Source organism: Momordica charantia, assembly GCF_013281855.1.
Source record: "Momordica charantia cultivar OHB3-1 chromosome 8 unlocalized genomic scaffold, Mcharantia_2.0 BLBB01000008.1, whole genome shotgun sequence".
NCBI lineage: Eukaryota > Viridiplantae > Streptophyta > Magnoliopsida > Cucurbitales > Cucurbitaceae > Momordica > Momordica charantia.
Window position 1 is genome coordinate 3,192,735 of NW_028275166.1, and position 138,064 is coordinate 3,330,798.

The following is a 138,064-nucleotide window of genomic DNA, read 5'->3' on the forward strand; positions in this document are numbered from 1 at the left end:
GATTTTTCCCCCTTCCACAATTTGGAGCAAGTCATAGTCAAACAACACAATAAATGAACATGGGAGAGAGATAAAACGACACAGAGATTTATACTAATTCACCCCAAATACGGGCTACATTCAATCTTCTGCAATGTGTAGGTTCTACTACGATTGAGAAATATCACAATCGACCTCACAAATAATGCTCAAAGCTCTCTCTTGATGCCTCAAAAATGGCCATTAACTTCTAAACACTACGACAATAGCTACTTAAGAATACAAAAATGAGAAACTTCACCGAGACACGAGAATAGGATGGTTGACGATACACCACAGCTTGAGAACTAATTCTCTAACTCTCTGCCATCAAAATTGCAACTGCCCACCTTTTACTTTTGCCACAGAACCTAAAAACGGTGAAAAACAGCCCTTTTAAATATAGCGACAATGCTGGGATGCTACGGACGCAAACTGCGTCGCGTGCACGATGTTGTATCGTAGTGCCATGGTGCTGCCTCGTCAGCCAAGATGGATTGCCACAATTTGCTTCAAACTTTTTTCATTCTTACTTGGTCCTGACTCCGTTGTAGCTCCACATTCTCAAAATATCGGATCTTTATTTTTTAAGCACAGAATAAAACAATATCATAATTGTAGAGACATGCCACTAATGCAAATGTCAGCAAACCAAGTGAAGTCAAATCTCTTCCAGATCAGCAGTTTCCGTACATCAATAAACAGCGAGGCAAATAGAGATCTCTTGAATTCCTTGAAAGTAGTCTATGAAGTTGACTAAAAAAAAATAAGGTAATGCAAGTTAAGATATATATTCTCGATTAGGGGAGTCTAGATTTAAATCTCTACTTATACTACAAAAATTCAATAGAAAGTAGTTATCAAACATATTTTTTATCTCAATAAATAAAAAATTGAAATGGTTACCAAAGGTATTCTTGTTTCTAATTTTGAAATAAGAAACTAAAACGTTATCAAATGAATCCTATTTTACCTAAGAATTAAAGTACTATGAGCCAAATAGTTAATTAATAAGGTAGATACATTGTACATAAGGATTTAATAAGGGCAGGTGGAACCTAATAACTAACCGTAGGTTTGAAGAAAGGAAATTAAAAATTAGGTGATAACTGATATGAGTATTATGTTTCTTTTATCTTATAATTGATTATTTATATTGTTGTTAAAATAATATCAAGGGAATTGTATTTTCCATGGTGAAAAATTATACTCTAAATGCTTAGAAAATTTTTTAAAATGTTGTTAAAAAGAAATGGTTTTAAAATTAACAATAAGTTTGGATTGATTTGGTTAAACCCAAATTTTATTTTTAGTAAACTCTTAAAGCATCCAGTCTACAGAACTTTCATTTTATGAAAAAATTTCAATTTGTATCTTTTATCATCACCAAATATTTGATAACTCATTACTTTTTAAAATATCTTTCATTTTTTATTTCTCTTTCTTAATTAGTTGTCATTAAAGATGATAAGAATAAGATTGTTCCTTAACTAATAATAAGGAGCCAAGTATTTTGTTTCCTTTATCTGAAGTTAACCCAATCCAAAATCGTATAACTTTGGTTTGGACTGATCGAATTTTTAGAGTCATGAGTTTTTTAACGCTTCTAATCAGCCATGTGGGTAGCCTATTGTTATCCAAGTAAAATTGCATCATGTATATAGAGTTGGTTACACATTTCTTATTATTTATTTATTTATATTATTTTCTTTTCCTCTATGTAAACCTCTAGTGTTAATTTTATCCTTGTATAAATGAGGTGAGGCAATAGCAGCTTTATGATTCCTTTTCTTGCGTACGAATTCGTTTCTATGATCAGAAAGAGATAATTCATCATTATTATTGTTTAAATTTTTTTTTTCTTTTTGTCTTTTCCACCCCCACAATAATTCGTGAACTCGTGAACTTGTGTCCATAAAGTTTCAAGAGAATTTATGAGGGTGGGAATATTGTGGTTTGAGAGAGCAACCAATCTTGAATCTACAAACTGTTATAAGGTAAACAAATCTTGAATCTCCATCTAACCATTATTAGAGAACAGCCCTAACATAGTGGGGAATAAATTTTCAAGCTTCAAGTTTCTAATACCCGTTCTCTATCATTCAAAATTTATTAAAGAAAACATGTTAAGGACAACGGTATCCCGAGTATCTCCACAATAGTATAATATTGTTCTATCTTATAAACCATAATCATTCATTTTCCTAGCTAAGGTGGGACTTTGTTTGCAATAACTTTACAAACCCAACAAAAGAACTATCTCATTCACATTAATCTTTTGCTCATGTGCATCGAAGATTGGTGGTTGGGTGCCAATTCATTTTAGTGAACTTTCATATTAATGAGAAAGAGAAAGTATGTAGACTAGAGTAAACAAAAAATGAAAATATTGTTGAGAATTAAATTTATCCAATCTATAAGGTTTTAGGTTGAGTGGTAGTTTATTCATTCTTAACATGATATCACAGCGGGAGATCCTATGTTCGAACCCCTGCATTGTTGTTTCCTCTCCATTTATTATAATTTTCACTTTTTGTTGTAATTTTCCAAGCCCACAAATGAGGATAAACAAATCAGTCGGTCGGTTTTCATTGATATTAGGTGAGGCGACAGACCGGCCAGTTAATCTTTCATTTTGAAAAACCGACTCCGACTGACCGACGACGTTGATTCGATTGATTTTTATCGATCGGATCGGTTTTTCGATTGTAGTTGATTACCCCTAATAAATGATGTGTTTGGAAAGGGCCGAGTAAAAAAAGAAGTTGGCCTGATGAATTATATATAAAAAAATTTTAAGTCTGTATTTTATTTATTTTGAATTAAATGTTTCAGAAATGACGAAGAAAGAAAAAGGGTTTCTAGAAAATGATATAATTGGCAGATGTGCAAGGACAATAATCTTACAGATAAGGTGAAGTAAAAGTGGTAGATTTTGATGAATATTTCGACTGAGTGGTAGATAATTTTGATGAAGCACAGAGCACAAGTCCATAACAAGGTGAAAAACTTTCAAGCTAATTTATATAACGTGTTTCACGTGGAGGGTACTATAAATGGAGGGTAGAGGGGTGCAATTAGTGGAGGAAGCAAGAACAGAAAAAGAAGAAGAAGAAAGAAAGAAGATGGCTATGGAGGGAAAGAAAGTAGGTGCGGTGGTGATGATCATGGCAATCATGTTTACTATAGTTTTAGCACAGAATACTGAAAACACAATGATTGATCTCGTGTCTGATGATGCACCGAAGTATCTGTATGTTGTTGGTAATGAAAATAGCATGGGGATGAGAAAAATGATGAAGGGTCAAGTTGTGAGGGGATGTGCTGGAGCTTTTTGCAATGCCTTTATATACTGCGATTCTGGCTGCAGTTGTGTGAGTGCCTTCGTCGCTGGAGTATGCGTTTGAACTCTAAACTCAACTCAATATCTCTGTTATCATCCTTCCAATATTATCCCTCTTATCTTTATTATGTGTGTTAAAGTATGTGAAATTGTCGTCAATTTAAGTATTCAATAATGCATCATGCTCATTTTGCTCTCTCTTTATCTTTAATGTCTTAAGCAGTGTGAAATAGTCATTAATTTAAGTATTTAATAAAGCATCATCTTCAGTGTGTTCTCTCTTTATCCTTATCTCTTAACCTCCCTCCATCAATCCCTTATAAGTATTTGGTTTTTATAATACTTTGGTATCTAATATATATACTCGCGAGTTGGTGACTCAATACATTACGAAATCGACATGTTCATACACATACTCAAAATAATATTACGCATTAAATAGAATTTAAACCTGAAATGTGATAATTTATCCAATACATTCCTACTTGATTCATAAAGTTAACCATTTGTATCTAAATTAAAAATAACATCAATCTAAAAGTGTATTATCTGAATTCATTAAAATAGAAAAACAAACACTTATGAGAACGCAACTCATCATTTAATTTGTCGAGTTTGATACCCTAATTTACGTGATCTGAAAAATAAATCTCACTCTGATTTCCACAGTTTCTTCATCTTCTGGTATAGTGTTCTGGTTTGTGTCGTCGCCATGGCGGAGCTCCATTAGAGGTAATGGGTGGCTATCAATCATAAATTAAGAGCAGAGAAATTTTATTGTGTTGCCTTGCGTCTTATTGCTTAGTACATCTGATGGGTGGCTGTCATTAGATTACTTGGGTTGCTTTTCACCAACACAATTCTCACGTGGAAGAGACTAAAATCTTAAAATAGGTTTTGTTTAATCGAGTTTTGAAACCCATTGCACCTCTGGAATGTCTATTTAGCAAATTATTTTTTAAACTTAATTTTGAATTATCTTTTAGAAAAAAAAAATACAAAAACAAAACAATTTTTGGATGATGTGATCTTTACCGTAGGAATTCTAAAAACAACATTATTTCTAAGCATCAATCTGTTTTTAAATTTAAATATGAAGTTTTAAAATACAAAATAACATTAAAAAAAATGAAAATTTGATTGAGCTTCAAGGGAGGCATCATTCATGGTTGAAGGATAATAGGGGAAGGAGACATTGGTCATAGTACTCCTCCGATACCGAGACAAGAATCGTACGCAACTAAAAGGAAAAGGCTGTTATTGCATTATTGCATTTAATTGATCGATAGAAATGTGTGAGCATTACTCACCTTTATACAAGACAGACCCTGACATTAGGGTTTTATAATAAAAAGGAAAATAAGGAGCCATTCTATTAGTTCATCTCGAACAACTTGGAGAAATTCACAAGGAAATAAAGGAACCGGAAGAAGAAAAGCGCTACATGTATATACTTTGTTACTCCTTTTTATTACTACAAGAATTTAAAGTTTTAGCGATTAAAGTTTAGCGATGAGAACTCTGGTGACGTAAAGAAAGTTCGTCGCCAAAGGTGGGACTTTTAGCGACGAAAATGATGTTCGTCGTCGAAAATCCATACTTTCAGCGACAAAAGTGATGTTCGTAGTCGAAAGTGATTTCAGCGACGAAATTGATGTTCGTCGCCTAAAGTCCTTGTTTGGCGTATAATTTGTACCGCCAGAAGAGACTTTTGACGACAAATCTGGAAGTCGTCGCCAAAAGTCAAGATCTTTGGCAACGAACGGTATTAGTCGTTGATGATAATTGATTGTACAGTCTAACTATAATTTTATTTTTTAAGATAGAAAAATCTTCATGTTTTGATATTCATATGGGTCATTCCAAAATCAAATAAGATTAGAAATTACCTAACACAATCACGAAAATAACTCCAACTTAATTACAAAATATCATCAATTGAATTAAATAATTTGAGAAAGTTAATATACTATTTTTTTTAAAGGAAAAATCATTTCATTGAGAAGAGATGTGAGAAGCATACAAAAGAAGGAGGCTATATAAAAGCACTCCAATTTAGTGAAATGTTAGATAAATTATAATTACAAAAAGGATGGGAATTTGAGGACCAAGTTGATGCTGAGAGTACTTTAGTATCCTCCCAAAGTTGAATAGAAGAGCGAGATTTGTCCGAAAAAGATCGGTTGTTTATTTCCAACCAAACACTTCAAATACAACACCGCCAATACCATTTTTCCAAAGAATGGATCTACTGCTATCAGATGAGGGGTAGAGTGCCTCGGTGAGGAAAAGCTCAATAAGCCCAGGGAGAGCAGAGAAAAGATTGAAAGAGGAAAATAGATTATTCCACAATGTAGCTGTGAAAGAGCAATGGAGCAACAAATGATCTTATGTTTCGCCCAAGCAGTTGCACAAAACGCAACAGTTTGGACTGATATTCTTCGGAGATGGAAATCTGATTTGCATCGTACCAAATGTGTTAATACCACAATGGAAGACGCACCATTAAAAAAAAAAACTTGCATTTTTTAGGAAGATATAAACTCTACAACTTAGCAAAAGGTAGTAGAAATTGAGTAGAGGAAGGGTAAGCAAGCTTAGATTTTATGGACTTTACTAAAAAGATACCATCTCTCAAGAGAAGCCAGAAAGGTCTGTCGAATCCATTAGAATCAGAAGGCGGAGAAAAGCTACTGAGAGATGTTATCCCACAAAATCTGCTCTCTGTCAAATAGAACTCCGAAAAAGTTAATATACTATGAGATGTGCTAGTGGTATGACTAGAAAGTTTTCAATGACATAACAATATTTGCTGACTCTTTAAGTCATCATTTCTCCTCTGGGAAGATATAAAGGTTTTAGCTATTCTGGTCCTCCAAATCCAACTCTTTGAGCGCCTTTATCTAACCTCTTTCCTATATCTTTGTATGTTTTTCACATATCTTTTTTAATGAAATTGTTCGATATCTTTTATAAATATATATATATACACACTATGAGATGTGTGGGTGTAATAACCCTAATTTTGTGTAAGCTGTATATTAAAATATTTATAAGATTGCAAGATTTTTTGTCAACCCTACTCAAATATGCTTGGAATTTTTGTTATCCCTACTTCAATACCAAATATAGACTCACCTTTACAACTTCAAACTATACAAATCTTGCCCGTAAGCTTGCCTCCTAAATAACTCTAAAAATCAATCTTGATCGTCATTGATGTGAGCCTTAAAACTGGCAAAAGACTTGTTTTAATTAGTTTCGAGGTCCTAGAGAGAAGCAAAGAGAATCATAAGCTCTAGATCTCCTTGGTTTCACTGTTAGAATCCATAATGAATTAAATTTACCCAACCCATCAGCTTAAGCTTTTTGGGTTGAGTGGTGGTTTATTCATCCTTAAAATTCACATCTTCAAATTTGCTGATTGACCGAAAAATTCGTCAAAATAGGTGGTTGGTGATGACACAAATACCCGCCATATGAAGATCATGACCAGATCGCCTATTTTGGCTTCAGTCAAGCAGTGGTATTTTTTCCATTAAATCTGTAAAGTCAGTTTTATCTGCCAATGCTCCAGAGGCTTTTTTGGACTTCTTCTCCTACTTTTGGAACATGCTCTTCCCAAAAAAATTATGAATCCTCTCCCTCTTAATCCCTTTATAGAGTCGAAGGGATATTTTGTGGAGCAATGCTGTGGTGATCTCTGCCATTTGGAATATTTGGTTGGTGCGTAACAATCGCATTTTTCGGATACTTTAAGATCTTGTACCCACATTTGGGATGAATCTTTATTCAAAGATTCTTTCTTCATCTTGAACATTCAAATCACCCATTCTTTTGTAATTATGATCTTTCTATTCTTTTGTAACTATGATCTTTCTATATTATTTCTCTCAATTTGAGTGCTTTTGTCTAAGTCTTATAAGTGTTCATCAAAAGTAATGGATCCAGAAAAATAATATTGGCATGCATAAATGATGTTTGAACTATTCACGCAGAATCAAACAAAACGGAGAAGGAAATTACATTTGGACCCACTTAAGCTTAGATTTGAGCTTTGAAGAGGCTTTGCAATGGGTCAAGCAAGGGCACTTCTAGCTACCTTCTTCACATCATACTTAACCGAAGAGAGCACAGATCACGGCAAGAATCATTGTAGGATAAACATAAACAGAATTTGTAGGATCTGTGTTCATTGGTTTTCCAAGGATTCCTTCCTTAACAAGACCCCAAATTACCAAGAGCATTCCAAACATGCTCATCCTCCCGGGCTTCAAAAGACCCACAAACAAGAATAGGATGCAAAATAAATTAACTTCAATCATGATGGGTGGCTCATTGGTCCAAAGTGATTGGGGTTAATTGAGAGGGAACAAGTTCAAATATGATGATAACCACCTACTTTAGAAATTAGTAATTCCTATGTGTTTTGAGACGTCAAATGTTGTAAGGTCAAGTAGTTGGCCCGTGAGATTAATCTAAGTCCCATGTTAATGGTATCAAAATTTTCAGATAGAATATTAAGCTATGATACAAAATAGATTAACTTGCAATCGCAATAGACTCATTTGCAAAGGATTCTGACAGACCCCAAAAGTTAGTATATAGAGAGTAAGGGGGGAATGGCTTAGCATTTAATGTGAATTTTGATGGGAAAAATTCCTTGCTTCTACTCAAGGAATAAACAGAAAATAACTGATAAAATAATTATGAAAATCTATCTCATCTTTTTTCTTTTTTCTTTTCTTTTTCCTTCTTTTTTGAAGAGAAAACCAAACCATTCATTATCAAACAGAAACATGCATATTTGTATGCGTAAGCATGTACTCAAAGTTTCCAATAACCTATAGAATTTGTAAATATCTTCGTCTTTGCTAAACACACGGTTGGATATTCAACTTCGATGTTTCAATTTCAAATTTAATATAAAATCATGCGATTAATGACCAAGAAATAATAAGTATTAAATTCGCATAATGTTAACTTACAACGGAAATAAAACTTTAGTCAATCAAAAATACATAAAACCCAAAAGTTCATATATAGTTTCAGAAATTAAACAGAGATTACAAAGCACTAATCAAAACATAAATAAGATGAAAATAAAGGAAGAGATTTTATCCCTTAGAAAAAGTGTCTTTAGTTGCAGCATCCTCTAAACACACCGCTGCAAGTTCACAGTGCCTCTCCTTTATTCTTTTATTTGGAAACCCTCTAAATTGCCTTCTGATCAGACAGAACATTTTTTCACCTATAAAAATAAATGAGAAATAAGATATAACATCTAGAATAAAAGAAAAGTAACATAAACTACACATATCACAACTCCAAACAACAACCAAAAAATCACACCAAGTAAAAATTTTAATTTCTAATTTTTTCATAACATTAAAAATAAGAACTCAATTTTCCCCTCACAGATGTAAACGATCAAATATAAACTTTGGGTGGAAGCGTTGCTCCTAAACTATAATGGGATTAAGAATTTGTGTTAATAATCCTAAGATAAGTAACTAAAGAGAATTTATAGTATAAGTAGGCTAACTTGGTTCACTTAGGCTTAGGCATGGAGAGTACAGCTACCACCGCTCGCATGAGAGTGAGTAAAAGCAGGACGACGGCAGCAATGAAGGAGATCAAAGCCCACGGCGTGTTAAAATAGTCGTGTTTCAACGAAGCCATCCATCGATGGCGGCGGTGCTTGCAGTATTTTCTCATTTTCTGACATTCATAGTTGTACAAATTTCTTTCGGCCACAACGTTCTTACAAAGGTCCTGGAACAACTTAGTAACTTCCTTTGCGCTTTCCAAATGGTTGTGGATAATCCCCTCCTTTATGAGCAAATTTACATCGTTGTCGGAGTTCAACAAGAAACGCATGAACATCAAGAAGTTGCTTACGCCTGGACTCTTGCGAATTGTATACTCGTAAGCTATGATGTTTCTCATCGTGCTTTCGAAAGTCTCATTTATTATGATGTGAGGCACTCTGAGAATGCCGGTACGTTCATCAAACATCTTTTGAGAATAATGTGATTTCTTCTCGAAAGAAATGCCGTAATCGTAAAGCTCAGTGGCAGTGGGTGGCCAAACAGAAACCATGAGTGGGGTGCCGTCCAATGATTTTGAAGAATCGTCTTGATGAGGAAAGTTCATATAACAACTTAGAAAATGAATAAGATGCTTCACTTCTAATTTGTCTTCCTCTACCCTAAAATCCTTTCCAAGATAACCGATCCCTTCACGGTCAATAAAAAATTGATGAGTAAGTTGAATGAAAGAGGTGTTTCCAAGTATAGTTTGATTATTGGAGACGCACAGGTCGTATAGAGACCGGAGAAGAAAGAAAGGAAGTTGGTTTTGAAACAGTAACAGATCTCTGAATACTGCATCGTTGAATCTCCAAAAGAACGATGACGTGTCGATGTCCTGAAACTCCGGGAACACAGAAACCAGCATATACATGACCACGAAACAACCATCCATGACTAGAAACTTCACAAACTGGACTGTGTCCAATTTTCTCCGACCTATGAACAAATAACAATCACGAGCTGTTTGCTCCCAACCTATGACTCGTCCTATAATCTCATTCAACTCCACTTTCGCAACGGAAGAAAACTTTCCGACAAAGCAGCCTTTCATGATCTTATCATTATTTCCACTTACAAAATGCTCGACAGTAGGATCAGGATGGCCGATGAAGATGAATTGGGGAATATAAGCTTCTGGTTTCATTTCGAACAGAGCTGCCGGAACGTTGCCAATTTTGTCCAACTCCATAATATTTGAAGAATTTTCTCGAGACGACTGACCTAAAACGATCCATAATTTTGAAATTCTATGTAAATTTAAGAAAGAAAGAAAAAGTAATTTTCAAAAACAAATTTCATCCATGGATGCCACCAGCTCTAGATCCACACTGCTAATATTACAACCTGATCAATACTGCCATTTTCTTCTTCTTCTGGTTCATTCTTCTCATTTGCTTTGCGCCATTATTGCCCACCTCCATGTTAGAGGCATAAAAATTAGAAAGAAGGGTGTAAAAAGATTTTGAAATATAAAGTTGTTGTATAAAAGGTTTATGTGATCACGCACGTCGAAAAAAATAAAATAAAAAAATAAAAATCCGATATACTTTGTAAATTTAAACAGTTTATACCCCTTATATTTATTATCTAATTAATATTAATATAGAATAAATAATAGTAATATAGTAATCAATATCATTTATAATATTAGTATATCAACTAACAAATTACAATTATAAACTAGAATTTAAAAAATTGATATACCTTATATTTAGTACATCAGTTGCAAATATATTTAGTATATCATAAATTTGGGATGAAATTTTGTTTGTATACTCCGACTGACATAATTCAAGAAAGTCTGTGCTAAAATTTGGAGGAAAATTATTGGAACGTTGAAATAATGTGATTTGATAATTCTGCAGAATCATATATAATAATTACATGTAAATTCTTTTGCGTTTTGCCAGACTTTAATTTACGATTTGAAGTCAATTTATCACTCTAATGGGTTTTGGTTTTTCCATAATTTCATATCACTCCTGATTATTTGTATAAAGTTACAAGAAGAAAACACCCTTTAAGATAGGTAAGAAATGAGGTAGTAATTTTTATGGCCAAATCATCAAAATTATTGGGGGCGAGGGTTTTGGTTAAAACACCCTTTGCTGCTTTTGTTACTCTTGGGAAAGAGCTCAGATTCAAAGAGGTAATGGTGGTGGCGAGGTCCATTAATTTATCGAGTGAGGAGAACAATGGCACATTGATCGAACAATATTCAATAAACAAGTCTACATGGGACGCACAATTCCAACCAGGTAAAGATCCCTTTACGTGTGTACTAGTATGGAGACAGTGCGCATACCTACGTATAGAGGCAAAAACATAACTCAATAAATACGGACCTCCACGATGATATGATATTGTCCTGTTTTTTATTTCATCCCAAAGTAACCAAAAGACCTAATTGGAGACAAGATTGGAGAAAATTTTAGCCGCGCATGCCATGATCATGAAGCTAATGGCCGGTGGTGGGTATCATACATTTAATTAAGAGCAGAGAAATAGACAAGTGATGTGGGTGGCTATCATAAAGAGAAGATAAGATATGTTTGCCATGGTTTTTTGGTCGTCATCTCAAGAAATTGCATTGGATGTGTTCACTGTTTATGAATATGTATTCAAGTGACGATGGATTTGAAAATTGAATTTGATTCAACGTCTGGACAAGGAGGATTTTGTAATTTTCTTTTCATTAACAAATCTGTTGGTCAATCAATTTTCTTGATATTTAGGTGAGCGGATAGACCGAGTAGTCAGTTTTTTATTTTGGAAAACCGACTCCGACCAACCGATGCTGCCCTAAATGATGTGTTTGTATATAAAAAAGAACTTGCCCTCATAAATTATATATAAAAGATTTTGAAGTCTGTATTTTATTTATTTTTAATTAAATTTTGTTCAGAAACGACAAAGACAGAAAAAGGGTGTCTAGAATAATGATATAATGGGCAATATTAATCTTACATAATACATATAAAGGTGAAGTAAAAGTGGTAGAGTTTTTATGAATATTTCGACCACTGGGTCGAAGCAATCAAATCTTGAGACACAGGGCACAATTCGATAACAAGGTAAAAACTTTTCTGGATAATAATTTCTAATTTTCTATAACGTTTTTCACGTGGACGTACGGAGGGGTGCAATTAGGGTGAGAAAGCAAGAACAAGAAGAAGAAAGAAGAATATGGGCATCGAGGGAAAGAAAGTAGGTGCAGTGGTGATGATCATGGCAATCATGTTTACTATAGTTTTAGCACAGACTGCTGAAAACACAATGATTGAGCTGGTGTCTGATGATGCACCAAAGTATTTATATGTTGTTGGTAATGAAAATAGCATGGGGATGAGAAAATTGATGAAGGGCCCAGTTGTCAATGGATGTGCGGGAACTTTTTGCAATGCCTTTGTATTCTGCAATTATGACGCCGGCTGCACTTGTTTGAATGGCTTTGTCGCTGGAGTATGCATTTATGGATTCTAAACTCTAAACTCAACTCAATATCTCTATTATCCTCCTAATCTTATCTTTATCATGTGTGTTAAGCCGCGTGAAACTGTCGTCAATTTAAACATTTAATAAGGCATCATCTTCGGTATGCTCTCTCTTCTTTATCCTTATGTCTTAACCTTCCTTCCGCCATCAATCCATTGTAAATATTTAGTTCTTCTATTTAATACTTTGCTATCTAACATATGTAGTTGCTAGTCGCCCAAGTACTTGTTTGACTCCAATACATAATCACGTTAATACACCTACTCAAAATAGCATTACCTATTAAATGTCAAATTTGGGAGTTGAACTAAAATGGAATTTGAACTTTTAAATGTTTTAATTTATCCACTACATTCCTACCCAATTCATAAAGTTAACCATTTCTATCTAAATTAAAATTTCATAAATTACTTTGGGTTGCTTTTCACCAACACAGACTAAAAACTTAAAATAAGTCATAATTATATTTGATTAATTATGTTTTTCCTTCTATTTCCAATTTTCCAGACGTCTGATTCTTAGTGTACTGTGATATTCCTACGGATTACCTAAATTTATATACGTCCATTTTCCCCCAAATCACCTATTATCCAATTATGATTCTTTATTTTTCCTTATATTTATATTTGTATCTCTACCTCTCCTTTACGATTTATATCTTAATTATCTTTCAATTTTTTCCAACTCTGATTATTTTTCTCTTGATTTTAAGACCAAATAAAAAAAAAGTAAAGTGAACAAATAAAAATAGAATAAAATTAACTGCGCAAAAAGTACGTTTCGAGTTGGAAAATTTTTTTCAACTCAATAGGAAAAAATGAAGAAACAGTTAATAAATAAAAATAGAATAAAATTTCCCGAGCAAAAATAGCCAAAAAATTCCTTTATCTAAGTTTCTTCAAAGACCTTTGGGACATCCTCTTCCCTAAAAAATACAAATTTTGTATTTGGTGCATATTACACCGGGCGCTCAACACACAAGCTAAGAAAAGCTCTCCAATGTCGTTTGACATCTTCTTGCATTAGTCACAACTGGTGTGTTCTATGCGATTCGACAAGTGAAACTTTAGATCATTGGTTTCTCCATTGCAAATATGCAAACACCATATGGACCCTCCTCTTGGATGCTTTTAACTTCAGTACTGTCTTTCCTTGTCACATTGCTACCACTCAGTCGAAATATTCATCAAAATCTACCACTTTTACTTCACCTTATTTGTAAGATTATTGTCCTTGCACATCTGCCAATTATCTCATTATTTTAGAAACCCTCTTTCTTTCTTCGTCATTTCTGAATACATTTAATTCAAAATAAATAAAATACAGACTTAAAAATTTTTTATATATAATTCATGAGGCCAATTTCTTTTTTACTCGGCCCTTCCCAAACACATCATTTATTAAGGGCAATCAACTATAATTGAAAAACCGATCCACCGATCCGATCGATAAAAACCAATCGAACCAACGTCGTCGTCGGTCAGTCGGACTCACCTAATATCAATGAAAACCGAACGACTGATTTGATAACAAAAAGAAAACTACAAAATCCCTCTTGGCCAGATGTCCACGGTCAGTGGAGCCCTTACATTCACGTGATTTTATTTTATTTTTTGTTTTTTTACTTGATCTTTCTCTCACCCACGTGGCTTGTTTGGTTTCCCATCTTTTTTCTTAATTTTTATTTAGATTTGTATTTATTTATTTTATCTAATAATTATATTTTAAATCTTATTTTTATCTTTCCATTATAATTTTTTTATTTTTTTATAATTTCTTTTCTTTCTTTAATATATTTTTTCCTCCCCGACTTTAACTTTTTTTCTTCTAAAGTTTTTTCTTTTGTATCCTCAACTTTTATTTCACTGTTTTTTTTCTAAATCTTTTTATTTATTTCTCTAAAATTTATCTTTTAAAAGTTTATTTATATCTCTTTAAACCTGTATTTTTATGTCACTGCATTACATTAGTAGATGACAAAAATCTTCGTAGGGTCGAACTCCAAAAATAGGAAATTTATGTCCCGACCCCATCCCTGATTCCATTTTTCTAAATAATTAATATATTTATTACACCTTTTTATACTTAAATTCTAAAAATAATTATAAACAATTATAAAATCCACCATTATAAAAATCCACCCATCAAAGCATGTGTTGCAAAGGCGAAACAAGAAGCCAACAGTCCAACCAAAATTTGTAGCTCACTCAGTTGGGAGCTAATTGAAGTTGAGCTCTTTGTATATCCAATTTATCTGCGTGGAATTGTGTTCATCCATGATTATTGATGCTTCATTCGTTTCACTTTTAATTTTAACTTATTCAGTGCGCGCGAAGCTTCAAAATGGAGCTCCGCGATGGCACCACCACAAACCAGAGCACTATATCAGAAGAAGATAATGTGGAAATCAAAATTATTCGTAGTGGGATGTATCACTGGATCGTTTTAGGTCAGTCGTCTCGAGAAAATTTTTCAAATATTATGGAGTTGGACAAAATTGGTTTCGTTCCGACGGCTATGTTCGAAGTGATACTCCCCCAACTCATCTTCATGGGCCATCCTGAATAAGGGGAAGTAATTGAAAGAGTTCACAGGAAGTTGGATAGCTGGAAGTTCTCATATATATCAAAATTAAAGGAGGTCGACTAACTCTCCTCCAATACGGTTCTTAGCAGTCTCAACTTACTATCTTTCAGTTTTAAAGCTTCTGCCAAAATTTATAAAAGCATTGAGAAGTTAATGAGAACTTTTCTATGGGAGGGCACAGGGATGACCGATTGCTCCCACCTTGTCCGATGGGATATCATAACGCTATCCAAGGAGAGTGGAGGTTTAGAGATTGGCAACATAGGGCTCTCAAATACAGTCTTACTAACAAAATGGCTCTAGAGATTTCTTGTGGAGAAAGACAGCCTCTGGACAGCCTTGATAAAAACAAAATACTCTTCTAGCATTATTGACGCCTTCCCCTCAATTTGTACGTAACAAATTGAACTAATTGTACATAACAAATTAAGTAAAAGTACAATAGGTCCAATATAGTTCATTCTTCTCACTTGCTTCGTGACCATTATCGGCCACCTCCATTATTTAGAGGCACGAGAAGATCGACAAGCTAGCCATGGAGCAACTTGGGGAAAGAAGAAAATTATAAAGAAAGCAAGCTGGGAAAAAGGATGGTAGAAGAAAAGTACACTGATACTAGAGGCCAGCTGATTGGTGAAACTTACAAATTGAAAATTTTAAATGATAATTAAAGACTAAATAAAAAATAATAATTTGAAATTTATATTTAGTCTTACAAATGTGGGAAAGTTTAGTTCTATAGAAAATGTTGCAGATATTTTTACTTTGAGCTATTGCCCCAAGTTGGCAAATTGGTCATTGATAAAACAACATTGATTGATTGAAAAAGTGACATAGTTTGATAACAATGTTCACCATTTTTTTTTTTTTTTGAGGTGCACTATAGTCCATTATTATTACTTTAAATCTAGTTCAAATTTTCAAGCCACCAAAAATGATGACTTTAAATCCTCACATCCACTGTTGTATTGAATGAGAAAAAAAAATTTATTTTTAAAAATAAATAATACTTCATATCTCAGGTTTAAAAATATATAATATAAAGTTTTTATAGAACTATAAAGTTAAATAAAATAAACATCAATATACTTGAAAAGTTCAAAATTTACCAAGTGGATGAGATAATTTTAATCTTAAACTTTTAGTTTCATAAATCTAAAGCCTAAACTTGAATTAATGTTGTAATTTATATCTTTTCGGAGCTAAATTTAAAAATTGTCAATCAACCAACTAACAAATCATAAACTTCAACTAACCAAACACCGAAATCAAATCAAATTAGAAATAGTAAATTCAATCACAAAAATATTCGAACTTAGTTACAAAATCAAGTAAACAAAAAATGTTCAAACTTAGCAACAAAATATACAAATCCAATTCTAAGGAAAAAAAATCCAGCAAAATAAATGCATGCAACAGAATTACAAAAAAAAAAAAAAAAAAAAAAAAAAAACCAAACAAAAAGAAAACAAATATACACATAGCCACATTCAATTATAATAATACTTAAATTGGTCAGGAATCTTAAAAAAAAACAAACAAACAAACAACTTAATGAATTGAGAGGGTATTAATTATATCAATAGGCTAGTTTAAATTGCAACCAGTTTAAATGGATGTAATTGAAAGTTTAAATTTAAAATTAAACTTTTCCTTAAAAACACATCACTTTGTTATGTTATTGAATATTTTTTTTTTTAATATCCGTGTCTCACGGGACAACCGCCTGAACCTTTGGTATCGAGAAGTTATTAAATAAATTTTCAAACGTCACACGGGGAGCTCACTACAAACTAGATTAACCGATTAAATCCCTAGAAACAATTTCAAAAGTATTGTAATCATCTTTTCAAATTGTGTTAAATTTTTTCCTAAATTTTGTCTCCATTATATCACTCATTACTTCTAAATCTTTGATCTTCTGAGGATTCTTGGACGCACCTAATAAAGCAACATCCCACTTATTAATTTCATCCTTCCCCAGTTTCTGGTCGTTTTTCCTTCATTTTATGCTTTTTCTGAAGTTCTTTGCTTTTTGCTCTATAAATGTTTTTTCCTTTCGCTTTATTTTGGGTTACGTCTTATTCAGATCATCAATTGAGTTAACCATTTGAGAAAGTTAGTTAATATACTATGAGATATGAGTATCATAACCCTAATTTTTTGTAAGCTGTATTAGAATATTTATAATCTGACAACAACTTTTGTCAACCGTTCCACGTGCTTAAGGATCTAACACCACAGGAATTTTCGTTATACCTACTTAAATACCAAATATCGACTCAACGTTACAACTTCAAATCATACAAATCTTGCCCCTAAGCTTGCCTCTTAATAACTCATGATTTGAGTCTTAAAACTGTCAAAGGACTTCTTTTAATTAGTTTCGATGTCCTGGAGAAGCAAGGAACCAGAAGTGATCATCAAAGGGACCCATCGTCTTTCTAAATCATATAATTATGAACCAAATAGATGCCATTCTACCAATTCAAAGTCCGGAAAGTTCTGAAAAGAATCTCTAAGAAAGAATGTTGTATTTCTATTTCAAGACAACTAATCAATCCAGAAAATAAGACTAGCATTCATAAGTGATGTCTGAGCTCTTCAGGAGTAAGAACCAAACAGAACCAGTAGAAGGAAATTACATTTGGACTCACTTAAGCTTAGATTTTGATGAGCTTTGAAGAGGCTTTGCAATGGGTCGAGCAGGGGCACTCCTAACTACCTTCTTCACATCATACTTAACCGAAGAGAAAGCACAGATCACGGCAAGAATCATTGTAGGATAAACATAAACAGATTTTGTAGGATCTGTGTTCACTGGTTTTCCAAGGATTCCTTCCTTAACAAGACCCCAAATTACCAATAGCGTTCCGAACATGCTCATCCTCCCGGGCTTCAAAAGACCCACAAAGGCGCCAGCCACTGAGAAATAGCTTCCAGCAAGAACCTGGGTAGAAGGCCAAGGCATTTGTTTTAGTACCTAAGACAATAGCAACTGAAAATACTGGAGGTACATCTATTAATTTACAAGTCAACTCCAAGAAGTACAGAGCCCTATCTGAAGAAAAATAACAAAAAAAAGGTTTGAAAGGGATTTTTTCAAGAGCAGAAGTGGAATACCTTTATTCATTTGAAATCATTGGCCCATTGGTCTAAAAAATTTCTTTTAAAAAATCTAAGACAGTAATGGATAGCTATTTGGTTGTGTGAGCTAGATTGATGCAACATAACATACCAACATGTATGTACACCATGCAAAGAAAATCCTTAATCCGATGGAATATGATAGAATGCGTTTGGGGTGATTAGAATTATTAATAAAATAGTAAAGGTAAGTTAGTAACTAGTTAAGAAATTGATTAGTAGGAATTTGTTATAAATAGAGTGAGGGGAAGGGATGAAGGTAGGTCATATTTGGTGTGGTTTAGGCTTGAGTGATCTTAAGAGGGAGGGTCCAAGTACCTCTTATTACTGGGAGATTATTGTTGCCCTATCCTTTTATCTTTCTCACTATATTTCAGCCATTTGGTTTCTATCATAATATTTTAAGAAGAATAGGATGCAAAATAAATTAACTTCCAGTTTTTTTCAAGTACCCATGTCAATGGTATCAAAATATTCAGATAAAAGATTAAGCTATGATACAAAATAGATTAACTTGCAATTGCAATAGACTCATGTAAAAAGGATTCTGACAGACCCCAAAAGTTAGTATATAGAGAGTAGGGGGGGAATGGCTTAGCATTTAATGTGAATTTAAGGGGCAGACCGAAGGTAACTAGTTAGTTAGATTGGACGGAAGCATAGGTCAAAAAGTATTTAGGAGATAGATTACGATAGAAAGTCACTTTTTGGGTGAAGTCTTATGATAGGCATCAGATAGCCTATCTGGAATACACTTAATTAATTACCCCAAAACAGTAAGCAACCTTATCTCTTTGAGAGGCCAAGAACTCTCTCTCCTTAAGAATGAACTCCCTAAGGCCAAAATACAAGACTGAATTTCCAGATGAGATTCTACCCCTTAGAAATTACCCTCCCTCACAACCTATTGCCCTGACCACCTATTACAAAAATGGCGCTCACTCTAGTGCATGCACCCTCAAAAGTATAACTAACTCCCTTCCCTTTCATTCTTCTTCGGGTATAAACAAATTGTATGGCTGGTGCTTCCATGTTGCCGTTCCCATCATCTTAGTTTGTGTTCAAGAGGGGCAGGGAACTCTCAGCTTATCCCTTAGCCATGTACCTCTTCGTTTGAGTCAATGAACAAGTTCTATGTCTATCAGTTTGGGATTCATAGCCAGTGGATACAGTTGATCAGCAGTTAAAAGATAGAGATGTTATGGTCGGGGCCTTAAAGGAGTATTTACGGTAAGCGCAGCAATGTACGACTGCAATTTGGATAGCAACGAGAAGACCAATTTTCAGTCAATGACCAAGTGTATCTTGAGTTAAAACCATATCTGCAGGGATCTCTGATTAAGCGTTCAAATCCTAAGTTGGCTCCTTGTTTCTTGATCCGTATTAGGCCAATGAGTGTATTAGCTTGGTGGCATATCGTTTGTTACTTCCAAACATGGTTGTTATTCACCCAGGAAGGGTGTTGGACATACTTTTCCAGTGCTTTCAATTCCAGCAAACCTCTCTTCTAATATAGTATTGAGCATGAAGCCAGTTACAATCAGACCCCGGAGTCATGGAAGCATGGGAAGATGTAACTACAATGGTTGCAACATGGAAACCTTACTCTCCTTTGCAGCACAATTTTCTCATTTCCACCTCATCCGCTATTTGGGGGGTGTGGGTAGTGATAGCCCTCAATAGTAAAAGTATGTCATCATAAAGGATTAAGGGGGATCAGCTTAGCATTTAGCATGAATGTAAGTAGCGGGACCAAGTTAGTTGGACTGACATGAAGGGTATGCAGTCAGAGAGCATTTAGAATATAGATTACGATGAAATGGGCACTTTTTGGGTAAAATCTTGGTGTTCAAGATAGAGAGCTCTCAAATTCTCCCTAAGCTATGTGCCTCTATATGTGAACAAATAAAGGAGTTCTATCAAATTCCCAAATGGTTTCCAAAGGAAACTCCGGGAAGCTTGTTTGGAAGCTAACCATGTTGATAAATTTTAAAATATCGTAATTTCTCTGACAAGAATAAGGGCTTGAATCCAAGATAGAACCATATAATAGATCTAATTCTACAAATAACAAGGGGGTCAAGAGAAAAAACCTCTAAACGTTGAAGATCAGTCACAGCAGAGGCTTCCTTCACATTGGTCAAGTTATATATGTCTAACAAGTTACTCCAGCTAGGAACTGTCAAGTTCATAACAAGTCCATTCACGATTGCTCCAGGATAGAGAAGTGCCTTAACAACAGGTGCAGGAAAGACTTCACTTGCAATCAACTGGGATGAAGTCACGTGCAAAGGAGTAGTACACATGCCAGATCTGCATGGGATCCTGAAAGAGAAGAGAGATTTCTAATTATGTAATGAGCATATCCACCCAAAGAGTAAAATATTATTGGACAAAAAACACAAGAATAACCATTTTTTAACTTTTAGTAGCCAAGAGTCATAACTTCAGATCATGAACGTGTGTTGAATAGAATATTGGAAGTAATACTTGAGCCAATAACCGAGGAAGCAAATAGAAATAGAAGTAGCACCTTCACAGCCATCTGTTTCCTATTTATTTGGCAAGCTTTATTTCTAGATTATATAAGCATGTCAGCAAACACACATTACAAATGTCTTTCGAGCTTATGTAGGCAGTTTCCCTTTCCATATCCTCAATTCATGGAAGTAGAGGACATGGCGATGAAAGTGATGCGAATGAGGAGTTCAAAAATCAAATGTCATGGACGGAAGGAAAATGGTAACATCTCAAACGTAAGGCAAATACCACATATTGATTCTAATCATATTCATTATTCTTTTACCAGGAATAGCACAAGAAGTGTAAGCGCTTGAAAAAACGAGAACCATTAAACCGAATACACAATAATGCAACCAAGCAAATAGAATGCATACACGGTGGTTCGATTAGAAAAGAAATTGCAAAGACTTAGCTATTTAATCTTCTCATCCCATTCTTTAACACTCCCTTCGGATGTATCCTTGCGTATTAGTTTTTATGCACGACACACAACACATAAACTATTCCTACGGAGAGGAAGTGATTTAAACCCCAATTTCCTACTGTGACATCACGACAAATGACGACCAACTCTGCAACTATGGAAAATTCAACTTTCTCACAATCGGATATTCGAACATATAGACAAAACAGAAAGATGAAGACACAGAAGCCAAAGTATGAACAATATAACTGAAGAGAAAGCAGCAGAGTGACAGTAACAATAAGCCATGACTCTCATATAATCTTCAAAACTTTAACGCTAATCGCAACTTAAAGTAGACATAACTAAAGAGAATCAGTGCTAATCAATACTACTATCCGAGTAACTAAGTAATATGGACTTTCAGAGTAGAAAAGAAATGGGGAAGAAGATGAAAACACACCTGAAGAGAGGGATCTGAAGTATGATAAGGAAGAAGAAGATGCGAGATGCGATTGATGAAAGATTTCTGACCCAACCCCTGGATGTTGTTGATGTCGACGATGGCGTGGGGGGTGCCATTGTTGACGACTTGAGGAAAGAGAAAAAGGTCAGCCGAGAGAGATGGAAGAAAGAAGAACTGGTAATTGCGGTCCAATCAGAGATTTGAAGGATCGAACCAAAGCCGAACGTTGCTGAAATTTGGAAACGTCGTCAATGTCAACTGCTACTTTCAAGTTTCAAAGGGCCGAACTGAAAACAGCGGAGAGAGAATCATGAATGGGCTGGACCTCATTATGGACCATAAGGCAGCTCTTTACAATGGGCCGAGGCCCAAAGTTTCAGTAGCTTTATTACGGAAACGCTCGTATATAACCTAATTTACAATTAGTTTGGTTTCAAAATCACCGCAGTAATTTTATTTATATTTCAGGTTAAAAAAAACATTTGGTGTCCATATTTTCACTAAAATAACAATTTAATCCTGAAACTTCAATTTGTATGGATTTAGTTCTTATACTTTTCCTAAAGTAATAATTTAGTCCTTAAACTTTAACTTGTAACGATTTAGTCCCAGTATTTAAAATTTGTAACAATTTAGTACATATTGTAAAAAGTTTTATTAAAATTAAGTGTCAAATTTTATCATATAACAATTTAATCTTTCTAATTCATAAACATATTTGGTCTCTTTTTAGTTTATCAATCTATACATACAAGAAACTTAACAAAAAAATTTCAGATAAGGATTAAATTGTTACCAACTTTAAAATACAAAGACTAAATTGTTAGATATTAAAGTTCAAGAACTAAATGGTTACCAATTTACGGTGACTAAATCATTATAAATTAAAGTTAAGGACTAAATTGTTACGTTAGCAAAAGTACAAGGACTAACAGTGTTTTTTAACCTATATTTTATTATCGATCTCAAAGTCACTGTGGCAAATAATTCGATTTTTCTTATCAAGTTTTTTATTTTTCATTTTTTATATTATCATGTTTTAAATAGCATTTCAAAAGGAAAAACGTGTGAAAAATATTTATAATGAGTTGCATTTTCTCTTGCAATGTATTTTCCAATAAAAGTCTCTCTTTTTATAAGAATATTTAACAAAAAAGAAGTAACTTTAATAAACTTATTTGACCAAGATCAATCCACTGTATTAAAATGTATTGTTCTCTAAAAAAATAAATAAATAAAAGTATTGACACGTGACTTAGGTTCAAATTTAAAAGGAGGTGAAATTTTCCAAATAATGCATGAAATATGGAAACTTTGTATACCATTATTATTTATATTTATTCATATCATTATTAATAGTTAAAAGTCAGATTTTATTGAATAAAATAATTAATCAAATAGTGGTGTGGTTGAATTATAGTAAGAATAGACTATTCTGAATAGTATAGCACTGATGCAGCATCACTGTTTTTTAGTGGAGTATTTTTCCGCTAAATTATGTTAAATTGAAAGTTTTTTTAGGTATCTTAGTCCATCAACTTAAATTTTAGGTTTGATCACAATAAAGAAGTCATTTTCTATTATTGGATATGTTGTTGGTGATTTTTCACCAACCACGTGATAAGTCTATGACTTACACATGAAAGAAGTTGTAGGTCGGACCTTCATAAAGACTTTGACTCATGTTTCATATCGAGCTGACTATAATCTCATGCTTCGACCGCATGAGATATCAGTCAAGCCGACCAACAACTCATATCTTGGTCGTTTGAAATATCAGCTGACCTATGTTAACTTTTGCATGCACAAACCTCTAACATAATCTATGACCACATGCCGTCATTCTCAGACTATTGGAGAGTCGTTTGGAAACTTGGTGGAGGTCTAATTATCGAAAGTTCCACCTGTAAATTAAGACCATCTTGCCTCATTTTCAAATATATGTGAAGTTATATTATCTCTCGAATATAGATCGACCTACTGATTTGAATATCAGAGTCTTTACTATCTTCACTCTTAAGTGCTGACTTTCCCAACATACAAAATTCTTACCATTTTCTTGTTAGGACTTCAGAGAGGCAAACGAAATAGAAGGTAAATTTGTGGGCAGAAAAAAACAAATGAATGGAATAAATCAATGATTATTTGAAATATCTGCAATAGCATATTATTTTAATAAGGATCCACTAGACCTAAAATAATTTATCTTAAGTTTAATATTTTGCGTAATATTGTTAATAATAAATAAAATATGCTTTTAAAAGAAAAGGAAAAAGAATATAATTATTAATACGAATTTTGAGATGCAACAAATTAATGCTTCTCCATGTCAAAAAAAGCAAGACAAAACAAAATAATGCTTCTTTTTCATAACCTTTACTACTTTTCATTGATTCTGGTCTTCTCGATACAATGTCAAACACGGTTTTAGCAAGTTTCTAAAATCAGATCCATGTTTTTAATTTTCTACTAAACATAGATTAAGGTGAGAATTCATCTTAATACACGCCATCCATAATTTATCTAGAAAGAGATGGATATGAATCTCGTGAAGCGTAGATTTAATGACAAAACTTTCGGAGTGCTAACTCCTTTTTTACAAGATTCCTTCTTGAGTGATCTTGAAGATTTATTGTTCTTGAACGGAAATTTTCGATAAGAACATATATAATTAAAACACTTAAAATATAAAATATTTGTTTTTTGATCGTCTAATAAATGCATTACTAATTAGAGAAATTAATATTTTAACCCGTTGAAATGTTTAATTCACTAATATTAAGAGGGATTCTAAATGCTAACTACTAAAAGGTCATTTAGTTTGTCAGAATTCAGTAGCCTATTAACTAACTTTCTCCTTCTTTCCCGTTTCTTATTTTCTCTTTTTTCAATAAATAAAATAATAATTATATTGATTAATTATTTCTTGTTTTTTATTCTTTAATTTTTTTATTTAAAAAAATAAAAAATATGTTTGACAACTATTTATTGTTACTGGTTCTTTACCATTGTAAATTAAAAAAAGTGAAAATTTTATATGAAAATTAGTTTTTTAAATTAAATATTCGAATTTTTTATCTTATATTTATTATGATTTTTATAAGTCGAAAACGATGAAATGATGCTCTTATTTATGTTTTGGAAAAACAAGAAACATAAACAAAAACAAAAAATTATTTTATTGTTTCCAAAATGTTTATGCAATTTTAGAAACATTTCTTAAAAATGAAAGAAAAACTATAACGGTTATTAAGAAACGAAGGTTACCCGCTTTAAGAAGAATTTGAGTTTTCATTAGTAATTTGCTTATAATTTCTCTAAAATATTAAATTGATAGCAAAACATTATTGTATAAGTTGAAATTGTATCAAAAAGAATTTTTCCAAGTAGAAGAAGGGAGGAGATGAATTCTACTGATGTAGATTGCAAAAGAGAGCGAGGGAGAGAATTGAATTCGAGAAAGTGCACTAAGACGTGTACCAAGAAAGTAAATAGTTCAAATCCATAGTAAACAGGAGAATCTAAATTAAATTCTCAAGCAATCAAATTCTCGTACTTACGTATGAAGTCTATCTTTATATTTATAAGCGTTGACGTTTCTGTTATATAAACATTGACATACAGAATTTATTTAAAGATCACTAGTATGATCATGAGATTTTAGATATGAGATATACGGTGATAGGTAAGTTTCATTTTGATACCTCTCTTCTTTTGTCATGAAAACTTCTAATCTTCTGGAAAGGGAAGTTGGCCAACCAATTGAGCTATATTAATAAAATTGAACTACCTTCACTGATAAATTTGGCCAAGATATGTCGACGATGATATATTGTCCGAAACAAAAAAGACAAAGTTTAAAATACCTTAGAGCTCAACCAAGTGTTACTCATTAGGAACAGCACGTGCGGATCACGTGCGAAACGAAAACTGGGTTCTCAAACCGACGGCCGACGTCAATTCCGTAACGCCGGACGAGACGCTTTTTCTGAAGAGTACGAGATCCTTCTGCCGATGCCAGCAGATGGAGTTGGAGTAGTGGTCCCAACTCCCAACTCTACTCTCAATCCTGCCCGTCTGATCCAAGATCCCATCCAACGGCCTACAAACCTACACGATCCCTTCAATATCACCTTTGATTTACCCATCTTCTCATGGCCCAGACGCGTCCACGTTCCCATCTTTCAAGCCGTCGGATCAAACAAATTTTAACGGCGTGAATCCCTCTGTCCTCGCTTTCTCTGTTAATTTTCAGACCGAAGCATTCATGTCCCGCTCTTTCTCTCTCCCTCCATCAACCTCTCTCTCTCTTCTAGAAAATATCTGGAGAAACAAAAATAAAAAAGGAATTTATCGAGCTGCATCTCTGGTTTCTCAAAGCTTTTGTTGACGAAGAAATGCAGGAGCAGGCGACGAGTTCGGCTGCCGCTAGTTCTTTACCTTCGAGCAGTGAAAGATCGTCCAGCTCCGCTCTTCACCTCGAAGTCAAAGAAGGTAAATGTTCGTCTTCTGTCACTTCAAATATCTGCTTATTTTACCAGAAATTGAAGAGATTCTTTGTTCCAGTCTTCTGAAATCTGATCATCTCTGTTCTCTGTTGGACTGATTAGTGATTAGGGCTTTATTATGAATTTTTTTTTCTTTTACATAATCGCTAGTCAATTATTTGAAATCTGCGTGAAATTGGGCATTGGATTTCTTTCTGAATTGAGTAAGAAACCTAGGTATGGAGAGCGATGAGGAGATCCGGAGAGTGCCGGAGATAGGCGGTGAATCGGCGGGAACATCGGCCTCCGGGAGGGACACCGGTTCGGTTGCGGGTCCGGACCGGGTTCAGGTGTCCCGGGAGGGTCAAAGGAAGAGAGGGAGAAGTCCGGCTGACAAAGAAAGCAAGAGACTGAAGAGGTAGGGAAAAGGCGCGTGGTTTTGGCAAATTTTTTGATCGTTGAAGCCATTTGACGAGCATTTTTGTCTGAATAGATTGCTGAGAAATCGAGTATCGGCACAGCAAGCGAGAGAGAGAAAAAAGGCGTATTTGAATGACTTAGAGATAAGGGTGAAGGATTTGGAGAAGAAGAACTCGGAACTTGAAGAAAGACTCTCCACTTTACAGAATGAGAATCAAATGCTTAGACAAGTAGGTTTCATTAAATTATTACTACTATATCATTTATTTATTCAATAATTACATACTCTTTTAAACTAAATTTTGGGTCTCAATCATTCTAAAGTTGGAAGAATGATAGGTTTCATATGAATGGGCTTTGTCACGAATGGGCCAAATGTGTTGGTTGCCCGTGGCCCATATGATGGAATATTGAACTTGTTAAAATACGTACCGTTTTGGTTGGAATTTGTAGATATTGAAGAACACAACGGCAAGCAGGAGAAGTGGGGAGTGAGAAAAAAGAAGAAAACAGAGAGGGGGACTTGTTTGTTACAGAAGGGTGTTCAACTCTGAACAAATATGATAAGTTACTGCCAAGTTTGGTAATTTATCTTCCTTCCATTATATATATTTTCCCTTGCTGTTAAACTTTTTTTTTCTCTTGTTTCTAACTTCTCTTTTTTTTTTCTCTGCAAAAGGTTCTAACTCATTTTCTTTTCCATTGTAAAATTAGCAATTAGGTACTCACTGGTTCTGGTCTTGAACTGTCATAATGTTTATTTTACTTCTTGAACTAGTAATTTCATTCAATTTTAGGCCTACATTCTCATAGACTTTAGAAATGTTTATTTAATTCTTTAACTTTAAATAAGCAATCATTATGGTTTTTACTTTGATATCTATTTGATGAATGGATAATATAGTTTCAAGTATGTTTATTAGCATGCTGAGATGCTACATGCATTAGCAAAACGATGGCATTGATCTAGAAAGTTGGTCTTTTTTGTATGTTTTAGGGGCTAAAGTAGATATTTATAGCTCGGGTACTAAAATAGTAAATTTTTAAAAGTTTGTAGACTAAAATAAATAAATATTTCAAACAATTCTCGGACGAAATTGAAGTTTTCTAGAGGAATTAATAAAAGCCTGAGTTGGTTTACCCATAACCATTGTTCTTTCCTCTGAATTTGGAAATTAAACAGTTTGTAACACGACCATCTAAGATGATCGAAAGGAATAATGATTTGTCAATTATTCTTGTTTCGAAGGTCTTGAGATCAACTTGTTCAGAATGTTCTGCCGCAATTCATTAGTCATTTAGCTGTGTTATCACCTACAACACCTTGCTTTTCCCTTCATAATGGACACTTCAATCTGTATGTAAAAGACAAATAAAACATTATGCGTCATTTAAAAAGTCCCAAGTCCTCCGTTTCATAATTGTCGGCTTCAGCATCCAACAAACTTCACGACAGTGACTAATATAGAAGAAACTGTGTAAAGTTGACATGTTCAACCATCAAGTTCTTGTTTTTCGTTGAACTGGAACCGACCCTGTTAGTAGATTCTGGTCAAAAAAGTGCTTTTCTTTCAATAGATTTGTAAAGTTGACATGCTCAACAACCACAGTCATCAAAAAAAGCTTATCCATTGACTTCTAACAATGGGAACAGTGTCATTTAAGGGACTATCCAAATATATAGTTCATAAAGAAATTCAGCTCTAGCCTTGCATAAAGGATCCTTGAACTGTATATCATAGCAAAACACCAGAAGTCTAGTTAAAGACCAATAACAGAAAACAAAACTGTGATTCCTCTCTTTTCTCTAACATGCCATTGCAAGGAAGGAATCGCTACTCTTCATCATTGTTTTCGACAAGGATCCTCTTGCAGGCCTCGTAACACATGAATGAAATCCCGGCAGCAGGTACCAGCTTCATACAGCTGGGACCGAGCCCTCTGAACAAGCCCGGAATGCCTTCTTGCTCGAATATGCTTACAAGTGCATGGATGACATTCTTATAAACCTGTCTTCCGCTGAGAGCTCCCACCTGCATTTGCTTGCGAGCAACCTCCAGCGGGAACGTAACGCTACTTGAGAAGGCACCAGCTGCCGAGCCAATTAAAAGGGTCTCAATGTTTCCAATTCTCTCTTGCTTAAAAATTTTCCGGTACGCCTTTCGTAACGTGTCGTATGCAAAATAATTGGTTGCAGAGTACGGAATTACTCCGATCAAACTAGGGGCAAGGCCTCTGTAGAGTTCGGCAGGCCCCTCTTCTCTAAGTATTTTTAAGAATGCATCAAATAGACCATTGTACACGTCTCTCTGCAACATTCATAAATCTCCATATAGCATTTTCTCTCAAGCAAAAGGATACACAATGGCTTGTATAGTTTAGTTTAGCAAGTACCTGAATCGTCAACCGGGTCTTGAGTAACTCGAGAGGATAAGTGCATATCGTTGAGCTAACTCCGGCACAGGCCCCGGCAACAAATGAGGCAGAAATAGGAAGTTTTGGAGACTCACCAGGCTTAGGTGACAAATTCTTGTTGACTGTGTCATACACAAAGAGCTGCACATGGAGTGGTGAAGAAAGTTTCAAAACCAAGCATTCAAGATGATTAACGAGTACCTTAGATGCAGCTCCGACAATTTGTTATCCCAAATGAAGTTTAAATTACTGTTTGAAACAGCATGAAACAGAAGTTACTTTCTAATGAAATATGATTGTAATGGCTCACAATATGAGGCAAAAAAGCTAGTGAACGATGCAATAATTCTGAAGTCAAACAATATGGATTTTGAAACAAGGTGATTCGATAACCAGAAGAGCCACATGTAATATGACACAAGCACCAAAACAACACATATTAGTGATACAATCAAGTTGTAAGAACAGAGAGGAAAGCAGAAATGCCAGTTCCAAGTAAATGAGTCTTCTATTCAACCATATACTCTTACCAAACTCCTTAACCAAAGGGCACAGCAAAAACAAGAGATAAGGCATAAGCAAAAGAACACAACAGATTAGGCTAAAGAATTGAGTTTCGAACACCCCCTCCCCCACCAACTACTAAGCACAAGAAAATCAGAAAAGCGAAATCAGAGATTACAATACCTCAATGGCCTTGCTAGGTGCAACTCGAATGATGTTAACAAAATTTCCCCTAAACAGCCCCTTCCACCCATCAGTTTTCATAATATTATGGAACACTTCTGAGGTAGAATTTCCACTACTCCCCACCATTAGATGTGTCCTTATGGTCTCCAATGGCGCCACGCAAGTCCTTGACACTGCCCCAGCAACAGCACCACTCATCAGCCTTCTCAGTGAAGGATTCGCAACTTTAACTTTCAATCTAAGGCCAACCTTCTTCTTCTTCACAACCCCTCCCTCTTCAGCAGCCCCAGGAATCCGAAAACCCTCCACCCAAGATAAGTACTTCACATACAAATCGGTGTAAGGAAGTTTACTGCCGCCATTGTTGCGGGGATTGGAAGAATCTGGAGAAATTCCGAAGCCCACTCCCATCTGCCCCACGCTTGCAAATAAGCCACCGGGTAGAAAAGCCTCATCCTGGAGACGACATTGAGATCCCAAAGCAGAAACTGAGAAGAACCCATCCTTTCTATCATCGAAAACTCGAATTCCCTTCCTACCCATAAATCAAAACCGAGCAAGCAACCTCCTTACAGACAAATTAACCCCACCCCCTTATAAAAAACTCAGAAGAAAAAACAAAAATCAAGTCAGAATACTCATTTTCAAAGCGGAAAATTCGAGGAACTGATGCAGAGGCGCATGAAGTTGAAAGGGAATTGTGCTGTGAAGAGAATAATTGGTTAGAAACGAGAGTAGAGAAAAGGGGGTATATTCGAATTGGAGGGGAGAGATGGAAAATTGAAAAAACCTAAAATGGGGAGAGAGAAGAGAGGAAGATGAATCACTCTCTTTCACCAACCCAACCCAAATACAAAACTGCGGCCAAATGCAGCGCAGGAAATATTATAGTGGAGGAATAATAGGGTAATTTTTTGTTCCGCAGCATGGCCTCCGGTTGGTTCGAAGGAGTTAGGTTTTCTGGCTGCCTCGCCCTCCGAAGAACCTCAGTCCGTTTCTATTTAATTTTAAGAAATAAAGTTTTAAATTTCAAAAAGGTGACGTCTTTGGCTTTTTGCTCATATTTACCATTTTTTATTGTATCCTTTGATTAATCTTAAAGCACAATTAACAATATAATATAATATTATAATGCCTGATTTACAGTTGTTGAGATTGGTAGAGGTGATTTTGACTCATTATAGACATATTTTGAATTTCTTTCAAAAAATATATATATTTTTTAATTATTCAGTCAATTAATTAAAATATATATTCTCGACTAAAAGTTTGAAGTCTACCTCACATACCGTGAGAAAATTCTTTTCTATGAAGCATTATTGGGAAGATTGCTAATTAAACGCTTTCCTTAAAAGCATTTTTTAGTTTTTCATAACTTTCAAAATTACTTTTAATTACCTAACCCAACATTATTAAAATTTTAAAAATATGTCAAAACAAGCATAGTGGTAATTGACATATATCACCAACGAACAGGTTGTGAGTTCGATATTCTACCTCACATGTTGTATTAAAAAAAATTTAAAAATATTTTTATCTTTCTAAAAATCACTTCGAATTCACCTTAAATCAATCAGAAAACATATATAAATTTAATACTTGAAATTGTATTCTTATTTCCATCTATTTATTAAAAGCAGCTTTATAAGAATTTGTCTCCCATAAAATTTGGGTTAAACTTAACTTGTTTCACCATTTCGAAAAAGTAATTTTGAGTACAGTTTTTCTTCCATTGGGAGTCATTAAATCCAGAATTTATGAAAGAAAGGTTTCATTTTTATTGTTTTTTAGGTTCTTTATTTATTTTTTATTTTCTTGCAAAGGTCATTTTGGTCGTTTCCTCCACTTTTACCTTATTCATTTGGATATTTATAAGGCCTTGAAGAATTTCCTATTACATTGTTTGATCATTGCATAAAATGTTTGGTGGAATGAGACGGATTGGTTATGGCTTTCTTTTGAGTTGTGAGGCTCTCAAATCTCTATCCCTATTTAAAGTTAACTAGTTTTCTCAAAAGGAAAAAAAAATCCACAATTCACAAAATGATCTCATTTTTGTAAGGTGCAAAAGTTAAAATAATTTTACTAGATTCAAGGCGGAGAAAGCCTCTCAACCCAAGTTGGAGCACTCGACTAAATCAAAACAGCCTCAACCAAAGCTAGAGCACCAACCAAACCCGACCAAATTGAAGAGTCAGACCACTTGGTCATGCTACAAACAAGAGGAGGGTTATGGACGCAACATTTTACCACTCTGTTTTCTACCATTCTCAACTATGCATGAAAGTGTGTTGGACTTACCACCACATCAGTGTAATATACAGGTATTTATTCGTTGGAGTACAAATCCAAATACTGCCTCTCGATTATATATTAGATAGTGAAAATGTTGTTGCGGAAAAATACTTCTTTATCGAACAAAATTAATCAACATCCAAATAAAAAACAAGTAAAGAGGAAAAGAGAAAGATGACACCAAAATTTATAGTGGTTCGACGAGTGTGTTGTAGTACCTCTGCTAGCTTCAATATCCAGAAGGAGGAAAATAACCAATCTAAACTCTTAAGTAGAAAAATACCCACGAAAGAAGATGAGAGACAAAAACTTTGCAGACATGGTAGAAGACAAAACTCGAAGCCCTCTGATTTTCACGATTTCTGCTGCAATCAAAGAGAGAACGAGAAGCTGCTGTATTTTTCTTTGGAGAAGAAGATTCTGCCTCCTCAACCTCAATCTCACGGCACACTTGAAGCAAGAAGGAATGGGAGGTTTCAAACACTTATGAGAATAGTCATATGTTGGGCTTGAACAAAATAGAAGCCCATTTGGGATATGACTTGATACACCCAAACATCAACAAATGTGTTTTTGGCTCTCTACCTAACATTTCACCCTCCATTTTGGAACCATTCTCATCACGTGTTTCAATAATTAATTTTATGCGCGTTAATAGCAGAGTAAATGTACATAGCCAAGCGAGCATAACTTAATTGACATATATCTCTAACTAAGAGGATGTGGTTTCGATCTCCCACCCCAGCCTATATACTAAAAAAAATAAAAATAAAAAAATAATAATAATTTGACAAATTATTTATAAATAATATAGCAGATTATCTCTATTATAATATGCTACATACGAGTTGTCTAATTCATCCGGAGTAAGTTTGAAGACATGATTGTTTTTTTATTGTTAAACTTTGAATGAATTTATTTTATATAACAGAGTGGTAGAAAATAAACTAACTAACATACGGGGGATAAAACTTAAGTACTTACCTGTAAATAGGTATCCAACGATCAGAAAAATGACAACAAAGAGAGATAAATACATAAAGAAAGAGAGAAAACTATAATAAATAGTTGTGTCAATTTTTTAATAGTGATAAGTAAGAAGATACCTACCCACACACACAATGCATCCAAATTTTATCCACGTGGATCACCGTTGAATCTACAATTAAATTTCTATATTATCCATTTGACCACAGATAATCAAACTTTGTCCAATCCCACCAAAAATTTCACTCCACAAATGATTAGTGTACCACTTACTTTCCCAAAATCCACATCCACATATATGATATTCAAAAAGCACCTCTCCCAGTCTCCTCCATGTTCAAAATCCTACTATAAATAGATTGATAAGAGAGTTGAATTAGAGAAAGCAACCCAAAACCCAACTATATAAATAACTTTCCCCATAACTTCATACACATAAAACACAAAAAAAAACTAATGGCAGTTCAACACTTCTTCTTCTTCTTCTTCTTCTTCAAACACATTTCCATGGCTCTTGCAGATGTTGGCACTGCCACAGCCTACGGTCCCCCATATCTTCGTAAGTAAATTATACATTGAAAAAATATATCTTTACTTGTGGTTGTAGCTACTAACAATGGCGTTGATTTGCATGCCTGCCTGCAGCCACCCTTTGTAATGGGAACAGCGTTGCCCAGTTCCCGCCCGGCAACCTCTTCGTGGCGGTGAACGAAGGGCTGTGGGACAATGGCGCTGCCTGCGGTCGACGGTATAGATTACGATGCTTGAGCGGGCGAAACCGCCCGTGCAAGGCCGACATCATCGAAGTTCAGGTGGTCAACCTCTGCCCCAAATCGCCATGCCCCTCTTCCTTTCTCATGTCCAAAGAGGCCTTTACCGCCATCTCCCGCCTCCCCAATGCCAGACTCAACGTCGAATATATTGAGTACATGCATAACCTCCACTATTTTTTTCATTAAATATACTATAACCTATTCAGCTTAATTACGTCCGAATTCTAAATTTGATTCAATTTATTTGTTGATGTATATGCAGGATATAATATTACAGGTTTGCAGCCATGTCCTCCGAAGATCTTTCAATTTCAAGGCATATAATTTGTTGTGTAATATTGTAAACCATTAAATATGGTTACGATATATATAGCATCACCTTTCTCTTTTGTTTTAATTATTACTATACACTGACAACTAATTCTGTTCTCCGTTGACTGGTTAAGATATTTATATCCAATTCAAAATGTCGCTCCACATGTTATATTAAAAAATTAATTTAGCTCTATATTGTCTTACTCAAGTTTTTGTTCAAATTCCACAGTTCCTTCTTTATAAATTATTGATGGCAATGGTGGCTTCAAAATTTTTTGATATTAGTTGGTCGGAAAGGAGATGCCAACAGATAATTAAGAATCTCAAAACATGCTGCAGCCTAATCCCACTGAATAATGCTATTTAACAAAGTTTTGGGAGTTGGTATAATTAACGGTTCTAATTAATTAAGTTGATTAGTGGGGCAAAAAGATAACTAACGAATACTTATGACTTATCTCAATATATGGTGCGTTCTCTACAACCCTAAAAGCTAATGGGAATAATGATTATGAGGCCAATATATACGCATGTTATGATATTATATATATCTCATCTCAATGTTATAAAGCAATTAGTTACGTTTGATAATTTTATGTGTAAAACGTAACGAGGTCTGGTCTAACCTGATGAAGGTTGGACATGTAGGACGGATGTCTTGATCTATCAAGAAATTACCTAGCAAACACTGACGCTCAAGTGAGTTGAATAGTATTAAATATTTATGAGATTTGAGATAGAATTCGATACTGGTATGTTGAAGTGGTGTTCTCTATTTATAAGTTAGGGATTAGATAGACCTTCCGATAGACGATTATAGAGGTCGAGTAGTAGGTTCGACATGCTTTGGATCGCATGAGTCGGATCTGCACGTTGGTTGCTTCCACGAGTGTTTCTCAAAATGGGTTAATTGCCAGGTATGTCACCTCGAAACCATCCGAGATGGCCTGAGTTCCCAGATTTGTGCCGGTGGATTTACTTGCGTCTCCCACGTGGCGAGATGATTTTCACCTCAAACAGATAATATTATTTCAACGTGAAGTATCTCTTCTATACCAAATATTTGACAATTGTAACTCAGTCAATAGTTTACATTGGATTTTTTTTTATATGAATACTTAACATCTATATTTTTAAACTAGAAAAATGCATTTTTTTTCTATTTAAAAAAAAACTAAAAGACTATTAAATTTTAATATTTGATCAGCACAAAATAGTGGGAATTTTTTTAATATTATTATATATTAAACTTATTTTAAAAATATTGTTATTTAATTAAAAATATTCGAAATAGGGTAGTTTATGAAACTTTTTTTAAAAATATGGTTGTTTTAAAAAACCAAAGGAATGGTCGTCTCTTCAAGAGACAACCACTGGTCGTCTCTCGACCACGTCTAAAAACAGGCCACGTGGTAGATGGAGAGACGACCATCTACAAAACCCACCCCAAACCCTTTTTATAAAAAGCCTACCCCACCACCAAACCCCACCACCATTATTTTATGCCCCCGCCGCCGCCGCCGCCTCGCTGCTCCACCGCCGACTCCCGTCTGCTCCGTCGCCAGCGTGCCGCCTCCTCCGCTCTTCCGTTGCCGCCGCCTCCTCCGGTGAGCGGCTGCCTCTTCCTTTTTTTCTCGTTTTTTTTGTTTGTTTTGTTTGTTTGTTGTTTTGTAATCTAATTTTATTTGTCCTTTTTTTTGTTAGATTTGGGACCACTCTATTCCTTTCTTTTTGGAATTATAAAGGATAAAGGTACTTTTTCTTTGTTTTCTTTTATTATTATTATTCAATTTTATTCATTTATTTGTATTTTGTGATATATTTAATTGGTGAATGTATCTAACTTATTTGTTTAATACGTACATATATTTTTAATTCATTTCTTTATTGGATGAATTTAGGCAATTATAAAATCATATATTTATTTTTAATTGTTGGTGAATTTATTTAATTATTTTTAATTGTTAATGAATATATTATTTATTTCTTTAAATAATATATATTTATGTAATTAATTTATTTTATTGATTTGCTTTTTTATTTAGTACATGTGCGTAATGTTTAATAAATTTAGGTTATTTATTTGATTGGTGTAGTTAAATTTAATTAGGACCTTAATTAAATATATCCTTTTTAAATTTAGGATTGAAATGGCAGCTAAATGTTTGACGATTGTACTGTATATGAATGGTGGTACTGTTGATGGTGTAAATGAAATTGATTACGATGGACCATCAAGTAGAGGTTTTACTGTCTACAGTGGTATTGAGTTTGAACATTTTGTTCAAATAGTTGGAGTGTCACTAAGGTTAGATATGGGGAGAAGTAAATAAGAACTTGTTTATAGACACCTTAATCAAACACCATCGGGTTCCATTAAATACATTCCTATTCCATTAGAGAACCAGAATGCATTGGATTTAATGTTCTCTATTGCTTTGCCATGTCTACAATTAGTGGAATTATATGTGAAGGTTAGAAATATGACGAATGTCCCATTTGACCTCGACGGTGAACATGATATCCCTCTTGAATCATTGGATCTCGAGGGACCCAGCCAATGTCTTGACCATAGTCAATGTCTTGATCCCGAACTTGAGTCAGTTGTACCTCCAACGACTAATTTAGATGAAGATATAGACTAACTGCTGATAATAGGATTATAGAACTCAGGACAGCGACAGATGATGAGTTTGATGAATTGGAACTCGAGGGTGAACATGAGATCCTTTCTCAAACATTTGACATGGACAGTGTTAACAGTATTGCAGAACACGAGTCCATGTTGCGACCAGTGACAGTTGAAACTGATATGTTGTACAAGGGGTTCATGTGTAATGATAAAAGAACTATGCAACATATCGTCAAACATTTTGCTGTAAAGAGTCACCATCCTTACGAAGTTGTAGAGTCGACACCATCTATATGGACAGTTAGATGTAAGAAGTGGCAAGATGGATGCAATTGGCGACTTCGTGCGATTCTTAAGAAAAGTACTAACTTATGGGAGGGTCTGGGAAGGAAAAACAAAAGCTTTGGCTCGTATTTTTGGTAACTGGGATGAGTCATATCAACTTTTGCCAAAGTGGATGTACATGCTGAAACACACTAATCCAGGAACAATCGTTGAATGGAAATTAGAAACTATGGACAACCGGGTCATGGCATTCTTCATTCTGTCTTTTGGTCATTCGGTCCTTGCATTGCAGCCTTTCAGGAGTTTCGCCCCGTGCTTCAAATAGTGGTACTCACCTTTACGGAAAGTATAAGGGGAAGCTATTGATTGCAACATCAGTCGATTCAAATGAAAATTTGTTACCTCTTGCGTTTGTCATTGTAGACGAAGAGAGTCGTCAGACCTGGGGATGGTTTTTAAAAAACCTAAGAAAAGTTGTTACGCATGAAGAGATATGTTTAATTTCAGATCGACATGGTGGTATTATCTCTGCGGTTAATAATCCAGACAATGGTTGGACCGGACCTAAATCGCATCACAGATTCTGTCTACGACATGTTTCTAGCAACTTCAACAAAAAATACAATTGTAAAGAGTTGAAAGATTCGGTATATCGTGTCGGTGCTCAATTCCAAATTCGAAAGTATAACAAGGAGGTGGAAAATATATATTGATTTATAATTAATTACACGATTTTTTTATTACAATTTCAGATGATCTGTAGGCCATATGATAACGAATTTGCCAACCTACCCGACTTCTGTGTCAATGGACATAACATCTGGTGCACTGTGAGTCCACTCATATGCTTTCATATTGTGGAGTGGCATCATCATGATAGAGTTACAAGACAATTTGGTATGAAACAAACAATTCTAGAGGTGCCATGCTGGGATAAGAGGATACATGACATCGACATTCGGGATAGCACCTTGCAGGATCATATTGCACATTTTGTGGCGAGGTGGAACATACGTAGCCAATTTCTTGTTATCAATCCTCCAGTCGACGACGACGGTACTTGCGATCCAGGATACATGAGCTGATATACGTTAATCACCAGACGATATATAACTCGAGAAGGAGCAGCATTTGGTGCTACGGTACAATCTTTTATTTCGTTATAACGATTATTCAAATTAATAAATACATATTCATTAATTTTTTTTCGTGTAGGCTGCGTGTTTCGAGCAAATCAGTATTCTCTCGTCATCAGACGAAATTAATAGGTTGTGCAACGTTGGCGGGAGGCATCTTCAGAGTCTTCATCAAATGTACAAAGTACCTACTCCTGCTCGTGGCCCTAGGCGTAGAGGACAACGTCAAGTAGATCAAGATGCTCCAGTAGGACTTGACGATCCCGTACCTGAAGTTATCTATCATAGGGTTGAAGACATTCCACCATTTACACAGACACAGGATGATGCTGGTCCGTCCACGCCTATGGTCATGATACCGACTCCTAGTTCTAGTCAGTATCACACACCATCTTTGCCGCCGCAGTATGGCTATGGAGGGGGCCATGGACGTGGAGAGCATGGACAATACTTCAACCCTACGGAAGATCGAGACCCTACAGAGAGTCAAGAGACACCAGCGGCACCACTAGTTCGTCGTCAGCCACATCGTAACCGGCGACGTCCCCATTGTGTAACGGATTAGATCGATAGACTGTAAATTGACGGACTACAAACATTGTTCTCTTATTTATAATATTTATTTATAATTTTGAACTAACATGGATAACTTCATGATTATATAAGAAAATCATAAAATCATAATTTTTGTTTACACAGCCTAATATAGTTAATAATAAAACTTATTTTAAAAATATAGTTAATAATATATTTGAGGGGATTTTTTAATTAATATAGTTAATAATAACTAGAGATTAAAGTGAATTTTTAGTTAATAAATAAATAAATAATAATTAGAGATTAAAGTGAATTTTTAAAAATATTTAAAATCCTAAACAAAAAATAATGTGGTCGTCTCTTGAACATGTAGGATGGTCTTCACTTTTTTAAAACCACTATATTTTTAAAAACAGTTTCAAAACATACCATATTTTAAACAATTTTAATTAAAATACAATATTTTTAAAATAACTTTTATTATTAACATTATTAATAAAAAACGTCCCAAAATAGTGCGACCGGTGGGTAGTTAAATATGGTTGGGTGTTCTCTCATTCTGAAGCCTAATATAAACTTCCTAAAAACTCATCTTTTTCTTTTCGAATGCGATTCATTCCTTTTCACATTAGATTAACTTAAATCATGTTAGAATTAAATAATGGGTTTGAAGTCTATTAGTGATTATCTCTATTTAATTCTGACAATGACAAATAATATGGACCATGATGTGAGTTATATGATTACGAGTCAAATTTGAACTGAACCAAGTGGAAGGTGGCTTATCCTTTTGACGCAAACAGAAAGAATTTGAAGATCCAAATAATTATTCAGAACATTTTATTTAACCCCTGGTCAACCTTAAAGTGACAAAATTGAGGAATTATCATAACTAATTATATACAAATATATATATATAGTTTAAATTTTATTTTGGATTTTTAATCTCTGACTAGGAAAATAGGTATTTTAAATCATAAACTTTCAAAATATTTAATTTAGTCTTGAAATTAAAAAAAAAAAAAGAAAAATCTTATTATTTTGTCAATTAATATCACACTCACCCACGGGACTAAGCTTCAGCCAATCTTAACTTAGCTACATTAAATACATAGATTTAAAATCAACTCAATCATAGTTCAGTTAATTTAGGTGTATACATACGAATTTTATGAAAAAGTCATCTAATCGAATAAAAAGCTAATTATCCCCTAAAAAAAATGGCTTTAGCCGTCGTGAAAGACGAATCAAATTTGACTTGGAAAAAACACGAATATTTGCACTTGTGTAAATTGTACCACTAGAGTGTAGTGTCCATGGTTGACCAGCGGGTCTTCTACCCCATCTAGTTCTTTTTTTTTTTTCTCTATTTTTTTTCTAAGGAAGTAAAAAGAGAAAAAATATTAAATATTATTTAAGCCATGTACTTTGAACTTGTCCATGGTTCTTCGTGAGTTGGAGTTTTATAATTCAAATCTTTTCAGGACAGTTTAGATCCTTTCACGTTAGCTATCCTATTAGAAAAAGTATTTTTGAGTAAGGAAAATAATTTTTCGGTGCGCAAACTAAAAAACTTTTTAGATAAGAAATATCAATTTCTCTTAAATAATGTTACTTTTACAAATAATAATAATAATAATCTCCTATACAATATCATCGAAAACGAATTTAAAGATCTAACAACAATTCAACTTGGACACTTTTTTGTGATGACGGCTTTCCCAAATTGACTGCAAAAGAATAAGATTTTTTAATTCTGGCGTTTGATTCATGGATTAGCTTAATTTTGATCGCATATTCAAGTGTCTCATGCCAATAACTTTATATTTATATATCCATAAACAAGTTTCTAAATTTTATCAACGACGTAAAATTATGCTTCCATTTCTAAAAATTAAGTTATTGCTTATAGATAAAATATATTCAAGGTCGAATAACTCAAGTATGTGTCTAGTTTTCCTCGGTGGACACTTTTTTTTTTCCACTAATTAAAGTTTAACCACCTAGAAATGACGAATGTATTATTAGAAACCTATATTTAGCCACTAAGGCACTTGAAACTTCTTTTCAAAAAACTCGAATATATATATATAATAATGCATAGTAATTTAAATGAGCACCCAAGTTGACCACCCCACTTAAACTTTAATTTAATTTGTGGCAAGGATCAATACTTATCAATTTGAGGGTGACGGCCTTTAATTACTGCATTAAGTTGGTTGGTGAAGCAAAAAGATTAGCTTAATACATGAATATGGGCACATGCCATATGAAAATCGTAATCATATCAGCAGAAAGCAAACGTCATTTTATTTGTATATAATAAGGTTTACAAGTCTAATTTCAGCTAACCTTTTAATATGGGATTAACTATGGGCAACCATGATCCATTTGCATATCCAACATTATTATATAAGTAGGTTAGATACTGTTATAAAGCAGTATTATTTACCAATGGCTTGGAGACATTTTATATTATCTCTTGAGATCTTGGGTGAAATTAATCAACAATTGACATAAGTAACATATTGTACTTCCCACCCCAATATTGAACTAAAGAAATGTTGTAGTTGGGTAGTATAGCACCTTGATTTATATATTATGTTGAGAAGAGTATGTAGGGAAATTAAAAATATAATACTGTAACAATTGTCTCATTCGACGTCAGTTGGTAGTTTATAAATACAGTTTAGACCATAATATCAATTTTGAAAAAGTGGATCTCTTTAATGTTAGTTCAGAACCAACAATAAATATGTCATACGATGTCAGTTGACAAGCGATATAAAATGTCTGAAAAAACCATATATTAATTTATGGGCTAATTATATGTACCTTCTTACTTATCACTATTAAAAAATCTAGAGCTATACTTTAAAAAAAACTATATATTTTCTCGCTCTTCTTTTATGCATTTATCTCTTTAATTATCAACTTTTTAGCAGTAGTAGGTAAGAGAGTAAGTGACTTAAATCTGTATCTAGGTGTCGATCTTTACTAATAAGATAGATTCACTTCAACTTTATACTCGATGGACAAGGCTATTTCTCTCACTTTCATGCTATAGTGTTATTTGTCCAGCAATCATCAAGTGAGAGCTAAACTTATTTTAAGAAAGTTATGTACAGACACTCTTGATTTTCTTCTTTTGCTGCTAATCGTTCTTTTCTTCTTATTCTTTTGTAATTAGTTTTTTTCTTATTCAAAATACTTGTGCACGCTTTGGATGTGTCAATAAGTTTAATTTTATAAGAAAATAACATGTTTTATTAAACTACAACATTTTAATTGGTAAATTTAAAATTTTTAAGTTATTAATTCAGTAATGAGCTTGACAAATATGTCTCATATTGTAACCACCACCTTTATGGAAAAGATTATTATCGATACATCCTCTGTAAGTTCACTTCGATTGTGATCTACGGAGGTCAAAGTTTAACCAAATTAGTCGGTTCAATTATTAAAATATTTTGAGTGGTGTAGAAATGTGTGTGAAAATTGCACATACAATTTAAGATAAATGTATTGATGGAAGATTTCCAATTTAAGGAATGAGTTGAAGGCTGAGATTGAAGATATTATTAGTCGTATACTACAATTAAAAAGGTAATTAATTTTTTTTGGCATTCATTTAATTATAAAATAAAATAAACTAAAGATAATAAAACTAGTATGTATATATAATTAAACTTCTTTCTATAATTTTCCTTATCCGATCCTAAGATCTCATTCTGAGAGGGGACAGCACATTTTCCAAAGATTTTAGATGTAACATTTATTATTTGTTTCAAACTTCTTTGAGATCCTTCAATCTTCCCTTATCCACGCCCATAACTCTCTCGGTCAAATCAAGTTTTTCAATATATCCCTTCTTAAATAATTGTTCAGCCGCACCGGACGATGGTACGGGACGGTGTCTTCCATTGTTCTAACCTGAGAAATTAGACTTTTAAGTTTCATCTTCATTTTATCTTAATATTTTAAATCTCTATTTCAATTATGCCATTAAAATTTAACCGTGAAACAACCTTAGCATTTGGAGTGATATTTATTTTTCAGATCACGTTAATTAGCATCAAACTTAAAAGGATTAAAGATGCAACCTCCAAAATTTGTATATCTACCTCATTAAATCCTTTTAAATGTACTCCTTGTCTTTGTTTTCGTTTTTAATGGATGAGTTGTATTTTTACAAGCGTTTATTTTGAGTGTATGTATTAACATGTCGATTTAGTTATACATTGAAGTCAAACAAATATTTGGTGACGGGCGAGTACATATACTAGATAGCAAAGTATTAATTAGAAGGATCCAGAGGGAGGTTAAGCCATAAGGATAAAAAGAGAGCACACTACAAAGGATGCTTTATTGAATACTTAAATTGACGACAATTCCACGTAGTTTAAATCACACATAATAAAGATTAGAAGGATGATAATAGAGATATTGGATTGAGTTTAGAGGTCAACGCATACTCCAGCAACTACGGCATGCAGGCAAGTGCAACGAGAAGCGCAACTCTTAAAGGCATTGCAATAAGCTCCACCACATCCATTGACAACTTGGCCCTTCATCATTTTTCTCATTCCCATGCTATTTTCATTACCAACAACATACAAATACTTTGGAGCATCATCAGACACCAGCTCAATCAATGTGTTCTCAGCGACCAAATTGGACTGTGCTAAAACTATAGTAAACATCATCGCCATGATCGCCACCACCACACCTACTTTCTTCACCTCCGTGGCTATCCTCTTTCTTCTCTCTTCTTCTTTTCCTGTTCTTGCTTTCCTTCCCTGATTGCACCCCTCTACCCTCCATTTATAGTACCCTACCTCCATGCCTCCATGTGAAAAACATGTTAGGAATATTCAAAAAGTTTTTCAACCAACCTCTTTTGATATCTCGACATTTTTCGTGTATCCATGGATCCAAACATCGACACATAGAGTAAATCAACATTATTATAATATTACAAAACCGGCGATTACTAGCGATTCCGGCTTCATGCAGGCGAGTTGCAGCCTACAATCCGAACTGAGGACGGTGGTCAGAATATAAAAAAATACCGATAAAATGTCACTAATCCAAACAACGTATTAATATTAATCATTTTTAATTTATCTAGAAATTGCGAAACTATTCATTAATTTTTATATATATTATTATTTTTTATTTAGATTTTTTAAAATATCAATTCACATCGACATTAAAACCTCATTTAATGTCGATGTGAATTGATATTTAATGTCGATGGAGGTAGAAATTGAATATTAAATGAGGTTTTAATATTATTCAAATAAAAATTGAATATTAAATGAAGGGCCAAGTTGTCAATGGATGTGGTGGAGCTTATTGCAATGCCTTTAAGAGTTGCGCTTCTCGTTGCACTTGCCTGCATGCCGTAGTTGCTGGAGTATGCGTTGACCTCTAAACTCAATCCAATATCTCTATTATCATCCTTCTAATCTTTATTATGTGTGATTTAAGCTACGTGAAATTGTCGTCAATTTAAGTATTCAATAAATGCACCATGCTCAGTTTGCTATCGCTTTATCTTTTATGTCTTAAGCTATGTGAAATAGTCGTTAATTTAAGTATTCAATAAAGCATCCTCTTTAGTTTGCTCGCTTTTTATCCTTATGGCTTAACCTCCCTCCCCATCAATCCCAGTAAATATTTGGTTCTTCTATTTACTATCTAATATAGGTCCTTGCTGGTCATAAAGTACTTTTTAATTAGCTCCAATACATAACTAAATCGACATGTTAATGCACATACTAAAAACCATTACTCATTAAATGTCAAATTTAAAAGTTGAACTAAAATGAAATTTAAACCTTAAATTTTTTAATTCATCCACTTCATTCTTGTCCGGTTCAAAAAGTTAATCATTTCTATATAAATTGAAAGTTTAACACCAAACTAAAAGTGTATTATATATCTATTCATTAAAAGAGAAAAATAAAGATTTATGGAAACACAACTCGTTATTTAAAATGACAATAAAGACACAGAATGAGTTCGAAAAGATTTAATGATGAAAATACAAAATTTGGAGGTTTCATCTTTAATTTTTTTGAGTTTGATGCCCTAATTTACGTGATCTAAAAATAAATCTCACTCTAAATAGAGATTTTATTGAGACAAAATGAGGATGAAACTTGAAACTCTAATTCGGCTCAACAATTATTAGAGAAAGCAGAACTGAAAAATGTGATTTGACAGAGAGAATTATTGGTGTGGATAAGGGAAGATCGGAGGATGTGGAAGAAGTTTTTAAAAAATAATAAATGTTACATCTAAAATCTTTCAAAAATCTGCTGTCCTTCGAGAATCTGATGTTTCGGATAAGGAAAATTATTGAAAGAAGTTTAGGGTTCAGCTTTTGCAATCAGAAGTTTAGAGTGTAAAATTTTTTCATTTATGAATGTTTAAGGGTACGATTTAATTTCTCTAAGAGAACAAAAAAAAAAGATACCATTTAAATTTTACTACGTAAAGTTTAAGGGTCTAATTCTTTCCTTTAAAGCTTGAAAGATCACTTTTACACTATTGAAAGTTTAAGACTGCATACATTTTTTATACTTTAAAATAAAATGGTGGAAGTTCATCTATATCGCACGTGTTACTTACGAGTAACTATATAAAAAGACTCGTTTTGAGTCATTTCTCGTAAAAAGTTGAGGTCTATGTTTTTTTTTTTCCTTATTTACTCTTACTCTCCAAATTCTTTTATTTTTTGGTTTCTAAATTAAAGTAGTTCAACACCAACCATTATTGTTCAACAATCACAAAAGCATTATTGAGAGATAAATTTAAAATATATATAATTTGCAGACCGATTTTCTGCTTCCTTGGCACTATTATTCTCGATAATAATTTATAATTAATTATTAACTTTTTTCATTATTTTAAATTTTTCATTATTTTCTTTTTTTGTTAAATTACGTCAATGATACCATTTTGAACATTTATGTAGGCTTAAATTTTAAATTTTGACATTTTATTTCGAATTAGAAATGCCTCAAGTAATTTAATTTTTAACAAAACTATAAATTATATCATATTAATTAATAATTACTGCATACTTATAAAATTTTATAATTGTAGAAAAAATTGAATAATAAAACGTTTGTAATGTATAAAAGAAATCTATAAATTTTGAAATATTATTTGCAAATAATTTACTTTTGCATGAATACAATTAAAATATTTGTATTATATAATAAAATAAATTTTGTAAAATAAAAAACGTGCATTATACATGGTTACAAAATATAGTATACAAAAGTGTGAATGTGAACAAACTTTTTTATTTGATAATATTAGTTCCATATAACATTATATATGTATTCATGTTATAAACGTAACGTGTTTTCTTGGATAAAAAAAATTAATATACAACGTACAAAGTATGGAATAAAAACTACTATTCTTTTGCATGATTTGAAATTTGGGCTCAACGGTAGTTCCAATATTTTCTCTCATTCTTTGGACGTACTATGCAGTACATGCTACACATGTTTTGTGTACGTGGACTTAGTTCAATAATAATCATACATGTTTTGTCTTATCTCTCTTAAAAAAAATTAATATTTCAAATCAGTCATGGTGTTAAATTGTCACTGTAACTAAGATTAAAATTCAAAATGTGAATATAAAATAATTAATAACTTTAAAATAAATTAATTTATATATTTTTTTAATTAAATTTGATTAGTAATTAATCAATGTTTCAAGTGTGACATAAAATTCATATATTTGGAGTAATCACACAAAATAAACATATATATAATTTATTTTCAATCATATTAATCACATACATCTTAATCTTAATCTCAAACATGTATATAATCAAACACAGTTATCTTTAATTTGCGGACGATCTTATTTTGAGACAATTTAACACTTTGAATCTTTAATCTCAAGCCAAAAACCTCCAACCTTTAAATTTATACGGGGAGCTTATTACAAAACAAAAGAATTTTTGAAACGGGTGACTTTCTTTAATAACATTAGAATATGTTAAACCATTAAACCACCCAGAAATCAAAAAGCTTAAACTGTCTAACAGAACATGAATTCCGAAATCCCCTCTCTCGTCTTGTATTGTAAGCTATGAGAAAACAAGAACGAGGAAATAAAATTAAAAAATGGCGTAATTTGGAAAAAGAAAAGCAAAACAAAAAATGGCCTTCTGAAAGTTCAAGAATGTGGAGAATGCAGTGGTGGGGTGGCGGGTAGAATCATTTGATCGTTGCTTCAGTGAAAACGGCTGAAAACTCTGTAAAACCCATCGAAACAGAGACTCGAAACTATTGAATTAATGTTGGTTCTGGCTAAATGCAATCTCAATTTTCGAAAACCAAGCTGTTACTTGCAATCAACAATGCCCCAGTTTTTTCCAGAGCCAACCCGCGCGCGGCGGAGCAGGATTGTTTAGCGCTGCTTCAGGCCTGTAACGCCCTACCAAAGCTCGCCCAAATCCATGCCCACATCCTCAAGTTGGGCCTCCACAACAACCCACTCGTTCTCACCAAATTCGCCTCCATTTCCTCTGTTATTAGCGCCACCGATTACGCTGCCTCTTTCTTGTTCTCTGCCGGAGCCGATACTCGGCTTTACGATGCGTTTCTTTTCAATACCCTCATCAGAGCCTACGCCCAAACTGGTCACTCGAAGCCCAAAGCGTTGGCTTTGTACGGTCTCATGCTTCGCGATGGGATTTTGCCTAATAAGTTCACGTACCCATTTGTCTTGAAGGCCTGTGCTGGCCTTGAGGTTTTGAATTTGGGTCAATCAGTTCATGGGTCGGTGGTGAAGTTTGGGTTTGATCGCGACGTCCATGTACGGAACACTATGGTTCACATGTACTCTTGCTGCGCTGGTGGGATAAATTTTGCCCGGAAGGTGTTCGATGAAATGCCCAAGTCAGACTCTGTGACTTGGAGTGCAATGATTGGTGGGTATGCTCGCGTGGGCCGCCCCACAGAAGCAGTTTCCTTGTTTAGGGAGATGCAATTGGCGGAGGTTTGCCCAGATGAGATAACTATGGTCTCCATTCTTTCTGCTTGTACTGATTTGGGTGCCCTTGAACTTGGGAAGTGGCTTGAAGCTTATATAGAGAGACAGGGGATTCAGAAACCAGAAGAGGTTAGCAATGCACTTATTGACATGTTTGCAAAGTGTGGCGATATTAGTAAAGCTTTGAAGTTATTTAAAACTATGAGTGAGAAAACAATCGTTTCTTGGACTTCTGTGATTGTTGGTATGGCAATGCACGGCCGTGGTCAGGATGCTATTTGTTTGTTTGAGGAGATGATAGGATCTGGTGTAGCTCCAGATGATGTCGCCTTTATTGGCTTGCTTTCTGCTTGTAGCCATTCGGGAATGGTAGAAAGGGGTAGAGAATATTTCAGTTCAATGACGAAGAAGTACAAACTTGTTCCTAAGATTGAACATTATGGATGCATGGTGGACATGTTTTGCAGGACTGGACTTGTGAAGGAGGCTCTCGAGTTCGTCCATAGTATGCCGATTGAGCCAAATGCGGTAATTTTGCGAACACTTGTCAGTGCTTGCCGTGGTCATGGAGAATTCCAACTTGGAGAAAAGATCACCAAGCAGCTAATGAGACATGAGCCTATGCATGAGTCAAACTATGTCTTGCTTTCTAACATTTATGCAAAAATGCTTAGCTGGGAGAAGAAGACCAAAATTAGAGAGGTGATGGAGGTGAAAGGCATGAAAAAAGTTCCAGGGAGCACCATGATTGAGATAGATAACGAAATCTATGAATTTGTTGCCGGTGATAAGTCTCATAAACAGTTCAAAGAAATCTATGAGATGGTGGATGAGATGGGGAGAGAGATGAAGAAATCTGGATATCGTCCTTCGACGTCCGAGGTTTTGCTTGATATTAATGAAGAAGACAAAGAAGATACTTTGAATAGACATGGTGAAAAGCTGGCTATTGCATTTGGTCTTCTTAACACTCCACCCGGAACTCCTATTCGAATCGTGAAGAATTTGCGAGTTTGCAGTGATTGCCACTCCGCTTCCAAGTTCATCTCTAAGATTTATGATCGGGAAATAATAATGAGGGACCGCAACCGGTTTCACCATTTCAAGGCTGGAATATGCTCGTGTGGAGATTTCTGGTGAATTTAAAATATCTAGAAAAGAAAAGCTTCTAGAAACCTATGGATATTTGCGAACCGAGTACTCAACAGGCAATTGATAGTGGTTCGTGTTCATCAAATGCCATGCATCCATTCTGCAGCTGAGATATTACGTGTTAAAACTTGGAAGATTTTTTCAAAGATGCAATTGGTAACGTTATACATCTCTTCCATTTGAGACACAAAGCTCAGCCCCATCTGGGCCCATATACTTGAGAGCTTTAACTTCAAGTGAGATCAGTTGCTTTTGCTTGTAACTTATCATTTCTTAGGCAATGCTGCAAGTTCAATGAGAAGTTAGCTTCTTTGGCAGATCAAAGCCTGATTTCGAAGCCAATTGGAAGCGACGGAGCTAACAACATGGTAACGTTCAACTTATCTTCAACTCCATTATAAAAACCTTTCAAGTCATCATAGTTTATGCGATTCTAGAACTGGATTCATCCAAGTCACGAAACTTTTTAATTCAATCTAAATTGCAGGCATGTCAAATTTTACTGCGTTTTATTCGATCGTTAAGGAACTACACACACAGCACAGCAGAGAATGCAGAGACTTTGAGATTATAGAAAATTATGAAGGTGGGCTTAGCCAGGTAATACCATATGATTATCAAACGTGTTTTGGGTAATTGATTTTACTATAAAGTTTGGATTAAAGGATGTGTGGACCTTTTCTTTTAGACACTTTTTTGTTCATAGAAAATCTTTAAAACTAACTTTAACTTAACGAGCCAATCATACCATGAATGATTAAACAATTTTTTTAGGTAATTGATGGATGTAGACTTTTTTGGCCTTTTATATTTATTAGTGGAATCTTTTTTGTATTATTTTAGGGTGGCTATAAGTATAATCAACTGGAGGCCCAAGCTTATATTTATAAATTAATATGGGACATTTCGAATATAATATACTGAAATAAATCTAAATTAAATGCAAATTTCTATGTTTATAGATGTCACAGCAGAACCCATATGTTCATTTACTGTTTTTGAGATTTTGTCTAAGTAGTGAAGTTTATGGTAATTAAATAAAACAGAATCTTTACTAGATGACGTGCTGTTAGCAGCAGCACTTCTAAATTTTTACAAAGAATAGGATATCATATGAATTGGTAGATCTGGGGTTTATATTATATTGCGTATTCTATTATTTTTGTAAATTTATAAATGAAATGCTATTAAATATAACATAGTATTTTGGTAATTTCCTTGTCAAATACCATTCAACTGAAGGCCTAATTGTCTCACCTCATTTTTCATATGAACCAAACTAAACACTAGGAAAGGACAGATGTCTCCCTATCCAAATCACATATTTACCATCTAGGTCATATTTACAAATTTGGTTTGTGTAGTTTGGGCAAAATTTCAATTTTGGCCTCTATAGTTTTATAAGTTTCAATTTAGTCTTTATGATTTAGTGAAACTTCACAAATTGTCCCAACTGAAAAATAAAATAAATATATTGATTTTTTTAGTGGGTAAAAGACAACTCAAAGATATTTATAAGGCTTAATCAAATTGAAACTCTTAAATCCATAGGATGTAAATTGAAAAACTTTAGTCTATAAAGGTTAAATTGTAATTTAACCTAAACTTAAATACTAATTTTTTTTTTCTAAGTAAATTAGTGATGGATACACAAAAATTGAAAACAAATGTTGTGCGTTTGGTGGGTTTCCCGTCGGCACGCCAAAAGTAAATGCGCTGCCTTCAATCTCTCTTTGAATCGCTATCCAATTCCAATGAGTTCCCACACTCAAAAAATAAAGTAGGTAAGCTTGTAACTAACCATGGAATTATCAAAATATTTTCGCCCAATTAGTAACAAAAATTAAAATTACCATTTGATTTTTTTGAAGTCCGATGGGATATGACTGGCCGATGTAAGAATACATGGACCCGACCAAAGTCTATATAAAGAAACTTACATGTCAAGTACTAAGACAGAATGACACAAATATTGAGGTTATTTAGGGGAGAAAAGTGCTTCTTAAATTTTGCATATGATCTATGTGAATGTTTTGTTGATAATTTTTTTTTTTTTTTTAAGTAGATTTATTGAGTATTTTGATGAAATAGAATTATTGTTGAAGTAAAAAATTAAAACAAGTGTTCATCCAAAAATTCAACATGTCTATGGAATCTTTGTCTTGGCAACCTCACACAGTAGAAGTCGCATTTTCCTTCCTTGATAATTTGAAAAGCCCTTTAGCGACCTAACAACGAAAAAGACCCCATTGAAAATAGTTCCACTCAATGTCTTTACCTATACATTTTATAGTTTTATAGACTTTTGTTCATAGCCAAAGCCATCATCCTAACTTTAATTCTTCTATTTTAGTCTAACAAGGACTAAAACTAAAATGAAATTAAAGGCTTAAAATATAGTGGTTTGTTTTATAGATTAAAATAGAATAAGTGTGAAAGTTTAAAAACTAAAATATAATTTAAGAAATATGTTGGGTTTTTTTCCTTTCTAGAATCGGTAGAAAAATCAAATTTTATCCTCAACTAGTCAAGGCAACTTTCCATTTCATCAAATTGAATCTTAGTTTTAGACAAGTGTCGCAACTTTTTCATCTTTCTACTTGAAACTCATTAAGTTTGCACAAGATTGAAACGATATCGCTTGTCTCGAAATATTCATTCAAGTTTATAATGCAATTCGATGAAATTAAAAATAAAAGAAAACTATTACACCATATTGTTGAAGAGAATCCATAAGAAAGTTTCCAACGTCCTCATCTTCAAATGCGACCGTAAATTCGATGACTGAAGCAGTCAATCGTGGCTGGAAAAATTCCTCAACACCCATAAATTTTAATTTTAATTCTTAAAAACAAAACAAAACAAAACTGGTTGTGTTTGTTTCTTCAGGGTCCCACCTACGCCAAACTCTGACTTTTAAACGTGTTTAAGAAGAAAGTCAAGTCTGTCAGCTGCCTTCCCACCCTTTTGCCCTTCTACTCAACGCCAATTACGTTTCTTATCATCAATTTCATTTTATTCAACTCTATTTATTATTCCATCAATTAATTCCCCTTTTTCTTTTAGTTTTACAATAAATTTTACCAAGTAAACAATTATCATTGACATTGACCCTAAATTTGTTGTAAATTTAAAAATTTGTCATTTTTCCTTCTTTTTAACACACGTTTCTTTCTTTATTTTTTTGCCCTTTCCCTACGAAAACTGTGTTTCTTACGGTAAATTTTTTGGAGATTTTTTCCACCACACTTCAAAGATAAAATTTCTATCTCTTCCAAGATATCATCCACAGGTTAAATGGGAAGTTTCTTCTTTTTCTTTTTTCAATACAATAATAATTTGTTAAAATAAACATAATTCACTGATAATTAACATATATTTTCGAATCTCAATAATGATTGATTTGAGTTCTACCCACTAAAAATTTTTAACCAAACAAACTTTTTCAAATTCACAAATACCAAAATTTAAAGAAAATTCACAACACTAACAACAACAATGCAAGCACATTTCAGAACTCCGGATGAATCTTATTTTATTTTTCGTTTTTCTCCAATACTTTTCTTTAACAAGAAAATATCACATCATAATAAACATAAATCTAAGGACAAAACAACATTCAATAATACAAGCCATTGCCAACTGAAATTCTGCCCTTTTTCCTTTTTTTTTTTCTTTTTCTCTGTGCTTATTTTTTGAAATTGAATCTCTTTTTTTTCTTAATTTCCTTTAATCCTGTGATTCGGTCCTCTTTCCTGTTCCATCGCCGCCGCTCTTCTCTTCCAACAACCTCCCGGCCTCCTCGTCGGCCGGCGGCGGTTTCTTCTGCGACTCCTTAGCCTTCAAGGCCTGGAATTTCGAGTGATTATAATACGCGACCCCCAAAAACGCGAGCCCATAACCAAACAAATTGATCGGAGTCACCGTATCCTTAATCACCGACCACGAAAACGCAATCAACAACCAATCCTTAACAACTCCGGCGACATTCATGGTCAGCGCCGACGTCTTCCCGACGAGCAAAAACACCGCGAGATTGAGCGCAAACGCGCAGAACGAATTCGTCCCAAACACCACAAAATCGAATTGAAAACCGGACGACTCCCTCAAAATCGGGTACTCCACGAACACCCACGGCACCAACAGAAAGGCAAAACAACAGGGGGCAACGTAATACAGAGAAGTAATGGGATTGAGAGAGATTCCTTTGGAGGTAAGCAAAATCTGAATCATAACAAGTCTGGTTGCCTCGAAAGCGACGGCCCCCAATTGGAGAAACACTCCCCAGGCATTGAATTGGGCCTCCCCGTAGGCGGCGACGGCGACCCCAAATGAAATGGAAAGCATGTTGAACAGAGTGTTGGATTTGAAGGGCTCTTTTTTGAAGAGGACGCCGATGGAGTAGACAGCAACGGGCATGAGGGCCTTGAGCATCTGGATGAAGGAGACGGAGAGGAAGATGTAGGCGGAATTGGAGAGCCAGAGGGAGAAGGCGTAGAGGGCGCCGATGGGGAGAACAGAGGAGATGTAGAGGTCGCGGGACATGGAAACGGGCTCCACGAGCTTGAAGACGCGGATGATGAGGAAGGCGAGGGAGGCGCAGAAGGCCATGTGGATCATGGTGAGGGAGATCGGGAATGGCCAATTGTACATCTTTTTGTCGAGGATGAATTTGTTGTAGACGATGACTGTGAAGCTGAGGAAGATCCATATCCCCACGTACGCGTAGGAGAGCAGGATTTTCTTCACCACGCTCTCGCTTAGAGCGCCGCCTTTCCCCATTGCTGCCGGAGAACGAAGGAGGCTCGGCGGCGGTGGCGGTGGCGGTGCCGGAGAAGAACAGGGGAAGACAGAGGAGGGTCAGAGAAAAGTGGGAATTTGGGGACTTGGGAGGAGACTTTTTGCATATATAAGAAAATAAATTAATACTTTAGAAAATGATGTTAAATTACCAATTTAGTGCATAGGTTTTAGCTTTCACTCTAGTTCTAACATTAATGTCAGAATACATTATACTTAAGTTTATGTGGACAGGTCTAACCAAAATTTAGGAACGAAGGCATATGTAGTAATTGTTCAAGGATCAGAATCAACATACTTTTTGTATAGCAAAGTATGGTCTCGGGCCATCCAATTGAGATGGACCAAATGAGCGAGTTAATAGACTAGAGCGAGATGGAAGATCTTGTGCATGAGGAGACAAACACTCTGACACTCAAGTCAGTAATTAAGGAGTTCGACCAAAATGTTAAGACCAAGATAGAATCAGATACATGACTGTAGAGTTGAGCTCCCTATTTATAGATTTGGTTGTCCGACAGCATATCCGATCGGTAGTTGAACGTGTCGAACTATTGTTATTCCTATCAGAGATGGTCATGTTGGTCGTGTGGAGTTGGAACTCTATCATGTTGGTCGTGTGGAGGTGAATTTTTTAGTGGGTAAAAATTAGTTTAGCAACAACACATAAACTTTAACCAAACCACAATAACAATATTAAAACTTAGAGACGAAACTTGTAAAAATGTGAAGATCAAATTGAAGGTAAAGCTATACAATAGCATGGGACCAAATTGGTAATTTGACTTAAAAGACAATAATAGAGACGAATGGTGAAGGGTTTGCGTGGGGTTGGGGAAGCAAAAGTATTCGGGCTTTCATATCATACCAGTGACGGCCCAAATTATTTATATTATAAATTCATTTTATAATTTATATTTACATGAAGACAAATTAGAAAAATACTAATTTCTCCCTCCATTATTATGCAAACTATTTCAAGGGGATATGTCATGCCGTACGCTACGCTGCTTGATTCCTTACTAGAGTTCAAAAAATTCGCTCATACGTCTTCACATATTATTTTCCAACAACTTTCAAAATAAAAAAAATATCATCTCAATTTATTATATATTTTATAAAATTAAAGTTGATTGAATTGAAAAGATCCAAAATTCATAGACTAGTAAACTAGCTTCTTCGCTGAAAGCCAACAAAAATTGGCTCTATTTATGCTACAAATCTGTAGCATTGTTTCCCATCAACTCTCCATATCTTAATATAAAAATTATTAAAAACAAAGCTGCCAATTTGATATATAATATCTTTTTATATAAATGAAAAAAAAAAATTCAGTTTCTTCCCCACTCTTTCAGCAGTTGCAACAGGCCAGGCTGTCCTACTTTTTTTCCTATTGACTTTTTTCCCCCTCCTTTGGATCTAACTTTCTTTAAACTTTAAAGAATGGACTATTAATCCTACAAATATTCGAATTTGAACTATTCTTTATCGTAAAAATTAAAAATCGGTCTACGCTAGACACCCTCCCATAATAATATAATATCGTCCACGTACCAATTTAAAATATTCAAATCAAATATTATTTATTTCAAAAATATATGTACACATATATATTTTAATTAGTTGTTAGAACCAGAAGATTTTGATAATCGCACCGTTTAATTTAATTGTAATTAATTAAAATATGATGGGTCCTTTCTTCCAGTAGAGAGAAGTGAAGCAAAGAGATGCTCAGCCTAGATACTCTATTAATATTTTCTAAGACATTACGTTCTTCAGATATTTTAATTTAAAAGTAAAAACTACATCATGCAATGCACGCATTTTCAAAAAATAAAATAAAATTTTAAGAACGTGATTGCATTTGCCTCTTCAAATTTGTCGGTGTCTTCACAGAGCATTAATGAACATAAATTACTGTTTTTTTTTTTTTTTTGTGGTATTACAAATTGAATCCAAACCTAACAGACTCGAACGATTTTTATATTAATTGAATTGAATTTTGTGTATATATCAACTTTTTTTAATTGTGATGGTAGGTGTTTGGTTTGTTAATTTGAATTTGTCGAATTTAGGAATACGAAGGTGAAATTCACATAATTTTTAGTGCGTTTGAATTAAAGTTTTCTTGGAAGCAAGTAATTATTTAACTTCATACTGTTAAGAATCTCGGAAATGAGACATTGCATACGTTTATAATATAATAGACATGGACTATTTTTCTTATTGTCAATTAGATTTGAGATGGAACCTAGAGCTACGATTAGACATGGGTATTTCATCCGTACTCTTCGTTCCCTTTATTTTGAAAATTTTAATATATATATACTAATCCACCTCAGTGAGAGTGAGAGATTGACTATTTAATGGGCTAAGAAATGTGGATACAGTTTGGGCTGGACCAGCTTTAAGGCCCACATAAAAGTACAACGGAACAATCATTAAAGAGTGGAATTGGGCTTTTTCTGTGGAATGAAATTATTTGATTAAAGGAAAATTGGAATGGGATAGGTTCAACGTGTAGGGTAGGGACCAAATCATCCATCTTAGGGTTGGTAATCAATATTTTAACGGTTAAGCTATGCTCCAATTAATAATTGGTATTGACGTCATGTAAAAGACATTTTCTTAGAAAGAATTTTCACTTTGTTACACATAATGGATATCTTCATATCTCTAGAACGTTGTATTGTCCGCTTTAGGTTTTTATTCTTGGTTTCACCTTAAAGACGTCATATTAAACAAAACAAAAATTGTTGTTTTTACTTATATACTCATGAATTTCCCCTCATCTAGCCAACAACCTCATGATTGGAGGTATATGCCAATTACCCTGAGCTAAACTCGCTTTGGCCCAACACGGTCGTAATAAATAAAAATATATCTTATGAGTCATTGCTTTGCTATATTTAATGAGAACTAAAGATTTAGAAGAAATACAAATTATTAATGAAATTTGAAGTTTTACCTGCCCGTTCAATCACATGTGCTTTCTCATGGTTGTATTTATGCAAGGTAGAATCCATTTTATTTTATATAGTCTCAGGAAATTTTAGATTTCTTGTCTCCCCTCTGCAAAAGAAAAAAGAAAAAAAAAAGATTTGGTAACTGTTTATGGATTTTCTTTATTTTTTTATTAAAAATAACAAAAATGTATTTGATAATTGTTTATTATTTCTTGTTATCACAAATTTCAAATTAAAAAAAAAATCAAAGTTTCACCTAAAAAATTAGTTTTTAAAATAAAATATTCAAACATATTAGGTTATATTTAATCTCTTTATTATTTATTATGCATTAGATAAAATATTATTTATATTTATATTTTTAAAAATTGAAAATAAAACAACAAATTTTTAAAAAAGAAATCTAGATTGTGTTGTATCGAAACCATTTTAGAAATATTTCTCAAAGATAAGAAACGCGAAACGTAAAATAATTTTATACAACATTTGAAAATATTTGAAACAGGAACTGTGTGAAGTGAAAAAAAACCGTTTTACGTTAATATAAATTTGCGCCCAATTATAAGCATCAGCGTTTGTAGTCCAACGGTTAGGATAATTGCCTTCCAAGCAATAGACCCGGGTTCGACTCCCGGCAAACGCATGGTTTTCAGTGGATGATTTTTTCTTAAGTTTCCTCTTTATAGACTGGAATTCAAAAGTATCGCAATGAAATGTTCATAAATCTAAGTTTTTTCGAACTAGATTTATCTAAGAGTTAAAACTTTTTTTTTCAATCAAAATGACATATTTTAACTGATTAATCTTTGTACTAAAAAAACATCCATAACACTCCATCCTCCAAATTTCAAAGCTTAGATTTTTCATTTAAGTATTTATCCAAAATCATATTTGTTGCAATTTTATATAAATCTCCGTCGTTGATTCCACTTGGTTCAAACCCTCCTAATGGAGATCAGGTTCAATCAAATAAGCAAAATAGTTTTGGAAGAAAATGAATTAATTATATCATGTATTGAATTTTTTTTTAATACGAAATGTCAGGGTGGAAATTCAAACTTACAACTTTTTAATTTGAGATATATGTCAATTACCATCCACAAAAATCTCTAATACAATAAATAGACAGAACAATATTTATCTAAGAGGTAGAAGAGATGATGAACTTTTATTTTAGAAATAAATAAATACGTGCGTGTTGTCAAAAAAAATCACATAAAACTCAACCCAAAAAAACTTTATTAATTCCAACACAAATCGAAAATCAAATATTCATAAACAAAACATGAAGCTAAAAATGCCGACAAAAACTCAACTCGGAAAAAAAAAAACATGTGTAGTGTTGTACTAAACTAAAAAACATTACATTGGACGCACCAAAAAACAACATGAGATGAAACAGGGCAGAGAAAAAGAAACGGCAGAAGAAATTCGTCAAAATGCTTAAACTTAAATTACAAAGTTATCATTTTTATTGGAAACCCACGAAGATCTTCATCTTTTTCGAAATGGGTTCTTCTCTTTCAGTTTCAGGTCAATAAATCCGATCTCCGCTCATACTTCCGAGCCCAAATGTGTTTCCCATTAACACGAAACTTCGCAATACGCTTCCCGCCGAGGATCTGATCGACGGCGACCACCGTATTCATAACCATTCGAGCGTACAGCGGCTGCTCGCCGGCCGGAACTTCCTCCATCTGAACACTCTCAACACAGTCCCCAAACGCCTCTGTAAACACCCCCTTCACTTCCATTTCCGTCACCGGAAAACCCCGCGAGAACGTCAGAAACAGAGTCCGGTCGTCCTCCGACATGCCGCCGTCCGCCGACTGCCACCCCCACAACCCTCCCGTCGGGAAATTATGGTCCAAAGATTTGGGGACAACAGCAATCGAACCAAAAGTCGGATGTGGGAATCCATCAATTATTAACCCCTCATTCGATTGAGAGTCGGTTCCACCTAAAACAGCCTCCAAAATGTCAGCAAAAACCCGAGCACAGACATTGGTGAGAAAATATTTCACCCCGCTAATCGCCCTGAAACGGTTTTGGACAAACATCTGAACCGGGATTTCTTTTCCGGCCGCAGTGGAGGTGATCGGAAGGACGGTGGGGTGAGGCCGGCCGCCGTGATTGCTGGAATCTAAACAGCCAAGGCAGAGAACAGCTTCATTGGCTAAAGCATTCAGCAGAGGATTGGAGAGAGGCATAATTCTGAAAATGAAATTGGTGAAGCCCTGTTCTTCGAGCCAGAGCCAGAGGGAGACGACGAGGAGGGACTCGGCGGCGTCGCGGGAGAGTTTGAGGAGCAAACGGGAGAAGATTTCTCTGTCAATGGAGTGGTAGAGATGGAGCTCTTCCAAGGTTATGGAGGTCATTGTTAATGGAGTTTAGAGAGATGAAGCAGAGGAAAAACAGAGGATGCCGTTATTTTTTGTTTTTTGTTTTTTATTTTTAGTGTAGAGAAAAGAGGGTTTATTGTATTGGGAGTTGAAATGATGTAATTTAATTGGTGAAGTCTGAATTAACCAATTCAAGCACTGAGCCAACTGAGAAAATGAAGATGAAAAAGGTCTGGTTTTCTTTACTGCCTTTTTTCAAGAAGAAACAGAAAGATGCTTCTTTTCCATATTTGGATTTGTTGGGTATTTCTTTTTTTCTTTTTTTTCCTTTTAATACTGCATTGGGAGCTTGAGCTTTATTTGGCATTTAATGAACTCAATGTTTTAACCTTTTTCAAAGTTTATTGTTTGGTTTTATGTGAATTTGAAGTTGATTTAAGAGAGAAATATATGATATGTAATGATATTTTGTGAAATGTTTTGAAAGTATGGGATGAGTTAGACGATTTAATAAGAAATTGAATGGTGATGAAATTGTTTCTATTTTAGACCAACATATTTTATCCTTCTAAATAAATGAATTAAGCATTTGAATCATATTTTTTAAAAGAGGTTTATTTAACTTTTAACTTTCTTTTAGTCAAAATGTTTATTTTCATCGATGTACTCTCAATTTTTGTTCATTTGATTTTTTATACTACGTTTTTTGTTTATGTATTTTTAAGAAGTGACGACCTGGTTTCTATTTGCAAAATTTTACATACAACAAAAATCTTCGTACAAATTTGTGGTTGTATTTGAAAAAAAAAATTAGTGAATTAACTATCATACTAAAATTAGTGTCAAATGAAAATGAAAAATGAAAAATAAAGAGAAGAAAATTTGAAATCACAAGAGACTAAAATTTGAAATCATGAGTTAAAATGAATAAAAGTTAGAGGTGCAATGATCAAAGTTGATGTTTTGAAAACACACGTAAATCTTTGAAATATTATTCAAAGTATATATTTTTTAAAATATATAATTTTATATAATTAACTTTTTAGAACACGATAAATATGGGGATGGAGATTTGAACCTTAGAAATAATATTTAGTCGGCAAAATATGTCTTTTGTTGCTTGGAATAAAAATGCAAAATCAATTTATAAGATAAATTATCAACCCAAATTTGAATATATCAACTCGAGGAAAGTTCCATTTGTTTCTTCCTTCCTTTTGGGGTACGACAGGAAACCTCAATATTCATCTGGTTTACTTGGAAATTGGAATATACAAAATTGAGTGCTTTGAATTTTGTTTCTGGATGCATTTTTGGGTTTGGAGTCTGGACAATAAATTAACAAAAGATTTTCAGTTTATTTTGATAATAAATATTTTTGTAAATGTATTTCGTTAATTATGAACAAGAAACAACAAATAATTTGTTTCTATGGGAAGTACCAGTTTAGCTTCCTTGTAATCTTTCATATTTACGCGGGGAGGATCATATATAGTAAATCCTAATTTTACTTCCTTGTTAGATTTTCATATTTATGAGGGTCTAGTCGGTGAAAATTTTTTATATACAAGTGAAAAAAATTGAAAGAGGTTGTGACTTCGATCCCACCCTTCAAAGAATTATGTTTAGATTGACTCGGTTCATGTACTTTCAAAAAAAAAAAAATTAAAAGTATATGAACCTGAACTAAGAATATAAATAGTAAAATAAACAAAAAACTTGAAAGGAATAAACATTTTTAAGATCAAGATGAACTAAAACCAAATACATAATATTTATATTTATGTTTAAACCTACAAAGTACACGAACAATTAATAGATTGAGCTATTTCCAATCAGCCCCATACCCTTTGTCTTTATTTTAAGGCCCCATACCTTTACCTCATCCTTCTAAATAGATTTTGTTTATTGAATAAATATGTCCCATTAAGCATTAGAGGCATAAATCATATTCGTAAAACATATTTTCTGATCGGTTTTAAAATTCTTGGAAACTAAATTCTTTAATAACGTTTCAAAAAGAACAGCCACGTTTTCCATTTTCCAAAACTGAAAAAGTTTATTTAGTTAAATTAAATTTTCAGATGCTCAAATTCTTTAAGATCTCATGAAATATGAAGTCTTTAAAACTCTAAAACAGAATAAGCACTTTATTAGTGTTCTTTCAAAGTCACTTTTGTAACATACATACAAATAAACTTCTAATCTTTCAGATTACCTTAAGATATTAAATCTCATTTAACGCCACTTAAAACACATTTTCTTCCAAAATTCATTCCATACTCAAACCAAATTGCAGCTAAATTAAACATCTTGTAGACTTCAAATAATAAAATAATATTGGAACATTTCGAATAACTAAAGAACTAAGAATATAATTTAACCTAACACAAAACATAAAATTCCAGTCATCTAATTTATAAACTATCTCCTTCTCAAAACTTAATGCATCCATTTCCGCATATCCTAACTTAAATAATCCATAGCATATCAGGGCACAATAGGGACTAACTAGACAGAACACAACTAGCTATGAAATTAGTGAAATAAGTTCACAACGAATCTGATAAAATTACTGAAACACTACCAACAGTCTACCGTAATCGTTAGTCTTGCAGAGAAAAGGGATATCTAAAGTATTACAATTTGGTGATTCATGATTCAGAATAAAATGCATAAAGAGACTTCCCATGCAAGATGTACAGCCCCAGCAATTAGAATACAATAAACTCAAATGGCAGCATGTACCACCGCCACATTAAGAGCAGAGCATTCATTACCCTCAATCAAAGCTAGTGTTGTGGTGGTTTCGATCCATTTTTAGTCCGAATCAAATATCAAACCACAATGACATGTGAGAACCACCCTCGCCAACCAGGTGGCCCAACTTTCTATGCTGAAAATTCTCTACGTCTATGATGGCACTGCAACCAACAAAAGTAAAATATTGGCATAACTCATGAGGACGTGAAAACTAAGCTAATGATAAGAATTACGAAACATCATAAAATAGAGAACGCCTTACTACTTCCTATTGTTTCCAGTCCAAAGAGTTGGGAGTGAAAAACCTTCTGATGTCAACTCAATTAATCAGACACATTTTATTTTATTCTATCAAACAAATACTTGTCTAAAGAACGTGAATTTCAGGATTTAAAAACTGTCCTAACTCAGATTGCAAAACAAAAGCAACTTAGAAAGAATAACAGACCAATAAATGCATGACATATAACATTTACAACAAACAGGTTGTAACCGTGTACATGTTTCTTTCACGCATCAGTTCTGATTTTCCATTGAAAAACAGGTGACTCATTGACACAACAAGAACACTGAGGTTACCAAAACACCTACTTTCACAATACCGAAGCCACAATTTTTAACCCAGGACAACCGTTAAGGATTCATTTTAAATGGGGAGAAAAGAAAAGAAAAAAATGGTACTCAATAGCACCAAATAAAGGCTGGAAGAGCATTAACACAAATTGCAAGAGACTGGGTACCAAAAAAGAAGATAATCCCATTGAGAAAATGAAACAAGAAAACATACTGTATGTGGATGTATCAATCTGCTCTGGGAGCTCCTTAATATCTACTTCAAACCTTTCTTGAACCTGCAATATCCAAACGATTAAGAAAACGCAATCTAACAATCACACAAAATAACAATTAGAAATTACATACATTGTTGAGAACATCAGAATCAGCTGCAGATGATACAAAAGTAATAGCAAGCCCTTTAGTACCAAATCTACCAGCTCTACCAACCTATAAGATATTCAAAAACAAAGACGAGTCATACACAATCATAATGTGCGATGTAGTGGATTAATGACAAACACAAGGCATAGTCCATTTTACCCTGTGCAGATAAGTATCAGCAGAATCTGGCATGTCATAGTTGATGACAATGTTTACACGTTCGATGTCAATTCCTCGTCCAACCAAATCGGTAGCCACAAGAATCCGCTTATGTCCTTCCTTGAAACCCTTGTAACGGGTCAACCTAACACATCATTAATATCTATATTAGACATTGATATCAAGAAAGATCAACCACTATAAAAGTAAATAACAAAATGAATTGTGCAAATTTAGAAACTTCCTACCAGACAACATTAGAAGGGTGAATTTATAACAAAATTAAAAATGAGAGAGAAAATGAAGAACAATTAAATTTCAGAAACATATACTTTAGTAACATCATATCCAACCTCAAGCATGAAAATCAAAGTTTACCTCAACATGCCCATTACAAGTTAACAGTAATAAGGAAAATCAGTATACTAAAGCACAAACGAATAAGAATATTTTGAACCTGGGAGAAACAATGTCATGGACCTACCTTTCTTCCTGAGACATTCCAGAGTGGATGCATATAGATGGAAAATTACACTCCACCAGCAACTTATCCAGCTCAGCTGCCCTATTAACACTTTTGACAAAAATAACAACTTGGTTGAAGTCCAAAGCATCGAGTAGGTCGTTCAACTTCCGATTTTTCTCCATCTCGCTCAATTTGATGTAGTGCTGACATTCCAAAAAAAAAACAAATTTTAAGGTGGGAAAAACTCAATCAATCCACATAGTTACACATGTCAACAACCATGTACCTGGACAAGACCATGCAATGTCAACTTTGCCTCGTCATCTACATAAATTTCCATTGGCTGAAAGGAACAAATGTCTCAGTAAATCATAATACTTCCTCAAGATGAAGGAAATGAAAGAGCATGTTCATCCCATGAGTCAAGATTGTGGTCCAACTGTTCTGCCGGCCCTCGCAGATACTTCTAGTCACCCAGCAATGCCGCAGATGCAGATTATTATTCTAATATACAAAATCTGACAGGACCCTTTTCCCTTGCCCCCTACCTTGGATACCCCTAACCGCACAGTTGGAAGTTGGAACCAGAATCCAACAACTGGAACCCAGTAAGAGAGTAACAGGTGAAACACAAAATTTGAGAGGAAGAAAAAAAGGTGGATGACTTCAATCAACAACTACCACCACTTCAGAACCCTCTAAAATATTAACTCCAGGACTCCTCTCCAACATACTAGTAAATTCCCGACCCCGCTAAACATGTGGCCAGTAAAAGATATTACTAAAATATATCCCCCTCAAACAAGAAGAGAGTGGGAAACCCTACTGTAAAAACCAAAATTTGCAAGACTCTGGGAGAAAGCGCAATTTAAAGGGAAAAAAACTTCTAAATTCAAGGTTTACTAGCTGTAGGACATTACATCTTGCATAAATTTCTTGCAAACTGGACGGATTTCTTTGCTGAGTGTTGCAGAAAACATCATAACTTGTTTGTCATGAGGAGTCATCTTGAAGATTTCCTGTACATCCCTCCGCATATCTGCAGTGCACATGTAGACTTATTTTAAGAAAACATGCTAATGTCAAATAATACATGCACTGAAATAAAAACCATAGCCCGTGAGACACTGAAGCACGAGTATGAGGAGAATAATGGAACTTGACAGATCATAATATGAAGTGAAGAACCCACTAAAAATTGATGGATAAGTGATATTAGAAAGAAAATATACCGAGTGACTCAAGCATCTTGTCACATTCATCCAAGATAAAATGCCTAACATTCTTCAGTGAGAGGTCCTTATCTCTTGACAATGCCAATATCCTTCCAGGTGTTCCAACAACGATATGTGGGCATTCGTTTTTCAGTAGATCTTTATGAATTTTAATATTTACCCCACCATAGAAGACAGCAACCTTCAGATCGGGAAGATAAGTGCTGAACCTTTCAAACTCATGACAGATCTAAACAGCAAATAGGGGGAAAAGTGTCAGAAGCTAGATGCAAATAATTACACTTTAGATATATTATTTTAGAAAGCGTCACAATTACATAAGAGAAGCAGCTTTCCAACGGACCTGGTATGCTAACTCCCTAGTATGGCATAGAACTAGGGCAGAAACTTGACCAGCAACAGGGTCAATCTGCTGCAGAGTTGACAGAACAAAAACAGCAGTTTTACCCATACCAGATTTAGCTTGACAAATAACATCCATTCCGAGGATAGCTTGGGGAATACATTCATGTTGCACTGATGAAGAACCAAAGAAAAGGACCGAACGAAATGAACCGTTGGTAAGTAAATTATAACGTCTTCGATCCTTTTATGTGAAAGGTTTATCAAACCATATAAATTGCTCCGAAATCAAGATTATGATATTAGTTTATTACCTGCAAGCCATTAAACCAACCTGATATAAACATCTGGGAGATAAACTGATTACAAAAAGCAAGTAATGAAGAGATGGAAACAGATAGGAAACAGCATTATCGATAAAGACACATTTTTATTCCAACTTGACATGTTAGTGTGATCTCATCCATGAAATTATATTGTTTGGAAAGGTGTCATTAAATTATTCTGTATTTAATACCAAAATTTGATTTTTAGCACATCATTACGTTTGAATGGTGAGTTATAAAACATGCTTTGACTTAGACTGACATTACATAGCCCTTGGTTGGGGTCAAAAAAAAAACTTTGAGCGTTCTCAGAGGCAAAAAAAAAATTTGCAGACCGTGAACAGAAATAAATGCATGGTGACCAATGAACATAGTAAATAATCCCCTATTATCACAGATAGACCAATTTTGTAATGCATTTTTTATAATCCATTCAAAGTAAAACATACCAAGGAAACACCTAAATAACTTTATACTGCGCATAATGTGACAACTCCTTTACACACTACAGTTCCTAAAATATTATCAAGTTCCATTTTTCATCTCTTCTCAGCCACGAGACCCAATAACAACCATATTAAGGGATTCCACAAAGTAACCAAACATAATAGACATTAATTACAGGTTATGAACGACTGCATCCATCACAGATAGACAAACTGGGTCTTCAATATATTCCTCTAAATCCAACGAATAGACAATTTTCCATCTGAATCAATTTAAGTCACATGATAACTTTAGCTCGAGTTTCAATGATTGAGAATTAAATAAGAAATTTGCCTTCAGATGGATGCTCAAACCCAGAGTCCACTATAGCACGAAGAAGTTCTGGCTTCAAAAGGAAGTCTCTGAATCCCGAACTATGAATTCCAACATAGCCCCTGTAAAATTAATAGGATGACAGAAGGTAAGGATCTCAAATAGAAACAAAATGAAAGCACCGTCACCCCAAACAAAAGAAGATAATTGGTGGTAAAATTAATATTTTGCCAGCAAGATGTAGTGGGAAGGATAAATCTTCAAATTTCAGTTTACTGCAGGCTCACACAACTACTTATTATTCCAACTCCTAACTCCAAATTAAACCGTGTTGACAGAATTACTTCCAAATCTAAAATTTTCACTTGACAGACATTCATCCAAGAGACCAGGGTGAGATACTCGACCCATCTTTCCCTGTATTGTCAATTCATCCATATGTAAAATCTACAGAACAAAGGTAGAGATTGTGCACAAAAATACTGCTTACTTCTTTCCAGCTTCACCGTTGACTTTAGCCCCAACGGAATCGGGGGCCTTCTCTTCCTCTTCCTCGTAGTCGAGGAGCTCTTCCTCATACTCGTTGTCCCTTGTTTCTCCCATATCTTCCTACAAGCAAACCCCAAATAAGGATTCAAATTTCGAGTTCAGAAGAACTAAATCCAACCTAACAATGAAACTAGGGTTTAAAACAGTGACGACAAGGAATTAGGGCTTCTAACAGAGTGATTGAAGAATACCTGTTAGCCTGCTAAGAACTGGACTAAGAGTTAGGGTTGCGATTTCACGAAGTCTGCAAAGGAAAACTAAGTTAGCTGGAGAGAAATTGCTAAGACCTGGCTTCCGAGAGATCGTAGAGCGCAGAGTGGAAGAGCGGAAGGGTTATTAGGGTTCCGAAAAATAGATTTCCATTATAAAGGCCGAATTCTTCACCTTATTGCCCAAAATACCCTTGCCGCGTGCCTCTATTTACGATGTCTTGTCCCATATCCGATATTTTGTGGGCAAAATAATTATATTGAGGTAAATGTCACAAAGTCCTCCACTGAAGTATTATCGGAATTAAATAGTAACAATTATATCATTACAATTTTAATATATTATCTCTAATGTATATATAAATAACCAACTATAACTCGGTTAATGCATCTATCTCCTCTCGTGAATTTTAATTTACTATAATAAAAATATATATAACCTGTATATAAATAATAATCATTTTCCCTCATTTTTTTAATGAAATAAAATTGGTAATCTCATAAATCCAAATAATGACGTGTAATGCTATATTGTATGATTGCATAATTTGTATCGTGGTTCAAGTTTATCTACTAATGCATACATATCGTTGGAGCTAATATAAACAACTCGGTAGATATGTTATCTATTACTATTTTATAAGGTTGATGGTTTGATCATATGCGACACAATTGTTGAATTAAAATAAATAAAATAAAATAAATGAGTCACTCAGTTGAGTAGTTTGATTTAATTTTTCTTAGTACAGTAAGTGCAGGAGGATTCGAACTTTTAACTTCTTGGTCAAATATTAGTAATAATTATCACATTTAAGTTCATGTTAGCCCGTACTTTATATAGATGAATTGCATAATTCATGGTGAAAGTAGTAGTCATGTTGAATGAATGCATATTTTACATAGCAGTTCGATTCATGGACACACCCATTTCTATCCCTTTCTATATTGTTGACGCATATTATACTATTGGACGATTAGAGCATATGAATTTCATTCACCACTCATTGCAACTCTGATAGATCTTCCTCCTTATGTCGTACCAACTTAACTACTTCAACCGAATTTGATTCCACAACTCTTGAGTAAGTGTCCAGAATCTTTGAGTTTCGAAGGCCTTTGGGAAAAAAATAAAAACAACTGATATTTTGAAAAATGTATATAATTTTGCTGTTGTCATCCAACCTAATTTTCCTCCTAACTAAATGGTAATAAAATGTTTAGCTACAACTAATTTGATTAATTTTCAAGAGTAAAATATAATTTTGACGATGAGTTTGAAGATTATAAGTTTTTATATCATCCGTAAATTTCAAGTAATAGCTTGGTCTCGAATTTTAAAAAACAGTTCAAAAAGATCTATAGAGTCAATTTTCACGAGTGAGACTAACGAAAAGTTGACGCAACGATGGTGGGTAAGATATTTTATAAATTTTATATTATTTTTAGTTATGTGTATTTTTTTTATTCATTTTATATGCTCCATCTCTCTTTTCTTTCTCTCCTTCATTTTTGTAGAGGACAAATGCAGATAAGGTTTTAAATATAGATGTTGATGAAAATGTCGAGGTTTCAATTTCATGAAAAATATTGATGTAAATATTGATAAAATGTAAATGTCAAAGTTATATAAATTAAAAAATATATTTTAAATTAACGAATATCCATTTTAATATTTCTAAGTAAGTTAAAAAATAATTAATATTAATACAATGTAGATATATGTCCATTACCACTAAATTATGCTCGCTTTAACAATATCATGTATATGTTAGTGACATTTTAGTGATATTTTTTCATATTTTTGTCGATTTTTTTATACTAAGATGGTAATATCGATTTACTTTTCATGTCGATGTCGAACTCGTAAAAATATAGATATGTCAGTGGATATTTAGAACCACGACTGCAGAAGGCGTCTGTGAGAGCTGGACAATATATGAATACCAATAATTTTTACTTTGTCGAAATGCGGCGAAATCAGTGCAGGCCTTTACTTTTCTTGAGTGGGTGTTTAGAATTGAGAGGCTTTTACGGAGAAATATAAAACTCTACTCCTTGTGATAAACAAAGCAGCAGGATAAATCATTAAAGTGTGAGTACTCTCTAATCTTCTTCCAGCATCAAGCAGGAAAATGGAAACGCTGCTGCAAATTGCAAAACACCCAAAATTGCATCAGAAACCAGAAAAAGCAATAAGAATTGTATCCACGTTAACATTCTGGCAGCACTAATGGAAGTTTGATTCCAAAAATCTTTTATAACTATTTTCTAAAGTTCCCAAAAGGCGTATTTTACCTGATTTTTAATTTTCCCAAAAGTCATTATTGCTCTCTTCTCAGAGCGGTGGTGGGGTTCATCAATCTCGATCACAACCATCCATTTTTACGCCCTTTTCCCAGTCAGATCCTGACGGTTCATTGCGGAATTTCGGAACTGTACAGGAGGAGAAACGAGAAAGCAGAAAGAAGTCAAGTCAAGAATCACGACCAAAACCAGAAGTAAACAACACCCGATAAGTAGTTCACTCCTAAACCTTACTTGAGAAGCTACCCGACTGTACCCATCAGCTTATATAATCTCCCATCGCATCCGACATTCGCAATCTCAATGCTTTCATTCTCCTGGAATCTGCAAGGATTCTTGATTATTGCGAGCACCTGTTAGAGAACCCCAGTCCGCAAGTTCTTGTTTTTGGAGGTTAGTGATTTCAGTTGATTCAGAATGACTTTCCACAATGAAATTTGTATTTCTTCTTTACATTAAGAATCTGGGGTTTTGATTTTGCTCCGTCGCCTTGCCTTTGGATTGTTTGAGACTCTGTTTGGCAGCCAAGAAAATGTGGGGAAGGGAAGGGCGAAACTATTTTGTGTTTATCCAATGATGGGTTGGTTGGCGGGCTAGAAATGTTTGGAAATGAGTTTGTAGTTTATGGATAGCCATAGCCCATTGTTTGATAATTGTAAAATGGTTTTACTTCGTGTAAACCCATGACTGTTTGTATTAGTGCATTATCTTCAATTTGAGAATGCAACACCCTTTGATATTCAGTTTCTTGAAATTTGTAAATACGTGCTTACTTATTTGTAGTTAGTACTCACAAATTCTCTCACACATGAACAAGTGCAGTTGAGCATCCGACTTGATCCCCAGTGTTGGTGATCATATGTCTTTGGGAATTTGTTTTCTCCAGAAAATTTTAGAATGATAGATAAAATATATATGAAGTTATTTTGGTAAACCAGACGAGCATTCTTACTGTTAAAATTAACCTCTTCCAGGAGAACTACAATATTTATTTTTCTTCATGGAAGCTGTCCTCTTGATTTAAAGGGCAAATAGATAAAAGTTGACGTGTTTTCTCTATTTTAGTCTTCGTGTTCATTGGGTCCTGTATGCATTACTTTTTAAAGTCCAATAAGTTTAAAAGAATACAAGAAATAAATTATATGCAGTTATTAGTCACTAGCAATTGATGGAATCTTTATCAAATATCCTGTTTTATGTATCCTGTGCTCATAGACTTTAAGATTTTGTTTTTAAAAGAATATTCTCAACTAATTTATCAAGTATAATAAGAAATTGATTGCCATCACTCTTTTTCTCTCTCTCTCTCTCTCTCTCTCTCTCTAATCAGAGAAATAAATGGGATCGGAAGAAAGTGAAAAGATAGTGGTAACTCAAGTAAGCATTGGCGGATTTGATGGTGATGTCAAAGCGAGAGATCTTATGAGTTATCTTGAATCTGAAGTTGGGCTTGTGGACAAATGTAGATTGAAAACTTCTTGGACTCCTCTCGATTCCTACCCAGATTTTGACATCATTAATGTTGCTGATGTCATTAAATCTGATGATTACAAGAAGGTGGTACCCCATGCATTTGTGCATTTTGCCACACCTGACTCTACTGCTTTGGCTTTACATGCTGCTCGTCGTTGTGAGCTATTATTGAATGATAACTTATTGAAAGTGAGTTTGGGGCCTGAGAGTCCTTTCCATGTTAATCAGAGGCGGAGGACTAAGGTTCCCTTTAAGTTATCTGATGTGCTTGTTGAGATAGGGAACTTAACTTGTCAAGATGGATTCTCTGTTGCTTGGAGAGGGCCTTCCAGTGGAATGGATTTTCTAGTGGATCCCTTTGATAGAACTTGTAAATTTTGTTTCACGAGGGATACTGTGTTCACGTTTAAAGGCAACAACAAGCATACAGTTTTGAAGTGTGACTATAAAGTGGAGTTCCTGGTGAGGGACATTAATCAGATAAAAAGATATACAGATATATCATGTTATGTTATTCTCTTGCAACTTACTTCGGCACCCTGCATTTGGTATAGAACTGCAGACGATGATATTTGTAAAGCAGTTTCATATGATTTGTTGGATGATGATGATCCATGGATCCGGACAACAGATTTCACGTCTAGTGGGACTATGGGTCGTTGTGATACTTACAGAGTTTCAGTCCCACCCCGCTATGGTGCCAAGCTGAATAACGCCATGAATTATCTCAAAGAACAAAGGGTCCACCAGGTCTCCCTCAACCGGCCTCCCAAGGTCATGCATGAACCAGATTATGGGGTGCGCATGACAGATCACTTTTTTTGCATCCATTACAAAGAAGGCATACCCTTTGAGACATTATTTCTAGTAAATGCCGTAATGCACAAAGGGATAATCAACCAGCATCAAATGTCCGATAGATTTTTTGATTTGCTAAGAAACCAGCCAAATGAAGTCAATTTGGCTGCTCTAAGTCATATTCATGCTGATAGATGTCCTGTACCTGATGCCTGTAAGAGGATAAAACTTGTACAAGAATGGTTGTTGAAGAACCCTAAGCTTTGGAAAAGATCTAAAGAGCTGGTTGATATCATTGAAATTAGGAGATTAGTAATAACACCATCAAAAGCATATTGCTTTCCACCTGAGGTTGAACTCTCCAATAGGGTTTTGAGAAGGTACAAGGATGTTGCTGATAGGTTCCTCAGGGTTACCTTCATGGATGAGGGCATGAGGAAGATCAATTCACATGTTTATACTTATTATGTTGCACCTATAGTAAAGGACATTACTTCCAAATCCCTTTCCCAGAAGACTAAAATATTCGGAAGGATGAAAAATATTCTGCAAAATGGATTTTACTTGTGTGGACGGAAATATTCCTTTTTAGCATACTCATCCAACCAACTAAGGGATCAATCTGCTTGGTTTTTTGCTGAATGCAAAAATGTAACAGTTGATAGTATTTTAAGTTGGATGGGTAGGTTCACCAATAGAAATGTTGCGAAGTGTGCTGCTAGAATGGGTCAATGTTTTTCATCTACTTATGCAACAATTGAAGTTCCAAGTAATATAGTCAATGATGATCTTCCAGATGTCGAGAGGAATGGATATGTATTCTCTGATGGGATCGGCACCATTACTCCTGATCTTGCACGGGAAGTTGCCAACAAATTGAAGTTGGATGGCAATCCGCCATGTGCCTATCAAATTAGATATGCAGGTTGCAAAGGTGTGGTTGCTTCTTGGCCATCCAAGGGTGACGGGATCCAACTTGCTTTAAGGCCTAGCATGAACAAGTTCCAATCAGATCATAGAATCTTGGAGATCTGTTCATGGACTAGATTTCAGCCAGGTTTTCTTAACAGGCAGATTATAACCCTACTTTCTACACTAAGTGTTCCTGATGAAATTTTTTGGAGTATGCAGGAGACTATGGTTTCAAAACTAGATCGAATGATCACTGATACAGAAGTGGCATTTGATGTTCTCACTGCATCCTGTGCTGAGCAAGGAACTGCTGCAGCAATTATGTTGAGTGCTGGCTTTGAACCTCGAACCGAACCTCATCTAAGGGGCATGCTAATGTGTATAAGAGCTGCTCAGCTCTGGGGCCTTCGCGAAAAATCCAGGATTTTTGTTACTGAGGGGAGGTGGTGTATGGGGTGCTTAGACGAGAGCGGAGTGTTGGAAGAAGGCCAATGCTTCATCCAAGTATCCACTCCATTGCTTGAGAAGTGTTTCTCCAAGCATGGGTCTCTCTTTGTTGAGACAAAGAACAATCTTAGTGTGGTAAGAGGGACTGTGGTTATAGCCAAGAATCCGTGCCTTCATCCGGGAGACGTGAGAATTCTTGAAGCAGTTGATGCTCCTGAGTTGCATCATTTATATGATTGCTTAGTTTTTCCCCAAAATGGTGAACGGCCCCACTCAAATGAAGCTTCTGGAAGTGATTTGGATGGGGATCTCTACTTTGTCACATGGGACGAAAATCTTATTCCACCAAGCAAGAGAAGTTGGCCACCTATGGAGTATGCTCCAGCGGAAGTAAAGACTCTTTCGCGAATGGTTAATCGCTGGGTATTGTCTTCCTACTCAATCTTCTCTCTTGAGTTTGTTTACCATTCGTGTTGACTTTCACGACCTGCATGCATAATTCTTTAATTCTGCCTAGGCTCTTAACACAACTAACACAACCTCTTTACATGAACCTGAATGGCTACTTTGTTTCTTCTCTTATTTATATATTTATTTTGTTTATTATTTCCTTTCACCTACCTAAGAATTAATATTTTACGAGTTGCTTTAGCAACCAAATAACCAAATGAGGAAACTCCGTGAATTAATTCATGAGTGACATTTCTAGACAACTACTATAGGTTGGCCTAGTGGTTCCGACCAAACGGGAAAAAAAATAGCGAAGGACTTAGTGGTAATGAGTTCTAATCATGGTGACCATCTAACTAGGATTTAGTATCCTATGGGTTCCTTTGGTAACCAAATATAGTAGGATTAGACGGTTGTCCATGAGATTAGTCGAGCTGTGTTCAAGCTGACTCCGACACTTACGAATATAGATAAGAGAGAGGGAAACATATATGAACAATCAAGCAATGCAATAAAATTTTCTTGTGATATTTTTGCTGTTATGTTTGTTGTCATGGTTCCTGATACCATCATTCAGAGCGTCCTCCAATGAGTTTCCTGAACTGACTAGTTACTGATATTCGTTTGCATATCTTAGGAAATAACATAATTTTTATTTTTGGCGGCTTATTATTCTACAGGACATAATTGAATTTTTCGCAAAAAATATGATCAATGAGAGTTTGGGGACAATATGTAATGCACATGTTGTTCGTGCTGACCGTAGTGATTATGGAGCTTTGGATGAGAACTGCATTAAACTAGCTGAATTAGCTGCCACAGCAGTTGATTTCCCAAAGACAGGGATGATTGTGACCATGCCTCCTCAATTAAAACCGAAACTATATCCAGATTTTATGGGAAAAGAAGCTAATCAATCATACAAGTCTACCAAAATTCTAGGAAGACTGTACCGCCGAATTAGAGATGCGTATGATGAAGACATAACCACATCGTGTGAGCTGAATTTTACTCCTGGCGAAGTCCATTACGATGTAGATCTCGAAGTTCCAGGAGCAGCGGATTTCATTTCAGAAGCATGGAATCAGAAGTGCTTGTATGACGGTTCGCTGAGCGGTTTACTTGGACAGTATAAAGTTAATAGGGAAGAAGAGATTGTTACTGGGCATATTTGGTCCATGCCAAAGTACAGTAGCAGGAAGCAAGGAGATCTGAAGGAGAAGCTTAAGCATTCTTATACCACCCTTAAGAAAGAGTTCAGGCAAGTTTTTGAGAATATCGGCCCAGAGTTTGAGCAACTCACTGATGATGAAAGGAATACATTGTATGAAAGGAAGGCCTCTGCCTGGTATCAGGTGGCATACCATCCAACTTGGTTGAAGAAATCAATGGAGTTGCGAGAGCCCGATGCTCCCGAGGCCACCCCGATGTTGAGCTTTCCCTGGATTGCTGCTGATTATCTTGCACGGATCAAGATCAAATGCAGGCGAATGAAAGGTATCGACCCAACGAAGCCGATTAACTCTTTGGCGAGTTATCTTTCCGATCGAATGTGACGATGGTTAGGGCTCTCTCCACTCTCCTTTTGCAGCTGTTTCAGAAAATTAGGCTGCAAGACCACTCTGCCAATATAGAATTATAGTCGTGTCATGTAGTATTGTTGTAGTGTATAATGCAACACCATTGAGTGAAACGAATGTTGTAGATTTTTATCCCCTCGTGTATCTATGAAGTTTATGGCGTTCTATTGGATATCTAAGTTGGCCGTAAATTAGACCTGTATTATACATATATGCTATTGATATTTGTGAATGGCCATGGCCGTACAAACTATACGAGGAAGAAGGAAAACCTCAAAACAAGTAATCTTCTCATCTGTTTTTTCTTCTCTCTTCATATTCGCTCTCTTAAGAATGCTATTGCCACGATCTTCTTATCGGTTTCTTGAAACCGAAGGCGGGAACTGATTCTATCTTCTGTTCCATCGAGACTCATCTCTTTCTTCCAACAAAGATCTATGGGGGAGATACTCTTCTTCCCATTTCATCTTCCCTTTTCATATATATATGAATCTAAGGTGTCCCAGATGAAGGAATATCCAAGATTTCCCGTTTGTTTGACGCATTTTTCTGGTAAAAGTTAATACTCTTTCTCTTTCAGCTCTGGTGCGACAAGGAAATGCCGCGCTTGCTTCACGGGACGCTTCATGCTAATATATTTGGAATCGATAAGCTTCAAACTGGATTTCCTATCTTCTGTGGGAAGGTGTGCTTCTGAAACCAAATTCCATGAACAACTTCAATTGATTCTGTTTCATACAATGGAATTAGTAATAAATTCTTCTTGTCTGGAACCAAACTTGAGAAATCAAATATTTAATTGAAACGTGAATTCATATGAATATTGTCCATAAGAAACTTTCGATGAAAAAATACATTACTATGTTAACTTTATTTGTGCTAAAAAAGAGGTTTGGTCAAATAAATTTCTCCACAATGTTTTTTCGGAAGAGAAGTTTTGGGTGAAAAGAATGACCAAAGGGACATTTTGTAGCCTTTTTGGTATGCAATCCAGATTATGTTCAGTGATATTTACTTATGTTCAGTGATATTTACTTGGCAAATTTCTTTATAAAACGATTTTGAATTTGAATTTAAAATGTAAATTTGCGTTAAAAAAATATAAAAACTGTGATAAATATACAATTTCATGTTATAATTTTTTTTATAGTATGAGGATGGAGGATCGAACTCACAACCTCGTGGTTGGAGCTATATGTTAATATTACTGCTGAATTATATTCGCTTTGACATGTTTTAAGTTCATTTCATGTTTGTTAAAATTTTAAAATTTTAAAAATATAAAATATAATATATAAAAATTATATAATAAATTAGTATTATTTCAAACTGAACTAAATATTTAGTTGTAACTACCGGTTACAAATATAACTAAACACTTTCAACCATTTTTAAAATTGATATTCAATTTTCAAATTTGCTACCATACATATATCTGAAAATACTTTTTTTCCATTAAATCCGTTGTTTTTAGATTTCTGTTTTCAAATCATCCACCAAAGGCAACCTTAGTCTATGGGTTTTCAAATGAATTGAATTCAATGTATCAATTTCCAGTGAATATTTGGTAGTTCTTATGAACTAATTTGTGTATCTTGCTTGCTTTGGATTTCGATGCCATAAGGGCCTTGGTAAGTTATTTAAGATGATGGCTTCATAGCGTATTCTAACAATGAGAATTTGTCGTAAATTTTGGTTTAGAAGGATTTGATAAAACAATTTGATCTGCATTTGTACGTGTTAAAGTCCATCAAGAATCTTAATTCTACAAAATACTCTTCACTACATTATTTGCAGTCTTTGACTGAGGTGAATTTTCCATTGCAGGATAAGAGGGTAAGTGTCTTTCACTGCGAGATAACTCGAAAAAGTCAGGTTTTCATTTTGTTTTTTTTTATCAGTGCTCTAGTTAATGTTAGTTTCATTTACCATCTTTTTCCATCTTCTTCTCATGGAGAAAAGTCAACAAAAAAGTTTCTTGCTGGAGTGAAGAGATGCATCCTTTGCCGGCCTGAGGTATGGAAATTTTCTGGTGGATGTAGCATTGTCTTCTGTCCTACTTCTTAATCTGGGGTCTAATTTCTTCTTTGTTATTTCCTTCCTATATTCACTCAACATGGAGATTGTTGGATCTCAAATGTATGCAACAGTCGATCTCGATAAGGCTCGAGTTGGGCGGACAAAAATCGTGGATCAACCATACAGTCCTCAGTGGAATGAGTATTTTCGTATATACTGTGCCCATACAGTGTCACATGTTATATTCACAGTTAAAGATGGAGGTGTAATTGGTGCAACACTGATTGGAAGAGCTTATGTGCCTGTTGAGGATATTGTAAAGGGATATGTATATGAGAAATGGGTTGAAATATTGGATGAAGACCATAAGCCTGTCTACGGCCGTTCTAGAATCTATGTAAAGTTGCAATTTTCAAGTGTTAATGAAGACAGGAGTTGGTCTCGAGGAATCATGGATCCGAGGTTTGGTGGTGTCCCTTACACATTCTTCAAACAAAGAGGGGGTTGCAGAGTTTCTCTTTACCAGGATGCTCATGTTCTGAACAACTTCCTTCCTCGTGTTGGTCTGTCGGGAGGGAATTATCATGAAATAAACAGGTGTTGGGAGGACATTTTTGATGCGATCAACAATGCAAGACACATAATTTACATAGCTGGTTGGTCTGTGTACACCGAAATAACGTTGATAAGAGACCGAGAAAGAAGAAATACGGGAGACGACATTACTCTCGGGAAACTGCTAAAGAAGAAGGCAGAGGAAGGTGTGACTGTGTTGCTTCTTGTTTGGGACGACATAACTTCCTCTGAAGATTTCAAAAGAGAAGGTTTGATGGCAACTCACGATGAGGAAACTGCAGAATACTTCAGGGACTCAAAGGTACACTGTGTTCTGTGTCCAAGGAATCCTGATGTGGGAAAAAGCTTAGTTCAGGGCTTTGAGACAGCCACCATGTTTACCCACCACCAAAAGACAATTGTGCTTGACAGTGATATAGCTGGTGGAAGAACGGATAAAAGGAGAATTGTGAGTTTTGTTGGTGGTATTGATCTGTGTGATGGGAGATACGATACACCAAAACACCCTTTATTTTCAACTCTAGATTCAATCCACTATAGTGATTTCCATCAGCCCAACTTTACAGGCTCTTCAATCAGGAAAGGAGGTCCAAGGGAACCATGGCATGATATCCATTGCCGCCTAGAAGGGCCTGTTGCTTGGGATGTCCTATACAATTTTGAGCAAAGATGGCAAAAGCAAGTTGGAAACAACTTTCTGATTCCAATGCAAAAGCTTGAAGAAACCATTACCCGTCCATTAATGGTTTTACCGTCAGACGACAACGACACATGGAATGTTCAAATATTTCGATCCATCGATGGCGGTGCAGTTAAGGGCTTTCCAGATATACCTGGAGAAGCAGATAAAGTAGGCCTTGTAAGTGGGAAGAATAATATTATAGATAGGAGCATTCAAGATGCTTATATCAATGCTATTCGCAGAGCAAAGGACTTCATATACATTGAGAATCAATATTTCCTTGGAAGTTCTTATGGTTGGAAATCAAATGTTATAAGGGTAGAAGAAATCAATGCCCTGCATCTTATTCCGAAGGAGATCTCACTTAAGATTGTGAGCAAGATTGAAGGTGGAGAAAGGTTTACAGCATATATTGTGATTCCAATGTGGCCAGAAGGTATTCCAGAGAGCGCATCAGTTCAAGCAATTCTAGATTGGCAAAGGAGAACCATGGAGATGATGTACACAGACATAACTCAAGCCCTTCGAAAGAAGGGTCTGGATGCAAATCCCAGAGACTACCTGACATTCTTCTGCCTCGGCAACCGAGAGAAGAAGAGGACCGGAGAACATGTTCCACCAGAGAAACCGGAGCCCAACTCCGATTACGCTAGGGCTCAAGAGTTCAGACGCTTTATGATCTATGTTCATTCAAAAATGATGATAGGTAAGAATTAAGATTTAAGAGATTACCTTCTTGATTTTGATACTCCAATCCGTTATGCTTGCTGGGTTTCTGTTAAACCCCTGAAATCTGTATCTCAGTTGACGATGAATACATAATTATTGGGTCTGCGAACATCAACCAGAGGTCAATGGATGGAGGAAGAGACTCTGAGATTGCAATGGGGGCGTTTCAGCCTCATCACTTGGCCGGCGGGGAGGCTGCAAGAGGTCAAATCTATGGCTTCCGAGTGGGTCTCTGGTACGAGCATCTTGGCTTGTTTGACAAAGTATTCCAAAACCCAGAGGGTGAAAACTGCGTCCAGTTCGTGAACAAGCTCGCTCAAGAAAACTGGCAACTTTACACGGACGATACCTTCGACGGGGATCTTCCTGGTCATCTTCTTCGGTACCCCATTGAAGTTGGCCCTGACGGGTCAGTTTCGCCGCTGCCGGCATTTGAATTTTTCCCTGACACGAAGGCTCGTGTTCTTGGCCAACTGGCCGATTATCTACCCGCAATCCTTACCACTTGACGACATGTCGGCTGACCAGGATCGTTTGAATGCTTTAATCGTCTCGTCGTGCCTAGGCTTGGTAGTGTAATGGTCAAGATTTGATTTTAGATTAGTTGATTGATGATAAATCATTTTATTGTCATCTCAGTTAAAAGTTGGAACAAATACCAAGATTAATGGAAGATTATGAGAACAAATATGTAATTTTCTAAGTCTTGCAATATTGATATATTCTCAATTTTGACTGTCATTTTAATATTTTACTTTTTTAGTACAGCATGTGGGGAGGAGGATTGAACTCATAATCGCATTGTTGGAGGTATATGTCAATTACTGTTGAGTTAGGTTCGTTTTAACTATCCGCTGTAGTTTAAAGTTTGTATCGATTTAAACTTTATTATATATATATATATATATATATATTTTTTTTTTTTGATAAATCAAGGAGTGACCAAATATATTTATAAATTATAAATACTATCATTATGTTTATAAATTTTGATGAAATTTTTTTCCGAAAGAGGCTACAAATTTTGAACTATTTAAACTAAATTGTTACCCATCAAAATTCAGAAATTAAATTGTTACAAATTTGAGAGTAAAAGGATTAAATAGTTATAAATTAGAATTTAGAGACTAAACCATTATTTTTATCGTTAAGCAAATATATTTTTTAAAATTAATCTTTTTGAAAACACAAAAAAATATTGTCATAAATGTAATATGGTGGACAAAATATAAATGCTGACGGGTAAACGTTCCGGTGTTATTTTTTTTTTTATAGAAAAGGATCTATCCATTTTGCGTTCTCCTATTATATTTGTAAAAAATTTTTATGGTTATTGATGGGTTCTGGATCCAAGTATTGGTTTTTTTTTTCCTCTCTTTTTCTTTCCTTCTTCCCATCATTGCAGCAGAACATTTCGTAAGATTAAAAATGGAAGATGAATGGAGTATGGACTCTGTTCTCCACTTGTACGGTACCATCGTTATTCAATGGGCTAATTAGTTCGATTCGACCTTTTCAAAAACTACCCAAGCTTGCGACTGTGGACCGTCTGGATTTTATTCGAGGCCTTCTCGCTTTCACGGAAAATACATCAAAGAGGGGTCGGCTCGGGGAGTTTATTTGATTTTCAACGCCGTCGTAACTGTAAGCCAAAGCTGTTGGCTATTGGGTTTTCGACGCTGCCTTCGCTTTTTTGCTTTGCTTACTGGTTTTTCTTCGTGCGATTCATTGTGCAGGAGCTTCGGGCCTCTACCCACCAGGATTTAGTGCTTTTCTTCGGACAATTTTGCTTGGAAACCGCGTAAATGCATTATCGAGGGATTATTTGGATTGCGCCCTGACGGATTATGGCACGAATGGGGTGAGTTTCTTGTGTGTTTTGCTTGTCTTTTCCTTTCTTAACGATCATTTAGAAAACCCCTTTCGGTCAGTTGCAAATCCAAGAGAGGACAAGCAATTACTCGGAGTAGCAACGATGGACGACCATTAATTTGTCAATCTCCTCATCTCTGTCTTTCTGGGGGTAGTGTGGGTCTTGTAGATCACATTAAAAGGAGGATTTATTGGTCACTTTTTGGTTCTTCCCTTAGCTTGCAGGGTAAACAAACAGAAGCATTAGCTTTTCGTGGGTTGTTTAAGAGTATTTTACTTTGGTTTGGAATCTTTAGTATTTCTATTTGCTTCTTCATAAAGCAAACTCGAGAGTTAGTGAACAGGGGAAACCGTTTCAGGCTTTTTACCCTTCATTCCTTTCTTCAAATTCCGGGAAGTTTTTTTAACCCAGAGGAGGTATGTATTCTAGGTGTTGTCTCCTCAGCCGTTTAGAGGGTTGCTCTAGCAAGAAACCATGTTGCTCGTTTTTACAGTTTTCTGGAGAATATCTGCGCGCTCTTATACTTTTGATGGTGGATAATATCAAGCTTCTTTTCAATGTAAGGATCTTAGTTTAATCCTTGGATGAGATATGAATCAGATGGAGATAATTTATCAATTGTTAAGTTGGTCTTTAAGAAAATTCATTCCTTCTGAAATTGACTCCAAGTCTTTGTATTCTGATTTCCTTACCTACTCTCTTCTCTAAATCTCTCCACGCATCTGTGTGTATATATATATAATTTTCTTAGGTTTTAGGCTTCTTCTTCTTCTTCAATTACACTTGTTTAGAGGATTAGCTGATCAGCTTGAGTAAGAGGACCAGGGAGATAAGAAAAGGCTCTCCAATTGACTAATAAAAAGAAGAACCTAAGGATTCTTTTGAAGGTCTAGCAAACTAGATACGGTACAATGAATGACATTCCACTCTGTACAGTTTCCGCAAGAGCCATCCTACTCATTTCTTTTCAAATTTGCCAGTGCCAGCATGCGGCCAAGATGGAGCTAGAACAAAGGAACTTACAATTTAGTTTGTTTGATGATGATTTTGTTTTAATTGTCTTTTGTATAAATTAAGCTAATGAGAACTACTTATGCCTATGTTTTCTTTGTTTTGTTTTTTTCCTGATTAAGAACTACTTTTCTCATGGTCAAAATTAGGCTAGGATTTGAAACATAGTTTTCAGAGTAAACTATAATACAAAGAAAATTGTTAGCAATATTATGATTTCTAAATTGTTAGCAATATTATGATTTCTCTCTCCCATTTTTTCTTTTTAATAAATAAGAAGTTTTCAAATGGGCCCTTAGCTTTAGAAGGTTGATTTTTGCCCACAATTTGTGCACACACCCACATCTGTTGTCCTAGTGTCTGACACTAAATCTGGTGCTTATACTTTCAAATGGATATATTTGTTGATGTATCATGCACTACCACTAGTATAAAGTACTGATGCATACTGAAGTATTTAGTTTGTTGAGGCTGCATTCTCAATGGTTCCAGATTTTCTTTCAAGTTTTTTGTTAAACTCTCCAGTGAATTTATATATATCAAAGAAAGCATAATTATAGAAATCCCCTTAGAGAGATTGGAACTGATCACTTTATGATTTAAACATGGTTTGTAACAGAGAAGATGCTGTAGTGGATGCTGCACTGCACCTGCACTAGGTAATGCAATGGATGGACCATCTAAAGGTCTGAGAGTTGAAGACCAAGAAGCGAAAAAACAATGCTTACCGGAAAATTTCCCAAGTTCTAGCACATATGAAATGGACAACAGTACAGTTTGGTCCCAGAGAAGCATTGCATCAGCCAAGTCTCATGATTCCCACAGCAATATTGGGAGCAGTAGAGACTTTGTAAATTCTGGTATGTGCATGCTCATAAATCAGCCTGATGTTTGTATTTTTATTTTTTATTTATTTTGGATAAGCTGTCGATTCTTGAAACATACATACATTGGTTTATGATAAAGCTCCATTTTGCTTGTTCCTTCGGAGTTTCTCTCTCTACTGGGACGAGTGCTTCATTGGCAATCTTTTCATCTTGGCTCCTATAGCGGTGGTTCTAACATATATTTATCCTTCTCTTTCTGTTTTCTATGTCATCATTAAAGAAGGCATTTAGAAAAGGTTGTTCATGCATCATTCTTCTAAGTTCTATGCTCTTAATTGTTATAATTTACTACCGTCTGTTGCTGTTTTCTCTTTCTGATTTCAAATCTAATCCTCTGAGTCACCCGTCCATCGTGATGGGCGATCGTTGCCTCAAAGACTCTGTTCTTTTGGGTCGAGGGTCAGGGGACTAGAAACGAAGCCTTGAGTTTAGTGCTGTTGAGGCTTTTTTTGGGTCCAATACTGTCTTTGGTGTATTTAAAGTAAAACAAATTTTATCCTTTGTTCCAATCCTAGTTTCCTGAGTTTAATCAAAATCTGAATAAGCATTAATGGTTTCAGGTCTGCTTCTTTGGAACGAGACCAGGAAGCAATGGGCTGGAAATAAATTGTCCGAGAGCCAAAAGCAAGTTCGAGAACCGAAAATAAGGTGAATGAATAACTTTTTAGTGCAACACAACGCGAAGTGTTGGTATTTACACTTACTCATTTGATTCACCCGGTAATGCAAACAAACAATTCTCCTCAACCATATAAAAACTCTTGCTTCATTTGATGACTTGAAAATCAGACCGTTAGACTTAAAAACCCCATCATTGATCTACAAAGCCTTGAGCAAGGGACAAAAACAATGAAGATTTAGATATTTTTTCACTGATCTTGATGTCACGGTTGAATCGCAGATACATTACTAATTAGTGTGCCCCCAAATCTTAATCTTCTGCAGTTGGAATGCTACTTATGAGAGCTTGTTAGGAACGAACAAGCCGTTCCCCGAGGCCGTGCCTCTTGCTGTAAGTTGTCAGAAAGTTTCACTTGTTCTCTACTGCATTTTCTTGTCCACCCGAATGACGGATTGTTAATTTTGCTAACAAAAATGCCAGGAGATGATAGAGTTTCTTGTTGATGTCTGGGAGCAGGAGGGTCTGTATGACTGAGCCTGCAATTCAAGGGGAGTCTTCATATTGTTTAAACTTATGCAGCTTGAATTTTTCGCTGCTGAATCTATATGTTCGATTATGCTCGATCGCGATGCTTATAGTATACAAATAATAGCGTTTATGTTGAATTTATGCTATAATCAAGAATGGTATCATGGTTATAAAATTTTTAGTTTTAGATTACTTTGTTGTATGGTCTTTATGTTGAATTTCTGCCACACTTGAGCTGTCTGGGGTTCGCATCTTTGCTGGTTGGGGAAGGTGGAAGTGAATACAGTTTGGGCTTCTGGGAATTCCTAAGCCCATGAAGATGAAGATAAGTTGTTGGCAGAATCTTATTAAAATATTTAGGTTATGTAAATTTAATAAATTGCACAAATTAATAGGCCAAGTAATTAATAGGCCAGAAATGCTCCAAAATAGAGTCTCAAACTCAACATTGAACTACCCAAATAAAGGAGGAAGAGAGAGAGAAAAAAATGTTGGCCACAAAAATGAGCATCTACAAATAGTGTAATGTATGGGGCATATAAAAGAAAATGGAATATTAAAAAAAAGAAAAAAAAAGGAAGGAGGTTGAAGTTGAGGATAAATGAAATATCCAAATGGCAAAAGATGAGAGGGTGGGAGAATGATTAAATGAGGCATTGAATGAGTAAGAAATGTGGGTGAAAATAAAATGATTAGGGTTTGACAGCAAATGTGTGTGTGTTGGGGTTTTGGTGAGACAAAGAAAATGGCTGTGGGGTCACATTTATTGACATTTTAGATGATGTGACCACCTTAAAACCCCATCCCCCACTTCTTCATTCAATTCAACACTCATTTCAAAAAAAAATATATATAATTCTCCTAAAAATAAATAAATAAATATTCGAAATTCAATAATAAGATACTGATTATTTTTAAGTCGAAAATTTCTTCCATTTGTTGTACTAAATAAAAATGGGGTTGACAACATAAACTTAGCTTAGCGGTAATTGACACTAATCTCTGATCAAGAGGTCATGAATTCGAACCCTCCATCTTATTGTTGTACTAAGAAAACAACAGTTTAAACGGATAGTCTAATCGTGAACTTAACTTAGCAAGATAAGGTTGGAAGGAAAAAGAAATGTTTTTCATTTTCTATAATTAAAAAAAATGTTTTCCCATCTTTGTTAGATTTTTTAAATTTTTGTGGGTTGTGACGTCTTTTTTATTTATTTATTATTTATATATCTAATTGACTGTGAGTATAGATGTGTTTTTAGAAGTAAAAAAATTATATGTAAAACATGAGTATAAATGTAGACTTAGTCTAACTTTGAATAGTAAAGGTTTTTAGTATAGGAAGATTTGAACCTTCTATTTCAAGGAAAAGAGTAAATGTCAATGTTAGAAGTTATGCTCATCATGTTGACGTCTTGAGGTGTCCATGGTAGGGTGGGGACGGAAAAGTCATTAAATTTTCTATGACATTTTGCAAGGATCGAAATGGAAAATGTCCTCTTAGTAACTCGTGGAGATCAGATTTATTGATGGAAATTATTCCTCGTCTACTGAGAAATCAAGAGGGACTCATTTCTCTTGTTTCTTATAATGTAATAATATTATTTCTTTAAAAAACCTCCTAAAAATATTCTAATTTTTTGTTTTCAGTTTTTTTTAATAGGTTCAGTTTTTAAAAATATTCTTTTATACGTATAAATTTATAATAAATACAACCATTTTAAAAAGAAAATAAATTTTCCAAATCCATCCTCTATTTCACCAAACATATTTCTTTTTTCAATAAAATAACAGAGGATAAAAAAGTAATTTACCAAGCACGTTTTAATTTTTCGTTTCTTAAAAAAAAAAAAAAAACTGTGCGTCATCAGGAAGTTTCCCCTCTGTCTACGAGCGAGTAATTTTTCTGCAAATTTTAAAATATATTACCAGACGATACAGCCAATCCATTCGTCAAGTGGTGTTTTTTTTTTTTTTTTTTTTTTGTTGTGATTCTTAATTTTAATTAAAGCGTGATTCACATTCACCACCAAATAAAGCTTCCTTGTATATAATATAGTTTAATTTGCTTAATTAAATTTCATATAAAGTTGGCACTCAAGGATGTTTACCTGGCAGCAAGTTGCAATTTAATTAATTAATTAATTAGGATTAATCTATGGTTCTATCTATCATTTCCAAATGGTCAAATGAAAGATATGAGCATGCATGCACATTCCCCAATTCCTCAATTTCTTATGATTTAATTATGCACTAATTAAACAAAATTTATTATGGGGGCCTTTATTTAATTTTTTAATTCAACTAGGCTTAACTTTTCAGTTTTAAATTATGTACAAAGACAATTCTACCTTTTAATATAATCAAGTGTAGATGGCTGTGGTCTATCTATTTATTAAATTGGAAATATTTGTGAAATCCTCTTTTTAAAAAATTAAATCTTTATTTTAGAACAATTTTTAAAAAATGAAATCGTGTAAATTATATAATAACAGTGCATTTATAAAGATAACCCAAACAATAAACAAAGTTCTACCTGATATATTTGAGGCCAAATTATTCATTTAATTCATGTACTTCTATGTCAATTTCGTTTTACTTTGTCAAAAAATTTTAATTTTATCTTCGTATTTTAGTTATGAGTCCAATATTAAAAATTTATTGATCACATGAATGTTACTCCAATCTACATGTCATATACCAACATGAGCATAGATTAACTAGTCAAGATATTATATACCAATCTAATTAAATGTTAGAAATTTTGAATCTCCTCCCTTCTTTATTGAAGCTAAAAAAAGAATCTATATGTCACATAAAATTCTATCTAATACGATCAAATAATTCAGACTGAATAATCTCTCTTATCTGTATAGGGTCATGGGTTTAATTTTATCCATTAATGAGATTTGAACTCTTAAGCCATGAAGAAAAACTGTTTTTTTCAATGATGTGTATTGAGTTGTGAATCATTATACCATGTTAATTTGTAAGTGGGGGTGGTGTTATTGGATTATTGCAGCATGCTTTTCTCGAGGGAAAGAGAGAAGAAAGAAAGCAAAAGAAGGGAAAGTTTGGTCAAAAGGAGGAAAGAAAATGATGAAAAGGGAGTTGGAATGATACAGAGAATTCCCCAATATTAAAGCCTTTTGGATTCAGACCAATGAACTTAGCAAAAAGAATCCATTAATGGGTGGGACAGTCAAAGGCTCAAACTCAATACCCAAAAATCCTCAATCTTATTAATCATCACATTACCTTCCAACTCAAATTAGTCTATTGTTTTGGCTTGTTTATCATGGTTAGATTGTGATGTTTGTATTATTAAAACATTCCAAATTTGTAAATAAACATGTGACTCGACCAAAAGCATGAAGGTTATTGGTTATAATAAAGAGGTTAAAAAACATCCGAAACCAAACCCACACATATTGTGATTGTTAATAATAATTTAATTTGATTTTTTCTTATGTCTTTTAAAAAGATTTTTTTTCGAATTTAATGAATTTTCTTTGTTTATTTTGCGATTTAATTGATTCCAAGAAAATTTAATATAGAGATTTGTTATCAATTACTTGTATTATTTTCTTATTATTTTATTAAATTTCAACAAATTACTTTAATTACCATAATGTATATACAAATATATAGTTTTTGTTATATTAGTTGAGCTCACTGATTGGTTAATTGGATGGCCCTTCAATTGACAATACTTTTGAGACTTGATTTTCAAATGAAGATAGGGTTCCTCCCCCAATTCTCAAGCATTATTCAATTTGGTCTTTTTTTAAAGAAAAAAAAATGAAAATACACCAAGTGGTGGATCTTGCACCCAACTTATTCTATTATTTATAACAAGTTGTGTGTGTGTGTGTGTGGTTATCATTGCTTTTTATGAATTGAAATTATCACATCTCAAAAAAAAAAAAAATTGCTTTAGGATTGTGTATCTTTCTCTACTAGATTTTTTAATAAAAAAGATATGAGAATTCTTTCATTCACATACCACTATCAGACAAGTTGCAATTGCTTTAAAATGAGGGAAACCATTTCTACCCTAAATGAAGGATAAAAAATTTGATTTATATAATAAACGAGAAAGTAGAAAAGAATTTCAAACGCGAATGATAAATTAATATAAGAAAATTAAGAATGACACAAGCAAAAACGTGGATACAATGTTGGATTCGAAATGGATCTTAAGATATAAGAACCAAGAAAATATAATTAAATGGTAATTTTTTCTTTCAAATAATTATTTTAATTTGAGAAAAATATTTTAAGCGTTTTTAGAAATAAATATTACAAAAGAATTATGGGTTACGAAGAGTATGAAAAAAATTATAATGATTAACAAATATTGCACAATTTCTTATTTGAACCATAGTTCTTATCAAACAATTGTTGTAAATGAAACAATTCTTATAAATCGCACATTAATTTTTTTTTTTATTTCCAATGTCATTTTCTGCCAAACCTAACTTTAATGAGATAAGCTACCATGCAATGGGTATGGATTCTAAAATTTGTTAACTTTCAATTGCTTGCAATTGAGTCAAAGATGTGTGTCTGATGAACAGTACTACTTATTTTTCAATTAATAATGCCAATGACTTGAACCAAAGAGTTAAACTTCACGTTGAAATTGATTAAAAAATAATAATAATAAAAAGCGTCTTGCCCTAAAATTTGTTGAAATATCAACGTTAAATTGATAAATAAAAATTGATTTAATCACAATTTTGTCACTAAACACTGAAAATGTTTAATTTTAGTTCTTAAAATTAAAAAAAAAAAAACTATTTTCGTGGTTCTCCACCTAAATTATACTCACCTCCAACTTTGAGGACTTGAGTTTGTTGAAAGCATAATAAAAGTCAAGACCAACTACTTAATAGAATAAATCTGAAAGCTCGATAACCAAAATAGAATAATCTTAAAAAACTAAAAATTAAAATCAAATTATTATTTATAGAGTAAAATTCGAACACATGACTTTTTGATCCGAAATACATACTTAACTAATTAAATTATGCTGAGATGGACCGAAATAATTACTGAATATCATGGCCCTCCGATAAAAGTTTATGTCATAGTTTGGACCATGTTGAAAACGAAGAATATCTTTTGGGGAAACTAGCAAGGGTAAGAAAAGCCTGTGTCCAAACATGCTGTAATCCTGTGCAGAATATGCAAGGATAGGATAAGTGAGCATCCAAACAGGGTGAAGAAAAGGAAAACAGAAAAGGCAGTGTATGGTTTTATTGATTTGATTAGGTGGGAGAATATAACCAAGGAAGGGCCCACCATATTGGAGCAAATACATTGCATCTGGGTTTTGTTAGCGTGTATTGTGATGTACCAAAACCTTCCTCAATTCTCAATAGTCAATAAGACCTCTCTTTGGTTCATTCTCTACCTTTCATTTTTCTCCATACCTTCTTCTTCTTCTTCTTCTCTTTTGTTTCCTTTTTTTTTCCCCTATCTGATAGGGTTTCCATGAAAATTTAGCATCCATTCGCCTCATGCATCAGCTCTCTTCATCTGAAAACTTGGTGATCGCCGTCTTCACCTGTGTTGTGCCTCTCTTTTTTGCTCTCTTTGGAGGGTTTTTTGGTGGCGTGCTACCGACAGTTCAATTTTTGGGTTTCGTCAAGCGGTACCCATGTCTAAGATCTTTGGTTTTACTCGTGAGTTTTCTTTAACTCTGGATCTGTTTGTTTTTTCCCCTTCCCTTTTGAAATCTTGATTTTGATTGAATATGTTTGTTGGGTTGTCTTGATTTTTATGGTTTTAGATGATAACTTATAGATCGGATGTAGAGGTTTAATTTACCCTTCAGTTGTTTGGCGGTCGTTTGATCAGATCGTTTGTATGGCTTCTTTTGATATTTGTACTTTGGATCTTACTTTTGAAAGCGTTTGGTGATATGCTTTGGCTCCTTTTTCTGGGGAGTTAGATGTTTGGGTTGTGAAATTTTATGTCTCTATGTTGTAACTTGTAGATCTTAGAGATATACGGTTTTACGGTTTTAAATCAATTGTCTTAAAGAGTTTAATTTCATGAAATTTGATGTTTATGGCGAAGACTCCTGCTTTTGAGCTGTTTATTCCAATTCTTTTGCGGATTTTCGAGCTAGCTCGATAACGAGAACATAAGCTGTGGCTTTGATGATAATCTTTATAGTAGATTTCTTGGTTGGAATGATTATTAGTATAGTAGTGTTATAAACCACCATATGTTGCTTTTTTTTCTAGTATCAGACTAAAACTATGTGGTTTTTTCTTATCTGAAAAACTATGTGGTGTTGTACTAAGCAGAAAAATGATGATTTGATCTGCCTTCTATCAGATTTTTAATGGATTTTCTTTTTTTCTTTTTGGTGCGATCTAGTGGTGGTACAGTTGCTTCAATTTGCAACTAATTTTTTTTCCTTGTTCTTGCAGTCACAGAGAGTGAAGATTTTTTCCCTGGGGCAGCGATCTATCCAAACCCCAAGGATGCTAATCTCTTTTTGTCCCTTGGTCGCCATGTGGATGTTTATTATCCTCTCCGCAAGAGGTCACGAGTCAGCGCCCCATTTGTGCCTAGTGGAGAAATACTCAAAAAGAAGGAGACATCTATTGAAGTTCTTCCAGACGAGTGCCTCTTTGAGATCTTCAGACGCCTGCCTGATAGAGAGACGAGGAGCCTCTGTGCTTGTGTTTCTAAACGCTGGCTCATGCTTCTAAGCAGCATAAGTGGAAATGAATTTTGCAGCACTTCCGAAAATTTGAAGCCTAAGACTGTTTCGACTGGAATCGAGGCTGATAACCAACCCGAGAGCGATGGATATCTTTCTCGAAACTTGGAGGGGAAGAAGGCAACGGATGTTAGACTAGCTGCCATAGCAGTAGGAAATGCTAGTTGTGGTGGCTTGGGGAAGCTGTCAATTCGTGGCAGCAATCATGGCTCTGAGGTTACAAACCTTGGCCTTAAGGCAGTTTCCCACGGATGTCCTTCCCTTAAAGCTATTTCTTTGTGGAATCTGTTCTCTATAGGAGATGAAGGTCTGATTGAAATTGCCAAGGGATGTCACCTCCTAGAGAAGCTTGATTTATGTGAATGTCCTGGAATTTCGAACAAGGCACTGCTGGAGCTTGCCAAAAATTGCCCTAATCTGACTGATATAACAATGGAGTCTTGCGCAAACATTGGTAACGAAAGCCTTCAAGCTCTTGGGCAGTATTGTTCCAATTTGAAGTCTATTTCAGTCAAAGACTGCCCTCTTATTGGGGATCAAGGAATATCAAGCTTGTTGTCTTCCACCTCTTACACCTTAAACAAGGTGAAGCTCCAGGGTTTAAATGTCACTGATGTGTCGCTTGCTGTCATCGGACACTACGGAAAGGCAGTTACGGACCTTATGCTTACTGGCCTCACAAATGTTACTGAGAGAGGATTTTGGGTCATGGGCAATGGTCATGGTTTGCAAAAGTTGAGATCATTTACACTTACATCTTGCCATGGTGTGACCGATGTTGGGCTACAATCCATTGGAAAGGGATGCCCAAACTTGAGGAAATTCTGCCTCCGCAAGTGTTCGTTTTTATCCGACAATGGAATGGTCTCTTTTGCTCAGGCTGCAGCCTCTATTGAGAACTTGCAATTAGAAGAGTGCCATAGGATAACCCAGCTGGGTTTATTTGGTACCCTCCTAAACTGTGGTGCAAAATTGAAGATTCTTTCTCTAGTTAACTGCTTAGGGATCAAGGATTTGAGTCTGAACTTGCCTTCATTGCCCCCGTGCAAGTCCTTGCAATCAATATCCATCTGCAATTGCCCTGGGTTTGGTAATGCAAGCTTAACTCTGCTGGGCAAGCTGTGCCCCAAGCTGCAGCATGTGAACTTAACTGGGCTGAATGGTATTACAGATTCTGGGCTATTACCAATGCTTAAAAACTGTGAGGCAGGATTGGTAAAGGTCAATCTAAGTGGTTGCGTGAACCTAACCGACAAAGTGATTTCGTCCTTGGCCGAGCTTCATGGTTGGACTCTTGAATTGCTCAACCTTGGTGGTTGTTCGAAGGTCTCTGATGCAAGCTTAGTGGCAGTTGCGGAGAACTGTCAATTGCTCAATGATCTTGACATGTCCAAGTGCCGTATCACTGATTTTGGGATTGCAGCCCTTGCACGAGCTAACCAGTTCAACCTACAGATCCTTTCTGTGTTCGGGTGTCCTGCCTTAACTGACAAGAGCTTGCCTGCTCTTGCAAGATTGGGCGACTCCCTTTTGGGCTTGAATCTTCAGCAGTGCAATTCAGTCAGCACTAGGAGTGTTGAGCTTCTTTTGGCTCAGCTCCATCGTTGCGATATCCTTTACTGAGCAGCAGCAGGAAAGCTCTATTCCAGAATTAGCCAAAAAGTGATAACAGATGGAGGAATCCATCTTAAGCAGGTAGCTTTAAAAAAATTATCGGGGCATTATCAGTAGACTGTAGTTTTTGGGTCCATGGGTATGGGTCTTCGTCATCTAGTAACCTGGTTGGTTCCATTTTCCAGGGGATATGGTCATTCTCTCTTTTTTTACAGATTTCCCTTGAATGGGGTCTGTTTTTTAAGTGTTTTGGCTCTCTCATGAGATGTCTCCCACTTTGATAGATGGCCAGCCTTCCCTGAGCTTTCCAGTTTCCGGATCCAACGTTACTAAGTTCTCTGTGTTTATTCGGGTAATCAGTATCTCGGTTTTTTGTCCCACTTGTGTTGTGCTATGCATGGGTGAGGATTTTCTCAGGTGCCAATTCCCGAGTCATGTTTCAGCGTGTTTGTTTCAGTAGCGTTTGGATTTTTATTTTCCTCAAAGGGTGGGCTTATGATTGCCTAGTTGAATCGTCTTCCTGGTTGCTGTTAGCAGTTCCAGTATTTGGTGCCGTATTACTCATGGGGCCTTGGTTGTGGCAGCGGGTTATACAAGTCTGCCACCACAATCTTCTTGTTCGCAAGGGATTGTTTTTTAGTTCATACCAGGCCTTGGTTTTTCAGGTACCGATTTTTAAGGAACTCTGCTTTCTGCGACTAAGTTGTATGTAATGACTGACAGATCAGCCTATCATTTGTGTTGTAACTTGTAAGTTTCATATGCTATATTATTAATAAATGAGAACTTGCGTTATGTTTTTATTTGTAATGATCTGGGCAATGCAATGATATATGTTTGGCGTTGGTTTCTGTTTCCTGTAAGCTTGAAATTTTTCTTCCTTTTGGTTTTGGTCTATGGAACATGCACTCTGATAAGAGGGGAAATCTCCCAAATATTCATTTAAAGAGGTTAATAGTGATAGCATTCTGAAGAAATAAGACATCTAATCTTAGAAATTAAAAAAATGTTACATTAGAAATATGAACACATTCAGAAACTGGATTGTAAAGTTTTTACCTGCGGAATCTCAAAGGCTCGAACTAATATGCATCAAACTTGTCAACCTTGCAACATTGAGATGCATTAAGAAATAAACCTTCTTTACTTACTATATTTTGAATTTGTAACTTCAATGAAGCTTAAGGAGAGTTCTGTCAAGTTAAACAAACTGCTATACTTGTCTAGCCTGCAGAATAACTTGCAAGTAATTATAATATTATCTTCATGATAAGATAAATCCAATTTTTGGGCCAACAAGAGACAAAAGCTTCAGAGAGCTAATTGGACGGTGATGGGGGCATGATGCATTTAAGGCTTCATCTTCATTGCAACTTTGGCTTCGCCGTGCACTTTCAACCTACCAACAATGGATCAAGGTGCCGAAAACGCAGATAACATGTGCGGAAGCCAATTATAAATAGCAGCTAAACCTTGCTTTAGTGTGTATACTTGTGGAATAGGTTGTTTGCTAGCTTTTCCACTTTGCACCAGAATTTACTAGCTTGATATAAGCCTTCTTGAAATCTTCAAAGAACACATTCTGGTTGTTGGCGTACTCTTTGATCCACCTACGAGTTCAAAGTAATCCACTTCAGTTGAGCAGATAAAGAGTAACAATCAGCTAATTTTCTCTCTATTGGTTGGATCTCGGTGGTTGCCAGGTTGGAAAGTTTAACTTTTAAGGAAGTTTTCTACTCTAGCCAAACCAATTGATTTCATTCTTAAAATTCTACTTAAGAGACCAGAAATGCCATCATTTTACAGTGGTGTAGAAAATTTAGGTGAAAGTAGAATAGGTTTGAATGAAAGAGAAGAACCTCAAGCATTCATCGTCGTCAGTGAGAGCACGATCTGAAGGCAGCCCAATCATACTGGACATACCACCTAAAAATAAACAGTAAAATAAGATCTGAGTGGACATATGTATTAACTAATTCAGAGCAGTTCCTTGTATTATTAATCAATAGCAAAACTAACAACTCAGTTCCCAGAAATCACAAGAATTTCTTAGCTCAGTTCAGCCAGAATAGCATAATGATAAATTGATAATATTTCATTTACTCGCTAAGATAGTACCAAAACCTATCTAAGCAGTTCAGAATTAAATATGATTAGAGCATGAGTTGAGGCATTGCCTCATGTAGCCAAGGACGGATTGATTCGAACAACATGAGAAGAATGGAAATTTTGTCATGAGATTGATTACCAGTATCCGACCATGGCTTCTCCAAAAGGATTTTGAAATACGAATTATCAAAAACAACAGGGCTTCCAAAACCTTTACTGCCAATGGTATGGGCTCCAGATAGAGCGACTAGTTCCTGTGTTCTGCAAAGAAAAACAGCATCCATTATGAATTGTTTGGTATTTGCACTTTTGTGTCTGGGTGAAGGATTTGACAGATAATGGGCAGATTTCAAGAGTGACAGCATCATTGTTAACTTCTCTTCTACTGTCCATGTTATACTTGTTGGTACTAGGAGGTAGTTGGTTTTCATAATTAACAAGATTTTTCAACACATATTTAAAAGGATTGTGTCGTGCAATCAAATGTAGAACTAGTATTTCCCATTACTAAATGTTTATTTTGATAATTGACTTTGAGTCACTTTCTGTATTCTCAAAAACAGATGTAGCAGAAAAGGAATCCAAATAATAATTTAGAAACCATAATCACAACTCAGCCACATTAGGAAGTGAATATATGAATGAGAGAGATGCAGTAACATAGAATATATTGGCAAAGAAAAAAAGATGCAAATGAAAATAAAAGCCAAATATAAAACAGTTTAGTGACTTTGCAGAAGATCATTTAAAAGAAATAAACAATTCCTTCAAACGGCAGGGTCAAAATGAGATAGCAGATGCACTCACGCAAATCCTTTTCTGCTGAAGCTTTGCTTCAATCCAAAAGCATCCAAAGATTCCTCTGGAAGTTTTCCTTCAGGATCTGGCTTCCTATTTGGAAAAGGAGGGAAAAAATTATGAAAGGAAAAAAAAACACACACCCATACATATCTAACATTAATATGATACGACCAACCTCATAGCCAATTTTTACTTATATGACAAAAAGAATGCAATAATGGGAGACAAAAATTTCAGTAAAGGGAACACAGGAAGTTAGTTAGCTAGACTGGTCTACTGCACATGAGGACTAACTCAATTAGAAGCTAGTTAGCATAAGGTATAATTGATGAAGAAGAGAGAGTGTGCATATAGTAAGGACGGATCAAACTATAATGTGGAACAGGAAATCAACTAGTTGAATATTAGAGAGGGAGATTCTCAGAAATCGGAACTCTCCCTTGTTCATAAAGCTCATGGGAAAGGTTAGAATGCGGAGAATATACTCATTAGTCATTATTGTCCAGAAAACCAAATGAACCATTCTCGTGCATAAAGCTCATGGAAAAACAACAGCAAAGAGAAACAAGTTAAAAGATTGCATCTCAAGTAAAATGTTAATTCATCATATAACAATAGAAACAGCCACCTTCACCTTACCCCGAGTCTAATCTACCCAACTCAACAGCAATACTTGGACCTCCACAGATTGAAACTGCTTCAGTGCCAGCCACTGATATCATGTCTGCCCAAGATACTATTCACAAGCCAATTTCTCAAGAAGTTAGCCTGGTTAGTACCTTCTATTATGAAAACTTTATTTCCCTTTGACAGTAATGGAGAAATAGAGAGGAAATATACCTGGTCTTATTAAATCCAGTGTACTCTTTGCTTTCCCAAGAATCTAAAAACAGTGCAACCAGTAATGAGCTTGCTGGGAAGAGATCCATAAAACACCGAGGGCCCAATAAAAGAGAAAATCACCTTAACTGGTTTCTTGAGACCTGTGTTTTCAGGTCTATCAAGTTCGTGAATAATAGACCCATTCATACCACCTACATAAGAATTACAAAGCTTGCTAAAATGACAAACATATCGAAAAGCCTATAAAGAAGGAACATTACTGCCCTCCATAATCTCAGTAAAAGTGGCGTATGATGCAAACAAAAACTAAAATCCAACACATCCAGTGTTGTTCGAGTTTTGATAGTCCACTGTCCGGCATTCAAAACTAAAAATCTCTCTCCTAAAATAAGAATATGAACCTGAATTATCATTCGTTTCAAAAGTTCCTGCATCGTGAAATACCAGACGAAGCAAACCAGCAGCATTGTATTTGGTTACCACCTTTCGTACTTCTTCTCTTATCCGTTCATCTTCACTTTTATCCAATCTTCTGAGCAGAATAGAAAATAGACAGAATTTGTTGTTAATGGTCCCTCTACTAGGATCTAAAAATATATGGAATATATAATGTTAACTGATGAATGGAGATGGACCACATTCTTCATGAATTCTCGATAATGTTCAGAGTTAAAAATACAGAAAGCTAGATGCTAAATACTTAAAAATTTCATCGCATGTAATTAATAGCACCATCCTCATCTTACTCTGCCGCCTCAGCTCCAAAACCTTCCACGGATCCATGCAAAATAAGAAGAAATGGCAGCGCGGCAGAAAAGACAAATTCCCTCTTCTTCAGAAAGCAGAAATCATTCTGAACTGTAAATTCAATTTCAAACAGTATTTTAGGGACCGAAAGAAACAATATAAAGATAACAACTACTAGTTCCGCGAATAGTAGGGTTCAATTCGCCATTCCATGATGCAAAATACAGAATTCGGTTTCAGCCGCAAACCAATTTGTTCGTTTATAGCAAATATACACAGGGTAGATAACAACAGTCAAATTCAAGTAATGAAAACCGAACCGGGCAATGCTGCATCTCTCCCAATCCACCAAGGTTTTGCACAAACGAAAAAAAAGAAGAAAGAAGATAACTAATGGTTTACCAGAAGCATCGCCGTGGGCGGGGATAAAACAAGTAACGGGAGTTTTGGCGCGAAACAGGACCGTCGGAGGAGACGGTAGCGGTGCTTTGGCGGGAAATTTAAGTTTGAACTTGAATCTGAGAGAGGAAGAGGACACGACGGCGGCATTGCACGGCGTCGCGGAGTTGAGGAAGGTGGAAGCCATCTCCACGAGCGAGTGAGATGGACCGGCTGCTCCGAGAGTCCGTGCAACCAACGTGTATCATGGAATGACGAATTGAGCCCTACCATTCGCGGAACTAGTAGATAACAAACAATCCAAATTGGTCCCATCTACTTTTTCAATCTATTATACTGAAAAAAAGGTCTCATGGCTTGTGGCATCTCATAAGACAAAATATGAGATTAATTATACTAAATGAGTTTAAATTCAATTTAGTTTTTATAATTTTAGAAGCATGGACGATGAAAAATTACTAAATTCTTTCGCTCACAAAGATTAGAGAAGAGACTTTTTCTTTTCTTAACAAAAAAAAAAAAAGCTGGCACTGGTAACCATCATTGAATGATCAAGTGGTCAATCAAAACCAATGTAAATTGTAAAAAATTTAGAAAGAATAGGTTCAAACTATGGCGACCACCTGCCTAGAATTAGAGTTTCTTTGTCAACCAAATCTGATTAATCGAAACAATGATAATGTTTTCAACCTCTAATCTACAAAGGAAGGTTGACCAATCTTCTTCCCTACCTTGACAAGTCCAACCTCTTTTTCACACTCAAATTGTGTTATGAGTGAAAACCCACCAAGGTTTAATCTAAACTGATTTTTAACTATCCAAGTCTAAAATTCTCTACATAAATCTCAACTCAGCCCAATATGACAAACTCACAACACTACACCCATCTTGCCTCCGCCATTGGGCCAATTGAAAACTCTAGAACTGATAATCAAAGAAGCTGTACATAAGCAAAATCTGGTGTTACAAAACTGCAGCAATCTGAAAATTTAGCGCAAGTTTATACAAATAAGGCTTAAGAGATGAGGCAGAGCTTCCGCCCACTATCTTGGCCCAGACAGCTGCACCGACGAAAGATACGCATCGCTGTTACAGTCCGACGGCCCCGACGAAGTCCACTCCCCGCTGCTAGATTTCAGAAACCCCGCAACCAGGCGAGAGCCCAGCGGCGAGCAAATCGGCGGCTGCGGCACACCGCAAACCCCTTCAAGCATTTGAACCACTTTCGCCATCGACGGCCTCTGGTGCATATCCTCCTGCACGCACCACAGCGCAACCTTAATCGCTACCAAAACCCTCTCGTCGTTTTCGTTTATGTTCAATTTTGCGTCGAGGATGGCCCTGAGCCGCCCTTCTTCCATCATCTTGAAAGCGTAGGTTGGGAAATGGGATTTCTCCGAGCTCTCCGTTGGGTCGTAGTTTTTTCTTCCGCCTATGATCTCTAGCAGTACCATTCCGTAGCTGTACACGTCGCTCTTCTCTGAAATGGCGTAGTTTGTGATCCATTCTGGCGCGAGGTAGCCTCTGGTTCCTCGCAATGTGGTGAACACATGGCTCTGCTCGCGGTTCATTAGCTTTGCGAGGCCGAAATCCGAGACTTTGGCTTGGAAGTTGTCGTCTAAAAGTACGTTTTCTGGCTTGATATCGCAGTGGACGATCTTGGCGTCGCAGTCTTCGTGAAGATATGCTAAGCCCTTCGCTGTTCCTACGGCTATGTTGAATCTCGCGTCCCAATCCAGTGAGAAATCTGCTCTGTTTTTCTTGAATATCCATTTGTCGAGAGACCCATTGGCCATGAACTCGTAAGCCAGAAGGCGACGGGTTCCCTCGGCGCAGAATCCCTTGAGCCTGACCAAATGGATGTGATGGATGCTGCCGATTATGCCTACTTCAGCTCTGAATTCCTTCTTTCCCTGCCCGATTCCCTCCAGTTTCTTCACTGCCAAACGAGCCCCATCTGGTAGAACTCCTCTGTAAACTGAACCGAACCCACCTTGCCCGAGTTTCACTGAGAAATTATCCGTCGCGGTTTGAAGATCCTTGTAACTGTAACGAATCGGAGCCCCCGAGAGGCCCTCCAAGAAATTCTCCTCTTCCGAACTCTCTTGAGGAGGTTCTGGAGATTCCTTCTTCTTTCTAATGTATCGAATTCCGACGTAAATCAGACCACAAATGACAATCGTAGTGGAAAGGGCAATGCCCAGAATTGCAGCGATTGGCTTCTTTTCACTAGCTCCATTTCCGCCATTGTTTCCACCATTTTCTCCGTTTTTCGACAGCTTGATGTACGAAACGAATTCTGAGTTCTTGGAGTTTTGAAACCCACCTATATCATCGAACAAGAAACAGCCCCCGGAACTGGCCTGGAAAAACAGAGCAATACATGAGCAGTTACTTCTGCAAGAGGATTTGCAATTCTCCAAATCTGTTTTCGAAGAGGGCTGCGTGAATTGGAGTGAAAAATAACCGATCGTATCTTCAGACTCCACAAGCTCCACAAGTTCCACATGTCCCGTCGATTCATCACATGGCGAAACGATCCCCGTCTGGCAATTTGAGTGCGAGCCAAGAATCGAAGGGCAGCGGCATTTGTTCTCGCTGTAGCAGATGAAATTCGACCCACATGGCTCCGGGGTTCCACAGTGATCTTCTGGAATTCGAACGGACGAAGCTTCTCCAGACCCACCACTCTGAAGCTTGTAAAAGGAGATAAATCCGTCGTCTCCCAGAACCGCAATCCATGTGGCGTTTGCATCAGTATTGGTGGAGAAAGCAAATTGCCAGAGTAAAGCTTCGTTTTCGCCATGGAAATTCCACGAGTTTCCGATCAGAGTTGCAGAGGTCACAGACCCACCATCTTTATTGATCGTTTTGCGATTCTCTTTGCTCATGGACCAATACGTTTGTGGGGTTTTGAATCCTGCAGACAAAACCATGTCCCCAGATTCAAGTTCTAGAAAATAGGTCAAATTGTTCGAACCAGGCTCGCTCACAAGTCTCATTCCCTCAACAAAACCCTGATTCGATAAGAGAGTATCAGTCGGATGACTAAAACTCTGCCAAATTACGGCATTATCATTTCCCAGCAAAGCCAAGTTTCCCGAATCCATCAACGCGAGAGCAGAGACTCCTTTGTCCATGGTGTCCGTAGACCAAACCACATTGCCTCCACGGTATAAAATTACATTACCTTTCTCGTCGAACACGAATTTATCAGAGTTCGAAACTGGAGAGGCCCGATTCGCAGTCCATACGATTTTCCTGCTATTTAAGTGAATGACTGCCAGAAAATATTGCGTCACTTCCTGTGGATTGGTGAATCCAAAGCCAAATTGGGAGTTGTTGGATCGAAGAAACACCCCGTCGTGATCGACCCAGTTCATCTGGGTCCCTTGAAGCCCCGGAGAAATCTGCCCAACGTTCTGAAAACCAGCGGAGCAAGGTTTCAACCGAAGGAGAAGAACAGTCACCCACATAAAGACCACCATATTATAACCACGAAAACCGCTTGTTTCCATGCCCTTTTCTGGAGAATCAAACCCAGATAAAACCGTGAGAATGAGAAGAATTCGCTAAATAAAATCAAAACCCAAAACAGATTGAGATTGAGATTGAACGAATTAATTAGTGCAGAAACAAACAAAGAGGAGGGGAAAGCAGTACCGAGGAGTAAGATTCATAGGTTAGAAGCGATCTGAGGCAATGAATTTGAATTGGTTTAGAGTGTTAGAAACTGGGGAACAGCCAATCCAAAAAGCTGGTGGCGGCCAACCAACCGCGACAAATAGGAAAATAAAAAAATGGATCCCCGCAATTCCAATCTCTCCCACTCTTACAAGCAACAGAGCGAAAGGAAAAAGGTTTGGTGTTTGGGTTGAAAAGAGATTGGAAATGGAGTAAAGTAAAGTGGTGAATTGAATTGGGGGAAGTTAAGAACAAACGATGGCGTTGGTAAATTCGTCGGATTGCAGAGTGGGAAATTGAGAATAATAAATGCGAACAAGTAGGGAGTAGGATGGTAGTGGTGGAGTTTCAAAGGTGTCAACTAACTCAGAACCTCATCAGTCTGCCATTGCCAAGCTGTCACCGTATTTAAGTCTTCACTCATCTCTCTTCCATGGAGTCGATGCCCCAGTCTTTGGTTAAGAATTTTTATTTTTTCCTCTTCGTGTCATTTTCTTTTTCTTTTTCAATACCAAAAGGAACCTTTTTCTTTTTTGTTTTGTTTTAATTTTAATAGATGGTATTTATTGTTGATGATCCCTTTAATAACACAAATGAACTCAGTATACATTAATGATAATTAGCATCTATTTCTTAATTGAGATGGGAGGTTCAAACTCTCTATTTCCAATGTATTATAATAAAAAAATAAATAAGTAAGAAATCGAACATACTAATATTAAGAAGAATAATTAGATTAACATATTTACATACGAAAGTATTTAGATTCCTAACATGAGAGCAATTGAAAAGTAGTTTCATACTATACCTCAATGCTATCCTTTATTAAGGTTATAGTCTAAAAGAGATTATTGAGTACGATTCGTCGATCTTGGGGTGCAATGTGTTGTATTTTGGGCCTCAAATAATTTTTGTTCTCCTGCTACGTGGAAAGTCGTTTAATGCCACCTATTAGTATTGATTTGGCAGAGGGAGAAAGTAGAAAGAGATGAGTTTTAAGTCCAACGTTAAGAAATTATTATGGATACATTGATATTTACATAAATCATTATGAAGATATCAGTTTAGAAAAATATTTGCCCATTGTTTATATATAAGTTATTAATACTAATCAATATATATAATAATTAATCATTATACGAGCTATTCAATCATACATGTAAAAAATGACTAATTATATTTAAGTTAATCATTCATTACTATCCTATTTTTAATGTGTGAGGTGGAGATTAGAACTTAGATACAAGTCTTAATTCGAGTGAGTGTTCAAGTTGATCATTGATTCATATCACTTAACAAATATTTTTTCATAAAATTTTAGCCTGAAAATTCTTAGTTAGATACCCTAATTTCGACAATTGGCAAAATTACAAAAATCTAAACCATATCTATTTGATGATTTTATATTTAATAAACGAGGAGTCCCACCTAACAGTAGAAGAAAAAAGGCGCGACGTTCTACTTAGGAAAAGTCAAATTTGTGAAATGGGAAGGAATCTTAAGCAAATATAATTATTAAAACGGTCGTAAATATGATAAAAACATTTAGTAAAATTAGTAAAATAACAATCGGCATTTAGTTTTTTTAAATATAATACTTTTGAAAAAAAAAATGGAGGTCCAATTTTAAAGTGACAACTTTACCCAAATGATATATATATAGATATCTTACTACTGATATATGTATGTAATCTACTATTGATATGAGTGTTTGATATACTTGAAATATATATGTGATATACCTTTGAAATTTTCTGTGTAATATGTATGTAATATACAACTAATATACTATTGATATGAATATCTGATGTACTATTTGATATAATATAACTGAAAATTTTTGTTATAGATCGAGGAAAGTAGTAGATGCTCTACCATCAAATGCTCATGTTGGACATCAAATTAATGATTGAAGCATGCATCGAAAATGAAAAAATTGATACCAAATTTTATAGTTATTATTTTTTATAGAATTATGTAGATAATGCAACCAAATAATTTCACACATTAATTGGTACAACACACTAAAGTCCACCTCATAGAGTAGATTTAAATAGTACTCATGCCCTACTCTTCTTAAATATTAACAATTTCAAAGACTCCAATTAAATGAACCATGCTTTGCCAATTTGAGCCACATGGCAATCACACAATATTTGGTGGCTTCATCACGTGGGATAATCTTTCATAATTAAGACATTCATTTAGTGCATTGCATACCACCATTCCCAATAAACAAAATTCTGAATTAATATCTTCAATTACCTATACTTTATATTATTTTTATGACGTAATGTTGGTAGGTTATGAGCAACAAAATCTTTGTAATTTAAATTAAATTTGAATTCTAGAGAGTTAGTGTTGAGGAGATGCTACTTAAATAAGGCAATAATCCTGGATTATGTCATGGAACTGGAAATATAGAACGAATGAATTGATAGGAGGGGAGTCGTCGAAGACCGTCGGTCTGGACCAACTTGGACCGACCCATGGTCGGCGCCGAGGTGTTCTCGGCCAAAAGATCAAGAATCCTAATTCAATTTTTCTCGATCCTTGTGCAGCCCAATCCGAAACCCCATCTGATCTCGACCTTCATCCGACATTAGGTCTACTACGGAACACATGAACCCAGAAGTCCAGATCTTCTAAAGATACTAGGATTCAACTTCAAACCTAAGGAGATTATGATTTAACTTCTATAAATTGGGGGGTAAGCATTAGACATAAATCCCCTACTCTTCTCCTACTCTCATCACTCCACTTCTATAAATAGGGATATTAACTTAAGCATCGGAGTTCGTGTGTCAAAGCCACACAGATCCTAGTGCTATTTTGCAAGTCTCGTCGATCCATTTTATTCAAGATTGGTGCGAATTTGGCAGAATTCAAATAGGCAAAATTTCTGCATCAACAAGGTATTAAATGGCAAAAAAATTGTATGCATTTTAAATTGTTTTTTTTTTTTAAATGTCACGGACTTGAATTTTATGTTAATAATTTTTTTTACCTCAAATCAAATTATGTCAAAATTTTAAACCTATTATTATATTTAGAAATACATATTTTTATTCGGTCATTTATTTAATTGCCTCGATTTTTGTTTCTTGCAAACTATATTTTTGTTATGTTTGTATTAAATAGTTAAAAAGAAAGATGTTATTTTTATTATGTTCCCACATATACATGCTTATTTGTATTAATATAATATAATTTAAAATATCAATTAGTCTTATAATCGAAAAAATTTGTACCTAAAACTCAAAATCAACTTAATTCAAATAGCAAAATCTATCCTTCAAAAACATAATCACCAATAAAACAAAATATTTAAAAAATTATAAACCATATGAAATGATCATGCATTAAAATATAATTTAAAGTTGGGAAGAAAGAAGAAAACAAAAATAAAATGAAAATTACCTTTATGGATTCAAACACTCATTCGAAAGTGGGAGTAGATTTTGAAAAACAGCCATCAACTTTGGCATAAAATAGGCATTAGGTATTCTTGAAAGCGAAGAAAGGATCATATTAACCCAATCAAAATTTCTCCTTGATTGCTTGTTAGTTACCTTATCATAATAATTTTATTCATGCAATGCAATTTGATTAGTTACTTAAATATATTGATTTGGTCCTCTTTGACAAATAGCCTCAATTGATAGATTATTTTATCTAACAAAAATATGAATAGAACGAACCAATTGAATTCAAGATGAAAACGTAAAATTTATTTGATTTTGTTAATTAAGTTCGAAAAATATGGTAATGAAGAATTTAAACATCAATAAATACCTTAAATTCATACATTGTAAATTATTTTAGGATAACCTTTTTTTAGTACAAGTTGTACTAAGTGAGGGATGAGATTAGAAGGATGAGATTAGAATTCATGACCAGTTGTCAGAAACATGTGTCAATTACCGTCGAGCTAAACTTATGTTGGCTCCAAGATAATCCTTTTAAAGTAATTTAAGATTATAAATGTATTTAGTTCGTGCCTTATTAAATCAATTAATTTGGCAATATTTAAATCACTAATTGACTAGCTTATGTGATATCAACCATTGATATACTACTATATTAATTTGAATTTAATTTTTTTATATAGTTTTGTGGGTTCTTTTAGATGATAGGAACAATCTTAAAGAGATGTATGATAAAGTAATACAGTGACCCCTAAACTATACTTTTGGCATAGTTTCCGTTGATTTATTACTTTAATTTTATATTTTAATAAAGTTATGTAAAATGGATCAGCCTTCTAACACTGTGACTGTATCATCTCCCACGGATTTTAACGGAATCAAGTGGAAGCCCAACTTGAAACACAAATGGATCCAGATATATTTAGGGCTCAGTACTGGATTTGGGGTGAGGCCCATTAACTTGCATGACATCCGGCCCAGTTGATTTCATGTAACAAAACAAATAATGATAAAGCCATTTAATTTTTAAAATACAAAAAAGAAAAAAAAAAAACTTTACTATTAGATAGTCAATGGTCATACAAATTGCATAAATCAGAATTTTAGTTTTTCTTTTTGTAATGGGAAAAAAGGGAAAATGCAGCACATTTAAAAGACACGTGGCGAATGCACGTGCTTGGTCGGCTCCACGACGGTTTCACACACGTGACAACAACTTGCCCGTCGCATTCGAAAAACCCAACGAAGCGACGAGGCAAAGGCAAAAACCGTATCTTCCTCGAAGTCGAACGTACGGTAGTTTTGTCGTTTTATGTTTTATTATAATCCACCGCGTTTCTCTAACGTTTTACTGTTTTCTTATGACGTGTCCCTCACCCGTTGGTGGTACTGGTACGATCATCCACTTCTGACCTGGCAATAATCCTCCTCGACAACTGCCCAATAAATCCCGGCCACGTAAGCCACAAATTAAGAGAGGAGGCCACTACTGGCCACAAAAAGGCCGTTGCTTTTATATCCAGTTCTTAAACGTGATGTAAATAATATATGTTAGTGAATTTATTTATAAAATTTGTTTTTAGCTTTTTATTTATATTAAATAAATATTTTTTTGTTGGACATAGTAAAGTTTATTTTTTCATTTTTATACTGAAAATGCCTTATTCTTAAACACGGAAACACGGGCTGGGCTTGTCCCTCAAACGAATTGAAATAGCTGTCACTCACCCACTTGATTTTTAATTTTAACTTTTACGCTTCTTCTTTCTTTTTCCTTCGTTCATAACATCTCTCTCCTCTCTCCTCTCTCTATTTTGCTTACTCAGAAAACAAGATGGCGAAAATGAAGAAATTCCAGGTGAAGTTGGAAAAATTGAAGCTTTATGGATTTGGTAAAGAGAATGAAGCAGTCGCCATTGAAATCAAATGGAAGGGTCCTCAAAAGCATTCTCTTTTATCGGTTCCATTCTATGGAAAATCGTCTCTCCAAAGAAATCGCACCAGGCCCCAGCGATTTCTGAACAATGGCCAAGAAACCGTCGAGTGGGACGACGAATTCCACAGCATCTGTGAATTCTCCGCCGCAGACGACGCTTCAATTGGCTCCTGGGACACCAACTTCTACGTCTTGCTTGTACGTTGTTTACGCTCACATTTCTCCAATTTATCGTACAAAATTTAGTATTTATTAAGAGAGATTTGTTTCATCAATAGGAAAACAGCACGAAATCGAAGACGAAATCGTCGGTTTTGGGGAAGGCATCGCTAAATTTGGCAGAAGTGCTTTCGGAAATGGAGGCGAAGATCGATGCAATCCTCCCCATTACGTTGAAGGATGCTGCGGGTCCCCGCCCTGCTACGCTTTCTGTAAGCATTTCCATGAAATTTGATCGTTCATTGGCCAAAAAAGCAACTTTTGGATTTGACTTCTGATTGAAAAGATGCAGAGGATAACAAGATTGACTTTTTAATGTATTGGTGTTGATGGGATTTTGAAGGTACGCGTGAATTTTGTGGAGGTCCGAGATGATCCTGATCCGACCCGAATCGCCCGAGACCCGGCGCAGGACGAAAAGGACGGGTTTTTCAGGGCGTTGAAAGATCTGACGAGCTTCAAGAAGAAAAACAGAGATAAAGCGATTTCATCGGACGGTGAAAACGCGGTCGTGGGGAATCGATCGGAGGAGGAGGGAGATCAAAAGCAGGGGAAATTGTCGTGGAAGAAGAGGCGGCTGAGTTTCAGTTTCAGGAATTCGAAGGGGAAGGTGGAGCCGTGGTCGGAGAAGACGGACACGGCGGTCAACGACGCAGTTACCGTTGACCGACAACAAGACGACAAGGACTCCTCCGTGTTCCCTGTCGCCCCCATTTCCCAAACGGTAGGCCTTAAAATTTCTGTTTTCCTTATGTGTATTGGACTCGGAAACCGCATGGAAGAATTATTCTTATAAGTTGACCAGATCAATTATTAAAGAAAAAAGGAAAAAGTCTAACTTTAATGGAATAGATAACATTATCAATAATTTCATTAATAAATATTATGTTGTTCTGAAATTTTAGGACCCATCTTTACCATCATACACAAAATTAAAAGTTAATCGAAATATTAAAAAAAAGTGTTAAAAGCACAGAATAGTGCATTTTTCCAAATTATCAATCTTATAATTTAACCTAAATAGTATTTTGAGTTGGAGTTAATCATCTGTTGAATTATTTTGCAGGGAGTAAAAACTGCAGATCAGGTTTCTTTGGAATTAGATGGCCAAAACAGAGAAGGCACCGGAGGGAGGTGGGAAACGAGAGAAATTGTAAGCAGAGATGGCAAAGCAAAGCTGAAAACAGAGTTGTTCTTTGGCTCCTTTGACCAGCGTAGCGAAAAGGCCAATGGTGAGAGCGCCTGCACAGCGATTGTCGCCGTGATCACCCACTGGCTACATTCAAACCAAGGTGCTATGCCCACACGGCCAGAGCTCGACAGCCTCGTAATGGAAGGTTCCTCAGAATGGCAAAAGCTCTGCAGCAACGACTGCTACTCCAGCTCCTTCCCCAACAAACATTTCGACCTCGAGACTGTTGTGGAAGCAGAAGTCCGGCCAATCACCGTATTGCCTGAAAATTCCTTTGTGGGGTTCTTCAGCCCAGAGAAATTCAACTGCTTGACAGAAGCAATGTCGTTTGAGCAGATATGGAAAGAGGTCAATAACAATGCCAAAACCTCCACTGGTTATTATGAGCCAAGAATTTACATCGTGAGTTGGAATGATCATTTCTTCGTGCTGAAGATGGAAGAAGACGCTTGCTATATCGTTGATTCATTGGGCGAGCGGCTGTTCGAGGGGTGTAACCAAGCCTACATCTTGAAGTTCGACAGCTCGAGTTTGATGTTTGAAAACAAAGAGGAAGGGGAGATCAAGGAATTGGTTTGCAGGGGAAAAGAGTGTTGCAGAGAGTTCTTCAAAAGGTTTCTTGCAGCCTTAACAATCGAAGAGCTCGAACAAGAACAGAGGAAGTTGAGTTGTAATTTTATACCTCACCAGAGGTTGCAGATTGACTTCCATTTTAGCAGTCCGGTTGATTCATCCTCATCCACTTCCCCGTTCTCTGTTTTCTTCGATGAAGACTCTGCATCATTCAGTAGCCCAAGCGAATGATCCTTTAATGTATAGATTGATTGTAAAGCTTCCCTCAGATTTGCCTAATTGTGTAAATGAAACTTAGATTGCTTGGGACTGTGATGAAAAAAAAACTTTTCGATCTTAAAATCTTCCCTTATTTCTTTTGATTTGTTTTAATCAACAATCAACTTTTAAGGAAAAGACTGCATAATGGATGAACTTCTATGAAAACCAGTAAACAGTACAAAACGTCTAGAAACAGGCATAGTACACACGAAAACCCATAGTATAGGGAGTAACAAGTCATCGCTAAATTTCATAAAATCTCCCGTTGGAATGGGCATTAATTCATACAGTGAATGCAGGATAGCATACGTGACAAAAAGTGCTACATAATGACTGGTGGGAAAGGAGCAGAATATGGCATCTTATGGAACATGGCTAAAAGCATCGTATCGATGAAATCTTGTGGAAGAAATTGCCCCCACTTTTCCTACTTAATCCCATTTGAATCTCTACATCTCTCTCTAAGCATCTTTCTAATTTGATAAAGCAAATTTAGTTAAAAGCAGCAAGCTTTGTCTTCTTAACTAACAATAGATAAAACTAGAACTATCTATTTGACCCCACAGAGAACCAATGTCACTACTCATTAAAAGTTGAAGGCAGAGACTTCCATCCAGACATTCAATGATCAATTCAGCCCTTTACCAAAAAGAACAAAGATAAAAAGGACCCACAGAACCAAAAACATATTGCCCCAAAAATATGATAATTAAGCTTGTTGACTCAATACCTCTCTGTCCCCCATTTGCTCGGACAGTAACCTCACTCAGTTGCTTGTTTATCAACCCTTCACCCACTTCTAAAATTAAAGTAATCTCCATGGGTCCACCCAACCTATCCATTAATCCAAAAGGATAATTCTTTTTAACTGTTAAAGTTGCCTAACAGACAGCCTTTGACCCTTTTTTTTCCACATATATTCTTTACTCCAGCCAAGTTTAGATTCCAGTTGTTGAACTTCATTCTTACATTTCATCCAAACTGCACTTTCGAACAATTTGTATCTGAGGAACTGGCCCGCTCCAGCTTCTTTTGTTGATAATCAGTCTGGTTTGTTTCTTAATGGATAAAGATTCAGCCTGTGAATCCGCTAGAAGGAAGCTTTGAGAGCCAACTAAAGTGTCTTTCCCTCGATAAATGACTAAAATCTGCCTTCCGTTTTCTGATCCTTGGTTCTGCATCGACACATTCACCCTCAAGACTCCGCTCCCATGGATTGTGCTCGGATAGGCTGTATGGATTAACCAAAGGAAACAAGGGAAGCTTCCTTTCCATCACAGGGGAACAATCATCAGATTTTGCTTCCTCTGGTGAACTTCCGGAACCAACTTTAAACATACAATGGGGAATTTTATGTTCATAGCTCGAGCTTGAAGCTGAGAGAGGGCCCAACCGCAGTGCTAGATCACATGGGCTCCCAAGAGAATACCTTGCTTCATTTTGGGTGATGCCATTAGCTGCCATTGTATCAGAGGCACTAGTCTTCTCCATAACACCTCCATTTGCAGAGTCCAGAGATGTAGAAATGGGCCTAGGAGTGATTTCGAACCCAGAATGCAGTCCTTGCTGATGAGTATCGCTGCTGTAATACAGCGGATAGATGGAAAACTTGTTCGATGGCAGAACATTTTCCATCAAACAGTGGGGGCTTATTGAAGCAGGAAACTTTTCAGTGGTGGAGTTATTAGCAGGAAGAAGGCTTTGGAATCTAATGCCCGGATGGCTTGAACCATTGGCCACAGGTTTTACCAAACTCCAAAAATGGGGCACATAATGTGAATTTGTGACAACTCCTTGAGAAGTCTTCACTGCCATGGGAGGAGGAGACATGCTAGGGGACTCCTGATTCCTAAAACTTAGATAGTTCGTAGAGTTATTATTTCGTTGGCTCCTTGAAGCTCTTCTGGGTGTGCAGCCTAAATTGAGAGCAGCTGGAAGAGAAATCAAATTCAACACAAGGGATCAAGACAAAAACCGCCCAAAAAGGAAAAAAAGGATGCAAAAGGGGACCATAGAAGCAGCTTTGAAAGATACTTAATATTAAGGGATACCTTCAATACAAGGCTGAAGAAATTCCCCAGTTTCTGTACTCTCATCAAGCCTTATTATAGTATTAATGGCATCCACTAAGCGGTCCCGAAGAGTATTAAAATCCATATATTCAGCCTATTCATGGAAAAAATGAGATTATTTCTTTGAAAAACTAAGCTTAAACAGAGATCATGGCTTCAGGCTAGTTGGGTGCCTAAAGCTTCATAAGTAATTACAAATGTGAAGCACAATGTCTCACTTCCATATCAGGTGGCGGATGTGGATGAGCAACAGAAGAACTGAAGCAGAAAATGGTAAGAGAGAAGGAGAGTACCTCAGAACTGGCTTTGGAGTACAAAATTACTTCAGCTTTGAAAACAACAATAGGAAGCATTTCTTGCCATTCTTTGTTCTTCTTGGTGGAGGAGTTATGAATCTCATGCACAACCCTAACAGAGAAACAACAAAACAGGTCACAAACAACCCAACAGAGAGTCAAAAAAACAAAAAAACAAAAATGATCTGCAGAAAGAGAAAGAGGGAGAGGGAGAGGGATTAAAGAGGCACTTGAAAATCTCCTGAATGAGAGAACCCCTGATGGGTTGGTGCCTATCGCTGTGCCAAGCCCTTCTTACACACTCATAAGGCCTCGGACCTGGCCTTGGCATCTTCAACAGAGAAAGAGAAGGCGAAAATCCCCTTTTAGGCAAACAAAATGCAGATGGAATTCCAAGATTCAAGGAAGAAGAAGAAGAAGAAGAAGAAGAAAAGGGTATTGGAAAAAAGGGCTGGGGAAGTTGGGGAAATATGAGTGAAATTGATTCTCGAGTGTTTCCCAGTCGCCCTCCCCTTTTTTCTCTCTCTCTCTCTCCTCCCCAGCCCCCCCTCGCTCTGTTGTGTGTCCACTGTCCAATACTCAATTATTTGAAAGGAGGGTATTTTAAAAAATTGATGAGTTTGGTGTGTCCCCCACTCATCCACATGCCTGCTTCCCCTAGCCCCATGAGTCTCTCTCTTTCTCTCTTTCTCTCTTTCTCTGTGTGTGTGTAGAGAGATGTTTGGGTGTGTGTTTGGCTTTTGCTTTCTGCGAGTCCTGACCCATTCATGTAGGCGTAGGGGGGAGAATTCTCATAATATTGTCACAGTCGGTGGCCCAAACTAACCCCAACCTCAACCCCATTTTGCAACAATGCCAGCAGCAAAATTTCTTCACAAACCCCAAAAAAGAATTCTTTCACATTTTCATCCTTATCGCTTCTTCTCACCCCACGGCCAGGAGCTAGCCTCTCTCTCTCCTCTCGCATGTGATTCACTGTCCTGTGTTCTTTAAACTGGTGTTGACCGATTGTAAATCATACTTGGCCTATTTAATTGCATTTAGACCAACTACTCCCCCAAATTTATTGGCCACCCAAATTCACTGACTCCCAAAAAGCAACCATTTTTATCAAAAAAAAAAAAATCTGTGCTTTTGAAGCTGGGTCCCAAAATAAGAGTTTTTTTTTTTCTTTTTTTAACACAGATTAGGGTACGAAGGTTTAAATCTTTAAAATTAAGAAAGAACTGATATCCAAAATCTACGTTGGTTGTACCAAGATAAGATTTCGTCTTTGTACTGATTATAAAATGAACAATATTTTGACAGTCAACTTCCGTTTTGACACTCACAAAAATTTGACAGCTTTTTAACTTCTTTTTTTCCCGCATTTTCTCTCACCTCCTCTGAATTGTATCCAGCAAAAAATAGTGTTGGTCGGCAATGAAATAGCATTGGTTATTTGAATTTGATAAAATTGATTGTGAAATGATTTTTTTTTTGGGGGTAAGATCTGTTCATGTTTTAAAAGTGGAATTGCTCTAATATGCTTTTTTTCATGTTTACGGTTTATATTTGCCAAACAAAAATTTAGTTCATGTAACCAACGATCTTTATAAAAGCACAATTAACCACAATTATTTTAACGGCCACAACAATCTTAAACTAAGACTATATTTACAATTCCAAAAAATGTATAGTTTTCATTTGTAGTATTTTTTATATATATTTGAACCTATGATGCTTTAGAGGGTATTGAAATGTATTGTGCGTTGAATTATGTTATTAACATCAAAGATTTTATTCTTGTAAACCTACAAAACCTTTATTGATATGGAGTATTTAGAATTTTAGAGTATAGTTCAAAATAATTAAGGTAGATTCAAAGCTAAAAGCAAATAGTATATAGTATAGTAAGGGAGCTTGCCTTCAAAATGGGTTTGGGAATTTGATCATGATTGGTAAATAAATAATGAGAGGAAGGGCAATCAACTTTAGTTCTACTTTTTTGAATGAGTGTATTTATAAATAAATTTAAATAATAGTTTTAATTTAAACATAGTTTTACTAGTTAAAGTATACTTTCGATAATATCATATAATTATCTTCTTTGAAGTAAGAGATTCAAATTTCCACACACTCTACATTTGTTGTACTAAAAAAGATTATTAAAATAAGTTAATTTATTCTCATAATTTTTGCTATTTAATTTCATTGGCACAATTATATTTTTTTAATTGTTATGTTATTAAACCGTGAGAACCAAATTGTTTTTTTTAGGAAACTTTGTTTGATATTTAAATTATTTTGAGCAAATAGTATAGACCGTTTTACGTTCATTGAATATGTGTATGTGTGTTAGATTTTACTTGGATCAAATTAGAAAATAATACACGCATATTTTGAAAATTAATGCTTTTATTATCGTTTATGTTGATTTGTTTTGAATTTTAGAAGATGACTATTTACGTGGATATTTGGATGGAGTGATATGGTTGGTTGTATGATTTAAATGTTTCCAATATATAAGTTTTGCGGTGGGAGGCAATCATTTATATATATATATATATTTTTTGTGGAAGTTTATTTGAAATGACAAGATAATAATAGTGTTGAAAATCCTCAAATCGGAGACACAAGTCTTCCCACATGATTAAATTTGATGAAAGATTGGATTTTTAAGTACAAACAATAAAGTTAAATATTTGAATACATGTCTTCATCCGTTGAACTATGTGATAAAGTTGATAAGATTAATTATCAATCTATTTGATTGGAGATCAAATAAACACAAAACATATTTTATATGAAGAACTTTATCGATAAGACTAAAGTGCACAAATTGATATGTGAGCCTACGGGTTGTCATTATTTGACTAATGATATTAAACTTGATTAAATTTAATTAAATACATGCCTCATTTTGCATACAATGAAAATTAATATGGATGAGAATCGAATTCGAATATTAGAATCAATTGTTTATTATAATTTTTTTGGAATTGAAATTGATTCAATTGATATGGTTTACTAAAACTATTCTTAATTTTCAAATATTTTTTCTACATCTTTACAAATTATACTTTTCCTCAAACAATTTTAATAATTTATTTAAGTTTATTTGAAATTTGCGGATGAGAGCTCATATTTAGAAAAATAGGGGAGAGAAAATTATAAAACACTCGAGGAGTGGAGATATAAAACTTTGTAAAGATGGATAGATGATGTTTAGAAAGAGAAATAAAATGAGAGGAGGGAGAGGAATAGATTGATATATGAATGGAAATATTGGACTTAAATTAACAATAAAAAAAATGAAAGATTTTCGGTCGTATTGAATAAAGCCGCACTGGTCCCTCTCCTATGAGAAAGGGAAGATGATTGAGTGTGGTTCATCACACCTTTTTAGCCAATCATTCCTCCTCGTCTCAGTCTCAACCCTGACCCATCCTTATCCGTCCGATGCCATCACCTCTCCTGCATGCTTGCCACGTGTTCCCCACCACAACTTTTTTTCCTTTTCTTTCTCTTAATTATTGTCTCTCTAATCGCATATCTGATTTGGAAACTAGATAATTTTTTGTTAATCCCCCCCGCCTCAATCCTCGCGCTCCAGTTTGCACATTCTAGATTGCACCATTCTCAACATTTTCATCTCCATTTCCCAACTGCTCCACTCCACCAAATCCCTTCCTTTTTCTGTTTTGCTCCACTCCACCATATCTGATTGTGTGTGTCAAGTTCGAAATCAGTAGCAACGATGCTGTCCCCTAACCCACTTTCTCTCATCTGTGCTCTGCTTCTTTGCTTCCCTTTAGCTATTCTCTTCACCCTCCACAGAACCCCCTCCGATTACCCTCTACTTTTCCCCTTCCCCTCCCTCTATTTCCCCAACGCCAACACCCACCGTAAAATTACCATTTTCCCGCTCCCTCCTCCGCCCGATGACGACGATTTTCTGTTCCCCCTCGCCGCCCGAGTCAACTCCACCCCATCCCCAACTCCCAAATTAGCCTTCATGTTCCTCACCACATCCCCCCTCCCTTTCGCCCCTCTTTGGGAGTTGTTCTTCAGAAACGTCCCACCCGAACGTTTCAATATCTACATCCACGCCGACCCGACCCGCCAATACAACCCGCCCTTCTCCGGCGTCTTCGCCCACCGCCTCATCCCCTCCAAACCGTCTCACAGATTCTCCCCCACGCTCGCCGCCGCCGCGCGCCGCCTACTCGCCCACGCCCTCCTTCACGACTCCGCTAATTCCATGTTTGCTCTCCTCTCTCCCTCTTGCATTCCTCTCCATTCATTTCATTTCACTTACTCGACGCTAATTCGATCCAACAAGAGCTTCATCGAGGTTCTCAAAAATGAGATCGGCACCTACGACCGGTGGGCGGCGCGTGGTCCCGAAGTAATGCTTCCGGTGGTTAAATTGGCGGATTTCCGGATTGGGTCGCAATTTTGGATTCTCACGCGCAAGCACGCGAGGATGGTGGTGAGTGATGAGAGGGTTTGGTCAAAGTTTGACTTGCCCTGCGTGCGGTGGGACACGTGTTATCCTGAGGAGAATTATTTCCCCACCTTACTCAGCATGGGGGACCACCCAGGGCTGGTTACGGCTACACTTACACACGTGGACTGGAAGGGCCGTTTCGATGGCCACCCTCGCACGTACGAGGCATCCGACGTGGGCCCCGATCTAATACGTCGTCTGAGGATCGCCCGGCCGAGATACGGCGACGGTGGAATGAGAATTCGAACGGCCGGCGGCCGGAATTCTTCGTCGACCGCTAAATCTCACCCCCACCACCCGTTCTTGTTTGCGAGGAAATTCTCCGCCGATTCGCTCCAGCCGTTGATGAACATATCCACTGACATCATCTTTAAAGATTGACCAGATGGGCCGATGCCTTAAATGTAAATGTAATTTACACATTAAAAGAAAGAAAAAGTAAATTAATTTTTTTAAAATAATAAGAGGACGGGACAAAACAAAACAAATCCGGAGGGTTTTCCTTATATTTGTTTTGTTGGGGTTAAAAAAAAAAAAAGAAACGAAACGAAACGAAATAAAATAAAAATGCTGTCGGTTTATAATCTTGGTTTGTCTTGTCTGGGGGTTTGGATGTTTGAACTTTGAAGCGAATCGGAAACTTGAAACGACGTGTGTGAGGAAAAGTGAAACAAAACAAATCCACAAAGGACGATGGCCAGAATTGAAGTGACCTGTGACCCACGCCCGAGTTGCTGAGTGAACCCGTGCATTTTTTACCGAGTTTTGGCAACAAAAAGACGACAAAATAGAGTGTGGGTTCGGATGTGCGTGGTGCACATTGAAAAAGGGTGTCAGTGCTTGCGTGGAATACTATAATTGGGTTTCCAAAATGGGATCACATCGTAAAGCCAGACACGGACGGACATCTTCCTAAATCATGATGGACACCAACTAGCCACGTCACCCATACCATTTAATTTTTTAAAAGATTTCTATAAAGTTATATTTATTTAGTCCATTTATTTATTAGACTTTTAGTTTTCTTTCTAATAGGTCTCGACTTACCATAAATTTCCATCTAATAATATATTTTATAAAAAGTATAATAATTATATCGAGACAATTTGAAAAGTCTACAACTGTAATAAAAGTACAATTTTGATTATAACTACTCATTCTGTATGGAGTTCAAAAACCGAGGCTTGAACACGAACTGGAATTGGATGTCCACAAGAATTGACATTAAATATGTATTGTCAATTGAGCTTAAGATACTTATGTTCCACGGCAGTATTATAGGTTTGAATTCCTGTATTAAAAGAAAGGGCATTAAACATGTATTGACATCCTTCAAGTTTTTATTTATTATGATACGTTGACACTATAAAAAATAAATTATAACTTAAATTTTTTTAAACTTCGAGCAGAGCTACCATGCTTTTAAGGCTTTTATTTATTTATTTATTTATTATGATAATATGATAATTATTTCTTACCGAGCCTAACTCAACCAAAAAAAGTAGTGAGTTCGAATTCCTATCCCACGTGTTGTTGTACTAAAAAAATTTGTTTGTTTGTTTTTTATTGACATGAATTAGTGTTGAACGTGACATCATGTAGAGTTATAGTTCTTTATTGCCCTCTTTTTTAGTACACAACAACACGTGGGGTAAGAAATTCCAATACACGTAAAAGTATAATTGAATTCATTTGTACTCATCATTTAATTTCAACTATGTTCATAACAACCAATATTTTTATTGTTTAAGAGTAATATTACCTAAATTCTATTTTTAATATACTACTAGACACATGTTCAACAAATGGCAACAACAAGAAGGGAAAATTGATGGTATTACGAGAATACCATACTCACTCCCACTTACTGCTTATCACATCATCGCTATATTAAAAATGTTGAAGGGTTCACTTCATCCATGAATGGTATAAATGAAAAACAAAAATTTTATTAAACATGAAAATGTTTATATTTTTCATCGAGTTCTCGTATTTAATGAAGGGAGCCGACGTTGTTATCACAAAAGAAAAATCAACCTAGGTAACTTTATATATCTATAATCAAGAGGTTAGTTCGATCTCCCACCGCACATGTTGCACTAGAAAAACCTATGTAACTTCATGAACGAAAGTGGTGAAGAAGTGGAAGAAGAAAATAATAAAAAATATGGAGGGGAAAAATTAATATATCTTAATTTAGTAAGAAAAATCATCTCATTAAATGAAAAATGTTTAATCACATATTTGTCGATATTTTGTCAGATATTTTGTAACTTTCTAACAAAATATCGACAAATCTGTGAAATATATAATTGCAAAATGGTTGTTAATTTCTGAAGTTCTCAGAGCCCAGATAAGGCCCAATACTAATGTTTGGGCTAGGCTACACACTAAGCTAAGATCCACCCAAGAATTGCGTTTCTTTGTAATATCCAAATTCTTTGGGCCATTATCAATTACGACGACATGTATTTTTAATGGGATTAGTACTGATAGGCTATTTAGAGACTATAATTAGATAAAATGATTCAATGGTATAAAATTTACGCTTTTGTCATAAAACAACCTCATTTAAGATGGTACCATAACTCAATTTACTAATATATCGTTTTGTATCTCACCTCAATATTAATTAATTTTTAAAATCCAAAATTAATTACGGTTACATTTTAAATCCTTTAAATTTTGCCTAATTAGACATTCCAAAAGTAAAAAATATCAAATCCCCAAAATCCTCCATTATTGAAAAAATTTGAAAACCTTCTTATTCCTCCGACTTTTCTTCTTCCTCTGTCGTTTTGTTTCCATCCATTCCTTCGTCTCCGGCCGCTGTCTGTGTTCCTTCATCTCCAGCCGCTGTCTGCGTTTCTTCATCTCCAGCCGCCGTTTGCGTTCTTCTTCGTCATCGGAACAGTCCGCCTAGCTTCTCCTTCGTCTCCGGTCGCCCGTCCATTGTTTCCGTCTGTTTATCCCGAGGTTTCTTATTTGTCGCTGGCCGCCCATCGACCATTCGAGCCCTTTGTTTATCCCGACCATTGTCTAGTTGCCGACCAGAAAGTTTGTATGTTATTTGCTTTGTTTGTTAATTGTAGATGAATATAGTTGTATATACTTTATAGCCAGATATAGGTTATGTCTCCATAAGACATATAAGTGTATGTTATAATGACTATAGTTTATATCACCATTGTTAATTGTATGTTGCTTAAGTTTATAGTCAGATATAGTTTATATTTCCATATAAATAAAAAGATAGTCAGATATAGTTTATATCTCCATATAAGTGTATGTTATAATGACTATATTATTGAAATTTGGTCAAAAATTGTAATGAAATAAAAAATATGTTGTAATAAATTTCATTATTTAGTAGAATATATTAAGGAGTAAATTTGGGGATTATCATAATAATTGAATATTTTGTAATAAATTTTCTTTAATATAATATATTAGGAAGTAAATTGAGGGATTATGAGAAAGATTGATTTAGGTACCACAATTATTTAATGTTTACAAAATCAAATTTGGAATATTAATCTTTTGCATTTAAATAAAAGACTCATTATAATAAATATAAACGCAATAAATAAGAGTAAAATCGAAATTAAAATGCAGAAATCTAAAAGTGTAAAATTAGAAAATTTTAGATTTTTGTGTAAACAAATTTCTAAAACAGCTGTACGAAGACATTATCTCATTTTTAATTGATATTTTAATCAAAATATTGTTGGTTGAAATTTTTACTTCTGACATAATTTTAAATTATAATAAAAGGAAAAAATCCAACCACTTGGCAAGTTGCATGTAATTATTATTCAATAATTATCGATATGAAACAAACAATCCATAGCATCGGGAGGGACGACATGTCGAATGAAACAACGTTTAGGCGACGATGTAACGTTGAAAATTGGTCGGTATTACATTCACATCGCAGGCTTGCGATGGTTAACACCCACTGAAATGTCGTTCTCAACCCAACAGGAAATTTTAGGTGATGGGCTGGCTTTCCTCCGGCCCTACTAATTCCTCACTTTCTCCAACATTCCTAATGGTCCTGGGGCCCAAAACAACCACTCAACGCCTCAACGGTCACAGTCGCTGCACCTCATCTTACCCCCTCCCCCAAAAAAAAAAAAAAATTAAACATTTTATTTAATATAGTTAATTTAATTTAAATATTATTTATTTTACTAATTGAAAATAAAATACAATTTATATTTTTGTTACTTGGAATATTATTAATTTGAAAATCAAATATATTATTTTAATTAAAAATTTGTTGGCTTAAAATTATAAACTACTAATAGAAATCACACGTTGAAAATCATATATATGTAACTACCATTATTTAAATATGGATAAAAGAAAACAATAATCTTTTAAAAAAATAAATATTCTTCACTCAGAAATTAAGATTAGATTTATGTATTTAATTGTTTAAGTCTAGAATTCTTAAATTTGTTTTATATCAACACATAACGCTTTACATGTATATAAAATTGAATTGTAATTCATAATAATATATATTTTTGAATAAAATAACCTTATAAATATTCATAATTATAATGGAAAACAATGATATATCTATAAATAAAAAAAAAATCTTCACATTATAATTTTAGAAACTTCAATATTTTTATTCAGAGAAGAGAAAAAAATCAATTTTTATAATTGGGGCATGGAGAGAGATGAGATGAAGCAATTAATTTGTTAAGAGAAATTAAAGCTTAAAATAAAATAAAAAGTTAAATAACGGAAAATAAGAAGAAGAGATGAGAGAGTAATTAATCGCAGTGAAAAAGAAGTTTTTTTTTTCCTTCTCGTTTTACTTTAACATATTTCGGAAAGAAAAAAGAGAGTGAGAATGATTCCACATAAACTTTTTGATAGAATATTTTCGACCACATAGCTCCACAGTTTTACCAGACAAAAATATTTCTATTATATTATGGGAAGCCGAATACATGATTCCATTTCCTAATACTAATTAAGAAGGAAAAAAAAACATTATGTCATTTTATATAATACAGACACTTATAAAAGTAAAATATTCTCATATAAATACTAAAATGTCGGAAATAATACGGGTGGTATATACGTAAATTTCATTCTCCTTCGTTTCTCTTCCGCACCAGTATCTTGAGACGTTGCACAGACTCCACGAAGGAACTGCAAAAATAAAAATAATAATTAGCCCTTTGCTTTATTTCATATTCCCCTAATTAAGTAGAATTGTAAAACTCACTTCCATGGAAGATCTTCTGCTAGAAGCCAATCACCGTCTTTGTCTTCGTAGATCACCGTAAAATCCCAACCGTTGTTATGATCAATCCCTTGATCTGCTATAACAAATAATTATTAGTATTAATTACGTAAAATTAATATTGAACAAAATTAAAGGGAACCCCTTTTGAAAGTTGGTAATTTACATGGAGCGAACATGGAGATTATGGCATTTTTGAGGGAGTTATGAGAGTGATAGAGGCCGAGATCAAGTTTCCTCGTTATTGCAACACCCTCCATTTTCACCTTCACGAACAAACTGCGATGTCCTGCTACTGGACGACGGCAATTCAGCGGCGGCGGCGGCGGCGGCGGCAGGTGAGGGCGGCAGTGAAACGCCTTGGTCCTCCATGACTCGACGGGCGGCCACCCCACTACCCGGTTCTTGTCTTCATCCTCATCCTCCCTATCATCATGTCATCAATGCAATATAATGAACATATTGTACGTCCCTCACAACAGAAACTTTTAAAAACGTGTAAAAACGTAAAATTTAAAAGTAATGTAAAAGAGGGTTGTTTAGTTTAGTTAAGTTTGTACTCACTGGTGAAGAGTGGAGAAGTGTGTGGGTGTGGGGTTGTTGTGTTCATCTTCGTCGTTGGGGTTGTGGTTCCAAGAGAGCAAAGGCAAAGGCAATGTGTGGGAAAGGGGGTTTGTAGAGCGTGGAGAATTAGCAGGCTTAGGCTTAGGCTTAGGTTTGAGGGTTTGAGTGTGAAGGGGAAGAGCGAGGCCAAGTTGGAGCTCCATTGAAAAGAGAGAGTGAGTTGAAAAAGGAGCAGAAGATGGGGCGATATATATATAGGGAACAAAAAGGAGAGGCATTTACAGAGAGTCGGGAAATAGGGTGGCAATGGGAGATCATACAGATCGAGGGGGCGTGTGCCTCTTCAGTATTAATCCCTTATTTTTGTCGTCTACCTCTCAAATGTTTCTGTTTTAGTTGCCAAGTGCATGAATATGGCTTTTGTCAAAGGATAAAGGACCACCACCCACGTGTCTTAATTATATTACTTTCTCTATTCTCCTGATTTTGTTTTTGGTATCGTTCATAAAGTCTCATAGTTCTCACCTCGACCAATACTGCTATAACTTAACCATCAAAAAGCTCTATGTCGAACTTCGACCCCTTCGAATTGGCCACCAAGCATAACAACCTCTAACGTCCTAGGAGTCTTGTTCGTCGGCTTACTTTACTAAGAGGTGAGGCAAGAGTGCAACGGCCTAACTCAAACCCAAAAATATAGTTTAGGAGAGTTGAAATGCAAGAATGACCAGGATTCATCTAAAATACAAAACAAAAACGGTGGTCTCTAATTGGGATCAGGAATAATTTTGACAAGGGTGAGATTTTAGTGGCTAACATAATAATTTTTTCTTGGCTTGCATTGCCTATATGGGGAACGTAACTGTTGGACGGATTATTACAAAATGTCATCCCAAATTTGCCTCCTAAATTCTTTTGAACCTAAACTTTACGGTTATTAATCGGGAAAAAAAATAGTTAGGGTATGGTACAATAATTTAATTGAAATATTCGACACGGCAATGGTGGTGTCACGTGGCGGGAATCAAACGGTGGGCTCGTGAAGTCCACGTGAGTACCATTGGGGGGAGCATTCAAATTTCAAAGTTTTAAGTGACTGCGACTGGGAGCGAGGGCAAAGGGAGGGCCCCACCAACCCAACCGACCAATTATTTTCATTTTCACAATTTAGTTCTTCTTTGTAGTTAGGGCCTTTTTTTTTCTTTGTGATTTTAGAAGTGATTTGTTTAAATCTCTCTACTCGTCTCTACACAATTTTGAATCTTTTTTTCATTCAATACTAAACTCTAATGCAATCAATTAATGCACTTAAATTCTCAACAACTTTAATATCGAACAACTTCAATACATTTTCATTCACACAAATAGCAATCCAAAAAATCCGAGTAAAAAACCAACTAAGAGACATGTACAAAAAGAAACAAAGTGGTTTCTTCCTCATACCCATACCTAAAAACAAAGTGGTTTCTCCCTCAACTTCAGTAGTCAAAAACTAGGCCGACACCGACTTTGTCAAGGAAAAGAGAAATATCAAAACATTGAAGGTAATGACGATGTTGGAAAGGATGAAGAAGACGTGAAATTATGTACGCTACCTAATTTATCTGAAAATTGATTCGTGGGAAGTTAGCAAGACTATTGCTTCACGAAAGAGTGGATCTAACAAAAATTTGATGGACTGTGGGTGAAATACAAACTCTCACGAAAGACATTGGTGCGGTCAAAATAACAAAGATTGGATGAGATGCTAACAAAATTGCACATGTAATTGCTAAACATGCCTAGGATGTGAAGAATCTGAAGATTATTAGGGATCCGATCTTCTTGTTTGGTTTAGTTTTAGATAGAATCGATTTTGAGTGTTTTTTTTTTATTGAACTTCATAAAAACTAAATAAAAAATAACAACACCAACTTATTATCACATCAGCCACGTACTAAATTGAAACTTTTAAAACTTTATTTTACCTCTCTATAATTAATAAATTCAAATTGTTGAGATAACATAGTATTGTCCATCTAGCTTTGGTTCTGATTTCATCCTAAATAATTCTGACGTTATGATTCATATGCCATAAATTAATTTTCCCCCTTCTAATCGACGTGGAATATGTTCACAATATTTTTTTTTTATAAAAATTTTTGTCCTAAAGACATTTCATAGGCTAAATACATCATTTGGTCTTCTGGATTCTTAAGGTAGGAAAGTACCAATCTTGTACTTTTAGGATGACAAATCCTTCTAACCAAGTCAAATCACTTGTCCAATAATGTAATCTTAGATTAACGAAAAAATGATTACTTGAAACTTAAGAAATATTATTCTCTAAACTGAGATTTTGTTTTTAGCCAAATTTAGTACAAGAAGAGGTAACAGAAGAGATCATGTGCCAATAATATGGTCATTCAAACTTGTCTTGAAAAACTCAAGTCTTTTAATGCACAATAATGATATTACATATATACATAGAATGAGAACAATTTTGATCACTTTAATCATTCATCCTACTTACTAAATATTGGTAGGAAAAAAAGAAGAAAAGAATAAATGGCAGTATGGAGCCAATTATTTTGGTCTTATTCATAAATTATAGTAATAGTTTAGGGCTGTTCATAGAAAATGGCAATTCAAAGGATTTACCTTTAATAATATAAAACAGATATAGAAAAAAAGTGGTACAAGTTTTATTTAAACAGTACCTCGTTTGTTGTCATTCCAAATTCATTCCCATTCGAATAACAAATATTTGTTAATACACGTTCTGTAAAATCCAACATGTGTTATTTATTAGATATTTTGTAAAAATACAAAACTAAAAATAGATTACGAGATTTACATAACTTATAAGAGGATATTCTAAAAACAGAAAATGAAAATCTGCAGACGAGTAGAATATGAATTCTAATATTCAAAATGTTATATGTAATTCTATAAAATTATAGTTATATATAATTGACATGGACTAGAGTCCAAATCTGACACCTTAGACCACTGTCAAAACTGTCAGAATTGCTAAAATAATTGAAACGATTAATAAAACGATAGATAGATAGATAGATATTAATCTTTTTTGAAGAATAATTCATGAATAATTTAAAATCAAAGATTAGAGAGGTAAATAAATGTACCTTGGATCACATTAGTTGGGCTTATAAAAAGGCCGTGTTGCAATTTCGGTAAAAGGCCCGAGAAAGATAAGATCCGGTCCAATCCACTAACAGCCGTGGGATAAAAGGATAAAAATTGATAGCTGTGGGATTTGAACCCACGCCCTTTCGGACCAGAGCCTAAATCTGGCGCCTTAGACCACTCGGCCAAACTGTCAGAATTGTTGAAATAAATAAATGTTTAGTCAAATTAAATTAATGAATAATTTAAAATCACAGATTAGAGAGGTAAATAAAGGTACCTTGGATCACATTAGTTGGGCCGATAAAAAGGCCATATCTTGCAATTTCGGGAGAAGCCCGAGAAAGATAAGATCCGGCCCAATCCACTGACAGTCGTGGGATAAAAATATTAAAAATGACAGCTGTGGGATTTGAACCCACGCCCTTTCGGACCAGAGCCTAAATCTGGCGCCTTAGACCACTCGGCCAAACTGTCAGATGTTACGATTGCACAAGTAAATAAATTATAATTTATATTTCATTATTTTGAATTACAAGATACATCTACTAAATCGCGAAATACGAATGATAAATATAATTGGGTCGGAAAAAGGGCCATACCTTGCAGTTTAGGTAAGAAGAAGCCCAAGTAAGATACAATGGGGCCCAGCCCAATCCACCCCACATTGAAAAGAAACCAGCGCACGCGCATATCACGTGCGAAAACATCCGAAGATTTCTTCCTCCCACCACTGAGCCACAGAACAGCCTTATCAATTTGTGTGGCGAAGAATGAGATAGCGATACGATACCCCCAATCAACGAGCGTCTTCCCCTTTCCATCCGATTTCTCCACCGCATTGCCGCTCCCACACTCTGCTTCCAGATCCGCCATTAGCATCTCACTCAAAGCTCAAGCTCAAGCTCAGTAGCCATGGCGAACGTGATCATGGCCTCTTCGAAGCCCCTCTCCCCACCTTCCATCTCCACCAAGCCAAAATTCGCTCTCCCCCTCCCCAAAACCCTAAACCAATTACTCCTTAGAAAGCCCCAATTCGCGGCCCTCTCATCCTCCACTCTCAAATCCCTCTCCCTCTTCGCCGCCACATCGCTCTCCTTCGCGCCCCCTTCCCTCGCCGAGGAAATCGAGAAGGCCGCCCTGTTCGACTTCAACCTCACTCTCCCCATCATGATGGCCCAGTTCCTGCTCCTCATGGTCGCCCTCGACAAGATCTACTTCTCCCCTCTCGGCAAGTTCATGGACGACAGAGACGCCGCCATCAAGGAGAAGCTCAACAGCGTCAAGGACACCTCCGGGGAGGTCAAGCAGCTGGACGAGCAGGCCGCCGCCGTCATGAGGGCAGCCAGGGCAGAGATTTCCGCCGCCCTTACTAAGATGAAGAAGGAAACTCAGGCGGAGGTGGAGCAGAAGCTTGCGGAGGGCAGGAAGAGAATTGATGCGGAGTTGCAGGAGGCGTTGGCCAATTTGGAGAATCAGAAGGAGGAGACCATTAAATCCCTCGACGCCCAAATCGCCGCTCTCAGCGACGAGATCGTCAAGAAGGTCCTTCCCGTTTAAATCCATTTCTCTTCCCTAGGGCTCAAATTTGGAATACCAATCCTTCATTTGGGTTTTTTGGTCACATCTGGTATTATAATTTCTACTTCTTTTGTAATCACTCTGCCTTGTAACAATTGAATGTATAAACAATTAAACATGCTCTTTTTTCCCTCTTTTCATTTCCATATTTTCAGATAAATTTGTTAAAATTTATAAATTATTTAAATTTTCACAAACTCACAAATCAAATACGTGTTATATAGACTCAAGTTTTTATAATCTATTGTTCTACCCACTTGTTTATGCAAGGATATGCACAACAGTGTATTTCAGATTGCAGCTCGAACTCGGTCTCCGGATCGATCTGAATACTTGGGCGGACCTGCACAAAAAGGTGAGTACTCCGACGATCAAGTCAGTATAAGTCGGATTCCCAGTTTAGTTCGAGGTCAGAAATCTTCGTACCTGATCGTGGAGTGAGGCCCTCTACTTATGGGTGGTAGTCCCGCTAATCTCGCGACGGTTGCATTCGATAATCTCGGGACCGTCAGTTACACCCGGTAATCTCAGGACCGACGGTTACGCCCGATAATCACGCCGCTGACAGTTGCTCACATCGGCCCCTACCGAGCTCCTCGGTAGGTCGGACCTGGGCCAGGTTCACCTCGGCCCTCACACTTAGCATTAGTCGACGTGAGTGGCGGCCATCTCGGCTATCCGAGCTGGGCATGACTCATGAGCCATCTTGGAGCACCAATAGGGGTCCTCCACGTGTCCAGGGTATTCCCTTCCCCAAACACCACTCAATCACAACCCATACAAATTCAAGCTTCTCGGTTTCATATTATATAAATTTAGACATTAATCCTTTAAACCAACCACTTTTGAGACAACTTAAAAATAGTGTTAACTCGGAAACATTTTATTATATTAATAATTAATAAAGTATTATCCATGGCTTTTTAGCCCAACAAGGATGTGGGTGAATTCAAGCTTATGACCTTTAAATAAGTTATTAATGCTTTGATTAGTTTAGATATAACCATGTTAGTCTCTCTCTTGTTATCTTGAACCATATTTTAACCAAAAAATAATAATAATAAAATTAAAGCATAGGCAAAAATGCTAGAATGATGGTCTAGGAACTCAAATTCAAAAGATCATAGATATTATAGGAATATGGTAATAAACATCAAAATGTGAGCATGGAATGATATATTTTTTGGCCAAAAAAAAAATTCATAGAAGAGTAGGTACAATTGTAGTATGTAATTCAAGTAGAGTAGAGTAATATAATTAGAATAAAATTGTTTTTGAAAAAAAAAAAGGAAAAAGAAAAGACATATCAAAATTGGGCCATGTACAAGCTCATATAGATGTGTAAGTAAGTTAATGGGCTTTGAGAAAACGCAAAAGCCACGACAGGCCACAAGGTTAGCAAACAAAGCAAGTCCAGCCCACTCCAATCACCGGCTAAAAGTTGAAAGACTCATAAGAGGCAATTGCAGGCATGGCTAAAATTAATAATTGTAGACAAATATTCATTTTAGGGAATCAATTCTATCAATGAATCAAATTTAAATAATTAACTTAAATCTAATTTAAAATTGATAATCAGAATTTGAAAGTTAATTTAAGAAAACATTATTAAAAATGCATTGGGTAGAAAATTTACCCCTCTAAAATTCTAAAATAAGGGGATAAATAAGATTATTACTAGGTAAATTATCATTTACTTCTCGACTTGAGTTAGAGAAGTTAGGGTTTCGCAACTTCATGCGCCTCACAACCATCGTCTTCCTCACGAAGTAGATCCGCAAGCCGCCATCCCACCGCCCACCTTCAAGACCTCATCCCGTCTCGCTGCTCACCTCACGAAGCAGATCCGTGCGCCGCTCACCTTCACGTCGTCGTCCACGAACAAAAACTAGACCCGTCGCAGCCGCACCCAACCGCCACCACCCTCCCCGCTGGCTGCAACACGTACCATATCTGCTTGATGTGCCACGTCCCAAACCAGATCTACCGTCCCGCCGCCCGACTAGATTCACCCAAGCCGATACGATCCGCCGGTCGCCCCAGACTAGATCCACCTGCTGCCACTTCGATATGTTTCCAATCTGCCGCCCAACTTCCATCTTCTAGCAACTGTTCGAGGAAGGTAAGACCCTTTGTTCAGATTTGGGTATTTAAAAAGATATTTTTGGTTTCCCTATATTTTAGGATATTTAAAAAAAATACGTGTGGGACTAACATGTGTCTTTTGTTTATAACTAGATCTCAGAAGTATATATCTACAACTACAACAGATTTACTATATTTATATAGCTTAAATTCTAAATAAAATCTATAGGTATGGTAAAAGTTAGAGGATGAACATCTCGACAATGATTAAAAGCTACTGGTATAACAGAACGTTAAAAGGAATCATGCAAAATCAACTTTGAAAGTGAAAAAGATGTATAGATGCAGTAGTTTATATATTTCTTGTTTGTTAATTTTTACACTAATATTTACAAATTAGATTCACTGAGCTAACTGTACTCGTATATTTCAAGAAAATGAAAGGATCTCAAGATAGTTGAGGAAGAACGTGTTAGTGAGGTAATTATTGGTATATACATGTATTGACATTCTACTTATGATATTAGAGTTATATAGTTGTATATACATGTATTGACTTTCGTATTTTGTTAATTGTTGAATTGGTATATACATGTATTTGACACAATTGAGTTTCATGATGATATATACGTGTATTGAATTCTAATTTTGATTTTTCTTTAATTGGTATATATATATTTATTGACTTTTTAATTTTGATAAATTTTTTAATGTTTTAAAGGACGATACAAAGTCTAATGAAGAGAATGAAAGAGTGAATAATAAATCCACCGATAAACATAAGAAAAATAACTCATCGTCAAAAGAAGTTTAAGAAATTGAATCTGTTGACGATACACGCCCAAAGGCTACAAATTTAAGAGGCATCACCTATTCTCCTAATCGTTTTGATTTATGGGTTGTTAGTCTTTGATTTTTTAATTTACATTTGTTGTAGATGATTTATTAAATGATAAAGAAATAGAAAAACAAGAATACAAAGAACATGTAACAGCATATACTTATTAGTGGTTAGGTATATATACCAATCAAATATGTATATATACATTAAGAAGATAGTGTAGAACAATCGCGGAACGATGAGATGAGAGACGAATCGTTGTACCCAAATCATTTAAATTAACTGAAATACAAAACAAAGTAATTAAATTAATTAACTTGAAATCAGTTGAACGTAGGAAAATCATTTTGAATTCAAAACAAAGTTTGTTACTTGGTTAAATATAAAAAAAAAACCAAAAAGACATAAAAAAGGGTATTGTTGTAAAACTATCTTCTTTTTAAAACTCCTAAAATACCCTTTAGCTATGAAAAATTTAAAACTAATAGATATTTTTTAAAACGGATGACAAAATTTAGCATGCACTTAAATTTTCCTTAAAATAATTAAGTTAGAAAACACTTTTCTTCAGTGTGCTTGAAGTATAAGTTTAAATGAATTAAAGTTAATAACAATTTAATCTTTTACCGTTTAAATTTGTAACAATTTAGTTAGTCTCTACCATGATTTTTTTTTCCAAATTTAAGTGTCGATTTTTACTATATATAATGATTTAATGTTTGTAATTTAAAATTAAATTTGATTCCTCATTATGTTACCAATCTACACATATAAGAAACCTTATTAAATCTTAACAACATTTTACACAGTAAGAACTAAATCAACTATAATGACTAAACTGTTACATTATAAAACTTTAGGGATTAAACTATTATCAATTTAAAAGTATAATGACTAAATCGTTACAAATTAAAGTTCATAGACTAAACAGGAACAAAAAGTGTGCGTAAACCAAATAATTAAAACCGAGCGAGAATAAGAAGATGATGGGCAACAGCTATCAAAAAGAAAATCCATCTTCATCTTAATCTTCATCTTCAAAAACATTTTCACATAAAAAGTCGCTTCGATGGATCCAACTCTACTCACCTTTTTCCTCGAAAGCTTTAGAACTTCAATCAAACAACTCATTATTATATAGTGGAAAATCTCTAACAAGATTTATTTCTATTTTTATTATATAAAACAAATAAAATGAAAGAGAAAAAAGCACACACACAACACACAAGTAGACAGTATCTAAGTGTGGCCGATCATAAGCTATAAAGTGCACATAAATAATTAGTTCAAGTTAGGTTTGCTTAGATGTGACTCTCTAAAGATAAGCACTCATCATATCTTTTTTCGTACCAATTTCCTCTTTAATTTATTTCTTTCTTTTGTTTTTTTTCCATTTAATTAATTCCTCCCATTTCTTTCGTTATCCATTTATTGATGAATGTGGTATATTTTACACATTTGTATGAAAAAAGTACGGTTTCTATTTTTATGTAAATTTTTGTCCATTTTACATAGAATATATATTCTGCTAATTTTAGCAAGTTCGATCCATTTTCTTTCTAATACCTTGTATATATGGAAGATATTCCGATTATGACAGAAGTTCATTTATTTTGGTAACATATTTTCAAGAAATTGAAATTTACTTAAAATCTAATGGGTGTGGTAGACAATTGGTTAATTAATTGACGAAGCACACCACAATAAAATCTTTTGTGAGTTAATAACAATCATCATTTTCCCTACCCTACTACTCTACTAGTTGTTGGATTGTTGATAGGGTGGATATAATTGAGAGAATTAATTAATTTAATTACTTTTCCTCATTCCTCCAAATCTTCCTTTATTGATTTATAATGTTTGATTGCCCAATGAGCCGACAGAGAATACAAATTTTGTCCACAAATAAAACTTTAATCTATAGTTTAGTGTTGCTAACTTCACGTGGTATGTTAAATGTTGGGTATATTAATAAGGTGGTGAAAATTAATGTGTACATCACATTAATAATGTGTAATGAATGGAAAGTGTTTGATTGGTGTCGTGCGTTGGAGAAATAATGATTAAGAAATGAAATTAAACGCCCGTGTGGGAGTGGAGGGGCAAAATTTACTTTTGCTTTTTACCTGTGGTAAAAAAGATGAGAGAGAGAGAGGGATGGGGAGGTTTGACTTGGGAGGAGAGAGAAAGGGAGTGGTGGGGGCGGGGGAAAGAAGAGATCTGGCATGATCAGAATGGACGGCGAGGATGGAGGGAGAAAAGGAGGAGAGTGAATCGGGAGCGTAGAATGGGAGAGGGATATTATTGTAATCTGAGAGATGTGAAAGGTGGTCTATCTAAAGCTCTTAATGATCATGTTATCATGTTTCTGTGTAACTGTTACTACCCCTCGCGTGCCCTTCTACAGTTCTTTTTCTGTACCCAACCATTTTTTTCTTTTTTCTTTTTTCTTTATATTTTTTTTTCCTTCTGGCCCCACCATCTCCTGCCTTCCCCATTTCCACTATTATAATTATGCCATTCTTTTTTCACATTTCTCATTTTATTTTCAAATGCACGTAAAATGGTTGTAAAGTTTAGATTTGGGTGTAGGGATACAGTTGGAATAGTATTCAACAAATATTTTAAGTTTTTTTTTATTGAAACTATTTTAAAATTTTATAAACTAAATCATGGTGTAATATTAAACTATAATTTTTTAACTAAAGTCAAAATATTACGTTTTTTGTTTTATGAAATCAAAGGCATACTCATTTCGCATGATTTAGATCATAATAATGTAATAAATAAATTCTTATGTTAGAAAACTAGTCACTCCATCGAGAAGGTAATTCTCTAACATTTTATGTCACTATTCCTTTAGCTTTTAATGATTTAAATGTCAACTTAATTATAGTTTTTAATAATTAAGATATCTATATTGTCCTCATGACGATAGATTAGAATCTTTAACCACTCAATTAACTTAACATTCCCGAAGAAAAATTAAGGTGGAATATTTTAATACATAAAAAAAGCGATTGAAATTAAGATAAAGTTGAGAGATAAGTATATAATTATGAAAAAAAATGATGTATTTAATATAAAAAGCTTTACGGTTTTTTGCAAGTCAAAATTTCTATTTAATATTAAAGACAGTCAAAGTGATTTGATTGATACTTGGAGTGTGAGTAAAAAGTGTATAAATAAAAGTATAAAGATATACTTTGTGATATGGAATATTAATTTTTTTGAAATATTAGAATATGGAAGAAGAAGAAGAAAGTTTATACAAATATAAGGCAAGAGGCATAATTATGGGAAAAGAGAAAAATGTAATTTGAGCGAAATTGAGTGGTAAAATAAAAAATGGGAATGAATGATGTTTTGAAAGAAAGGAAGGTGGGAGGCACGTGGCGGGTATAAAAGTTTGATTTGGGCATTATGGGTCTGGATTCTGGAAGGAGGTAAGAGATGATGACGTCAAGTGTATCTAGGAGGAGAGGGGCCCACAGAGTTTTTTTTTTTTTAATTAACCTTTAAAATAAAATAAGAAGAGAGGAGAAGAAAAAATGGTTGGTCAATGGGAGCGCACAAGAAGACAAAATCATAAATGAAATAAATGACACTGTGGAGGTTGGGGGCTTACGTGTACGGTGCGATCAGATTCTGGACTGCCACGTCATCTTAGCTATGATGGGACCACCTTTTTCGGGGACCACAGACCCCCCCCCTAAATCTTTGAAAATCTACTGCAATTTGATTTTCTGTGAACCCCAAATTCTATCGGCAATTTTGGAAGGCACCTCGTTTTCTTTTAATTGAATGTTAATTAAATATAAACATGATTTTACCCCAGTGTGACTGTGGGGGGAAATTAATTTTGACAGCAACGGGTGATAAAGATGAAAGATGAAAGTTGAAAGAGTGGGTTTTCCAATGATGTGTTGTTCAAAAAAGCATAGTGATATCAGGCTTTAACTTTTGTTGAAAGAATAACTTTTAAAGGCTTAAAAAACAACACTCGTGAACTCTATCGTGGGTATGCTGCGTTCTAGTTCTAACTCATGCAAAAACACACAAACTTTTTTAGAGCTATTTTTGAAAGTAGAGAATGACATTTATTGGGCAAAGATGAAAGTAGAAGGACTGACATGGTATTTAAAATCAAAGCATGTAGGTTAGAAGTAAAAAGGATAGAAAGAAAGGGATAATATGGTAAAAAGAGGAGAACACCAGAAATAGAATTCTACCTTTCTGGCTTTCAGTTTCAAAATCACTTCTCTTGCTTAGGTACATTGAAAATTAAAGAAAACCAGTTTTAAAAGCTGTCTCCTTCACTTCTTCCTTTTGCCTTTCTTATCCTCGCACGTGGGATTCACAGTCTGAGCGTAAATAGTTGTACATGAGAAGAGTAATATATGTCTATTCTTTGTTAGTTCTCTTCTTTTCAATATAGGATCCTTAATAAACAATGTTCAGATAGACCCGTAAAATCTATTGATATTCGTTATAAAAATTATTCTAACGAGAAAATGTGACCACACACTTATATAAAAATCAGAGTCTCACGTTCTAAAAATATACAATCTTTTGCATTTAAACTAAGTTTTGTTGGACACTGACTTTAGTTAAATTCTAACGTAACTTAAGATTTGGAGTATACATGTGACCGAGCACTACATATTGGCAGATTTCTGATTGAGCCACGTCATAATCCATGTAAGGCCACTACCAAAGTGTCACCTCGTCTCGAATCTTCACCAACCACACTATTTTCCTTTGGTGTCAACTTTGTGAAACAATCATTTAGATTATTAGTGGATATACCACGGTAACGATAGTTAACCAGGTGAACATCGAGATAATTATATACATTTTGTATTTCTCTTAAATTTGCAAACTATATACAAATGTGTATTTGGCTTGAGTAGCCCTCAACTTTGATGGAGTGACCACCATGAGATAAGAGTTGACTTTGATTGAAGCATGGGATTGAGTAAAAGTTGAGGAGATTTGAGAAAATCTTTTTGTGATGTGGTCATATGTTAGGTCAATTATGACTGCACATCATTGATGATCAATATCACTAAAAGAAAGGCGTGTTACTCAGCCATTTCTCTCTATATCATTGTTTGTAGTTACTCCAATATATACATACATTAACGTTTTTGTAGATTACACGGTGATTCAACTAATTATTCTAATCTTGGTCTTTACATTCCAACCATATAAATATCTCTCTCATTCAAAATATTCAGTATCTCATTTTCATAATAATTTTGTCTCCATGATCATGATCTTTGAAAAGTGTTTCAAATATTGTGTCACGTTTTCTCCTTAACATAACTTTTTTCTTAATAAATGTCTTAATTAATTAAGTTATATTTCTGTTGACTCTGGTTAATATAACTATCATTTATCTACCAACAAATTTTAAATGAATAGACCATATAACCCTTGCACAAGTTTAAATAGAGTTTAATAAATAAGGTATATATTAATTTTCATAAAATTGAGGTTGAAACCTACCGCCAGTGCCACATTTCTTGGACTAACAAAAAAATCATTCTTCTATATATGAAATGTTGAAACTATGATATTTTCTTTAATTGTCGTCAACTATCGTCTAATTGGTCAACATCAACATAGTTTGATGTTAAGGACAACGGAACCCTGAGTACTCCAAGTATCTCCACAATTATATGATATTATCCGTTTTGGGTCTCTCTCACAACTTTGCTTTTGGTTTCACACAAAAAACTTCATATCAAAAGAGATAATTGTCATATCTTATATATCATTGTGATCATTCGTAGCCAATATGAGACTTTATTTATATTTTTCTTACAAACTCAATATTTAGAGGTATTTGACACCTAATTACTCCTTCCTTTGAGGGTGAAGGATCAAATTTTCCTACCTTTAAATTTGTTGTATTAAAAAAGAAAAAAAAACCGATCATACATCACATCAGTATTTATTGAGACTTTTAAAAGATTTGTTTTGCAGGTCATCAAATCTTTGGTAGTTAATTCCAACATCCAGGAATGAAACCTATTATTTATTGCTCTTCTTTTATGTACACAGATACATAAATGAGCTATAGATGTCTGCCTCCTAGAAAATTCACAGCATGTAAAATAATATATCATTCGAATTCAAATAATATAGATAAATATTAGTCCAGTGTTTTAATATTAACCTATTCCCAGTTATAAAAATATATATATATATATTCCCATGTCGATCCTTCTAAATATTTTATTCAATTTTGTCCTTTAATCAGAGACTACAAATTTTTTTTTCCACGTTTCCAGGAAAGGATAATTAATTGAAGATTAATATTTACTTATTTTTTCCCACAAAAAGGCTGATGTGAGTTTTTTTTTTTTGGCAGTTGGAGCATTTGTATCTCTCCTTTATAAGTTGTAAATTTGAATTTCAACTGTTGCATATATCTGTATAAAATATCAAATGTCATCTCATATTTGTAACAAATAATTTTTTTTTGCTGATTTAAAAATAAGCTAACTTTGGATCCTATTTTGTTATCATCAACCAAGAGATTGAATTTCAACAAAGATTCTCTACTTGTTTGACTTATTGTCAAAACAATTAATTTATTGATTTGATTTGTTTTCTTTCTTGCTGTTTGTTTAAGTTTTTTTTTCTTTAAGTAAAATTTTTAGTCAATAAAATAATAATGTTTTAAATTGACTATGTTTTCAAGATTTGCACTTGATGTTAACAAGAAAACAACTTGCTTGAAATAAAGTTGATAATTAATTTATATAAAGTCAATAAATAAGAAAACAATGTATGGTTAAAAAATGAGATATTATTCACTCTACTAGCTATTTAATCCAAAATATCTTATTAGATTTTTTTTTGCTTTTAACATTTCATCAGTGGATTAGTAAGAAGAAATCTAGATCATGGTCAAAGTAACATGGGTAATTAAAAAAAAAAACCCGTTGCAAACAACATTTTAGGTATTATAGGCATATTTAATGATAATAATAATAATTATTTTTAAATTGATGGCCTTGAAAATAATATTATTTAACATCAAATTATCTGTGTTTAATTTATATTGTTTAAGTGAAAAATTAAATTTGTTATCAAATTTAATCAACTAGTTATCCTACCAGATAGAGTATTAATTTTAAAATTTCTCAATATTTTAATGAGTAGTCAATAACATAATAAACCCATATTGATATTTATGTTTTTTTTTTCCTTTAACAATATGAGACAAATTGTGATGGAAAAGTCCTTTCTATAAAAACAAAATAAAAATAAAAAATGCATTTGCGCGAATCTTTATAGGGCTTAGAAAGAAGTTGGAATGTTATGTCACACTACACACACAGAGGATTAGGAAATTAGGATAAAAAAAAAAGAAATAAGGAAAATCGGGGCGGGGCGGGGCGGGGCTCTATGAAAAGTCGGACCCTGGATTTGGAATCAGATAGTCAAAATCTCGGGGCTCCACTTTTAATCCTGCGGACGGATTCTCTGTTCTTTTGATGTCCTAAAAGACTAAAAAGTAAAAAAAAAAAAAAAACTCACACAACTTTTTTTATTTTTTATTTTTTATAAATTTACGTGACGTGATTTACACGTGCCTGGATTTCGCGTGGGTTTGGTTCCTTAATTATCTGTTGCAAGGTATTATGGTCGGGACAACGTTGATAAACAAAACAAAACAACCCCCAAAATATATATTAAAAGAGCCTCCATTATTCGAACATCTTAGATAAGAGCGATCTTTTCCAAACTCCTCTCCCTCGGCCTCCGTTTCACTGCTTCACTATCTCTGTGTTTGGTTTCTGTTCTGTTTTTGGGAGGGAAACTTCTTCTCCATTGAAAACCCTCTGCTTTTGCCAAAGATTACACCTTTTCTACACCCAAATCCACTCTCCAGCTTACAGAGGAAGAAGGGAGAAGGAAAATGTTTGCAGCAGAAAATGGCCTGAAGGGAGACCCCAGGCTTCAAGGCATATCTCAGGCCATTAGAGTGGTTCCTCACTTCCCCAAGCCTGGTTTGTGGAATTTTTTAATTTGGGATTTTCAGCTTTAAGGGGCAGAGTTTTTTTTTGTTGTTGTTGTTGTTTTTAAATTGGTTAGAAATTGAAATTGGGGTTTGTTTTGTTTTTGATTTTTGGGTGACAGGGATAATGTTTCAAGATATTACTACGTTGTTGCTGGATCATAAGGCGTTTAAGGATACTGTCGACATTTTTGTGGATCGTTACAGGGGCATGAACATCTCTGTTGTTGCTGGTATTTTTCTTTTTTTTTCTTTTTCATTTCTCTTCTTTCTTAGTTTCTTCTTTACATAATGGAAAAAGTGGTGCTGTGGTTGCCGACATTGCCTGAGGATTTCTCTTTTTTGTTCCACCGATGGAAAGTTGTGCAGATTCTGTTCCATCTTGTTTTTCTTGAAACTTTCTTGGGTTTTTCTCATCCCCTGTTTTCTGTCAGTTTAAATGGAGAGAACTTTAGTTTTTTTTTTTTTTTTTTTTTGATACTGAGTTTAGTCTTTCTCTCTCTTCTTTTACACGGTTCAATGGATGTTCTTTGAAGGGAAAGTAAAGAACTTTCTTCTTGTACTTTGCTGTCCACATCTCTTACCCTTTTAAAAATTGCTTTTCTAGAGAAATTATTATCATCCCGCCCTTCTTTCTCTCTTTATTATTTTGTTGTCAATTACCATTTCTATGAACACGTTTGGATTCATGATCTGATTTGCAAATCCCTGGTTGTGGGGAAACTGTAAAATGCAGGAGTGGAAGCCAGAGGATTCATGTTTGGCCCTTCAATTGCCTTAGCCATTGGCGCAAAGTTCGTCCCTTTAAGGAAACCCAGAAAGCTTCCTGGTATAGTCTCTGTAAAAAACCTCAAATTTTACACCAAAAGCTCTGCTTTTTGATGCATTTGTGATGTGGGATTGTTTTTTTTTTGGGGGGGGGGTACTGTGTCTTAGGCGAGGTAATTTCAGAAGCTTATGATTTGGAGTATGGAAATGACTGCTTAGAAATGCAAATTGATGCTGTGAAGCCTGGGGAACGTGCATTGGTAATTGACGATTTGGTGGCCACTGGTGGAACCTTATCGGCAGCAATCAGACTTCTGGGTATGTTCATGTCGTTTCGTTTCTTCAGATTCTGGTTTTATTTTCAGAATTGTTTCTCATAAGAACATGATCTTGTAAAAAGTTGTGATTTAAGTGCGTTTTGGTCATCATATTCTAACCTTAAAAGCAAGTTCGTGGGAAACCTTGGTTTTTTTGTCCATGGATTTTTCTGGACTAGAAAACAAAAAATGGGATTAATCATGGTTTTAGATTTCTTGTTTAAAATGATTATCGTGCATGATTATGTTGGAACGGGAATTTGAAATCAAATGGGTCCATCATTACTTTTAATAATTGTATATTAATTTACTTTAACTTGATTTGATTTTCCTGTTTTGGTGTGGTAGAACGGATGGGTGCTGAAGTGGTTGAATGTGCTTGTGTCGTTGGATTACGTGAAGTTAAGGTAATCCTCGGAGAATAATTGGTTTGTTTAAGGTTTATTTATTTATTTATTTATTTCTAACGGTATATTTGTGTAATTAATTAGACTTTACCTTTTGAAATTCATGGTAATTAAGGGACAGCGTAGGCTCAATGGAAAGCCACTTTATATCCTTGTGGAGCCACGTCAGTTGGATGATGGTTGTTTTT

At 35.1% G+C, this 138,064-nt stretch overlaps 20 protein-coding genes, 1 long non-coding RNA gene, 3 other non-coding genes and 1 pseudogene across 33 annotated transcripts in view; 12 read left to right on the forward strand and 13 right to left on the reverse strand.

The window, feature by feature from the left end:
- Positions 1–8,315: 8,315 nt before the first annotated feature.
- Positions 8,316–10,386, reverse strand: LOC111004765 (UPF0481 protein At3g47200-like). Its single transcript, XM_022275944.2, has 2 exons — positions 8,907–10,386; positions 8,316–8,612 (listed from the first exon to the last, which is right to left on the reverse strand). Exon 1 carries the CDS (start codon positions 10,142–10,144, stop codon positions 8,912–8,914), a length of 1,233 nt encoding a protein of 410 aa, XP_022131636.1. The 5' UTR covers positions 10,145–10,386; the 3' UTR covers positions 8,316–8,612; positions 8,907–8,911.
- Positions 10,387–17,555: 7,169 nt separating this feature from the next.
- LOC111004557 (tail fiber) lies at positions 17,556–21,803 on the reverse strand. Its single transcript, XM_022275599.2, has 3 exons — positions 21,573–21,803; positions 20,277–20,508; positions 17,556–17,986 (listed from the first exon to the last, which is right to left on the reverse strand). Exons 1-3 carry the CDS (start codon positions 21,689–21,691, stop codon positions 17,690–17,692), a joined length of 648 nt encoding a protein of 215 aa, XP_022131291.1. The 5' UTR covers positions 21,692–21,803; the 3' UTR covers positions 17,556–17,689.
- Positions 21,804–25,829: 4,026 nt separating this feature from the next.
- Positions 25,830–27,294, forward strand: LOC111004810 (transcription factor HY5). Its single transcript, XM_022276010.2, has 4 exons — positions 25,830–26,069; positions 26,300–26,480; positions 26,556–26,712; positions 26,936–27,294. The coding sequence occupies exons 1-4, from the start codon at positions 25,973–25,975 to the stop codon at positions 26,975–26,977; spliced, it is 477 nt and encodes a 158-aa protein (XP_022131702.1). The 5' UTR covers positions 25,830–25,972; the 3' UTR covers positions 26,978–27,294.
- Positions 27,295–28,092: 798 nt separating this feature from the next.
- Positions 28,093–30,577, reverse strand: SHS1 (Mitochondrial substrate carrier family protein). Its single transcript, XM_022276009.2, has 3 exons — positions 29,585–30,577; positions 28,877–29,038; positions 28,093–28,791 (listed from the first exon to the last, which is right to left on the reverse strand). Exons 1-3 carry the CDS (start codon positions 30,128–30,130, stop codon positions 28,318–28,320), a joined length of 1,182 nt encoding a protein of 393 aa, XP_022131701.1. The 5' UTR covers positions 30,131–30,577; the 3' UTR covers positions 28,093–28,317.
- A 2,510-nt stretch (positions 30,578–33,087) lies between these two features.
- LOC111004811 (EG45-like domain containing protein) lies at positions 33,088–33,945 on the forward strand. Its single transcript, XM_022276012.2, has 3 exons — positions 33,088–33,428; positions 33,515–33,794; positions 33,905–33,945. The coding sequence occupies exons 1-3, from the start codon at positions 33,326–33,328 to the stop codon at positions 33,909–33,911; spliced, it is 390 nt and encodes a 129-aa protein (XP_022131704.1). The 5' UTR covers positions 33,088–33,325; the 3' UTR covers positions 33,912–33,945.
- A 12,595-nt stretch (positions 33,946–46,540) lies between these two features.
- Positions 46,541–49,416, forward strand: LOC111004636 (pentatricopeptide repeat-containing protein At4g21065 pseudogene; annotated as a pseudogene). Of its 3 annotated transcripts, none has more exons than XR_015792642.1 (3): positions 46,541–48,965; positions 49,048–49,097; positions 49,217–49,416. The product of XR_015792642.1 is annotated as a pentatricopeptide repeat-containing protein At4g21065 pseudogene, transcript variant X2 (transcript). The 3 variants fall into 3 exon arrangements; XR_015792643.1 differs by having other exon boundaries at positions 46,541–48,885; positions 49,007–49,097; XR_015792641.1 differs by having other exon boundaries at positions 46,541–49,097.
- Positions 49,417–52,238: 2,822 nt separating this feature from the next.
- LOC111005002 (putative sugar phosphate/phosphate translocator At5g25400) lies at positions 52,239–53,622 on the reverse strand. Its single transcript, XM_022276340.2, has one exon. The coding sequence runs from the start codon at positions 53,509–53,511 to the stop codon at positions 52,459–52,461; it is 1,053 nt and encodes a 350-aa protein (XP_022132032.1). The 5' UTR covers positions 53,512–53,622; the 3' UTR covers positions 52,239–52,458.
- A 3,444-nt stretch (positions 53,623–57,066) lies between these two features.
- On the forward strand, positions 57,067–57,138 carry TRNAG-UCC (transfer RNA glycine (anticodon UCC)). Its single transcript has one exon. It is a non-coding gene; the product is annotated as a tRNA-Gly (tRNA).
- Positions 57,139–57,805: 667 nt separating this feature from the next.
- LOC111005103 (uncharacterized) lies at positions 57,806–59,183 on the reverse strand. The gene has a single exon (XM_022276490.2). It carries the CDS (start codon positions 58,871–58,873, stop codon positions 58,025–58,027), a length of 849 nt encoding a protein of 282 aa, XP_022132182.2. The 5' UTR covers positions 58,874–59,183; the 3' UTR covers positions 57,806–58,024.
- A 2,192-nt stretch (positions 59,184–61,375) lies between these two features.
- LOC111004723 (DEAD-box ATP-dependent RNA helicase 15) lies at positions 61,376–66,726 on the reverse strand. Of its 3 annotated transcripts, none has more exons than XM_088127748.1 (13): positions 66,567–66,726; positions 66,317–66,435; positions 65,848–65,948; positions 64,743–64,915; positions 64,397–64,628; positions 64,085–64,203; positions 63,451–63,507; positions 63,183–63,367; positions 62,699–62,843; positions 62,522–62,605; positions 62,388–62,451; positions 61,863–61,908; positions 61,376–61,761 (listed from the first exon to the last, which is right to left on the reverse strand). In XM_088127748.1, the coding sequence occupies exons 2-13, from the start codon at positions 66,427–66,429 to the stop codon at positions 61,668–61,670; spliced, it is 1,413 nt and encodes a 470-aa protein (XP_087983874.1). In that variant the 5' UTR covers positions 66,430–66,435; positions 66,567–66,726; the 3' UTR covers positions 61,376–61,667. The 3 variants fall into 3 exon arrangements, with proteins under 3 accessions (XP_087983874.1, XP_087983875.1, XP_022131577.1); XM_088127749.1 differs by having other exon boundaries at positions 66,317–66,431; positions 66,567–66,720; XM_022275885.2 differs by lacking the exon at positions 61,863–61,908 and having other exon boundaries at positions 66,567–66,725.
- A 1,793-nt stretch (positions 66,727–68,519) lies between these two features.
- Positions 68,520–69,258, reverse strand: LOC148209388 (uncharacterized). Its single transcript, XR_015792792.1, has 3 exons — positions 69,123–69,258; positions 68,880–69,017; positions 68,520–68,728 (listed from the first exon to the last, which is right to left on the reverse strand). It is a non-coding gene; the product is annotated as an uncharacterized LOC148209388 (long non-coding RNA).
- RDR6 (RNA-dependent RNA polymerase 6) lies at positions 69,141–74,720 on the forward strand. The gene is made up of 3 exons (XM_022275838.2): positions 69,141–69,281; positions 70,219–72,941; positions 73,649–74,720. Exons 2-3 carry the CDS (start codon positions 70,227–70,229, stop codon positions 74,522–74,524), a joined length of 3,591 nt encoding a protein of 1,196 aa, XP_022131530.1. The 5' UTR covers positions 69,141–69,281; positions 70,219–70,226; the 3' UTR covers positions 74,525–74,720.
- Positions 74,721–75,093: 373 nt separating this feature from the next.
- LOC111004699 (phospholipase D alpha 1) lies at positions 75,094–79,268 on the forward strand. 2 transcript variants are annotated; one of them, XM_022275842.2, is made up of 5 exons: positions 75,147–75,233; positions 76,376–76,384; positions 76,511–76,564; positions 76,671–78,531; positions 78,630–79,268. In XM_022275842.2, exons 1-5 carry the CDS (start codon positions 75,147–75,149, stop codon positions 79,061–79,063), a joined length of 2,445 nt encoding a protein of 814 aa, XP_022131534.1. In that variant the 3' UTR covers positions 79,064–79,268. The 2 variants fall into 2 exon arrangements, with proteins under 2 accessions (XP_022131532.1, XP_022131534.1); XM_022275840.2 differs by having other exon boundaries at positions 75,094–75,233; positions 76,376–76,564.
- A 1,219-nt stretch (positions 79,269–80,487) lies between these two features.
- On the forward strand, positions 80,488–83,667 carry LOC111004556 (uncharacterized). The gene is made up of 5 exons (XM_088128330.1): positions 80,488–80,986; positions 82,058–82,298; positions 82,886–82,973; positions 83,271–83,337; positions 83,428–83,667. The coding sequence occupies exons 1-5, from the start codon at positions 80,846–80,848 to the stop codon at positions 83,479–83,481; spliced, it is 591 nt and encodes a 196-aa protein (XP_087984456.1). The 5' UTR covers positions 80,488–80,845; the 3' UTR covers positions 83,482–83,667.
- A 5,178-nt stretch (positions 83,668–88,845) lies between these two features.
- Positions 88,846–92,626, forward strand: LOC111004682 (EIN3-binding F-box protein 1). Its single transcript, XM_022275804.2, has 2 exons — positions 88,846–89,165; positions 89,922–92,626. The coding sequence occupies exons 1-2, from the start codon at positions 89,141–89,143 to the stop codon at positions 91,838–91,840; spliced, it is 1,944 nt and encodes a 647-aa protein (XP_022131496.1). The 5' UTR covers positions 88,846–89,140; the 3' UTR covers positions 91,841–92,626.
- Positions 92,627–92,952: 326 nt separating this feature from the next.
- Positions 92,953–96,996, reverse strand: APX6 (ascorbate peroxidase 6). Of its 2 annotated transcripts, none has more exons than XM_022275808.2 (10): positions 96,734–96,996; positions 96,331–96,442; positions 95,986–96,113; positions 95,705–95,775; positions 95,582–95,624; positions 95,381–95,477; positions 94,748–94,831; positions 94,080–94,201; positions 93,691–93,757; positions 92,953–93,441 (listed from the first exon to the last, which is right to left on the reverse strand). In XM_022275808.2, the coding sequence occupies exons 1-10, from the start codon at positions 96,915–96,917 to the stop codon at positions 93,342–93,344; spliced, it is 1,008 nt and encodes a 335-aa protein (XP_022131500.1). In that variant the 5' UTR covers positions 96,918–96,996; the 3' UTR covers positions 92,953–93,341. The 2 variants fall into 2 exon arrangements, with proteins under 2 accessions (XP_022131500.1, XP_022131497.1); XM_022275805.2 differs by having other exon boundaries at positions 95,986–96,116; positions 96,734–96,995.
- Positions 96,997–97,617: 621 nt separating this feature from the next.
- Positions 97,618–100,978, reverse strand: SD2-5 (S-domain-2 5). Its single transcript, XM_022276636.2, has 2 exons — positions 100,394–100,978; positions 97,618–100,256 (listed from the first exon to the last, which is right to left on the reverse strand). Exon 2 carries the CDS (start codon positions 100,246–100,248, stop codon positions 97,774–97,776), a length of 2,475 nt encoding a protein of 824 aa, XP_022132328.1. The 5' UTR covers positions 100,249–100,256; positions 100,394–100,978; the 3' UTR covers positions 97,618–97,773.
- A 4,515-nt stretch (positions 100,979–105,493) lies between these two features.
- Positions 105,494–108,104, forward strand: LOC111004847 (EEIG1/EHBP1 protein amino-terminal domain protein). Its single transcript, XM_022276068.2, has 4 exons — positions 105,494–105,976; positions 106,057–106,209; positions 106,341–106,721; positions 107,064–108,104. The coding sequence occupies exons 1-4, from the start codon at positions 105,677–105,679 to the stop codon at positions 107,991–107,993; spliced, it is 1,764 nt and encodes a 587-aa protein (XP_022131760.1). The 5' UTR covers positions 105,494–105,676; the 3' UTR covers positions 107,994–108,104.
- A 142-nt stretch (positions 108,105–108,246) lies between these two features.
- LOC111004848 (histone acetyltransferase) lies at positions 108,247–111,344 on the reverse strand. The gene is made up of 4 exons (XM_022276069.2): positions 110,622–111,344; positions 110,389–110,503; positions 110,075–110,189; positions 108,247–109,954 (listed from the first exon to the last, which is right to left on the reverse strand). The coding sequence occupies exons 1-4, from the start codon at positions 110,720–110,722 to the stop codon at positions 109,098–109,100; spliced, it is 1,188 nt and encodes a 395-aa protein (XP_022131761.1). The 5' UTR covers positions 110,723–111,344; the 3' UTR covers positions 108,247–109,097.
- A 2,250-nt stretch (positions 111,345–113,594) lies between these two features.
- On the forward strand, positions 113,595–115,469 carry LOC111005037 (Core-2/I-branching beta-1,6-N-acetylglucosaminyltransferase family protein). The gene has a single exon (XM_022276386.2). The coding sequence runs from the start codon at positions 114,131–114,133 to the stop codon at positions 115,262–115,264; it is 1,134 nt and encodes a 377-aa protein (XP_022132078.1). The 5' UTR covers positions 113,595–114,130; the 3' UTR covers positions 115,265–115,469.
- A 4,294-nt stretch (positions 115,470–119,763) lies between these two features.
- On the reverse strand, positions 119,764–121,008 carry LOC111004766 (auxin-induced protein 22D-like). The gene is made up of 4 exons (XM_022275945.2): positions 120,714–121,008; positions 120,316–120,575; positions 120,132–120,225; positions 119,764–120,055 (listed from the first exon to the last, which is right to left on the reverse strand). The coding sequence occupies exons 1-4, from the start codon at positions 120,989–120,991 to the stop codon at positions 119,992–119,994; spliced, it is 696 nt and encodes a 231-aa protein (XP_022131637.2). The 5' UTR covers positions 120,992–121,008; the 3' UTR covers positions 119,764–119,991.
- A 2,949-nt stretch (positions 121,009–123,957) lies between these two features.
- TRNAL-UAG (transfer RNA leucine (anticodon UAG)) lies at positions 123,958–124,037 on the reverse strand. Its single transcript has one exon. It is a non-coding gene; the product is annotated as a tRNA-Leu (tRNA).
- Positions 124,038–124,239: 202 nt separating this feature from the next.
- On the reverse strand, positions 124,240–124,319 carry TRNAL-UAG (transfer RNA leucine (anticodon UAG)). Its single transcript has one exon. It is a non-coding gene; the product is annotated as a tRNA-Leu (tRNA).
- A 260-nt stretch (positions 124,320–124,579) lies between these two features.
- On the forward strand, positions 124,580–125,563 carry PDE334 (ATPase, F0 complex, subunit B/B', bacterial/chloroplast). Its single transcript, XM_022275735.2, has one exon. It carries the CDS (start codon positions 124,758–124,760, stop codon positions 125,400–125,402), a length of 645 nt encoding a protein of 214 aa, XP_022131427.1. The 5' UTR covers positions 124,580–124,757; the 3' UTR covers positions 125,403–125,563.
- A 10,505-nt stretch (positions 125,564–136,068) lies between these two features.
- Positions 136,069–138,064, forward strand: part of LOC111004836 (adenine phosphoribosyltransferase 5) — a 2,555-nt gene continuing 559 nt past the window's right edge. Inside the window, exons 1-6 of one of the 3 annotated variants that reach the window (XM_088127464.1) lie at positions 136,069–136,376; positions 136,507–136,617; positions 137,121–137,212; positions 137,299–137,470; positions 137,818–137,876; positions 137,992–138,064. The exon at positions 137,992–138,064 is cut by the window's right edge and continues 3 nt beyond it. In XM_088127464.1, coding sequence (XP_087983590.1) covers positions 136,286–136,376; positions 136,507–136,617; positions 137,121–137,212; positions 137,299–137,470; positions 137,818–137,876; positions 137,992–138,064 — 598 coding nt within the window. In that variant the 5' untranslated portion in view covers positions 136,069–136,285. Of the gene's footprint in view, positions 136,377–136,506; positions 136,618–137,120; positions 137,214–137,298; positions 137,471–137,817; positions 137,877–137,991 lie in introns of all 3 variants that reach the window. The other 2 variants (XM_088127463.1, XM_088127465.1) reach the window with 2 other exon arrangements.

What these genes read in the sequence shown, in the direction of transcription:
- LOC111004765 (XM_022275944.2), bottom strand. Translation starts at nt 10,144, where the DNA reads ATGGAGTTGGACAAAATTGGCAACGTTCCGGCAGCTCTGTTCGAAATG.
- LOC111004557 (XM_022275599.2), bottom strand. Translation starts at nt 21,691, where the DNA reads ATGGCACCCCCCACGCCATCGTCGACATCAACAACATCCAGGGGTTGG. An exon ending in CTTCAGATCCCTCTCTTCAG is followed by an intron (nt 20,509 to 21,572) that starts GTGTGTTTTCAT and finishes CTTCTCTTTCAG; the next exon opens with GATCCCATGCAGATCTGGCA. An exon ending in CTGATCTTCAACGTTTAGAG is followed by an intron (nt 17,987 to 20,276) that starts GTTTTTTCTCTT and finishes CCTTCTACCCAG; the next exon opens with GTTCTTGCTGGAAGCTATTT.
- LOC111004810 (XM_022276010.2), top strand. Translation starts at nt 25,973, where the DNA reads ATGCAGGAGCAGGCGACGAGTTCGGCTGCCGCTAGTTCTTTACCTTCG. An exon ending in TCACCTCGAAGTCAAAGAAG is followed by an intron (nt 26,070 to 26,299) that starts GTAAATGTTCGT and finishes TAAGAAACCTAG; the next exon opens with GTATGGAGAGCGATGAGGAG. An exon ending in AGAATCAAATGCTTAGACAA is followed by an intron (nt 26,713 to 26,935) that starts GTAGGTTTCATT and finishes TGGAATTTGTAG; the next exon opens with ATATTGAAGAACACAACGGC.
- SHS1 (XM_022276009.2), bottom strand. Translation starts at nt 30,130, where the DNA reads ATGGGTAGGAAGGGAATTCGAGTTTTCGATGATAGAAAGGATGGGTTC. An exon ending in CACCTAGCAAGGCCATTGAG is followed by an intron (nt 29,039 to 29,584) that starts GTATTGTAATCT and finishes CTCCATGTGCAG; the next exon opens with CTCTTTGTGTATGACACAGT. An exon ending in AGACCCGGTTGACGATTCAG is followed by an intron (nt 28,792 to 28,876) that starts GTACTTGCTAAA and finishes TGAATGTTGCAG; the next exon opens with AGAGACGTGTACAATGGTCT.
- LOC111004811 (XM_022276012.2), top strand. Translation starts at nt 33,326, where the DNA reads ATGGCAGTTCAACACTTCTTCTTCTTCTTCTTCTTCTTCAAACACATT. An exon ending in CTACGGTCCCCCATATCTTC is followed by an intron (nt 33,429 to 33,514) that starts GTAAGTAAATTA and finishes GCCTGCCTGCAG; the next exon opens with CCACCCTTTGTAATGGGAAC.
- LOC111005002 (XM_022276340.2), bottom strand. Translation starts at nt 53,511, where the DNA reads ATGGGGAAAGGCGGCGCTCTAAGCGAGAGCGTGGTGAAGAAAATCCTG.
- LOC111005103 (XM_022276490.2), bottom strand. Translation starts at nt 58,873, where the DNA reads ATGACCTCCATAACCTTGGAAGAGCTCCATCTCTACCACTCCATTGAC.
- LOC111004723 (XM_088127748.1), bottom strand. Translation starts at nt 66,429, where the DNA reads ATGGGAGAAACAAGGGACAACGAGTATGAGGAAGAGCTCCTCGACTAC. An exon ending in AACGGTGAAGCTGGAAAGAA is followed by an intron (nt 65,949 to 66,316) that starts GTAAGCAGTATT and finishes TTAATTTTACAG; the next exon opens with GGGCTATGTTGGAATTCATA. An exon ending in GATTGATACATCCACATACA is followed by an intron (nt 61,909 to 62,387) that starts GTATGTTTTCTT and finishes AGTTGACATCAG; the next exon opens with AAGGTTTTTCACTCCCAACT.
- RDR6 (XM_022275838.2), top strand. Translation starts at nt 70,227, where the DNA reads ATGGGATCGGAAGAAAGTGAAAAGATAGTGGTAACTCAAGTAAGCATT. An exon ending in CGCGAATGGTTAATCGCTGG is followed by an intron (nt 72,942 to 73,648) that starts GTATTGTCTTCC and finishes ATTATTCTACAG; the next exon opens with GACATAATTGAATTTTTCGC.
- LOC111004699 (XM_022275840.2), top strand. Translation starts at nt 75,147, where the DNA reads ATGCCGCGCTTGCTTCACGGGACGCTTCATGCTAATATATTTGGAATC. An exon ending in TTCCTATCTTCTGTGGGAAG is followed by an intron (nt 75,234 to 76,375) that starts GTGTGCTTCTGA and finishes TTTCCATTGCAG; the next exon opens with GATAAGAGGGTAAGTGTCTT. An exon ending in GCATCCTTTGCCGGCCTGAG is followed by an intron (nt 76,565 to 76,670) that starts GTATGGAAATTT and finishes CTCAACATGGAG; the next exon opens with ATTGTTGGATCTCAAATGTA.
- LOC111004556 (XM_088128330.1), top strand. Translation starts at nt 80,846, where the DNA reads ATGTATTCTAGGTGTTGTCTCCTCAGCCGTTTAGAGGGTTGCTCTAGC. An exon ending in ATATCAAGCTTCTTTTCAAT is followed by an intron (nt 80,987 to 82,057) that starts GTAAGGATCTTA and finishes GGTTTGTAACAG; the next exon opens with AGAAGATGCTGTAGTGGATG. An exon ending in TAGAGACTTTGTAAATTCTG is followed by an intron (nt 82,299 to 82,885) that starts GTATGTGCATGC and finishes TAATGGTTTCAG; the next exon opens with GTCTGCTTCTTTGGAACGAG.
- LOC111004682 (XM_022275804.2), top strand. Translation starts at nt 89,141, where the DNA reads ATGTCTAAGATCTTTGGTTTTACTC. An exon ending in TAAGATCTTTGGTTTTACTC is followed by an intron (nt 89,166 to 89,921) that starts GTGAGTTTTCTT and finishes TTGTTCTTGCAG; the next exon opens with TCACAGAGAGTGAAGATTTT.
- APX6 (XM_022275805.2), bottom strand. Translation starts at nt 96,917, where the DNA reads ATGGCTTCCACCTTCCTCAACTCCGCGACGCCGTGCAATGCCGCCGTC. An exon ending in TGAAACGAATGATAATTCAG is followed by an intron (nt 95,776 to 95,985) that starts GTTCATATTCTT and finishes ATTCTTATGTAG; the next exon opens with GTGGTATGAATGGGTCTATT. An exon ending in TTCAGCAGAAAAGGATTTGC is followed by an intron (nt 94,202 to 94,747) that starts GTGAGTGCATCT and finishes TTTTCTTTGCAG; the next exon opens with AACACAGGAACTAGTCGCTC.
- SD2-5 (XM_022276636.2), bottom strand. Translation starts at nt 100,248, where the DNA reads ATGGAAACAAGCGGTTTTCGTGGTTATAATATGGTGGTCTTTATGTGG.
- LOC111004847 (XM_022276068.2), top strand. Translation starts at nt 105,677, where the DNA reads ATGGCGAAAATGAAGAAATTCCAGGTGAAGTTGGAAAAATTGAAGCTT. An exon ending in CCAACTTCTACGTCTTGCTT is followed by an intron (nt 105,977 to 106,056) that starts GTACGTTGTTTA and finishes TTTCATCAATAG; the next exon opens with GAAAACAGCACGAAATCGAA. An exon ending in CCCGCCCTGCTACGCTTTCT is followed by an intron (nt 106,210 to 106,340) that starts GTAAGCATTTCC and finishes GGGATTTTGAAG; the next exon opens with GTACGCGTGAATTTTGTGGA.
- LOC111004848 (XM_022276069.2), bottom strand. Translation starts at nt 110,722, where the DNA reads ATGCCAAGGCCAGGTCCGAGGCCTTATGAGTGTGTAAGAAGGGCTTGG. An exon ending in CTCATTCAGGAGATTTTCAA is followed by an intron (nt 110,504 to 110,621) that starts GTGCCTCTTTAA and finishes TTTCTCTGTTAG; the next exon opens with GGTTGTGCATGAGATTCATA. An exon ending in ACTCCAAAGCCAGTTCTGAG is followed by an intron (nt 110,190 to 110,388) that starts GTACTCTCCTTC and finishes TTCCATGAATAG; the next exon opens with GCTGAATATATGGATTTTAA.
- LOC111005037 (XM_022276386.2), top strand. Translation starts at nt 114,131, where the DNA reads ATGCTGTCCCCTAACCCACTTTCTCTCATCTGTGCTCTGCTTCTTTGC.
- LOC111004766 (XM_022275945.2), bottom strand. Translation starts at nt 120,991, where the DNA reads ATGCCTCTCCTTTTTGTTCCCTATATATATATCGCCCCATCTTCTGCT. An exon ending in CACTTCTCCACTCTTCACCA is followed by an intron (nt 120,576 to 120,713) that starts GTGAGTACAAAC and finishes ACATGATGATAG; the next exon opens with GGAGGATGAGGATGAAGACA. An exon ending in AATCTCCATGTTCGCTCCAT is followed by an intron (nt 120,226 to 120,315) that starts GTAAATTACCAA and finishes TTGTTATAGCAG; the next exon opens with ATCAAGGGATTGATCATAAC.
- PDE334 (XM_022275735.2), top strand. Translation starts at nt 124,758, where the DNA reads ATGGCGAACGTGATCATGGCCTCTTCGAAGCCCCTCTCCCCACCTTCC.